General features: G+C 29.5%; 16 protein-coding genes and 2 non-coding genes across 22 annotated transcripts; 13 read left to right on the top strand and 5 right to left on the bottom strand.

Annotated features, from left to right (window-relative positions):
* Positions 1-10,391: 10,391 nt before the first annotated feature.
* On the top strand, positions 10,392-14,386 carry LOC124933791 (subtilisin-like protease SBT5.4). The gene is made up of 11 exons (XM_047474234.1): positions 10,392-10,472; positions 10,548-10,657; positions 10,737-10,834; positions 11,173-11,334; positions 11,404-11,512; positions 11,739-12,282; positions 12,368-12,459; positions 12,564-12,809; positions 12,895-13,009; positions 13,091-13,304; positions 13,619-14,386. The coding sequence occupies exons 1-11, from the start codon at positions 10,392-10,394 to the stop codon at positions 14,224-14,226; spliced, it is 2,379 nt and encodes a 792-aa protein (XP_047330190.1). The 3' UTR covers positions 14,227-14,386.
* A 9,335-nt stretch (positions 14,387-23,721) lies between these two features.
* Positions 23,722-26,324, top strand: LOC124934223 (BTB/POZ domain and ankyrin repeat-containing protein NPR1-like). Its single transcript, XM_047474722.1, has 4 exons — positions 23,722-24,640; positions 24,728-25,466; positions 25,538-25,735; positions 25,822-26,324. Exons 1-4 carry the CDS (start codon positions 24,086-24,088, stop codon positions 26,079-26,081), a joined length of 1,752 nt encoding a protein of 583 aa, XP_047330678.1. The 5' UTR covers positions 23,722-24,085; the 3' UTR covers positions 26,082-26,324.
* Positions 26,325-27,477: 1,153 nt separating this feature from the next.
* LOC124937076 (phosphoglucan, water dikinase, chloroplastic) lies at positions 27,478-33,552 on the top strand. Of its 2 annotated transcripts, none has more exons than XM_047477590.1 (19): positions 27,478-27,817; positions 27,888-28,503; positions 28,577-28,663; positions 28,757-28,888; positions 29,025-29,150; positions 29,231-29,409; positions 29,712-29,796; positions 29,976-30,128; positions 30,224-30,276; positions 30,476-30,684; positions 30,771-30,880; positions 31,087-31,157; positions 31,240-31,357; positions 31,437-31,523; positions 31,611-31,697; positions 31,771-31,847; positions 31,921-32,062; positions 32,230-32,347; positions 32,419-33,552. In XM_047477590.1, the coding sequence occupies exons 1-19, from the start codon at positions 27,612-27,614 to the stop codon at positions 33,318-33,320; spliced, it is 3,558 nt and encodes a 1,185-aa protein (XP_047333546.1). In that variant the 5' UTR covers positions 27,478-27,611; the 3' UTR covers positions 33,321-33,552. The 2 variants fall into 2 exon arrangements, with proteins under 2 accessions (XP_047333546.1, XP_047333544.1); XM_047477588.1 differs by having other exon boundaries at positions 27,481-27,817; positions 30,762-30,880.
* A 695-nt stretch (positions 33,553-34,247) lies between these two features.
* LOC124933790 (oil body-associated protein 1A-like) lies at positions 34,248-35,973 on the top strand. The gene is made up of 3 exons (XM_047474233.1): positions 34,248-34,379; positions 34,532-34,935; positions 35,816-35,973. Exons 1-3 carry the CDS (start codon positions 34,249-34,251, stop codon positions 35,971-35,973), a joined length of 693 nt encoding a protein of 230 aa, XP_047330189.1. The 5' UTR covers position 34,248.
* A 560-nt stretch (positions 35,974-36,533) lies between these two features.
* Positions 36,534-45,494, bottom strand: LOC124934164 (DNA topoisomerase 3-beta). Of its 2 annotated transcripts, XM_047474646.1 has the most exons (15): positions 45,232-45,494; positions 45,079-45,135; positions 44,375-44,478; positions 43,976-44,069; positions 43,219-43,318; positions 42,611-42,848; positions 41,911-42,073; positions 41,712-41,831; positions 41,051-41,130; positions 39,638-39,916; positions 39,297-39,465; positions 38,888-39,016; positions 38,608-38,820; positions 37,748-37,927; positions 36,534-37,187 (listed from the first exon to the last, which is right to left on the bottom strand). In XM_047474646.1, the coding sequence occupies exons 1-15, from the start codon at positions 45,250-45,252 to the stop codon at positions 36,564-36,566; spliced, it is 2,571 nt and encodes an 856-aa protein (XP_047330602.1). In that variant the 5' UTR covers positions 45,253-45,494; the 3' UTR covers positions 36,534-36,563. The 2 variants fall into 2 exon arrangements, with proteins under 2 accessions (XP_047330602.1, XP_047330603.1); XM_047474647.1 differs by lacking the exons at positions 45,079-45,135; positions 45,232-45,494 and having other exon boundaries at positions 43,976-44,064.
* Positions 45,495-46,973: 1,479 nt separating this feature from the next.
* Positions 46,974-51,499, top strand: LOC124934146 (serine/threonine-protein kinase rio2). The gene is made up of 13 exons (XM_047474626.1): positions 46,974-47,173; positions 47,256-47,302; positions 47,397-47,467; positions 47,552-47,665; positions 47,743-47,918; positions 47,999-48,087; positions 48,381-48,498; positions 49,365-49,438; positions 49,530-49,577; positions 50,036-50,210; positions 50,679-50,858; positions 51,009-51,074; positions 51,164-51,499. The coding sequence occupies exons 1-13, from the start codon at positions 47,090-47,092 to the stop codon at positions 51,350-51,352; spliced, it is 1,431 nt and encodes a 476-aa protein (XP_047330582.1). The 5' UTR covers positions 46,974-47,089; the 3' UTR covers positions 51,353-51,499.
* Positions 51,500-53,487: 1,988 nt separating this feature from the next.
* LOC124933787 lies at positions 53,488-54,246 on the top strand. The gene has a single exon (XM_047474231.1). The coding sequence runs from the start codon at positions 53,488-53,490 to the stop codon at positions 54,244-54,246; it is 759 nt and encodes a 252-aa protein (XP_047330187.1).
* A 2,579-nt stretch (positions 54,247-56,825) lies between these two features.
* On the bottom strand, positions 56,826-56,899 carry TRNAT-AGU. The gene has a single exon. It is a non-coding gene; the product is annotated as a tRNA-Thr (tRNA).
* A 3,407-nt stretch (positions 56,900-60,306) lies between these two features.
* LOC124936242 (pumilio homolog 24) lies at positions 60,307-65,656 on the top strand. 2 transcript variants are annotated; one of them, XM_047476726.1, is made up of 18 exons: positions 60,307-60,446; positions 60,604-60,889; positions 61,009-61,062; positions 61,295-61,356; positions 61,452-61,533; positions 61,645-61,768; positions 61,900-61,983; positions 62,123-62,237; positions 62,743-62,893; positions 62,981-63,094; positions 63,185-63,253; positions 63,528-63,578; positions 63,664-63,714; positions 64,006-64,113; positions 64,239-64,409; positions 64,804-64,878; positions 64,964-65,220; positions 65,309-65,656. In XM_047476726.1, exons 2-18 carry the CDS (start codon positions 60,632-60,634, stop codon positions 65,451-65,453), a joined length of 1,971 nt encoding a protein of 656 aa, XP_047332682.1. In that variant the 5' UTR covers positions 60,307-60,446; positions 60,604-60,631; the 3' UTR covers positions 65,454-65,656. The 2 variants fall into 2 exon arrangements, with proteins under 2 accessions (XP_047332682.1, XP_047332681.1); XM_047476725.1 differs by having other exon boundaries at positions 64,236-64,409.
* A 2,398-nt stretch (positions 65,657-68,054) lies between these two features.
* Positions 68,055-68,127, bottom strand: TRNAE-CUC. Its single transcript has one exon. It is a non-coding gene; the product is annotated as a tRNA-Glu (tRNA).
* Positions 68,128-69,308: 1,181 nt separating this feature from the next.
* On the top strand, positions 69,309-70,325 carry LOC124933784 (probable pectinesterase/pectinesterase inhibitor 21). The gene has a single exon (XM_047474228.1). The coding sequence runs from the start codon at positions 69,309-69,311 to the stop codon at positions 70,323-70,325; it is 1,017 nt and encodes a 338-aa protein (XP_047330184.1).
* An 18-nt stretch (positions 70,326-70,343) lies between these two features.
* LOC124933782 (putative pectinesterase/pectinesterase inhibitor 28) lies at positions 70,344-71,051 on the top strand. Its single transcript, XM_047474226.1, has one exon. The coding sequence runs from the start codon at positions 70,344-70,346 to the stop codon at positions 71,049-71,051; it is 708 nt and encodes a 235-aa protein (XP_047330182.1).
* Positions 71,052-73,956: 2,905 nt separating this feature from the next.
* On the top strand, positions 73,957-79,062 carry LOC124934450 (kinesin-like protein KIN-13A). The gene is made up of 14 exons (XM_047474988.1): positions 73,957-74,101; positions 74,223-74,285; positions 74,396-74,652; positions 74,903-75,106; positions 75,275-75,427; positions 75,523-75,627; positions 75,720-75,797; positions 75,916-75,997; positions 76,087-76,249; positions 76,713-77,042; positions 77,357-77,575; positions 77,666-78,098; positions 78,453-78,518; positions 78,601-79,062. Exons 3-14 carry the CDS (start codon positions 74,452-74,454, stop codon positions 78,781-78,783), a joined length of 2,217 nt encoding a protein of 738 aa, XP_047330944.1. The 5' UTR covers positions 73,957-74,101; positions 74,223-74,285; positions 74,396-74,451; the 3' UTR covers positions 78,784-79,062.
* An 861-nt stretch (positions 79,063-79,923) lies between these two features.
* On the top strand, positions 79,924-81,323 carry LOC124936201 (TOG array regulator of axonemal microtubules protein 1). Its single transcript, XM_047476681.1, has 4 exons — positions 79,924-80,256; positions 80,327-80,433; positions 80,504-80,849; positions 80,927-81,323. Exons 1-4 carry the CDS (start codon positions 80,038-80,040, stop codon positions 81,191-81,193), a joined length of 939 nt encoding a protein of 312 aa, XP_047332637.1. The 5' UTR covers positions 79,924-80,037; the 3' UTR covers positions 81,194-81,323.
* Positions 81,324-81,694: 371 nt separating this feature from the next.
* On the bottom strand, positions 81,695-82,893 carry LOC124936179. Its single transcript, XM_047476650.1, has 3 exons — positions 82,598-82,893; positions 82,329-82,459; positions 81,695-82,150 (listed from the first exon to the last, which is right to left on the bottom strand). The coding sequence occupies exons 1-3, from the start codon at positions 82,755-82,757 to the stop codon at positions 81,854-81,856; spliced, it is 588 nt and encodes a 195-aa protein (XP_047332606.1). The 5' UTR covers positions 82,758-82,893; the 3' UTR covers positions 81,695-81,853.
* Positions 82,894-84,612: 1,719 nt separating this feature from the next.
* Positions 84,613-86,813, bottom strand: LOC124936462 (protein SRG1-like). The gene is made up of 4 exons (XM_047476962.1): positions 86,540-86,813; positions 86,206-86,453; positions 85,029-85,359; positions 84,613-84,948 (listed from the first exon to the last, which is right to left on the bottom strand). Exons 1-4 carry the CDS (start codon positions 86,792-86,794, stop codon positions 84,706-84,708), a joined length of 1,077 nt encoding a protein of 358 aa, XP_047332918.1. The 5' UTR covers positions 86,795-86,813; the 3' UTR covers positions 84,613-84,705.
* Positions 86,814-92,409: 5,596 nt separating this feature from the next.
* Positions 92,410-93,926, top strand: LOC124933781 (lipase-like). The gene is made up of 8 exons (XM_047474224.1): positions 92,410-92,520; positions 92,591-92,653; positions 92,730-92,777; positions 92,850-92,917; positions 92,994-93,066; positions 93,141-93,305; positions 93,380-93,660; positions 93,758-93,926. Exons 1-8 carry the CDS (start codon positions 92,410-92,412, stop codon positions 93,924-93,926), a joined length of 978 nt encoding a protein of 325 aa, XP_047330180.1.
* Positions 92,450-105,973, top strand: LOC124935989 (lipase-like). Of its 2 annotated transcripts, none has more exons than XM_047476440.1 (8): positions 92,450-92,520; positions 104,492-104,554; positions 104,631-104,678; positions 104,750-104,817; positions 104,894-104,966; positions 105,039-105,203; positions 105,294-105,580; positions 105,671-105,973. In XM_047476440.1, the coding sequence occupies exons 2-8, from the start codon at positions 104,510-104,512 to the stop codon at positions 105,867-105,869; spliced, it is 885 nt and encodes a 294-aa protein (XP_047332396.1). In that variant the 5' UTR covers positions 92,450-92,520; positions 104,492-104,509; the 3' UTR covers positions 105,870-105,973. The 2 variants fall into 2 exon arrangements, with proteins under 2 accessions (XP_047332396.1, XP_047332395.1); XM_047476439.1 differs by lacking the exon at positions 92,450-92,520 and adding an exon at positions 104,321-104,423.
* The last annotated feature ends 10,353 nt before the right edge of the window (positions 105,974-116,326 follow it).

Raw genomic sequence — 116,326 nt, 5'->3', positions numbered from 1 at the left:
TGTAAATCTGGAAGAGAATAAAAAAATGAAACAAGCACTACCTGGTGAAACTTACTTCATTAGGTATTTACAGCGCTAAGAGGAGTGAAACAAACTTCACTAGGTATTTACATTTGTAAGATATTTAAATGAATTATTTTAATTATTTTATATTTTATCAAACATGTTCAAAAATTTATATAATATATATAAATAAATTTATAAAACAAAATATTTTAAAATTTATTTGTAAGATATTTAAATAAATTTATTTTAATTATTTTATATTTTATATAATTTTTTATTAAATATATTAAATAACATGTTCAAAATTTTATGTAATATATTTAAATGAATTTGTAAAATAAAATATTTTAAAATTTATTTGTAAGATATATTTAAAAATAAATATTTGAATTATTTTATATTTTATATAATTATATATTAAATATTAAATATATATAAATTTTCATGTAAAACCACTAACACATTTCATGTAAGTATGGAAGAGAATAAAAAAAATGAAACAAGTGTTATCTGATGAAGATTGTTTCACTATGTATTTACAGCGTTAATAGGAGTGAAGCAAACTTCACTAGGTATTTATATTTGTAAGATATTTAAATGAATTTACTTTAATTATTTTATATTTTATTAAATATGTTCAAACTTTTATGTTATATATAATTATAATGACGATAAAATATTTAATATGTTTATTCTGTATTGTTTTGTAGGTTTACATGAAAATATAAATTATTTTAAGGATGGAGTAAATGATTTTACATGAATTAGTAAGTGAATTTAAATGAGCGGAGAGAAGTGAAACAAGGTTCACTAAATAACACTTCTTTATGTGCCTTCATTTGTGATGTGATTCTCAAAAATGATTTTACATGAATGAAGTTGACCCATAATTATATCTGGTGTCCGGGTCTCTCTTCATTTCAACCCAAAATATAATTTAATAATATAATAATAATAATGCATTATAATTGGTTCGGAATAGGGGAATAGAGGATTTGATAGCAAAATATCTGATCTGGGTTATATCTTATTCAATATTTGTATAGTTGAGTGATTTAGTACACATTCCTATAAAGGAAGATAACTTAGGGTAGTTATATCCAAATCAGATCTTCTGCTACCGAATGGGGTGTTCCCCTGTTGCGGACCAATCAAAACTCAGCATTATTATTATATTAATAAATTAAAACTGGGTTGAAAGGAAGAAAGAGAATCCGGAACCCGTATTTTATTCCGGGTTCAGCAGAAATAGAAATGAGTGAAGCTTCCTTCGCTTCACTCTGTTTTACATGACCATTGAAGAGACAGTCTACACTGTTTTACATAAAGTAGTCCATGTAAAACTAATTGATATATATTCACTGTTGAGTGAAGCGAACTTCAATTGACTCTAATTTATAAATTATGTTTATAAATTTATTTATGATGTATTTAAATGATTAAATAATAATTCATATAATTTTATTTTTGATATATATAAAATAATTATTATGAATTAATATAATTTTATTTAAAGATCAATTTAAAATAATAATCATTATGTGATTTAAGATATTTAAATTAATTTTTATGAATGATTATAATTATATGTTATAATTGTAATATATTCAAATGAATTTGTACCAATTATTTTATATGTATATATTTATATATTTAATATGCACAAAATCCTTTATAATGTATTGAAATATATTTTGACAAATTATTTAAAAAATTATATAATTATATAATTATATATATAAAAAATATACATATAAAAACATATTTTTAATTATTTTTGAAAGATATTTCAATTATTTTGTAAATATATTTAAATAAATTTGTAAAATAAAAATATTTAATTTTTTTTGTAATATATTTAAATAAATTAAAATATTATAAAATTTATTTTTAAGATATTTAAAAAATATATTTAAATTATTTTATATTGTATATAATTATATATTAAATATATATAAATGTCCATGTAAAACCACTAACATATTTATGTAAAAACATTTATACGTTCATGTAAAAGTATTTATGCCTTCATATAAATCTGCAAAAGAATAAAAAAAAACAAGCGCTATCAGGTGAAGCAAACTTCACCTGGTAGCACTTGTTTTTATTTTTTTAAATACCTAGTGAAGTTTACTTCACTTCTATCAGTGTTGTAAATATTGAGTGAAGCAAGCTTCACCTAGTAGTGCTTGTTTCACTCATTTGAGCGCTGTAAATACCCAGGTGAAGCTATCTTCACCTGGTAGCGCTTGTTTTTATTTTTTTTATTTTGCAGACTTACATGAAGGTATAAATGCTTTTACATGAACACATAAATGTTTTTATATAAATGTGTAAATGGTTTTACATGAACATTTATATATATTTAATATATAATTATATAAAATATAAAATAATTTAAATAATTTTTTTTAAATATCTTACAAATAAATTTAAAAATATTTTGTTTTACAAATTTATTTAAATATATTAAAAATTTTTTTGAGCATATTGGTATATATATATTTAATATATAATCATATAAAATAATTAAAATAAATTAATTTAAATATCTTACAAATGTAAATATCAAGTGAAGTTTGCTTCACTTCTATCAGCGCTGTAAATATTGAGTGAAGCAAGCTTCACCTAGTAGTGCTTGTTTCACTCATTTGAGCGCTGTAAATACCCAGGTGAATGTAGCACTTGTTTTTATTTTTTTTATAGACTTACATGAAGACATAAATTCTTTTACATTAACGTATAAATGTTTTTACATAAATGTATTAGTGGTTTTACATGAACATTTACATATATTTAATATATAATTATATAAAATATAAAATAATTTAATTTTTTTTTTAAAATATCTTAAAAATAAATTTTAAAATATTTTTTTTTACAAATTTATTTAAATATATTACAAAAAACTTTGAACATGTTATATATATATATATATATATTTAATATATAATCATATAAAATAATTAAAATAATTCATTTAAATATCTTACAAATTTAATATCATGTGAAGTTTGCTCCACTTCTATCCGCGCTGTAAATATTGAGTGAAACAATCTTCACCTGGTAGTGCTTGTTTCACTCATTTGAGAGCTGTAAATCCCCAGGTGAAGCGAACTTTACATGGTCGTGCTTGTATTTTTTATTCTTTTGCAGACTTACATGAAGACATAAATGCTTTTACATGAACATATAAATGTTTTTACATAAATGTGTTAATGGTTTTACATGAACATTTATATATATTTAATATATAATTATATTAAATAATTTAAATATTTTTTTAAATATCTTAAAAATAAATTTAAAAATATTTTGTTTTAAAAATTTATTTAAATATATGAAATTTTTTTTTGAACATATTGTTATATATATATTTAATATATATACATATAAAATAATTAAAATAAATTAATTTAAATATCTTACAAATGTAAATATCAAATGAAGTTTGCTTCACTCCTATCAGCGCTGTAAATATTGAGTGAAGCAAGCTTCACCTAGGAGTGCTTGTTTCACTCATTTGAGCGCTGTAAATACCCAGGTGAAGCTAGCTTCACCTGATAGCACTTGTTTTTACTTTTTTTGCAGACTTACATGAAGACATAAATGCTTTTACATTAACGTATAAATGTTTTTATATAAATGTGTTAGTGGTTTTACATGAACATTTACATATATTTAATATATAATTATATAAAATATAAAATAATTTAAATATATTTTTTTTAAATATCTTACAAATAAATTTTAAAATATTTTTTTTACAAATTTATTTAAATATATTACAAAAAAAAACTTTGAACATGTTTTATATATATATATATTTAATATATAATCATATAAAATGATTAAAATAATTCATTTAAATATCTTACAAATTTAATATCAAGTGAAGTTTGCTTCAATTCTATCCGCGCTGTAAATATTGAGTGAAACAATTTTCACCTGGTAGTGCTTGTTTCACTCATTTGAGAGCTGTAAATCCCCAGGTGAAGCAAACTTCACCTGGTAGTGCTTGTTTTTTTTATTCTTTTGCAGACTTAAATGAAGACATAAATGCTTTTACATGAACATATAAATGTTTTTACATAAATGTGTTAATGGTTTTACATGAATATTTATATATATTTAATATATAATTATATAAAATAATTTAAATAATTTTTTTTAAATATCTTAAAAATAAATTTAAAAATATTTTGTTTTAAAAATTTATTTTAATATATTAAATTTTTTTTTGTACATATTGTTATATATATACATATAAATTAATTTAAATATCTTACAAATGTAAATATCAAATGAAGTTTGCTTCACTCCTATCAGCGCTGTAAATATTGAGTGAAGCAAGCTTCACCTGGTAATGCTTGTTTCACTCATTTGAGCGCTGTAAATTCCCAGGTGAAGCTAGCTTCACCTGTTAGCGCTTGTTTTTTTTTTTATATTTTTTGCAGACTTACATGAAGACATAAATGCTTTTACATTAACGTATAAATTTTTTTACATAAATGTGTTAGTGGTTTTACATGAACATTTACATATATTTAATATATAATTATATAAATATATTACATGAATATTTTTTTTACAAATTTATTTAAATATATTACAAAAATTTTTGAACATGTTATATATATATATATATATATATATTTAATATATAATCATATAAAATAATTAAAATAATTCATTTAAATATCTTACAAATTTAATATCAAGTGAAGTTCACTTCTATCCGCGCTGTAAATATTGAGTGAAACAATCTTCACCTGGTAGTGCTTGTTTCACTCATTTGAGAGCTGTAAATCCCCAGGTGAAGCAAACTTCACCTGGTAGTGTTTGTTTTTTTTATTCTTTTGCAGACTTACATGAAAGCATAAATGTTTTTACATGAACATATAAATGTTTTCTCATAAATGTGTTAATGGTTTTACATTAACATTTATATATATTTAATATATAATTATATAAAATAATTTAAATAACTTTTTTTAAATATCTTAAAAATAAATTTAAAAATATTTTGTTTTAAAATTTTATTTAAATATATTAAAAATTTTTTTGAACATATTGTTATATTTATATATTTAATATATATACATATAAAATAATTAAAATAAATTAATTTAAATATCTTACAAATGTAAATATTAAATGAAGTTTGCTTCACTCCTATCAGCGCTGTAAATATTGAGTGAAGCAAGCTTCACTTGGTAGTGCTTGTTTCACTCATTTGAGCGTTGTAAATACTCATGTGAAGCTAGCTTCACCTGATAGCGCTTGTTTTTATTTTTTTTGCAGACTTACATGAAGACATAAATGCTTTTACATTAACGTATAAATATTTTTACATAAATGTGTTAGTGGTTTTACATGAACATTTACATATATTTAATATATAATTATATAAAATATAAAATAATTTAAATATATTTTTTTTAAAAATATCTTACAAATAAATTTTAAAATATTTTTTTTTCAAATTTATTTAAATATATTACAAAAAAAACTTTGAACATGTTTTATATATATATATATTTAATATATAATCATATAAAATAATTAAAATAATTCATTTAAATATCTTACAAATTTAATATCAAGTGAAGTTTGCTTCACTTCTATCCGCGCTGTAAATATTGAGTGAAGCAATCTTCACATGGTAGTGCTTGTTTCACTCATTTGAGAGTTGTAAATCCCCAGGTGAAACAAACTTCACCTGGTAGTGCTTGTTTTTGTTTTTTTGTTTTTTTGCAGACTTAGATGAAGATATAAATACTTAAATGAACATATAAATGTTTTTACATAAATGTGTTAATGGTTTTACATGAACATTTATATATATTTAATATATAATTATATAAAATAATTTAAATAATTTTTTTTAAATATCTTAAAAATTAATTTAAAAATATTTTATTTTAAAATTTTATTTAAACATATTAATTTTTTTTGAACATATTGTTATATATATATATATATATATTTAATATATATACATATAAATAATTAAAATAAATTAATTTAAATATCTTACAAATGTAAATATCAAATGAAGTTTGCTTCACTTCTATCAGCGCTGTAAATATTGAGTGAAGCAAGCTTCACCTAGTAGTGCTTGTTTCACTCATTTGAGCGTTGTAAATACCTAGGTGAAGCTAGCTTCACCTGGTAGCGCTTGTTTTTTTTAATATTTTTTTGCAGACTTACATGAAGGCATAAATGTTTTTACATTAACGTATAAATGTTTTTTCATAAATGTGTTAGTGGTTTTACATTAACATTTACATATATTTAATATATAATTATATAAAATATAAAATAATTTAAATATTTTTTTTAAAAATATCTTATAAATAAATTTTATAATATTTTGTTTTACAAATTTATTTAAATATATTACAAAAAATTTTGAACATGTTGTTTTATATATATATATATATATTTAATATATAATTATATAAAATAATTAAAGTAATTTTATTTAAATATCTTACAAATTTAATATCAAGTGAAGTTTGCTTCACTTCACCTGGTAGTGCTTGTTTCACTCATTTGAGTTCTGTAAATCCCCAGGTGAAGCAAGCTTCACCTGTTAGTGCTTGTTTTTTTTTGTTTTTTTGCAAACTTACATGAAGGTATAAATGCTCTTACATGAACATATAAATGTTTTTACATAAATGTGTTAATGATTTTACATGAACATTTATATATATTTAATATATAATTATATAAAATATAAAATAATTTAAATATTTTTTTTTAAATATCTTACAAATAAATTTAAAAATATTTTGTTTTACAAATTTATTTAAATATATTACAAAAATTTTTTAACATGTTGTTATATATATATATATATATTTAATATATAATCATATAAAATAATTAAAATAAATTAATTTAAATATCTTACAAATGTATATTAAGTGAAGTTTGCTTCACTTCTTTCAGCGCTGTAAATATTGAGTGTTAGTGCTTGTTTCACTCATTTGAGTGTTGTAAATACTCAGGTGAAACAAGTTTCACCTGATAGCGCTTGTTTTTTTTTTTTTTTTGTTTTTTTTTTTCAGATTTACATGAAGGCATAAATGTTTTTACATGAACGTATAAATGTTTTTACATAAATGTGTTAATGGTTTTAAATGAACATTTATATATATTTAATATATAATTATATAAAATATAAAATAATTTAAATATATTTTTTAAATATTTAAAAATAAATGTTAAAATATTTTAATTTATTTAAATATATTATAAAAAAAATTAAATATTTTTGTTTTACAAATTTATTTAAATATATTTACAAAATTATTTAAATATCTTTCAAAAATAATTAAAAATATGTTTTTATATGTATATATTTAATATATAATTATATAATTATATAAAATTTTAAATAATTTATCAAAATATATTTCAATACATTATAAAAAATTTGTGCATATTAAATATTTAAATATATACATTATAAAATAATTTGTACAAATTCATTTGAATATATCACAATTATAACATATAATTATAATCATTCATAAAAATTAATTTAAATATCTTAAATCACATAATTTATGATTATTATTTTAAACTAATCTTAAAATAAAATTATATGAATTATTATTTAATCATTTAAATACATCACAAATAAATTTATAAACATAATTTATAAATCAGAGTCAATTTAAGTTTGTTTCACTCAACAGTGAATATATATCAATCAATTTTACATGGACAACCTCATGTAAAACAGTGTAGACTGTCTCTTCAATGGTCATGTAAAACGGAGTGAAGCGAAGGAAGCTTCACTCATTTCCATTTCTGCTGAACCCGGAATAAAATACGGGTTCCGGGTTCTCTCTTTTTTTCAACCCAGTTTTAATTTATTAATATAATAATAATGCTGAGTTTTGATTGGTCCGCAACAGGGGAACACCCCATTCGGTAGCAGAAGATCTGATGAGAGTTATATCTTATTCAAAATTTGTTTTTTTTATTAGTGTTACATTATTAACAAATATGTCATAGTTTTTCTTCATAGACCAAAAAGAAATATTCTAATCATTTCAATTACTTAAAGTAATTGTTAGTAGGTTGGTTAGAATATTATTAAGTACAACTAGAATATTTAGGTGTGATGTACACACAAATAAAAATATAAATAAAATAAATTTAATAAAATAATAATAATAATATATATATATATATATTTAATGTTTAAAATTCTTAATAAATCACGAATAATATATTAAAATAAGAAATAAAACACTCTTATTGTACATTTTATTCATTTCGGTAAAACGACTTATCTTGTTACATATTTTATCACCTATTTTTTTTGAAATGAATCTCTTATCTCGTGACTTATAATTTTATTTTTGTCAATCAAATATTTGATTCATATTTTTTAATATTTATCATTGTGACATTACACTTTGGTCAATCAAATATTTGATTCATATTTTTTAACCACATTCAATTAATGCTGACATATTATCACCACATCCCAATCATTCTTGATTAAAAAGCTGTACTTGTTTTGTTATGATGCAATTTCGAAACATAAATATAGTATTTTTATTTTATTTTTAACCGTTTTAAGTTTATGGGCGAGTCAACTCACAATCCAACCAAAAATTCATTACTCTAACCTATTATCCTAATTAACCATATTTTTCGATTCGGCAATCCTAACACTTTGAAATTAAGTATCAATATATATTACACTATTACCGAGTAATATAAAAAATGTTATTATTGTTACAATGTTTGATGAGATTCATCATGAGAATTTTGTTGAGTCGGTTGGATCGAGTGCTCATCGTTATTCTTACAAACTTTGTGCTCGTTATTTTTTGGTTTTCAATAATTTTAATTTTTCATGATATTTTGCTTAGTTTTTTTAATTTAGCTGTGTTTAAATGATTTTATTTTTCATAATACATCAATCGTTTATAAAAATCAAGAAAAACATGTGAAAATAAAAAGAAAAAATATATATTTAAAACGTTGGTCATTATTCTCATTTCAATTTAAAACGTTATTAATATGAATCAAATTTATCTAATAATTTTATTTTCTACTTAAAATTACATGATCTCTCAACGTTTTTATTATCCTATCCAAATACAAATTTTATGAGTTGTTAAAACAATTTTTTTTTTGCAAAAATAGAATAAATAAAGGAAAAAAGTTCACTTAGGCGAATGTAATTGTAGAACTAGATTTTTAGACGTATGTACTAATAAAAAGTCATTTAAAGAACTAGATTTTTAGACGTATGTATTAATAAAAAGTCATTTAAACCTATGTACTATCAAAAATTGGCTCATTTAGCCTCTTTTAATAAACCATAGTTATTTTTTTTAATTTATATATTTATTAATTAAATATTAATATATTTTCTCTCTCCTTATTTTACTTAATTAATGAATTTTTCATTTTATCCTTTTCATAAAAAAAAATTATTATTTTTATATAAGTATTTATTATTGATAATTTTAATTTTATTTTATATATGCAAGAATTCATCATTAATTATTTTAACTTTATGTTTCTTCTTCTTTTTTATATTTTTTATTATATTAACATTGATTATTAATTTTTTTTAAATTATTTGATCTAAATGGTTGAATTTAATAATGACTTATCCTTTCAACAAAAAATCCTTCAACACAAAAATAAATTAATTAATAATCAATAATTGAATAATAATAACAACTCATTTATCAAACAATAAAAGATAATAATCAAATATTAGACAAAATAATCTTACTTACTATTATAAGTCATGAATAAAAAATTATTAATTATATTTTTATTCATATTAAATTAAATATGATAGAAATTCTTCAAAAAAAAATTATAGTAAAACATAAAATTAATAAATAAATTGTTAATTATTTTTCAAAATAAGAATTTAAGAATTATTAAAAATAAAAACTGATAAAAGAAGATAATTATATAAGTAGAGTAAACTTTTTTCCATATATAAAATATATTGAAATATTGAACTAATTAATTGCTAATTGATTCTTTTAGAATAAAGTAAATGAAAATGGACATATTAGGACATATATATTATTAGAAAAAAAATATAAATTTATTTATATTTATATATTACTATATTTTGTTAAAATAAATAATTAACTTGAAATGGATGGAAAATATTAATATATTACCTTTTTTACAATACAAAGGTTATTTAAAGAATCTTTTAAGAATTATAAGTATATATCCTTATTAATTTATAAATATTTTTCATGATTATGTCCTTTTATTTTGACTTTTTTGTTTTCACACACTAACACATTTCAATCCATTTTCTTAATTATCTATTTAAGCCACTTTTTGTTGACACAAATATTTGCAAGTTAGTAACAATGGACTTAAAATTAGTCTCTATTGTATTATGCTCTCTTTTTCTCCTCTCCTTTCCTCCTACTATATTTGCAATCAAACAGGTCTTTGTCGCTTCCTTTTTTTTTACACTCAATTTATTCGTCATGAAATCGTAATGTTGTTTTATTTTTGTTTAGTCTTATATAGTTTACATGGGATCACATTCGCATTCTTTGCATGAGTCCACTCAAAACATAGAAAGAGTTCGGACTTCTCACCTCGAGTTTCTCTCCTCTTTCCTTGAAAGGTACAAATTTTTACATTCATATTTTATTGTGTGGTTTTGTGATGAATTCATAGATTGTTATTTTTAATGAATGAAACAGTGATGAGAAAATTAACGATGCGATTATCTACTCTTATAAGAGAGATATCAATGGTTTTGCTGCTAAACTTAGTGAAGATCAAGCCGCATCTATAGCGAGTATGATATCAATTTGATTAATTTTTTTTTTAAAGTTGTGTTACACTAGAGGGAGCCAAGTTAGGCCGTCTAAGTTTCATAAAAAAATCTGCTTTTTTTATACCAGAGTTGAATCTGCAACCTTAAAATCACTATTAAAACATTTTACTAACTATTAAATTATTTTTATTAATTTAAATACAAAATTATTATATCATGCTATATGTTTTAATATAACATGCAAGTTAAATAAAAAATAAAAATAATATATTTTTTCCGACAAGGACTCAAAATTTCTGGGTCGGCCTTAGTTAGACTATAATTTATTTTTTATAAATTAATGTGTATTGTTTTTTTAGAGCATCCGAATGTTGTGTCGGTATTCTTAAACACACCGTTAGAGCTTCTTACCACACATTCGTGGGAGTTTTTATCAATGGAGAAGAAAACGGATCATTCTAGCTTAATATGGAAGAATGCAAACTATGGCGAAGATATTATCATAGCAAATATCGACACGGGTATAATTTCTCGACCTTGTATGAAAATAATATATATACATTTTTTATTTATTTATTTTTTAAATTCAGGAGTATGGCCAGAATCAGATAGTTTTTCAGATGATGGTTATAGTAATGTCCCTTCACATTGGAAAGGCCGGTGTCAAAATGATAGTTACTTGGCGGTTGCATGCAATAAGTATGTTTACTTATTTTAAAAAATATTATCTCAAAATATTATTAACTCGATTATATCTCGATTATCAAATTTTAAACTAATTCAAATTTAAATACGATTTTCAAATATTCGATTGATTTTCTCATTGACATCAAAATAAAAAAAAAATTAAATTCAAATCAAAAAACTCGAATAACCCGAAAATAAATGGAACTCATAAATGCGTTTTCTAATCCAATTTGAATAGGAAACTGATTGGAGCAAAATTCTTCAACAAAGGGTATATTGCCATAGGTGGGATAATTCCCCCAATACAAAACTCTGCTAGGGATTTTCAAGGACATGGAACGCACACTCTCTCTACTGCCGGCGGCAATTTCGTTGCCGGAGCAAATGTTCTCGGCGCCGGAAACGGAACTGCTGAAGGTGGATCTCCTAGGGCACGCGTTGCCGCTTACAAGGTATGTTGGCCTGCTTCTGCGGACGTTGCAAGTGGATGCTATAATATGGATACGATGAAAGCTATGGATACGGCAATCTACGACGGCGTTGACGTTCTCTCCCTGTCGATCGGCGGCGGCGGTTTTTCTTCTTATTTCGATGATCCAATCTCGATAACCAGTTTCCATGCGGTGAAGAATGGGATTCCTGTTGTTTGCGCTGGCGGTAATGATGGTCCTTTTCCTGGGACAGTTCATAATGTTGCTCCTTGGTTACTTACTGTCGCGGCTAGCTCTATTGATCGAGAATTCAAAAACCTAGTTAAACTAGGCAATGGTCAAAGTTTCGAGGTATTTATCAATTATTTATGAACACTCCATTTGAATTGAATTTGAATTTGAATTGAATTTCTAATTTTAAAGTTTGTCATTGTAGGGAAAGAGCTTAACTAAGGGTTTATCAAGTGAGAGTTATTCACTTGTTGCTGCAGATCAAGCTGCTTTAGATGGAGTCTCTTCTAAAAACGCGTAAGAAATTACTTCCCTTCTAGATATCAATGCCCAATTCCTTACATGTTGTTCCAGATTCATGAAACTCATCATTAAATCTGCATATGTTGATGTTGATGTAGTCTCTTGTGTAAAAACGGGACATTGGATCCATCAAAAGTAGAAGGAAAGGTTGTAGTTTGTCTCAGAGGGGTGAATGGAAGATTAGAAAAAGGATTCGAAGTTGTTAGGGCTGGTGGTTCTGGTATGATTATTTGCAATGACAAAGATCATGGCACCGATATATTGGCTGATCCTCATTTTCTTCCTGCTTCACATGTTACATATAAGGATGGTGTTTCAATCTTTGCCTACCTAAATGCCACCAAGTATTATCTCTTTCTTTCTATTCTCTGTTGTATACTTAATCTGTATTGTAAATTTGTAAACTTTATTCATCGTTTTTGTGAACAGAAACCCTACTGGATATATTAGTGCATCAAAGAGTGTGTTAAATGAAAAGCCTGCTCCATCTATGGCTTTTTTCTCCTCAAGGGGTCCAAACTTAGTAACACCAGCAATTATGAAGGTGTTAATATTTTTTGTTTCGCATGTCTTACCTTGTTGAGATCTTTTTATGATGTTTCTTTTGTTATATATCTGTTTACAGCCGGACATAACAGCGCCAGGAGTAGACATCATAGCAGCCTATCCTGAATTGAAAAGCCCATCAGAAATCGAGATTGATCCTCGAAGAAGTCGGTTTGCTATGTTATCTGGCACTTCTATGTCAACTCCTCATGTTGCTGGAGTTGTTGGTCTTATCAAGAAGATTCACCCCGATTGGAGTCCCGCTGCCATCAAATCTTCTATCATGACCACTGGTTAGTTAATCCTTTATTACATCTTGAATATTAAAATATATCTCAAGTGACATGTTCAATTCTCATCAAGAATGTCTTTAATGAAGTTAAGGGTGAGGCTAGTTTTACTCCAAATAATCTTTTTTTTCAAGTTTTTCTCCACAAAAAATGGTTTTTTGGATACCCATTTGGTTATAACAAATAACCATGTTCGGTTTGCATATTAGGAAAGCTGGTTATTTGGGTTGATTGACAAGATTGTCTCTGTTTTATGTCAAAATTTATAATGCATACAAACTAAAGTTATTTTATGGTGTGTTACATTCTGTTTGCAGCTAGAACTAGAGATAACCGCATGAAGCCAATTGTCGATGATACATCAATAGAGGCGACGCCTTTAAATTACGGTTCTGGACACATTCGTCCAAACAGAGCTACAAACCCTGGATTGGTTTACGACTTAACAATTGAAGATCATTTGTATTTCCTTTGTGCAATTGGTTACGAAGAGACCAAAATTCGACTCTTTTCAGGAACACCTTACAAGTGTCCTAAGAATGCCACTGTCTTGAACTACAATTACCCATCTATGACCATCCCAGACCTGACCCATCCAGCCAGTCTGACTCGAACTCTAAAGAATGTGGGTCCTCCAGGGACATACATCGCTAAAGTTATAGGACCTCCAGGAATCTCGGTCACTGTGAATCCTTCTATTCTGAAATTCGAAAAGGTTGGAGAAGAGAAGAGCTTTGTGATGAATCTTAAGAAGAAGGTTGGTGCTAATATAACTAGTGATCATCAGTTTGTGTTTGGGAAGTTATTGTGGTCTGATGGAAAACACTATGTAAGGAGTCCGATTTCGGTTAGCTTTGGTGCGACAAAGCCAACGATAAAAACGGAAGAAGAACAAGGTGCTGCCTTTAAAAGAAGAAGGGTCTAGATTCTTAATGAATTTGGGTTGAGAAAAAGAATATTGTTCTTATGGTTTTTGCTATGATTTATCATATGATTATTTAGAGGTTGCAAGTCTATTTGTCAATATAATAAATAAACTTGTCAAAGTGTTGTTAGTGTCAAATGTTATTTTAATGGAGAATAAAATTGGGTTGAAATTTATTTCAAGTCTTACCATAATGATTTTATTCTCTTACAAGATTCTTTCCATTTGAACAACTTTATTGAATCAAAATTTATTTAAAAAATATTGGCCTAATTAAAAAACGCCTAGAACTTGATGTGGGTTTAAAAAAAAAATCATTTAAAATTATGCTTTTAATATCTTTTGGAATTTTTTTCCGATAATAAAAAAAATTATTTTTAAAATTTGTATGAAATAATATTCTTGAATATATATATATATATATATACACAGTGGCGGACCCAGAAATATTTTCTCGGGGGGGTCAAATACCTAATAACGTAGCATTTTTTGGCTATCAAATAAATGCATTTTTTAATTAAAATTTTACTCGATAATTACATAAAAATACTAATAAACACAATTACTAAATTATTCTTCTCCATGAGTCGGTACAAAAGAAGACAAATATCTTCATTACGTTGACTATATTAATCAATCAATTCAAGAAAATTTCCTTTATTTGATGAACTACTTGACTCATCATGTCCTCGAAAAGGTACTCCTTGCCTCAATAGAAAGCGTGTTACATCAAATATTGTCGTTAAACATGTGTGATAATTTATTTCTATATCACGACCATGTGTACGTAAAACGTTTCTCACGTTATGTCTTTGATCTTAAAATGATTCAAATTGAATTCTAGCTTCATTATGACAACTATTTGAAGTTCTCATATGACGATTGAATCTTTCTAATGCTCTTTTCCAATTTTTGTACTCATCTCCTATAAATGTATCATCTATGTTTTCTCTATTTAAAAGTTTGAAAAGATAACACCAAAAATAAAATGATGCATCTTTTGATATGTTATATTCTAACCATGTATATTTGATCAGTAACATTAGACTCATTAGTAGGCTCATTAATTGATTGAGAAGACTCATGCTGGTCATATGATGTAGAAGTACAAATTCATTTATAGAACATTTTCATTATTCTATATCCTACATAAAATAAATGATTAAAAATAAATATGTGTCACAACTCCTAAATAAAATCTAACAAATACATTTATTTGTTGAAATAATTTAAAATTAATTTAAAATTAAGAAATATAAAATAATATTTTACCCTTATATTTATATAAATAGTTATTTTACCCTTATATTTATAAGTAATTTGTATTATTATTTATATTAAAATTAATAAAATATATATATATATATAAATAAATTATAATATAAATGTAGTTTTAAAATAAATAATAATATTATATGATTTTCATTATTTTATATATAATTCTTTATATTTTAATTTATATAAATAAATGTTATTTATATATTAACTAAAATTTATGTATTATTATAAATATTGTATTTTAGAAAAAACAAATTGTATAAAATAAAATATTAATAATAATTACTTGTATTTTAGAAAATATTTTTTTGTATAAATTAAAATATTAATAATAATTACTTTAATAAAATTATATTTGAAATTAGAATACTATAATTATGAAATAGTTTTTATAAAAGGAAGGGTTAGTTTATTATAAATAGTGTTTGCATAAAAAAAGGTTATAATTAAAGAAATGTTAGAGGCAGGGTTTGATCACCTGACCTCTACTATACATTTCAGCTCCAAAACCACTGAGACAAAGTCTTATTTGATAAACATATATATATAATATCTAAAAAGTTTTACCCTGGTTGGGGGAGGCCCCCAAGGCCCCCTTGTAGGTCCGCCACTATATATATATATATATATATATATATATATATATATATAAATTAATAAATTTAATAATATTTATCCATTTAAATTCAATTCCATCCACTAACCATTTGAATTGAAAATATTAATTTTATTTATAAAGAAAATGGAAGAGATCATACAAAATATCTATATATAGAATGATGCTTAATTTTTAAAGTGTCTGGATTGTCGGGTCGAGAGTTGTGGTTAATTTGGATATATGTGAAAGTAAATGGATACTTGGGTCGGATTTTGAGTTGACCCACTCATAAAAAATTCACTATAATATTTTTTTACGATTTTTTATATTATTACTCGTGCAAATGCACGGGATACATGCTAGTTTGTTGTAATAATTATTATTTTATTTTCAAAAATATTTAATTCACACTGATGACTTAGTAGTGGGAATTGAACTCATTTAAAGTCAAGACGATCATTGTCGCTTTATTTGTTCTACAATAATAAAATAAAAATAAAAACTATTCTAAACATGCTAATAGACTAATTAAATGTATATGAAGAGTTATTTATTGGCTAATTGAATGATTATCTCTAACTGTGTATTCTTTGTTAAGTGAAATGAGTAATATTTTTAAATTTTAATTTAAAATATGTGAATGTTTAATCTTCTCAATATTAATGGTCAAACTATTTCTCTATAACTGACCAAATTTCCCTATATTTAATTATGGTCAATGTTTTTAAATTAAGAAGATTAATAAGGGTGATATGTTGTTCATATTTTATTTGTTATTTAAAAAATATTGGAATAAGGCTGAAAAGATTTGACAAATAAATTAAAATTAATTATTATAATACTATTAAAGTACGATTCTATCTATAAATATCACTTAAAACAAAATATTACAATAATTAAAGTTACTAAATTATTGCATTTTAATTATGACAATTTAACAAATATATTTTTTTTTTTTTTGCAAGAGAATACATGATTTCAGAATTTTTTATTTTCTTTATTTTCTTTTTTTTTTATAAGAAATTTTATTCATCAATCTCTCGAGAAAAGATAAGATTTCCAGGGAAGTAACAAAATGTTCTAACATTGTTAGGATGACAATGGAGCGATTTGAGACGGGAAATGCATTTACTATCCCTACTCTGTTACTTCAGAGATTTTTTTTACTATTATTCTTGTCCCGTTCGATTTTGAGGAATCCCCGCGGGCGCCATTTATATCATATTCTCTTAAAAAATTTTTTTTATTATATTATATAATTTTTAATATAATATATGAGATAATATATTAAAAATTTATATTATTATAAAGAAATAAATTTAAAACTCTTATAAAATATAATAAATAAATAAATATATTAGTGATTTTATATATTTAATTATATTTATAGTGTTCAAGACAAAATTAGAATTTGATTGGGATGGATCAAGAGATACAAATATCATCCCAGTCAACTACAGATTCAATCAAAGAATAACCTCTCCAAACAGAACAATTAAGTTCGATTACAGAAGGACAGTTTTTGATTCTTACCATTAAAGGTTACCTTCACCATTTTGACTCAACTCACAAAAAATATATATATATATATATATTAAAACTTAGAAATGTCATAAATTTGGGTAAATTGTAGGTTTAGTGATTATTATTATTTCTTTTACTTTAAAAAATTGATAAACTTTAAATACAATCAATGGTCAGCCTCCTCAGACTCAATTGCAAACATCTTCTTTCAAAATTTACAATTTAAAAATTTTTATTTTCAAAATTATATAAAACGATATTTTATCTTAATAGTTTCAAACGTCGTTAACTTATTATCTAGAATACATCTATAAATAAAATATAATTATCATTAATTTAAATACAGAACTTCACCTTATTAAAAATTTTGACTACCAATTCTTTAAAATTCAATATTTAAAACCATCGATTAAGAGTGTTTTGTATTGAGTTTGAAAAAGAAAAAGAGGGTGTAGTGAATTTGTATTTGAGAAGTTATGCTGGAATTGAAAACATTATGGCCTTATTCGGTTTAAGTTATTCAAATAACTTAAATTTAAAACATATACTTTTATTCACTCTCTCATCTATCAAATTACTAAATTCATTAATTAAAGTATTAAAATATCTTTATACTTTAAATTATTATATATATTAACACATTTTAAGTCTTTTTAAACAAAAATATATTCACCTCCACAGAATCATTTCCGTAATTACTTTTCAAATAATTCAATGTTTTAAAATAAAAACCTTATCGGAAGAAGGCAATCATGGCTTATATATACTGATAGTTGGATTAACAATACAAATTTAATTGCATGGTCTTATTTTCATTTAGGATTAGTTTGTTTTAGCTTATTTGGTAACCAACTAAGTAGGTTTAGTTATTCAGCTTATTTATTAATCTGAATTCTTTAAGATCATTCTTAAATAATAAAACTTATTCGGTTATATTTAAAATATATTTAAAACAAATAATATTAATAAAAAAAACTGCATATCTTGCTTTTTTTTTTTTTAATCTAATCATAATTAAATATCAATTAATTTATTAATAAAAATATTAAAATATTATTTATTTTAAAAAAATATATTTTATCACCAAATCTTAATTCTTTTAAATATTTTATAAGAAAAAACAACTTCTCAAAATCACTTTAACATATTATTTAAATCAACTGAAACAGAAAAAGTTGAATCTTTTTAGTTTTTATTAATAAAGAAAAATAGCTCCTATAATTATTATATAATTTTCAAACGTACACAGTACATAATGGTAGGATAATTTAAATTTAATTATTAAAAAAAATAATGAACTTGTTTTTTTTTTATTTTAAATAATTCAATCTCATCTTTTTCATCCACTATCATTTATTTATTAGATCAAAATATTAAAAAATTATATATTTTAAATTATTAATTTAATTTTATCATTATATATTAATAACCTTTAAATATTAAATAAAAAATACACATCTTCAAAATGTTCACGAAATAATAATTTTTAATTAACTAATGTTATTTAAAAAAATTAATCCTAATAAGCCCTACCACTCAACAAACTAATCGTTCAACTATTTAAAAAAAAAGAAAAAAATATTGGTAATTCATTTCAATGACTTTCATTTTAACTTAAAACGTTTTAAATAAGAATTGAATCTATGATTTTTGTTCTTTTTTTGTCATTTAGTGAGTTTAAACTTATAAATAATATACGAAACATTTTTTTTTAAATGATGATAAGAATCATTTAAGCACAACAACAATGCATGTTATAAAGACGAAGAAAAAGTTACTCAATAGGTTATCGAGCTCGTAAGTTCTAAAAAAACAATTATTTTCTTGACCGACTCTATCGACTTTTCATAACGAATCTAAAAAAAATAAAAATAATAATATTATGAATGATACAAAATCAGACGATTACGATTGAAATTTTGACGATTTTTTTTCAACTAGATAGTCCACCAAAAAATAAATAAGATAATAACTCAATTATGTAAGTCTATCATAATAGTCACATCAATTTAAACTTTCTAACAACTACTCAAGTACTCGGACATCACCAAATGAATCACATATATAAAAAAACTTCGGATATCTCTCGAAAATACAAAAATAAGTGAATTGTTAATTCAACCTACTCGCGACAAAAGAAAGCATAATACAATATTTTTTCTTACGCGTATTATCCGTTATAATTCAAAAGTGAATAACACTTCCTCTGTAATAAAATAATTAATTTAGTTATTATTATTAGAATTTAATATTAAAATAGTATATATGGTAAGATCATGAATAAACAAGGAATAAAATAGGTGAAAAGTTGAATTCTCTTTTAAATAAGAAATAAATCAAAAACAGAAACAGAGAGAAAACAGAGGAAACAAATAGATGAGTAAAATGCGCGATAAGGTTGTTTTCTTCTTCTAATTGCATGTGATACGCGTCATAAAAAAAAAGTTTTTTTCTTCACAATTTGTGCTGAATTCATGGCCAAAGTTTAGTTCAAACTAAAAAAGCACCACATAGTTGTCAAAAATACATCGATTTAATGAAACCTAAGCATAGGCCGACAATAATTCCCATCCTTATAATTGTTGTGTAACTTCTTCTCTTCTCCATTCACCAAATTCACTCTCATTCATACAATGCCGAGAAAAAACAACAAGAGGGACAGATCAATCGATGATTCCGACAACCAAAACGATCACATTAGAACGAAGAAGAGAATCGATATACAAGATTCCGACACCTACAAAAGATCGATATTCGATTTCCCATGGTTGAAAGAAAATCTTGATCGCGAAGGAAGTTGTTTCATGTTCAATACAATCTATGGTGAAGATGATCATGATCGTTACTGTCACTGTTTGCTGCCGGAATTGCATGAACATTCTAATGAAAACAAATTTATTGGGGAAATCTCTTCTGAAAAACCGATAGATATTAAGAAGATGGAAGACTTGATAATTGAGCCCGATAATTGGATTATTGAGTTCTATAATTAATTGTCATTTTAATCTATACATAAATAGTTTTATTTGAAATGTTATATTATAACTTTTTTTGTCTAAATATATTTGAAATGTTTAAGGATTATTAGGTAGGTCTTTCTCATTTTATTTGTTGGTTATTTCCAAAGTTGTTAAAAATCTCGAGTTACTCTTAAAATTTTATAATTTTAAGATTTCACATCAGGTTAACGTGTCTGATTTTAAGTAAACTCTTAAATATGTAAACTCTTACGATTTTAAATTTAGAATAATAAGATTTTACGAGTTTATAAATAATTTTGATTTTACGAATTTTACGTTTTAAAAAGTAAATTTATATTTAAAAATTAAAAATAAAGTTATTATTTATTCAAATTAATAAATTAATATAATTAATTTTTTAAGGGAAAAATGTCAATTTTACCATTGAACTATAACGGAATATTCACGTATATCACTGAACCAATTTTTGTTCGTTTATACTACTGAAGTTGAGTTTAATGTTCATCTATGTCACTGTTGGACAAAAACATCCAATTCCATTAAATTTTCCGTTAGTTGATAACACATGTGATTGACATGTTATTTTAAAAAAAATTAATATACATTATATTTTTATTTTTTTTATTCATAATTTCTAAATAATAAAACTAACAATAATTTTTTTTAATTAATATATTTTTAACATTTATTTTTATTAGCGTTATTATTTAGAAATGTTAATAAAAATAAATATTAAAAATATATTAATTAAAATAAAGTGAATTATTGTAAATGTTTCTCAAAATATATAATTTATTTGATTAATACTTTTGAAAATGTAAATTAAATTTTATTATTTAAAATATTAAATAAAAATAAAAATATAATATATATTAATTTTTAGAAAATGACATGTAAATCACATCATCATTTAATTTAACGGAAAATTTAACGGATTTGGATATTTTTGTCTAACAGTGACATAGATGAACATTAAACTCAACTACAGGAACAAAAATTAGTTCAGTGATATACGTGAATATTCCGTTATAGTTAGATGGTAAAATTGACATTATTCCCATTTTTTAAGTATAAATTTTTATAGTATTTTATTTATTATTATTTTTTAATTAATTTTATATTTAAATATATAAATTTTTAAAATTGACTAAGTATATAAAATATTTAATTATATATAAATAATAATAATAATAATATATAACTATTATTTTTTAAAATTAAACTCTTACAATTTCAGATTTTAGATAAACTCTAGATTATACGAGTTTACAACTGTCCAACGATTTTACATAAACTCTCGATTTTGACAACCTTGATTATTTCTATTTCAAACTTTGGGTAGCATTGTCTATTATTGTGAATACATAATTAATAAAAAAAATATATATATATTTAAGGAAAACTAGCCTGACACTCTTGTAGTCAATACCCCGCTTCAACTTAAAGCGTTTTCAGATAAAATCGAATTCGTGACATTTTGATCTCTTAAACAGACCTTTATCGCTGACTATTTTGATGAGTTAATTAATAAAATGGTTTAAAATGTATCCTTGTACGTACTGTAAATTAATATAAAGGTAAGTTTGAACTTATAACGTAAGTTATAAAAAAAAAAACATGTTATTATCTTAAAAATAACTGGAGAACTAACCAAGTTTTAAAATATTATAATATATAAAGATTTGGTAGGTAATAAAAAATAAATAAATCGGATTTAAGTCTATTATAACACCCTACATAGATTTATATTGCGTCACTGGATTGGTTTGAATTATTTAATGTAATTTTATTATAATTTAATCTTAGAAATCCTTCAAATAAATTAAGATAAAAAATAATATTTTAAATAACTAACTAATAAATTGATTAAGATTTAAAATAATAATAAAAAATGCTAATAATTCCAAAGCAAATAACTGTTACAAATTTGATTATTAATACATTTTGTTTGTTTTTCTTCTTCTAGTTTTATCCTTTTTATTTTTTTTGTTATTATATAAGAGGAAAATAAAAATATATATATTCTCCACCACAATAATTAAAATAGTCCAGCATATTTTATTTAGTCTTTATTTTAGTGGGTATATGTCCCAATTCATCATCACTTTGTCACTTACCAATTGTTTGATAATGATTTAATTTCAAATAAGATCTTATCCTGTAATTTATTTTTAATTTTAAATAATTCAATTTATCATTTAAGATATTAAATTATTTAAATTTATTTATTATGATTAAATTTTGACTGTCCGCAAATAATGAAAAAAAAAATGTATTATGCTTTCTAAAATTCTTTTGAAAAATCACGTTTGAAGAATTTATTGCTCTTCTTACAAAATAGTAATTTATAGAAATAGATAAATTAATTTTAAAATATATAGTAACTCTCAAATAATTTACTTAAAAAAATAATAAATTAATTTCTCATTTTTTTCTCTTCTTTCAAATAGCCCAAAAGCAAACTCCTCTACTAAAATTTGTTTGTTTATTTAAAATATAAGTTATTTGATTTTTTTAAGATAAATTATTAAATATTATTTTGTATTTAAAAAAATATATTAAATAAAAATATTTTAATATTTTAATTAATAAGTTAAGTTGTTTATATAGTATAAAAAATTACAAAAGTCAATATAAAACTAGTTTTAAAGTCTTGTTCAGTTTTGTATTATTTTCTAACTTATCTCTTAGTCAATCAAAATTGTCAACAAAATATTAAAAATATTTTTTATTTATTCTTCTAAATAAATATAATGGCCCTTTTTATTTTTTAATCAATAACCCTAACTTTTTATAATTTAATAGTAAATACTATTATTTAAATAATTTCATAGCAAAGTTTTAGGCCTTAGCTTCGTTAATCTGAAATAATTGAAATATTTAATATATATATATATATAATAATGTATAAAAGATAAAATTAATAATTAAAGTGACTGGGCATTGGATTCCATATATATTTATATATATATATATATATATATATATATATATAAATACAAACGTCAGCATATGAGTATGACGCAATTGTATACGTCAGCAGAAATCGACTTCCAATGGTGACGACGCTTGCAATCATCATCAAGACGACTTCATCAAACGTTTCTCTCTCTTACTTTCTCTCTCATGTTCTTCTCCAATTACAGATTCTTTCTGTGAAAGATGACCTCCATTTCACACGAAGCTTCCTTCGCTGACTCAAACATGTTTTGGATTCGTGTGAAACGACTATTCCTTTGGATCTAGCATTCGGTATGGATTTCCACCTTCTTACGTTGTTTTTACTCTCCTAGATAGATTGCTCCATTTGCAAGTTGCAACGAAGGATCCGATTGTGATCAGTAATTTCTCTTCCAGTCTTAGATCCTTGATTTACTGTTTTCAATATTCTGTATAATGAATCCACTTCCGATGATGATGATGATGATGATAATTGTTGTGGTGTAATCCAATTATAAGTTTTCATTAAGCTGATCTAATGGATTATACTGAGCAATCAATATCATCGATAAGTTTTACTTCTCATTCTCATTTATCATCGAATGGATCAATTAGCTATAACGTATCAGGATTATCAGGTTCTGAAACTGGTTCCAATATTGAAATCATCGGTTTAACCAAGCTTAGCTGTCAGTTAGAGCAGTTATTGATCGAGACGAATAATTCTGATTACACTGATGCTGATATCATCTTGGATGATAACATCTCCGTAGGAGTTCATCGATGTATATTGTCTGCTAGGAGTAGATTCTTCAAAGAGCATTTTAAGAAAGATGAGGGGATAGATAAGAATGGGAAACCTAATTATTTGATGAAGGATTTGTTGCCTTTTGGGAGAATCGGATATGATGCGTTTCTTGTTGCTTTAAGTTATCTGTATACTGGGAAATTGAAGCCTTTTCCTGCAGAGGTATTGGCTTGTGTTGATCAGATATGTCAACATGATTCATGTAGACCTATTATTGAAGTTACAGTCGAGGTTATGTATGCATCCTTCATTTTTCAAATTCCAGAACTCATTTCGGTTTTTCAGGTCAGTCTTGGTTTCGAATTCTTTCTTTAATTAGAATTGTTTTACGAATGAATCTGATTCGACCCGTGTCTGTATTGTTATTGGCAGCGTCGTCTTGTTAATTTTGTTGGTAAGGCTGTTGTTGAAGACATCATCCCAATCCTTCTTGTTGCGGTTCATTGTCAATCAAATGAGCTTGTTTCTCAATGTATTCAAAGAATAGCTAGATCTGATATGGACAGAATTTCTCTTGAGAAAGAACTGCCTTTTGAAATTTCTGAAAAGATCAGACTTTTGCGTAAGAAATCATCCAGTGAAGACGAAGAGGATTCTTTACAGGAAAAGCGAATTAGGAGCATACACAAGGCACTTGATTCAGATGATGTCGAGCTGGTGAAACTTCTGTTATCTGAATCAAGCGTCACTTTAGATGAAGCTTGTGCTCTTCATTATGCAGCCTCTTATTGCGATCCAAAGGTGATGTCAGAGGTTCTTTCTTTGGGATTGGCTGATGTCAATCTTAGAAATGCTTGGGGTTACACGGTTCTTCATGTTGCTGCAAGGCGTAGAGAGCCTTCGATTGTTGTCTCGCTCTTGAATAAAGGAGCTCGAGTTTCTGATTTAACGTTTGATGGTAGAAGTGCTGTTAGTATTTGTCAGAGATTAACTAGGATGAAGGATTATCTTGCGAAAACAGAACGAGGGAAGGAGACTAACAAAGATCGAATCTGTGTTGATCTCTTGGAGAGGGAGATGCGGAGAAATCCAATGGCTGGAGATGTATCGCCATCTTCACCAATTGTTGCTGATGATCTGCACATGAAACTCTTATATCTGGAAAATAGAGGTGATTTACCAAAATTTTATATTTTATTTAACCTGATTCATGAATTAAGAAAGTATTTTTATGTTGTATAGTTGCATTTGCACGAGTGTGTTTCCCTAGCGAAGCGAAACTAGCTATGGAGATTGCACATGCCGAGACAACATCAGAATTTTCTGGTCTTTTAGTTTCGAGAGATTCGAGTGGTAACTTGAAGGAGGTTGATCTAAACGAAACACCTTCAATGCAGAATAAAAGGTTACTGTCAAGAATGGAAGCTCTCTCAAAAACAGGTAACTAATTTCAAACATTATTCTTACACATGCATGGTGTTTGTTCATCATTTATAACTGCGATAATTTACTTTTGGTGGTGACAGTGGAGATGGGTAGACGTTATTTCCCACATTGCTCACAAGTATTGGATAAGTTCATGGAAGATGACCTTCCTGATCTGTTTTATCTCGAGAAGGGGACTATAGAAGAGCAGAAAATCAAGAGGGCGCGTTACATGGAACTTAAGAACGACGTTCAAAAGGCGTTTACAAAGGATAAGGCACAACTACAGCGCTCTGGTTTGTCTTCTTCCTCATCTCCAATAAGGCATAGTAATGTAAATTACAAATCTAGGAGACTCTAGCAAAAGAAATAGACAATTTTTGAACCATATGTATGATAAATAGTTAGTTACTTTTGAGTGCAAGAAATGCCTCTATAGTTGTGTATTTTTATCAGAACTCATCTTGTTACGGGAAAATGTTTCTCGTTTGGACATTGATTTTTTGCAAACTTGTCGAACTTAAAGTTAATGCTTTCAATTTTCCTTGATCTTTACAAAAGAATAAAGATCTTTATTGAAATAATACTCTTATGACCATTTTTAGAACTCGTTAAAAGGAAATTAGACAAAAAGTTTTAGGTTCAATTTTACTAAGAACCCTTCTTAGTTTGCATTTTGTTCGATTTTTATTAAGAACTGATCTTAGTGGTTGTCACAACGGTAATAGTAGGAATTGTATTGCGTAATTATGTTTAAGAAAAATAAATCTAATTAATATCACTTATTAATCATATTTAAGAAGACATGAAGTGGAACCATAATAAAAATTATCTTAAAATTTTAAAATAAAATTATAGTTATGGTTTGATTGCATATGAGAAATCAATCGTTTAATAATTAACTTGTAAAAAATCAATAATAGATCATTTTTGGTGGAGCAAAGATCAATTTTAATAGATAAAAAAGACTAGCATAACCTTACTTAAAAATTCACTAGTGTAATTAAGTAACCATGATTCTTATCTTGCAGAACAAAGATTTCAGTGCAATTTTTAATTACACTTTAATTAATTAAATGTGGGTTGCGTTAATCACACTAAAATTATGATAGCGTTAAGGAAGACATGGATCAATCGAAACTGAGAATGCATTTATCATTTGTTAGAACGTACTTAGACTTATTTGGTGTTGGGAATCCTCGTGGACACCATTATACAATATTTTATAAAAAATAAAGTTTAATTTTTTTATATAATATAAATAATAATAATAAATTATTCATAATGATATATTTAATTGTTTATAAATGTTCGACACATAATTGAGATGAAATCGAAGTAGGGACACAAATACAATTCTGTCTATTCCTGATTAACTACCAATCAAATAAGAGAAATTTGTCCCTAAAAAATCGAAGACCGCATCGCATATCATGATTCTCATCCCTAAGAGTTCAAGTGACAGTAATATATGCTTAATCAATTAGATGTCACAATCGATATACCCTTAATCCTTTTAATTAAATATAAAATTGTGATATTTTATCTATTATACACAATTAATTTTACTAGCTACCTATTTTTCATATTTTTTGATATACACTAGATTTCAAAAATAAACAAATAAAAAACATAAGATTCTAAAATTTAATTCACAAAAGAATAAATATAAAAACCAAAAACGAAGCAATTCCCTTCTTAACAGTCACGTAAAGCAAAAAAAGAAAGAAACAAACAAAACATGTGGATCTCTCGTGAGATATTTAGATCGTATTAAACAATAATATCCATCATCTTCATCTTCAATCAATCATCCATTTCCCCATAAATTCATACCAAAAATGCAGTAAAATCTTCCATTCTCTCTCTCTAAATCTCACTGAATCGTGTAATGGACACCGTCAGAGTCTTTCAATGTGGCGTCAAATCTCCAACTCTCGCCACTACATCCACGCAAAACCGTCTATCAAAGCAATTGAAGCAGATTGATACCTTAGCTTTATTGAGGCCAAGAGACGCATCATATCCAAATCTAGTGATCGGAATCCGACGTAACTCCTCTCGTATACTCTCCAGAGCTTCTTCCGTTGAAACCAGGTAATTTCCATAATACACGCCTTTCTGATAGTATAGTGTAGAAGTGAGTAATTGAACTGTTTCTCAACAGACAAGAAGAGAAGGAAAAGAAGAAGGGAAAGTTAGGACAAGTGAATATACTGTTGAATCATCAAGTTGAATTTGGTGAGCATGTTGCTATTCTTGGTTCAACTAAGGAATTAGGTCAATGGAAGAATCCAGTTATGATGGATTGGACGGAGAATGGATGGGTGTGTTGCATACAGTTTAAAGCAACAGATTCTATTGAGTACAAATTTGTTGTTGTAAACAAGGATAAAAGCTTAATCTGGGAAAAAGGTGATAATAGGATTTTAGGGCTTCAAAATGGTGGGAGTTTTAAGGTTGTTTGTCATTGGGATATGACTAGTGAGCCTGTAAATCTATCGCCTTTGAGTTCTGATCAGAATAGTAAGGGATTAGAATATGTGGAAGAAAGTGGAGCTGTAAGTGCTGATGGTGATGGTAATGGTGATGGTGGTTTTGTCGATATTGAGGTCGGGAACAGTCCTTTTGTGGAGGAATGGCAAGGGAGGGCTGCTACTTTTATGCGATCAAATGAGCATGGTAACAAAGATCATGATAAGAAATGGAACACGTCGGGTCTAGAAGGTCCGACTCGGAAATTAGTCGAAGGTGATTGCAATTCCAGGAATTGGTGGAGAAAGGTACGGTTAAAATTACAGTTTATTTGCTGCTTGCAGAATTCTTACGTATTCTGCATTACTTGTATCAATGAAGCTTGAATTAGTCCGTGAGCTATTGGTTGAAAATCAAGAGGGTGACAAGCGGTTGGAAGCTCTTACGTGTGCTGCTGTTTATTTGAAGGTCGGTCCATAATGCTTTGTTTCCTGTAATCTGTGTTAACAATTTTTAGTACCTTTCATCTTGTTGTTAAGAGTTACAACTCCAATTTGGCAGTGGATAAATACTGGACAAATACCTTGCTTTGAAGATGGAGGTCATCGACGGCCAAACATGCATGCTGAGATTTCTAGACTTATCTTTCGAGAGCTAGAACGACTGGCATGTAGAAAGGACACATCACTTCAGGTACTCTACCTTGTTTACTAGCCATTTCATTCTTGCTGTTTTAGCTAGGGTTAGGTTAGGTTAGGTTGGTTCTCATCCAAACCGACTTAGTTGGTTTTGTAGATCTTTCAACTGCAAGATTTTTCATAATATGCAGGAAATGGTGGTCATTCGCAAGATTCATCCGTGCTTGCCATCCTTTAAGGCAGAATTTACAGCATCTGTCCCTCTAACACGAATTAGAGACATTGCTCATCGTAATGACATCCCCCATGACCTTAAGGTAGTAATTTCCCGATATAATATTTCCCCCCTTCTGATCTAGAATATTTATGTATTTATTCCCTTATTTCTGAATTTCAGCAAGAAATTAAACATACAATACAAAACAAGCTTCACAGAAATGCCGGCCCTGAAGACTTGGTTTCTACAGAAGCAATGCTTGCTAGAATTACCAAGAATCCTGGGGAATACAATGAAGCATTTGTTGAACAATTCAGGATATTCCATCGGGAACTGAAAGATTTCTTCAATGCTGGAAGGTTTGTTACATTACAATTGATTTAAAGAATCACCTAAATTGGCATAATATTTTTTTATAATGAACACAGTTCTCAACTGTAGTGCGGTGGATTCCATCAATTGGCATTTGGCACTTTATACTGACTGGGTTATAGTAGAAACATATGCAATGACTTGGAATCTTTCAAACCCATTCGTTATTCGAGTTTAATTTTGAGCAACACTTCATACTCGTTTTGCCCATTCCATTTATCTCATTTCACAATTCATTCTGCTTGATATGACTAATCTGACGATTCTTCATGGTCATATGTTGTTCCAGTCTTGCAGAACAACTTGAGTCAATAAAAGAATCCTTGGACGAAAAGAGCGTGCCCGTCCTTTTCACATTTTTGGAGCAAAAGAAGGTAAATCCTAGCTTGTATCATACAATTGCTCCTCATACACGATTCTTAGTCTTCAAACCAACTGAGTATTGCCCTCCTAATAGGCTAATACTTATTTAAATTTGCAGGCTTTAGTAGGGATGATATATACACTTTTCTTCTTGTTGTGTGTACTCATGATAAGGTTTTTGCATGTTTAGGATTTGGATAATTTCCAAGAAAAAAATGGCATGATTGATCGACTGATCAAAAGCATCCAATCGCTCAATTCACTAAGAGAAACCATTGTCAAAGGTCTTGAAAGTGGTATTCGAAATGATGCCCCTGATGCTGCTATAGCAATGCGACAAAAGGTATATATGACTTCATTGTTTTGAAGAAAATCATTAAAAAAAGGTATATTAGTTTCTCATGGCTTGATTTCTTTTTTACCATGATTTCCTAATAGTGGCGTCTCTGTGAGATTGGCCTCGAGGACTATGCATTTGTTCTTCTGAGCAGGTTTAGTTCTAATCTTGCATCATTTGTTCTTTGAATTGAGTTTCTGGAACTTTTGAAATTGATTAACATATTGAAGTTTACGTCTCAGTCAAACAGATCTTTAATTGAAAGATTTTTATGATTATGTACAGAAACACTAATGTAAAATTGATTCATGAAACTTACCAATAAGAAATAAACCTTGTTGGTTATGGTGTAGGTTTATTAATGCGGTTGAAGGAAATGGAGGAGCAGAATGGCTTGCAAAGAGTGCAGAGTCCAAAAATACAAGTTCTTGGAATGATCCACTAGGTGCTCTAACCGTCTGCATTCATCAGCTGCGACTATCTGGTTGGAAGCCAGAAGAGTGCAGAGCAATTGGAAATGAGATTCAAGCTTGGTCAGAGAAAAAAATCTTGGATATGGAAGGTAATTTATTTTCATTTCCCAAACTAATGTTTTACATCTTAAGAGTCTATTAATTATGTTACGTTCTTCTTTTGAAGGCAATGAAGATGGGAAGATGATATGGGCTCTAAGGCTTAAAGCTACTCTTGACAGATGTAGAAGGCTAAGTGAAGAGTACACGGAGGCGCTTCTTGAGATATACCCTCAGAAAGTCCAGGTATAATCTTATCAACCTTATTACATGTATACCCTTCAAACATAGTTTTTCAATAGATTGTGGCTAAAATGATGTTACTCCTGCTTCTGATTTTACTCTTACATCAAACCTCAACTTAAATCTTCTTCCAAATTGGCTTTTAAATGAAATTGGACAAAGATCATTGATTGCAATAAGGTTTACATTGTTTTCACTGGGCCTTGTAGGAGTTGGGAAATGCTTTCAAAGTTCCTGAGAACAGTGTGAGAACCTATACTGAAGCTGAGATTCGTGCTGGGTATGGAAAATGGTTTATGTTACTTAATTTTCCAAATGATTCTCATATTGACTCTAATTTTTGCTTAAAAATTTGTCTCCAGGGTGGTTTTTCAGGCTTCTAAACTATGTAGCATTCTGTTAAAGGCTGTTAGAGTTGTTCTTGGTTCTCACGGTTGGGATGTTCTTGTCCCAGGAACTGCTTCTGGAACCTTAATACAGGTACTAATGAACTTTCTTCTTCGCTCTTAAGAATTTTTCATTCAACTCTAAAATATAATAACTTTGAATTGGACATCAGGTGGAATCTATTATCCCGGGGACATTGCCTTCATCTACAAATGGTCCTGTTATTCTCGTTGTTAACAAAGCTGATGGAGATGAAGAGGTCATCTTCTTTTCCATTTTACATGAATGATTAATTAAATAGGATGATGAGATATTAATACATTCTTATAGGTTTTACATCTAGCAGGTAACGGCGGCTGGTGGTAATGTTACAGGCGTTATACTTCTTCAAGAGCTACCTCACTTGTCTCATCTAGGTGTTAGGGCCCGACAAGTTGAGTGTCGAAAAATTCTTCTTTCTTGCCAGGATTTCTATTTTACTTAAAAGTTGGAATATCAATTTGCAGGAAAAGGTTGTTTTCATGACTTGTGAAGACGAAGAAAATATCGCTGATTTGCAGAAGTACATGGGAAAATATGTCAGGTTGGTTGTCTTAAAAATCCATTTTTCTATTGCTTACTTTTGTTTCATTATATTTTTCTTTATCTATTTTCAGGTTAGAAGCAACTTCATCGGGTGTGAAAATTAGTCCCTCCGTTCTAGACAGTGTTAATGATGATTTTCATGCAAAGGGTGACTCGATTAGCATTTCGAATCTGATTGAAAACCCCGAACCAAGTTCCTCAAATCCGAGTCTAGTAAGTCTTTTCATCAATTTTTTATCTAAAAAGTTTCATCTACTTCAATTACACTTTTCGTATATGTTAGTGTTACCGAATGCAAACAAAATCAGTAATGATTGCGACAAAATATCACTTTCAAAAAAGACTTGTTCATTATAAAATATGAATATTTATGTTTTCAGACTGGAAATAAAACTGCAAATGGCATCATACCTCTTGCTGAAGCAGATGTACAAACTTCCGGGGCTAAAGCTGCTGCTTGTGGTCAATTAGCTTCTTTATCAGCCACTTCCGACGAAGGTTAGGATTCAAATAAGCCAACTTTCCATTTCCGCAAAAAGAAATTTAAAAATTTGCTTTCCCGCCTCCAGTTTTCAGTGATCACGGTGTTCCATCTAAATTTAACGTTCCAAAAGGAGCAGTTATACCTTTCGGCTATATGGAGTTGATGCTAGAGCAAAACGGTTCAACAAAGTCTTTCGAGTCTCTAATCGAGCAAATAGAGACAGCTCAGATAGACGGTGAACTCGACCGTCTCTGTAATCAACTACAGGATCTAATAAGTTCCCTAACTCCTCCAAAAGACATAATTGAATCGTTAGAGCGAGTCTTTCCCACCAATTCACGTTTAATTGTCCGATCAAGTGCTAATGTAGAGGATTTAGCAGGCATGTCTGCAGCCGGACTATACGATTCGATCCCAAACGTAAGCCTTTCAAATCCGACCGTATTTGGTAACTCCGTTAGCCGAGTATGGGCTTCATTGTATACACGAAGAGCCATTTTGAGCCGAAGATCGGCTGGAGTGCCTCAAAAGGAAGCTTCCATGGCTGTATTAGTTCAAGAACTTCTCTCACCCGAACTCTCGTTTGTTCTTCACACGCTCAGCCCGACTGATCAAAACAGCAATTTTGTCGAGGCTGAGATCGCCTCCGGTTTGGGCGAAACTCTAGCTTCGGGCACACGAGGAACTCCTTGGAGACTATCTTCAAGTAAGTTTGATGAAACTGTACGTACATTGGCGTTTGCGAATTTCAGTGAGGAAATGCTGGTTCTCGATTCTGGTCCAGCCAGTGGGGAAGTTACTCGAGTCACGGTTGACTATAGTAAGAAGGCTCTGACGACTGATGCGGTTTTTCGGAGGCAAATAGGTCAACGCCTTTGTTCAGTTGGGTTCTTTTTGGAACGTAAATTTGGATGTCCTCAGGATATTGAAGGATGTGTGATCGGTGAGGATATTTATATCGTTCAGACTCGTCCACAACCAGTATAAGGTTGTTAAGGTAGTTATGTACTCGACGACCCTAATACTGATCCCGGTCGGGTTTTAGGATACTTAACGGTTATCTATCGATGAAATGTATAAATGTGCTTTTTTTGTTTTTTTTTATGAATTTGTTTGTGTCCAAAGCTGAGTAATATACTAAAGTCTAATTCTATCTTCCAAATAATAATATGACTTTGCTTATAAATTTTGTGTTGTATTCAATATGAGTTATATTTTACCCAATTTTTTTTTGAAAAATGTAGTTTTTATCTGAATTGAATCACTTCAATCTACCTTATTTAGAAGACGTTTTTCTTACAATAGGATGTATTAGACGATAAATTTGCGAAATTTTACATGTTAAAGTATCTTTTAAAGAAAGATATTAAATTTTAAAATAAGAAAGAAAAAAATGACATTTTTTATAAAAAAAAATAATAAATAAAGTTCATAAAAGAAACCCTAAAATAAGAAACACAAATATGTGAATTAAGAAACCCTAAAATAAGTAACACAAATATGTGAAATTAAGTGACCTAAAAAACTCAATTTTTTCTTAAGATAAAAAATGAAACATTAGATTGTTAACAACTTATATAATAATTTTAACTTTATATTAATTAATTAGTTTGAAATGAATAAACAAATTTAACTATTTTTAGATTCTATATATTATTATAAATAGACATAACTGAAGAACAGGAGGAATCAGACAAGTGGAGACTGAAGAGACCTTAAGAGTGATGCCACGCCACGTGTACATTTTCATTACCCATACAATTACCTCCACGTGTAACATCAGTTAACTAACTTATGAAAATAAAAAACAGAATAATCTTCTTCTTTCTCCTTCATCATCTTCTTCATTAAAGAAACCTAACCTAGAGAGAGAAAGAGAGAGGAAGGAAGAGAGAGAGAGAGAGTAACAATGGCAATGCACAGTGCATCACAGGCGGTGGAGGTTCCCGGCGAACCAAAGAACATGACGACTTCTCTGATTGAAACTGCCTCCGTCACCTTCCAGAAGTTCTACCCCATTAACCAGATTAAGCATCATCTCTGCGCGTCCGTCATTTTTTCTTATCCTCAAAATCATCTTTTTCAAATAATTTCATTGTTATTATTGGAGTTGAATCTGAATCTGAATCTATGGGTTTGTCTCGGAATTATATATAAAATATTGATAATCATATTATTATTATTTTATTTTGTTATAGATTTCATTTTTACGCGGATGACATGACGAGACAAGTAGAGGCACACCACTATTGCTCGCATCATAACGAAGAAGTAAGCCAATGTCTTATCTACGACAGCCCCGAACCCGACGCTAAGTTGATTGGAATAGAGTACATAGTGTCGGAGAATCTCTTCATGACACTACCCGACGAAGAGAAGCCGGTTTGGCATAGTCACGAGTACGAGGTGAAAGGCGGTTACCTCTTCATGCCGGGAGTCGCTGGACCGGTGGAGCGAAAGGAACTGGATCATGTTTGTAAGACATATGGAAAAACAATCCATTTTTGGCAAGTTGATAAAGGACATGCTCTTCCTCTTGGCCTACCTCAGATTATGATGTCTCTTACTGGAGAAGCTCAACTTTATCAAGGCCTTGCAAAAGGTACGTAATCATCAACCCTTTTTTTTATTTTTTAAATTTGCTTATTTTGTAGTTTTATTAAGGTCAAATAGGCCAAGTCGGTTCTTAGCATGGTCTGCCCTAAGGTAAGACAACCAATGCCGCTTAAAACCCTTTCAATTTAGGGTCCCAAAAAATTTTACAAAAAAAAATTACTTAGTAAGTTTTGAAGTTAAGAACTCTTATAAATATTAGAGAAATGATATATATCAAACTTTGAAAATCGTGACTTTTCTCTTAATATTATATCAAGTTAAATAGAAAATAAGAACAAATATTTTTTTCTTTCGCATAGGCCCTAAACTTTGGGGATGTTGGGGCCGGCCCTGATTCTAAGGTGAGGTTAGATAGGCAGTAAGCGTGAATTTCTCCCGACAGGGCTGGGCTTAGCCCATCAACTGTCGATAAGGACTGTCCCTAGTATAAGCCCCACAAGCCCATGAACTAGGGAAGACAAAACGGAAGTTCATCCAAACAAAAATGAGCAAACTTAATAGGACAAAGCAACTCAACAGGGCATTTTTTTTTTCTAATTTATTATCTATAATAATTCAATCACTTACAAATATTTTTTATTTTATATCTAAGTGAACAACTTATCAATGTAGGATACTTGTTAAATTAGATAAACAATATTTTTTAAATATGTTCATGGCAGCCCAATAGTGAGGCCGTCAATATTTCCGACACCCTAAAAAAATAATTCAAAACTTAAACTACATGATAGGTATAACTTTGTATCGTAATAAGTATTATCATAACATTTAAGTAATTAGAACACTTTTTTATTAATTATAATAAAAAAAACTATTAGATGGTGTCAATAAAACATAAAATATAGTAACTATAATTTTTTTCGTAGATGTGGAGAAGCGTTATGGTGTTTCGTTTGCGAAGGAGAAAGAGAATAGGGAATATATGACGGGGCTCATGCATGGCAAGCATCCGTTGGCGGATGCTGCCGGAAAAGGGCTGAAGACAGTGCTTAGGGAGACTGATTGCTGGCCGGAAAATATTTAATGTTTGAAGTGTTTGAGTCTAAATACTATTTTTGATTTTGGACAAGTTCTAAATTTAATTGTTTCCTTTTAATTATATGCAATTTATGATACCTTATGGTTTTGACACTATTAATATTGTATTTTAGTTAATAAAATGTGATAACTATACTTAATACCATGTCCTTTTTATTATATAGACTTGTCCCTATTTGATATATGGAGTTTTAATGTTTGTAAAGTGATCTTGAAAATATTATATATCATTTATTGTTTTGTAAAAAAAAATTAAAAATTGACCATGAAAGAATTTGGATATAAGCTTTATATTAAATAAAATAAAAAAATTACACTAAATAGTTCATGGTCTATAAAATATATAAGTCCTGATTCTAAAAGCAATCTTATACTAAAGAAATAAAATTACTTTTCAAAGTTTAATTTCACAATTTTCAAATCAACTTTAACCAAACTATTAAAATATATTTTAATTTGCAAAGTAACACATAGCAATGAACATGCAAAAACATACTGATGAAAAAGTAATTTATCATGGAAAAACAACTATTAAAGATAGTCTCCTCGAAAACCAAATTACTGTATTGCTTGCTACTAAAAACCTCGAAAACTCATTTTCGGATCTTCATCCTTCCTAAAACCCCGTCCCCTTCCTCTACCCCTTCCTCTTCCTCTCCCGCGCCTAGAGAAAGATCTCCCGTGTTTCATCTCCACAAGCGAATGTAACAATTCATCGCACAAAATGCATCCAACGTGCAAAGTCGTACCATCAGACAACGGCGTCGTTTTCTTGTTGAAATCAACCTCGATTATCATAGACTCGCATTCGGAACAACGTTCTTGTGTGGTGGAAATCTTATGAGCGCCTTTAGGAAGAAGTACAACGGAATTGCACATGTTGCAAAGAAGCCTCCAATTAGGGGCACTAACTGGGTCAAGCACAAGTGTCCCACTACATTCAGGACAAGCACAAACTCCTTGAGAAACGACGGAATGGGGACATGTCGGATGAGGGCATAGGGAACAAGGCATGCCGGCTCCTTTTCCTAATTTTCCTGAATTGCTGGTTTTTGAAAGGCCGTATAATACATCTACGCCTTCGAAAGGAGGGCTGTTGTAACAGTAAGGGCAGAAAGGAAATGTCTTGCCTTCTGGTCCGGGCATGGAGAATAGTAGAAGCTGAAAGTTGTCCAAGGGGCAACTTAGTTCCTTGTACAGCTGCAAAAGGGAAGAAACTTCAATAAGTATTCATCAAATTCTGACTCATTCGTCTATTTGATGACTTAAAATAAGCATTCCATGATTTTTTGTAATTCAATTTTCCAATTACAGTTACACACGAAAAGTAACCACAAGGGAGGTAGGATCTTTATCTGAATCTCGTCTAGTAACCATTTTTTTAGGAAATTCAGGTTTCAGGGTACAATAATTATTAGGAAGAATCGAGACAGAGCTGTAATTTCAGAATTGTAACTTTCCCGTAGCATATAAGCTACTAATATTTTTTTCCCAAAAAGGAATAAATTTTAAATGATAACTTTATATCCAAAAAAGAACTCTTTTTTTACAGAAAAAAAATCAGGGTCTCTTTCAGATCCTGGTTCAGGAAGAGGGTCTTTTCCTTTTTCTTCATGCATGTTTTTCATGAAAAAATAACTAGAATTTTTGTATTTAAAGTGATTTGTGTATCTACTCCAGTGATACTATTGTTGTTCTAATCAACTGTAAAAATTCGAAATCAACAAGAGAAGAAAAATATCTTCTGACAATCGGATTACCTTGATTGCACCTTTTTGGGGAACGTAATATACTTCCTCACATGTGTTACAATATAATCGGGCTGGCTGGCTTGAGATGTACTTCATGTAACGCAAGCACTTCCCACATTTACTAAGCAAACGTCCAGATTCCGAGAGTGGAGAAAATTGTGCTTCGAATAATGCATCCATGTTGTCAATCTGAACAAGGCACCAAATAAGTTACAAATCCAAATGATAATGATTGCAGATCATTGCCTATGTAAGGTCATGGCATATATGAAGCAAAATAAACACAAAGGGAGATGCCGAAAGAGAAACCAGGAAAGAAGCTCATTTTGTTTCCTGAACTTTCAGCAGAAGCTCGTTTTTTTCCTCAAACTTTTGAAAATGGCTCAATTATGTCATTTCCTCATTCATTCTTTGGTCAACACCATCAGTGTCTTGAAATTAATTTCAGAAAGAAAGAAAAAATTTAGCAAGGAATTTAGATTAAGGAGCTGCAGAAATTGTGTAGAGATGATTCAAGAACTAAACAAAGTGAACCAACAACTGGCGAAGAAATATAATTTGAGCAAGTTTTAAAGGTATGAGAAGCAAAACGAGTCCAACAAAAATTGAGGAAACTAAACGAACCCTTGATGCAAGTTCTGGAAACAAAATCAACTTCCATCCACAAAACTATGAAGGTTATAATCCGGGTAATTTATTATCAATAACTTTCTAAAAGACCATACACTGTTCATTAGCTGATTCTAAGAAAACGCCAAATGGAAATAGAATATGAAATACTAGGAAGATACCATGCTTCTGAAGCCTGGAAATAAGACATTGAAAATTTGGACTTCAAGAGTACCGGAAACCATGAATGACGAGAATACCTGCTTAACGAAATAGCTGAACTTCCTTCTGAATTGTTGTATAACATGCTGCACAACATGAGAATGATCTGCTTCACCTTTGGCAACAAGCGTGATCTGTTGCTCTATAAAACTTCTAATGTCGGGCAAACATAGGTCAGGATCAATACACTGATATCCTCTTATTAGGCTGATACCTAATGCAGTTGGAACCAGTTTCCTACCGGCTTGTACCTGCAGTGACAAATTAGAACTGGGCAGAAAAGATGGACCACCACTTTAACATTATTCACATACAAACCTGAACATAGTTTCTTTCACATATATTGTTTATATGCACCGGAATAGATGCATCTGTACCAATTCCATGCTTCTCCATTAGAGAAATCAGTTCACTCTCAGTAAGGTAATCTGGGGCTGAAGTAGTTCCCTGGGAATATAGGCATCCAAGATAATTTATCAGGAAATCAGTTAAGTCAGTTCATTGTCACCTTTAGCATAACATAGCAGCTAAGATCTATTTAGACTAAAGGCAAACAAAAGAACATCGATTGTATCTTGCAACAACCAAAGGAGAAAAATGCAATCTCATAAGAAAATGCTCGACTAAGCAACTAAATAACCAAACCACAAGGAAACAAGGAAGCTTCATGCAATGACACATTTCCGAATATAATCCCTTGGAAAAGTGCTAGAAATAAATATATTACCTCATAGAGTTCAACATTTTGGATTTCTATTTTCTCCCCTTTTGTAAACTGAGGTAGATTATTCTCATTTACTGCCAACCATGGCATGATGGAGGTAAATCCCGCTTCTATAGTACGTAACCCTACACAATGGAATGATTCCCGAGCAACTGAAAAATCAATTCTTGTCCTGCAAAAACAAAGTACTTGTATCATGGAACTGAAGAGAGGTGAACCAATAGAGCAGGTCAAGTGTATTTTAGAAGCAAAATGTACATAACCAGGACAATTTCCTATATATACTATCAGGATTCAGGTCAAGTAAATCTGTAAATGACTTTCTAGGACTGAAGTGTGTTTACCTTAAAAATTTGCAATCAGGTGAAAGGGTCCCCAAGAAATGTTGGCAGACATACTGATACAGTCTCCAAGCATCATTACCAAGCATGTCTTCTGTAGCTGAAAGCATAGGAGTTATGGGAGGGTGGTCACCCGCATCAGTTCCCAACCGTGGCTTGGCATAACCACTGGCTAGCAAAGTCTGTGAATAGCTACCCCAGGCTGGATTACTTTTTAGGGCTCCAAGTGTGCCCCTGAAGTCGAACGAAGATGGGTATGCAGTGCTCTCTGTACGTGGATAGCTACGGAAACCCAAAAATGAAAGAAAATCTGATTTAAAATTTTAAGTAAAAGGAAAATAACAAGAAACAAGAGGCAGATCAAAATGTAATTGTTGAATTATCAAACTAGGCATATTCCAAAAGTCCCTTTGCCTTCCCCAAGAACCATTTATTAAAAGTAGTTGGAGGGTGGTTGCCTTCTCAAGAAAAGCTGTAATAGTTTATAATCTACAAATGTATTAGTTTCTTGAATTGTAGAGCAAGAGAAAGGGATTTGGACCATTTGGTAGAAGCTTTCTATGATAATCTCATTCTGGCAGTAAATAAATATGAATCCAGAGTTGACACCAAGCAGTATCCTGGTTATGTTTCTCACATGTTCTCCAGGTTCTAAAAAGACTAATGCATTGGCTTTAGTCTGTTTTAGCAAATGACAAGGTAAAATAAGTCACTTAAGCATTACGGACATGATGTAAATACAAATTACTAAAGGATCCTCCACGTGAATGTAACTACAAATTACTAAAAAAAATGTGGGAACGGTAACAATAAGTACTCAAATTTAATTCATGCTACCAACACTTTTAAAATATTAACTATTGAACCCCACTAGGGTAGTAGCTAAGTGACAAGAGTTGGTGCCTAAGAGGCCAAATGTCACGGGTTCGATTTCTAATTAGAATGTCTTAAGTTGAAGTGGGGTCCATGACTCTGGAGTCATGCTAGCTTCTTAAATTCAAAATATATATACATATATATTAACTATTGAGCAAATTATTAGTCTCAATTAAATTTACATAAGACATGAATTGATGCTTACAAGGAAGTACCAGGAAAAGAAAAAAAAGGAAAGACCACAAAATTAACCTATGATACAGCCTACAAGTATCAAGTATTGAGCATAAAATTAATATTTCAGATCTACTATAAAGTAAAATATTCAGGGGGTTCTACAACAGACCAACAAGATATTTGATCAAAGAGTTGAAAAGAAAAACAAGATGCAGTCCTCGCGAGTCTTGAACAATTTCAATCGCAAATAAAAAAGAGAAACAATATATGATGGTTTTGCAACAAACACCAACACATGGCTGCAATACTCTAAATTCACATAAAAGAAATTCAATAAAAAAATGGTGGATCAAATAAGGAAACCTGATGAAACCTTGAGTATACAAGCGTTCAGCAATTTGCATAGCCAATTGTGGTCCTAACCCCAATGCACTTGAAGCCACCTGCAAAAGTTATCATCACAAGAGCTGGAGTGATTTGCATTCATAAAACTGAAAATATAAATTATATCTGATCCACATATTAATAACTTACAAACCAAAAACAGCACCAATATGATTTATTATGTTAATTGCACAAATGACTAAAAAACATTACAAAGAAAAATTGTGTGCAGTCAGTCCTCTTTCTACCAAATTGTGAAAAGCAGAAAACAATATATTCTACTTTTCCCTAAATGAATAACTCCATCGCATCCTCTTCTACTGGCCACCCCTAAACACCCCCATAATACTATTGAAAACAAAGAAAGCAACAGACAGAAAAGATCATAATTCAATCAAAAGTAGTTTCCTGTTGCTTTCTTTGTTTTCTTTGATTATCCCTTCAGAACATCATAACAGCGGTTCTAACATCATTTCAGAGTAGATAGAAGGAAGCATACAAACTTAAGTAGGAGAACAGTTATAAGCAAACTGACACCATGTAAGTTCATATTACATGCAAGGAGATCTATTTGAGTAAAAAAAGAGTGGAACTCATAATTCTAAGGAAACTGTTGAAGTTGAACATTATTTTGGTTTACCTTCAATAGATTCACTGTATTAAGACCAGGTGGCCTATTTTTTGTCTCTTTCTTTTCTGAAACACTGACTACTTCAACCATTCTGTCTTCCTCCACCAACTTGTGGAACATCTCCACAACCTGTATCAATTAAAATAATAAATTATAATTGGAAGTGTGAAAAACTGGAGCAGAATGGATGAAATTGTAGGGAGCTCACATCTCTATCAAACAATCTATTACGCTCCCAATCTAACTTAAGCTCGTAACCATTTCGAATAATGAATGGACGCACAGCCCAGAACTTCTCCGGCTTAAATGTATTAATTTGCAGGTAACGCTGAACACAAAATCCAAGTGTAGGTGTTTGGCATGGTCCATATCTGAAACAAGCAAAGAAACAGATCATACATTATTGAATTCACATCTAGGAGGAAGAGTCTATATGTATAAGTGTCAAGATATGGAGTTCCAACCAATCCATCAATGAGCAGCTGAAAATTTAAAAACTGATTTAGCAAAAAAAAATGAAGACACCAATAAATGAAGCTTGCAATATCAATTAGAGTGGTCATTGACACTTGTAGACATCAGTTAACGGTTTACTATTACTTAGTGTAAATCAACTGACAATTACAGATATGGAACCACTTATTCAAATCATGGATTAAGCTTGACCATCTAGACATTTAACAACCTATTCATACTCAAGCTTAGTTAAGGTAAGAACATAACAGTATATTGAAACCACCCTCTGTAATCTGTAATCAGTAATCAGAATACCAATCATGGTATAAGAGATAATGGATATAAAATTTTAAAAAATAAATTATTGAGATAACAGCGATAAACAGCTCAATGAACACAGGCAAGCATAACAGAGAAATGTAGGTATTGTAGCCAAGGCCAAGGAAACTCACGAGATAACCCTAGAATCAAGGTTCCCATATTTTCCTTGGAAAAAATTAGTCTGGAATCTAGTAAATGCAACTCCAACTTTCAAATCTATCTCTTGCCGAGCATCAACAGCCAATGCCTCATCTCGATTAGGTTCAACAAGATTATTCATAGCCTTCAAAATGTCTGTCTTTGTTACAGAAGAAAAGCGTGCACGCAAAATTCTGCCTTCCTTTGAATAGAATCCTGTGCACTCAATAACTACAAGACAAAGTCGTGAGGGAACTTGTGAGATTATAACATCACTACAGAGTGAACACTCAGAAAGTGCATCAAGGTTAACTACATTATTAATAATGTACAAGCAAAGTTACATGCATAAATCAAGCCTATCCCAAAACAAATTCAAGAACAGTGCAAATAGATCACACACTTGTATAAACAAAATGGATGTAAAAGGACAAAAGAAAGATTGGCCAAGCATGCAGAACTTTACTCAGAGTGCGTCAGTCAAACCAGATCACGTTCTCTAGCTATATGGAAATATATAGTCCACTGCAACAAGCATAAACTGAACTCCAAAATATGCACATATGATAGTATTAAGAAGGACTAAGCTCAAATTTTGTACCTTCAAAACATATATTTTCTCCCTCGCGGTCACAATCCAACCACAATATCAGATGCGTATATCCACGGGCTTCTTGGCTTAAATGCCTTTGTATATTAGCCTTAATTGCAAAAAAAAACAATCAGAAAAGATGCCAGAAGAGATGGAGAAGGATTAAATGGCAAATAAGAAAGAAACTTGAAATAAGGAAGTTTTATAAGGAAAACTAAAACATAATATTTCAACAAAGTAAAAGAAGATTATTTGTAATAAAATATGTAGTTTCATAAAATGTAGATCAACTCCCAATTTATTATGAAACATCAATATGTATTCATTCACTAACAGGTAACACGTTTGTCTATCACCACTACAGGTATACACACACTGTGTGACCGAATGTGACCAAATCATATAAAATCAAACAAGATAACATCATGTATGCATGACATATAAATTAATAATAAAGTATACTTACTAATCCTGAAAGTTTAGATATTCCCTAAATGCTATAACCTAATGATGAAATGTGCGAGAACATATAAACATGGTAGAAAAAAACCATGAAAATATATCTTCCAGTGCTTTCAAATGTTAGGAAGAAATAATTAAATCTCAATATTTTTATATTTATTCCAATAAAAGATCAATACAAAAATCTCAGGAGTAAATAATTGTTGTAGCAAATTAGGAAAGGTACACTTTCACAACTTGCAAGCCCATACAAATGGATTAAGTCACGATTAAAAAGAAAAACAGAAAAGAAAAAGACACACACCTTTGGATTTGCTTCCATCCTACGAACAGGAGCGTCAAAGAGATCAATGGGATCAGTAGCAGACCAATCTTTATAGGCTTCAGTAAAATCTACACTGGGTTGCAGAAAGAACAGACTTTAGATCGTTTTATCATGAAGTACAAAGTCAAATCAAATTCATACATTATACAACCACGTAATAAGTTTGATAATTGGACATGAAACATAATCTCATCCATTTCTTTACTGTGAAAACACAAAATTGGTTCCATGGTAGTCTCATTAAACTTTCAACAGTTGACCTCATTATCCAACTCAGATTTCTAATAACATGGGAATATTGAAATCAAAGAAAGTATAATTTTCATTTGCGTAACAACACATCCGTGTATGAAAATGTACAGTGGAAAAAAAGAAAACCTGAAAACATGCCCAATTACTGACGTTACTTTAAACCTAGCATGAGATCCCATAAATGTCCCATCAAATTCATGAACATCGGTACTACCCCTTCGTGAAGATAACTGCAAAAGATTATGCACATGTCACAGCTTCCTCGTAAATAATCATTGCATCCAATCAACAGTTAACAAAATAGAAAGATAATGATTAATTGAATGACATACCCACAATGCAATCAGGTAAAATTACAAACATAACTAAACTACAAAAGCAAAGGACTCAACATACCAAGCAACTGTGTCCAATACTAATACTATATTACTCATCATAATTCAAGAAGAAAAGCTAAAATCATTGTTTGCATATACTTTTTACTGCTGATTTCATTTTCCATCTATTATTTCATTTAGGATATAGTTTTGATAAATCAGCTTTCCAACAGGAGAGAGTTAAACCACAATTCAAAACAGTGCCAAATAATATGCTACACGAAGAGGATGAGCAACATATATTATATACATCAATACAATAAAAAGATAGAAGGGTGCGATGCAAACATGTCTTGTGAATCATGATAATCACGACCATTATAGGCACCTAAAGACATTGATTTTGTTCGTGGAAAGATTTACGGATATGAATCAAACTCAAAGAAATAGAAACGGATAATAAAAAATAGGACTTTAGACTAGACAGTAACCAAAAATGGAGATGACTCATACCTGACCGCCAGAAAGAACTGTGGCGATAGACAAAGCTATACTCGGTTTTTCTGCAACCTGCATGTATAAAAAAAAAGTTCAGTAAGAAGAGATAGAACTGAATCTTCTCGGAATCAAGACAGAGAACATGTATTATGCTTTCTTTATCCTCACCATGAGCACTTTGGGAGCCATTACTGAATAGAAGATGCGGAGCGAAAGAGACGAAAAACGAATTTCAAAATCCGGTTTCCAGCACGCTATTTGGTGGACTTACACAGGTTGAAACCTAACTACGCTAATTTCAATGGATTCATAAGTTGCTCGAGGGAAGTGTTTACGGTCGGTGGCTGCAGGATCGGCGACTGCGACTGACCGGCGCGTGGTGGAAATCTTTGACCGGCGGCGAATGAAGGAGAAGATGAAGACTGGGAGGAAGAAGACGGGGAGGGTTTGCAAGGAAAAAGAATTTTATTTTATTTTAATAATTCTTAAATAACCTATTAAAACTTTTTATTCACATATTTAATTACTTTATTTTTCCGTTAATTATTAATTTATAGTTTGGAAGTTTTTTTAGGAGATTCTTTAAATAAAATAAAATAAAAATACAATATTATTTTGTAAAAAAATTCAATAACTAACTTAAGAAATCAAATTGAAAGATAAATTAAGATAAGTGTTTTGCAAAATAGTAAACCTGCTACAAATTTAATATATAAAAGTGAAAAAAAAAATAGGTCAATAGAAAAATTTGACCTTGTTCTTATAAGTTTTTATTTTAATTTTTCCAAAATTAATTTTCAAATCAATCACTTCTCACCAATTACATCACTCATTTTATTAACTAAAATACTAAAATACCATTTATTTTAAATTATTATTTAATATTTTATTTATATATATCAATACTTCCTTAAAATCATCACTCATCACTCAATTTTTCTCTCTCTTAATTTTTTTTAAAATTCATAAACGAACAAGGCCTTTGTTTTTATTTAAATTTAGAATTCATTTTATTTAATGGATTTTAGATTTTTTTAATAAATTTATTTAATTTAGAATAGATTTTATTTAATGAAAAAAATGCGATTTTTTCACTTTTTTAGTTTGTTAAATTAATTAACATTAATAAAATAAAAACTTAAGTTGATTTTTTAATTTTAAAAAAAAATTAATTTAAAAAAAATATTTTATTTCAATTTTTGAATATAAATGTATATGTTTAACTAACTATATAAAAACATAACCTTGTAATAATAATTTTATATAATTTTATTTATGTAAAAAATATACCTTAAATTTATTTAGTCATAAATGATTTTGAATATTTTATTTAAATTTTATAATTTATAATTAGATAAATTTGAAAGATAATTCATTTTTATTTTTTTCTAATTAATTATTAAATATATTATTAAATTAAAACACAACAATAATAAATTAATATCGAACATACATAACACTTTTTATAAAACCTTATTGAAATATAATATAAAATCTTATTAAATATATATATATATATTTAATATAAATAAAATTTAATTCATTCATTAAAAAAAGTTCAATATTTTACATTTATAAATTATTTAAATTTTAAAAAATTATTAACAACTTATCTTAGTATTTTAGTTATATATATAATTTTAAATTACAATTATTAATATATACATAACTTATATAATTTTATTTATTTTATAATTTGTAAAGATGATTATATTATTATATGTGGAGTTATATCATTTTAATATTAAATAATTGTGAATATTAATAATAAAAAATTGAAAAGCTAATTAAATAGGTGAGAATATCTTTAAATAGGGGGTAATATTGTATGTTTGGATAAAATTTCAGGACAAAATAAAATATTATATAAACAAGGTTATATCTTCTTCTACCCTAAAACCCTAATTAGTTGAGTCGATTTCCATAGTATTGATATCATCAAAACCATCGCCTTCAATCCGAACAGATTGCCTTCAATCCAACCTAGAACAGAAGCGTTTGTTGCCGCCGGGAATTAGTTTCAACTATGAAGTTGAACGTTAACGTGTTAAGATATCTTTCAAAAGATGATTTCAGGGTTCTTACCGCCGTCGAGATGGGGATGAGGAATGTTAGTCTCTTTGTCCTTTTATCTTATCTTTTTTAGTTGTTTATTCAATGTTTCCTGATCGATTTGATCAATTTGTGTCCAGCATGAAATTGTGCCATCGGAACTTATCTCCCGCATTGCTGCTCTCAAGTATTGTTTCAGTCTTACTCTTAACTACTTTTTCGTGTATTGTATATTGCTTTTCACATGTTTGAACTTTGAATTATGTTCTGTATTCGATTAGGCATGGGGGTACTTACAAGGTTTTGAAGAATTTGCTCAAGCATAAGTTGTTACATCATGACTCTAGCAAATGTGAGGATTATTATAACCACTTGTGATCCTTAATCAAGGAATTTGATCGTGTTTTTTATAATGTTAATTATACTTTCTTCTCAGATGATGGTTTTCGGCTTACTTACCTGGGTTATGATTTTCTTGCAATTAAGACATTGGTTAATCGAGGAGTTATTTCCTCTGTTGGGCGTCAAATTGGTGTTGGCAAAGAGTCGGGTGAGATGCAACTTCTAAACAATAGACCTTTCAATTTGTTTTGACATTATATCAACTGAATTTTATCATGTCTTTAGATATCTTTGAGGTTGCCACGGAAGATGGAACAGTCCTTGCAATGAAGCTTCATCGATTGGGAAGAGTCTCTTTTAGGGCTGTCAAATCCAAACGTGATTACTTGAGGCACAGGAGTAGTTTCAATTGGCTTTACTTATCTAGGCTTGCTGCTCTGAAAGAATTTGCTTTTATGAAGGTTGATTGTTGCCTGTTTTTTTTTCACTATTATTATTTTGTTAACCTTTATGCTTACATCGTGTCACTCTTTGTTAACAGGCTTTAGAGGAACATGGTTTCCCTGTCCCAAATGCTATAGATTGCAATCGACATTGTGTGATTATGTCACTTGTTCAAGGCTACCCACTGTAAGAGTTTTTCCATGATTTATTAATAACATCTTCTACTTTCCACATGTATGTTTCATTCTAAAACAATGTAAAATCATTACTTACGACTACACTGCTTTCATGTCTTTGATCAGACTATATCATCACTATAGTCTAAAACTTAGCAGCGATAGTATCTTATGATATTTGTTTTCAGATTTACATCAGAGTCATGAGTTTTATTTCTCCACATCTTCCCTTTTACTTGTGTAAGCTATTTGTCTTATTGATGCCAACTTCTCATTTAACAATGATTATGCATCTCTCTTCAGTGTGCAGGTCAAGGAATTGCAAAATCATGATGTAGTTTTTGAAACCATCATTGGTCTTGTTATTCGGCTGGCTGAGCATGGCCTTATTCACTGTGATTTCAACGAATTCAACATAATGGTATGAAATTTCTTTATGTCATTCGTCTTGGTGTCTTTTTTTACTCTTTAGATTCATCCCAACGCCGTGATACTTTATGCCTTTCATTATTTCATGTTTAGCGTAGTTCATAGTTGTCAATAGCGTATAGCGCTAAATAGCGCCAAAGCTTCTCATGGCTATAGCGTAAAGCGAATAGCGTAGCGAGGGCTATTTGAAAATAAAGCGCTAAAACATATAAATATCAAAAATAAAAAACATCACAAAATTAAAAGTTTAAAACATAAAAACCATTAATTCTTAAACTACAAAAAGTAAGATTTGACTGTAGAACCAAATGATTCTTAAACTATAAAAACCAAATGATAAATCTAAACTATAAAATGAAAAACTTACAAGCAAGATTTGGCTCTAGAAGATGGCTGTAGAAGACAAAACGGCCAGAGAATAGGAAAGAGAAGAATTGGAAAAGAAAAGAAGAGAAAGAAAAGAATTGGAAAAGTCTTAAGAGAAAAAAGAACAAGAAAAAAGAACAAGAGAATAAAATAAAATAACCGTTAGAAGACAAAGAGTCATAAAAAAATAAGGAAAAAATAATAAAATAAGGAAATAAAATAAGATAATTTGGGAAATTGAAAAAAATCAAATAAATAATATATATATATATATATTTTTTTAAAAGCGCGCTATAAGGGGGTTATAGCTATTGGCGCTATTGGCGCTATAGCTAGAAAGGCGGCGCTATTTGAAAGTGTGTAGCCTATAGCGCCTTATAGCTACAAGGGGGCGCTACGCTACGCTATTCGCTATAGCTAGCGCTACGGGCGCTATTGACAACTATGGCGTAGTTCTCAGCAATATATTTGGTTCTCCTTTGATCATTGCAGATTGACGATGAGGAGAATCTTACCATGATTGATTTCCCACAAATGGTTTCAGTGTCGCATCGCAATGCACAGATGTATGGAGTATATCTTATCACACAACTAGTAATAGACACTTCCCAGTAACTATTCATGTGATTACCTAAGTGACAATTCTTCTTTCTTCAGGTACTTTGATCGTGATGTAGAATGCATCTTCAAGTTTTTTAGAAAAAGGTAAGTGATTCCTTAGATATGAGATAGATACCCATTAGTCATAATCTCAATTCTGGATTTCAATGCTTGGGTTTTAAATGGTGGAATAAATCATGTTTGTATCCCAAGTCAATTCATATGGTTGCTTAAGTGAGTCACAGAAACTATGATTGTCAAAGAATTGATGTGTGGCTTCTTAAAAATTGACAAAATCCAGTCTTTAAATGAGATGTTTTGTTGTTAGCCTTTCTTTCTGAATCTGGATCCAAATGAGAAACAACCAATAATTGATATATTTTAATTTGTCTTATGACCTAAGTATATTTTCCAAATGTATCTGGATCAACATCCATATTCAGGTACAAAAACAGAATAAAAAGTGTTTTTCCAAATGGGGTCTAGATTCTAGAATTTCAATGTACCTCGTACCCTTTAACTTACAAAGTGATTCCTCCATTTTCCCATCATATTGTCTCCAGGTTCAACATGTCATATACAGAAGTTGCTTCAGGATCTGATTCGGATGTTGATGAAGATGAAGTCAACAGGCCACAATTTTCATCAATTCAAAAAACTTCTGGCTTCCTGGACAGAGAACTTGCAGCCAGTGGATTTAGCAGAAAGGATCAGGAGGAGATTGAGAAGGCTCAGGAGGTTAGTAGTAGTCTTTCTCCTTTTATCTTTCCTTTGGCCTAATTTTTAATATTTTCATATTTCATATGCTTTTCGTGATATTGCAATGCACTTCTATATGATCAGCATACTGTTGCCCTCTCCTTTGGCCTCCGTCTGCTAGTTATGAAAAGATGACCATTTTTTTAATAACTTTTAGCTCGACTATCTTGAAAGAAAGGTGTATCTAATCAAACTAAATGTCTAAAAGAAAGTGGAACTCTGAACTGACTGTTGTTGAAGAATCAGAGGATGAGTTGTAGTTAGGGGTGAAATGCCACTCGAACCCAGAGCTAGCTGGTTCTCCCTGAAATTATATCACACTGTTATTTCAAAAAAATTATATTTAGGAAAAAATACGCATTGTGTTTTTATCTTCTTGATTCATATTTTTCAGTTTTGTTTATTTATTATAAAAAATAAGCATTCCTGATGCTTTTGTGATTTCAGATTGGCGTTGAAAAGGATCCTGAGGACGATGACAGCTCAGATGATGAAGAAACTGCTATTGAACCATCTAATGAAATCATCAACATCCCTCGGGAGATTGACCTAGATTTAGGTGATGAAAGAAGAGAAGATAAAGAGGAGACATCAAACGACATGATTACTTCAAGTTTGGTCGATCAGGTAGTCTCTTAACAAGAAACTTAGACCAACCTTGTCTGAAACTGCCTTTCTTCATTAGGTCTTATTTAGATGTCATTCTAGTTTCTTGTCTAAAAGTGTAATTGACAAGCTTAGCTAATCCATTGTTGTTTTCTTGAATTGTATATGCAGCTTCATCATACTTCTTTAAATGATCAAAGTGAGTTGGAGAAGAAGATCAATACAGATGAGGCTGAGGCAAGTTTGTTTGTATTGTATTTTCTCGTTTAAAGTTTGATTCAAATGATTATCAAAAAGATATATGTTCTTATAAATCCTTCTTACAGGAGGAAGGAAACGAAGAAATCGAGGAGGATAGTGCTGAGTTGACAAAAAGTCTAAATAAGCAAAGACGAAGGGCCATAGTATCAGCACATCGAGGACAAAAGAATTGTCACTCTCGAAACTCTTACAAGGACAAAGGTGCCAAGTCCTCTAACAATACCAAGCTCCAGAATCAACTGAAAGACTGGTGAAGACTTCATATTGTCAACACAACTTGTGCCCCATTGCATGCATTTTTTATTACAGTAACTTTTATTAGAATGATGAGTTATTAGGTCAAAACTATGCTCACATTTTTCATTCTTCTTTTATAATTTGTTATGTGTGGTTTTGAACCTGAAAATCATTAAAAGGTTATGTAAACTCAATTTTTTTCATCTTGATATCTTCTTTTTACAAAAATATTCATAATAATTTAAAATAAATTTTATGCTAAATGAAGTAAAAAATTCACCTATTTTTAACTAGAGAGTTTCTTCTTTGAAGTAAGCTATCATGAGAATTTTTTTTGTCTCTTAAACAGAGTTAATAATTAAGTTACAAAAACTAAAACCTTCTACTCCAACTTATTTGAATTTTAATCTAAGCTTCGTCCTATTTTTTATTGTTCTTGAACTAATGTTGTTTACTTTTTAGTAAGATCTTATAACTATAATCATAATTTTCATAAAAAGTTTTTTTTTTTCACATAGGATGAATAATATATATTTAAATTTATTTATTTTTAATATTTTATTTGTATTTTGATTTAGATAAAATAATATTATGAAATTTTACTTTAATTGTGTATATATTACCAAATTTAATAACATTTGTCCGTTAAAATTAAAACTCAGTTTTCAAACTGACTATATTGACATTGACGATCTATGTTATGGTTCAGTTGGCTGAAGTCATCCAAAAAATAAATATATATTTACTGGGTTGAAGTCCATCCAAAAAATAAATATATATTTTCAATGTATAAATATGACCTAACCCTCTAATTTCTTAAATTTTTTTAAATTTAATTTTCTAATTAATATAAAATGAACAAAAACTTACATGTTTTTCACTTGTTTTATTTATATTTTTCTTATTATATTTTTAAGCCCACTCAATTTTTTTTTAAATCTACCAAACTCAATCTGTCAATATCTATTAACTCTATCTGTCACTATCTATTAACTAGCATGTATCTGTACATTTACACGAGTAATAATATAAAAAACCGTGAAAAAATATTACGGTAAAATTTTATGAGCGGGTCAACCCACAATCCGACCCAAGTATCCATTACTCTCACATATATCCAAATTAACCACAGCTCTCGACCCGGCAATCCGGACACTTTAAAAATTAAGCATCATTATATATATATATATATATTAGTTAGTTAAAAAGTTGAACTTACATTGTTAAAATATCACGCGTTTATCAAATTTTAGGTTGAATTTAAAATATAAAGTGTTATTAGCCTAGTTGGTTAAAAGGTTGTACTTGTTTTGTTAGGTTGCAAGTTCTAACCATACTAACCATACCTATAACATTTTTTATTTTATTTTTAACCGTTTTAAGTTTTGGGCGAGTCAACCCATAATCCGACCCAAGTATCAAATACTCTCACATATATCCAAAACCACAGCTCTCGACCCGGCAATCCGGACATTTTAAAAATTAAGCATCACTATATATATATATATATATATATATATATATATATTAGTTAGTTAAAAAGTTGAACTTATATTGTTAAAATGTCACGCGTTTATCAAATTTTGGGTTGAATTTAAAATATAAAGTGTTATTATCTTAGTTGGTTAAAAGGTTGTACTTATTTTTGTTAAGTTGCAAGTTCGAACCATACCTATAGCATTTTTAATTTTATTTTTAACCGTTTTAAGTTTATGGGTAGGTCAACCCACAATCCGACCCAAGTATTCATTTACTCTCACATATATCCAAATTAATCATAGCTCTCAACCCGGCAATCCGGACACTTTAAAAATTAAGCATCATTATATATATAGATATGTGTAATATTAAAAATAATTACAAAAGTCTAACAAAAATAAATGTTAAATAGTAAGAGTAATGTGTATCAAGATAAACTAAAGAATGACACTATAATTTACAACAAGTTATACTATGACAGCCAATACTCTACACTGAAATAAGTTGTATTAGAAAAGTCATTTGAAAAAGAATAAAATAACCGTTTCTGTTTTCAATAACTAACTCATTCAAATCCTACTTTAAAGCCTAATTGTTCATTTTTCAACTGATCATATTATCAATACATTTGCTTCTTCTTCCTAAGGAAGAACAAATAATCAAAACTACGAAAATGAAGTATTCCAATCCAGTATTGTTTTCTGTATCATACATCGCAATCTTCATCGCCGCGGTTCACGCCATCTGCGTTCCAATCAACCATCTCTCCGAGGACGATTCCAAACCTAAATTCCAAATGTCACCACTACAATTCGAGCCATCACCAATCCAATCAATCTTCACTCATCCACATCCAGAATCACCAGGCGCAACAACAACCGATATTTCATCGGCAAACGAACTTTTCAAATTGAATAACAGTCCATTCATTGGTAACATCAACGAACTATTCAACAAATTCAACACTCCGTTCGCAGGAAACGCGGATCCGGAGCTAGAACGTATGTGTAAATCAACAGATTACATTAATCTATGTCTCAACACGTTATCGCCTTCATTAAACGGTAAGAACGATGTTGATTCGGTGATACGTGCTGCGATTAATGTTGCGATGGATTATACTAAAGTGGGGGTTTCGATTGCGGAGAAGTTAGAGGCGGATCCGTCTGTTACGGGTAGGTTAGCGTCGACGATTGGAGATTGTAAGGATGGTTATAATGATGCGTTGGATAATTTTCAGGAGGCTTTGGATTCTTTGCCGGATAAGGATTTGGGAAGGATGAATAGTGTGCTTAGTGCTGCTATTACGGATTTTAGCGATATTGGCGATTTCTTAGATGGATTGAATTCGCCGTTGATTGATTTGGGTGATAAACTTGTTAAGTTGACGAGTAATTGCTTGGCGATCTCTGCGTTGATGAATCAACAATAAAAACCACGCAAAAAGGTTGTTCGCTTTCTTAACGGATTGAAATCACCGAAAACGTCGTTCGATGAGGTTAATGTAGTCTAGTCTTCTAGCACTGGTTGAGCTCACTTCCCCTTTCCTTGGCTTGGGACGCATACATCGAGAATAGACAGAAAATCTAAATGGATTTGAATTCCCCGCCAACTAAAAGTAATTAAATGGTAATTATAGAATAGTAGAAGAAAGTTGAACATAGTGTACATCTTTTTGCTTCACTGAAAATGCTTCTCGAACCAGAGAAGAGGAGAAGGCATCGTCTTTTTTAATAAGAACAGTGGGTTCCGATTCATGGGTCGTTCTCTGATGCATTGGTCTTTTCACACTCTACCCTATAACCAAATCAAAATAGTTTGCTTTTATTGAGAGTTGAAACTAAACTAGTGGTAGTTTTAATAGTGATATATATTTAAGGCAATTTGGCGATGGCTAACTTTGAGATGTGAAATGTGAAATTGAGATTTATATTATGTATATTCTAGAGTTTGTTTTACATATAAAATGAATTTTGGAATTTTGTTTTTGTAATGGATTTTGAGATGCATGGAGGGATTTAGAATTCGAGTTAAATGAGTATGAAAAAACAACAGATAATATAAATGATTAATTGATATTAATTAGAGAAATAATATATTGAATTGAATTTTAAAAAATTAAAAAAAAAATTAGGGGTAGTCATATTTCTATAATAAATAAATAAATATTTGAGTTAGGTCACTAGTTGACCCAACAAAAAAAACTTAGAACAATTCATTAAAAAAATAAGATTTAAAATGACATTTATAAGTTTAAATTTAAAATGATATTTATAAGTATTAAACTTGCAACATATACATTGTAACTATTATATTTCAAATTCAATCAAATATTTTGTTTGACGATTTCTGCGTTAATGAATGAACAATCAAAACGCAAATAACTATATATGTTTTACAACATATACACCCAAAAACTTAGAGCAATTCATTAAAAAAATAAGATTTAAAATGACATTTGTAAGTATTAAACTTGCAACATATACATTGTAAGTGTAAAACTATAATCAACTAAGATATAATTTAATTATGTTTTACAACCTAAACATTGTAACTGTTATATTTCAAATTCAATCAAATATTTTGTTTGGCGATTTATGAGTTGATGAATGAACAATAAAAACGCAAATAACTATTATGTTTTACAACATATACATTGTAACTTATATTTTAAATTCAATCAAATATTTTGTTTGGCGATTTCTGCGTTAATGAATAACAATAAAAACGCAAAAAGATTTGTAGAAATTTGTTAGTTGGATTAAAATCGCCGAAAATTTAAAAAATAATTGCTCTTATTGAGAGTTGAACTCAAGACTAAGATATAATTTAACTATTATGTTTTACAACCTAAACATTGTAACTATTATATTTTCAAATTCAATCAAATATTTTGTTTGGCGATTTATGCGTTGATGAATGAACAATAAAAACGCAAATAACTATTATGTTTTACAACATATACATTGTAACTTATATTTTAAATTCAATCAAATATTTTGTTTGGCGATTTCTGCGTTAATGAATAACAATAAAAATGCAAAAAGATTTGTAGAAATTTGTTAGTTGGATTAAAATCGCCGAAAATTTAAAAAATAATTGCTCTTATTGAGAGTTGAACTCAAGACTAAGATATAATTTAACTATTATGTTTTACAACCTAAACATTGTAACTATTATATTTTCAAATTCAATCAAATATTTTGTTTGGCGATTTATGCGAACAATAAAAACGCAAATAACTATTATGTTTTACAACATATACATTGTAACTTATATTTTAAATTCAATCAAATATTTTGTTTGGCGATTTCTGCGTTAATGAATAACAATAAAAACGCAAAAAGATTTGTAGAAATTTGTTAGTTGGATTAAAATCGCCGAAAATTTAAAAAATAATTGCTCTTATTGAGAGTTGAACTCAAGACTAAGATATAATTTAACTATTATGTTTTACAACCTAAACATTGTAACTATTATATTTTCAAATTCAATCAAATATTTTGTTTGGCGATTTATGCGTTGATGAATGAACAATAAAAACGCAAATAACTATTATGTTTTACAACATATACATTGTAACTTATATTTTAAATTCAATCAAATATTTTGTTTGGCGATTTCTGCGTTAATGAATAACAATAAAAATGCAAAAAGATTTGTAGAAATTTGTTAGTTGGATTAAAATCGCCGAAAATTTAAAAAATAATTGCTCTTATTGAGAGTTGAACTCAAGACTAAGATATAATTTAACTATTATGTTTTACAACCTAAACATTGTAACTATTATATTTTCAAATTCAATCAAATATTTTGTTTGGCGATTTATGCGAACAATAAAAACGCAAATAACTATTATGTTTTACAACATATACATTGTAACTTATATTTTAAATTCAATCAAACATTTTGTTTGGCGATTTCTGCGTTAATGAATGAACAATAAAAACGCAAAAAGATTTGTAGAAATTTGTTAGATGGATTAAAATCGCCGAAAATTCAAAAAATAATTGCTCTTATTGAGAGTTGAACTCAAGACCTCCCGCTTACTAAACGGGTGCTCTAACCAACTGAGCTATAAGAGCAATTATGTTGATAATTTTAAATTGAGGTATAGATATTATATTTAAGATAATTTGGCGATGATAACTTTGTTTAAAGTAATTTTTTTTTGAAAATGAGATTTATTTATTATGTATCTTTTAGACTTAGTTTTACATTAAATAAATTTTGTTTTTGTAATGTATTTGGGTTTAGGTCGTTGGTTGACTCGTCCATAAATTTGGAGCGATTCATTAAAAAATGATATTAAAAATGACATATATAAGTTTTACCTTGTAACCTATACATTATAAGTGTAAACTATAATCAACTAAGCTATAATATACCTATTATGTTTCAAATTCAATCAAATATTTTGATATACATATGCACATGAACTTAAACATTTTAATTATTTTTTATTAATTCTTATAAGATTTGTTCATTTTAAAGTTAAATAATGAAAATTTTAATGTGAATTTAATATATTTTTTTAATTAATACTCATACAAATTATATATTCATACATAAAATTTATAAATATAAATTATGATATATCGATCAAGATTGGTGGAAATAAAATATCAGTAACATTGAAATCTGTGGTTTGTTTATTGAGGATAAGAGGTCGGTAACTAATGAGATATTGATAATTAAAAGTATATGAATCAGTTATTTGATTGACCAAAGTGTGAGATCACGAGGTTAAATGTTAACTAAGATTAGTAGTTGATTTGCCGAAAGATAAGAGACATGTGAAAGTGTTATTGAGATGTGATTTGTCAAGAAATAATAGGCCGGTAACAAAAGATCGAGGTCACGAAATTAGAGGTTGATTGAGATTCATGGTTAGTTTGTCGGGGGATAAGAGATGTGTAAAAGTTTGAATGATATTGGTAGTTGGTTTGATGAGGAATATGATGCGTGTGAAAGTGTGATTGAAATTAGTGGTTGGTTTATCAAAGGATAAGAGTCGTGTGAAAATCTGATACATATTTGGTGTGATTGTTTGTCGAGGGATAAGAATCCAATAACAAAGGATCGTGAGGTCACGAGATTAGAGGTCGATTGCGATTCGTGGTTGTTTGTTGAGAAATAATAGACGTGTGAAAGTGTGATTGATATTGGTGGTTGGTTTGTTGAGGGATAAAAGACGCGTGGAAGTATGATTGTGATTGGTGGTTGGTTTCCGAGAGATAGGAGGCGTGTGAAAATATGATTATGATTGGTGATTGGTTTGTCGAAAAATAAGAAGTCGATAACAATGAGATTGGTGGTTGGTTTGCTAAGAGGGATAAAAAGGCCGGTAACACATGAGATATTGGTGGTTTAAAAAGAAAACAATCAAATATTTATGTTAGTGTATATAATATAATAACAATTTGATTGACAAAAGTATGAGGTCACGCGATTAAAAGTCGATTGAGATTGATTGTTGGTTTTCTAAGGGATAATAGGCGTGTGAAAGCGTGATTGAGATTGATAGTTAGTTTGTCGAAAGATAAAATACTAGTAACATTGGTTTCTCGAGGGATAAGAGACGTGCACAAGTATGATTGAGACATAGTTTGTCAAGAGATAAGAGAGGTCGGTAACAAAGGATCGCAAAGTCACGAGATTAGAGGTGGTTGAGATTGGTGATTGAATTTCCGAATGATAATAGACGTGTGAAAGTGTGATTGAGATTGGTGATTAGTTTGTTGATGGACAAGAAGCGTGTGAAAAGTAATGAGGTCACGCGATGAAAGATCTGTTAGAATTGATGGGTGGTTTATCGATGGATAAAAGACCAGTAATAAAGGATCGTAAAGTCACAAGATTAAATGTCGATTGTAATTGGTGGTTGATTTGTCAATGGATTATAGACATGTTAAAATCTGAGGTCACGAGATGAGAGATTGATTGTGATTGATAGTTAGTTTTCCAAGGGCTAAGAGACCGATAAGATTGAGTTTGATGGTTGGTTTAATAAAGGATTAGAGACATGTAAAAATGTTAAGTCACGAGATGAGATGTTGATTGGGATTTGTGGTTAGTTTGCTAAGGGATAAGAGGCCGAAACAAATTTAGATTGGTGGTTGAATTGCTGAGGGATAAGATATCGGTAACAAAAACCGTAAGGTCACGAGATTATAGGTCAATTGTGATTGATGTATGTGAATGAGATGTTTTGATTGATCGAAATGTGAGGTCACAATATTATAGATCGATTAGTATTGGTGGTTGATTTACCGAGGGATAATAGGTATATAAAAGTGTGAGGTCACGAGATGGAGAGGTCAATTGAGAATTTGGTGGTTTGTTTGACGAGAGATATGAGACGTATAAAAAAAAGTGATGTCACGATATGAGAAGTCGATTGAATTGATGTTTGGTTTGCCGAAGTGTGGGTAAAAAGGTCGCGATAATGATATGAGATGATTAAAGTATAAAAATACTCAAAATGAGGTCACAATATTAGTAATGAGAGATTTATTCGAGGAAAAAATGGTGGTTAAATATATGAATGAAATTGTTGATTTATCAAAGGAGTGAGGGTAAAGAGGTTGGTGATATAATGAGATGATTGATTTGCCGAAAGTGATGATAAAAGATGTTGATACTATTGAGATGGTTGAGTGAAAAAATGAGGTCGAGAGATTAGTAATATGAAAATTTTATTATGTAAGAGGTCGAAAATGAAGATGTTAGTGAACTAATGAAAAAAAAGTTAAATGGATGTCTTTTTATCAAATTTATTATATTTTTTTTATGAATAACAAAACAATGATGAACGAGAGGAGGAAGACGATCACTATGTTGACCTAACCATTGGAGCCCTTCATGTTCAAACCATAAATGTTGATGATGAAAAGATGATGTAAGTGATGAAAGTAATGATGATGATAACGACAAAGATGTGAGTATGGTTTATTTCAACTAATTTTGTAAATTTAAATTTTATTTATCTTGTGTTAGTTTTAGTTCTAGTTCTAGTTTTAATAATAACTTAAATACACGAGTTTATGTACACGAGTCTGAATAAATGATTAAACTTATAAAATTTTTTATATTAATAATTTTTTATATATAAGTGTGGTTATTATGAAATATGAATAGTTCTACTTGATTTGGTTATGTAATATTCAAACAAAATAAAAATATGTAATGATAAAAAATATGAAGATTATATGATGTTAGGTTGGTTTTCTATGCTAAAAAATTTAATTTTTAACTTAAAGTCTAAATTATCAAATATGAATTAATAAGAAAACATAATAATAAAAAAATAAAATAAATAAAAATAGGCTTCTCAACCTCCTCTCTAAAAGTATTTAATTTTAATATTTTTTCTAAAGAAAATTTTATTATATATATATATATATATATTATTATTATTATTTTATATATTTTGCTAGAATAAAGAAATAGATATATAACCAAGGCGCCCTAATTTCTTCATATTCGTAGCTACGGCCCGCCAGCCGACTATCTTCTCTTATTATCGAAACCTCTTGTAGGTCACAACGCCATAGCCATTCAGCCGGCAGCTCTATAATCGCATTCTAAGGTCGAAGAACGCATCATTCTCGAATACTCTGATCGCATATCGTAAGTATATATTTACAATCTCGTACAGTTTGCTTCTGATTCTGCTACCGTTTGTAGTTTGTTTGCGTTTCTCTTCTGTCCAACTTCTTTTCCTTCGTCTTCTTTAGGTTTTTCTAGTGATTGACTGCTTGCTTGCTGTTTACTCTCTTTTATTTAGCATATTGTGGTGTTAGCTTGCTGTTATTATGGCAACTAAGGGTCGTGAACTTGAGGATTCCAAGAAGAGAAAGAGACCTGCAGGAAAAGAAAGCGGAAGTAAGAAATTGGACTTGAAAAAGCCGAAGTTTACTAAGAACGCTACTGAGAAGATATCGAAAAAGCCTTTTAAACCTCAGAACAAGGTTGATGGTAGTTTTAAGAAAAGTCATGGCAAATCTGGGGGGTTTGTTAAGGAAGAGAAGGTTGTCCCTAAGACAAAGCAAGAACAACGTGTACAAGCTAAGGTTTAATTCTGTTTTCTTATGAAAGTCTAGCCTCAAAGCGTTTATTTAAGTCTTAATTCTCACCAAAAGGCTTGTTAGGTTTGATTTTATGAGCTTATGATAAAATGAAATCATTGCAGGAGCTTATTGAAGCTAGGAAAAAGAAGAGGAAACGTAATTACACACTAGAACAGGTACTAGTTTCATTAGGGTTGGGTTTCTGTACTAGAGTTTGAGCAATCTTTATCTGCATATGCCAAAGTAAGATATAAAAATGGATTAACTTGTTATTCCATTGTGATCTTAAGGCATGCGGTACCTATAATTTCTTCTTTTTTAGATAGTAATATTTGCTGTTTAAGTCTCTCATTGTCACCTAATCTATGGCATCTATTTGATGATCTTATTTTTCTTCCATCTCCACAGGAGTTGACCCATTTGTGGGAAAAGATGAGGCAGCGCAATATTTCCAAAGAAGATAGATCCAAGTGCGTAGACTGTTGTTAAGTTGGAACAAGTCTTGTACTTATTTATTTGATTTTGTTATTAATATTGTTCATTTTGGATTTTTTAACATGCGAAGATTTGTGAGTGAGGCTATACGAAAGATGAAGGGAAAGGTTAACGATATTGCTACTTCCCCTGTTACTTCCCGTGTGTTGCAGGTAAAATCTATTACAAGATTTTTTTGCCAATTATGTTTTTCATGAACAAAAGTTAATTTCATAAAAAACTTACCCCACATATATTTGCTAATTTATTGTTCTTAATTCCAGACTTGCATTAAGTATGGCTCACAAGCTGAAAGGGGTTCTGTCTTTGCGGAGTTACGGCCACATTTTCTCATCCTTTCACGAAACAAATATGCTGTACATATGGTGAACAAGATGCTGGATAATGGTATTTTCATTCTAATAGCAGAACACCTTTAGTGTTAGCTCATTTTCATGGAAACTATATACTTTCTTTAGCTTGTTGTAGTAGATTAATTCTCATGTTTTTATGTTTCTTTCTTTGCTTTCTTCTAACAGCTTCAAAGGAACAGCTTGTTGAATTTAACTCATTCCTCCATGGGCACGTTGCTTCTCTCCTTCGACATGTGGTTGGCTCAATGGGTACGTTTGATAAATCAAAGTTTTGAATTGCTATACCATGTTGTTTAATGAATCAAAATTTTATTTTATGTAAGCTGTTATATTTAGCTAATAAGTTGGAATACTTACTGGCAACTCAATATCATTTCATTTGTTACAGTTGTTGAACGAGCATATAGTTTAGGAAATGCAGCACAGAAACAAGCTCTGGTAATGGAACTATATTCTGTGGAGCTTAAGTTGTTCAAGGATTTGGTTTCAATGAAAGAGAGCAGGTACAAGTCTGATACTGTGATGGAAGATGTATTCTTTCCTTGTAAAAGATACTTGATTTTCTTGTCTTTCCTTGAAACTTAAATGTATATTATATGTTAAGTCTTCATAAGAATACTCCATATTAGAGAACTGTTTGCTCTTGGATAAAATCCCAGCTAAAGTATAATTATTAAAGCAGTCAAATGTATGTCCTTATTGTCTTTATCTTTTCTGTTTGACACCGAAGTAAACTTAACTTTGTTGTTCTTAAGATGACCTAACGTTTATTACTCACTGTATAATTTGTTAGTTGTATTAATTACCAGACAATAACTTGAATGCTCTATAATGCAACCATGCTACTGCAACACGGAAGTCCTACAACTTCTATATGAACACACACTTCATGTCCTGCTTAGGTTTCTAAATGCTTTTAAATATTAATAGTATTTTAGTGAGCGTGCAAGTGGAAACCTTTTTCTGCTACTTCTAATTAGGTGTATTACTAATTGTTAAACTATGTAGATTGGAAGATGTGATTGCTAAGCTCGGTCTTCGAAAAGGCTCTGTCTTGGAACACATGAAATCTGTTATTCAAGCAGTTTTGGGAAAAAATATAGTCGACCACTCCATTATACACAGGGCATTACTGGAATATCTTAGCATTGCTGACAAGGTTCTAGAATTCTTTCCTTATTGAGCATTATCTTGCTTATCTTTGTCATTTTCGTTTGCAATTTGGCTAAATTGAGTTTGTGAACAGGCCTCTGCTGCTGATGTAATCCAACAATTGTCTGGACCATCTCTTGTTAGAATGATCCATACTAAGGATGGAGCTAGAATTGGAATGCTGTGTGTCAAGCATGGAAGTGCCAAGGTTTTACTGTAACTCATCATAAGTTGTGTGGACACTGCGTTTTAACATCTTTATTTCATTTGCACTTACCTTGGTCATTCGGTTCTCCAGGAAAGGAAAAACATTATCAAAGGGTTGACAGAAGTGAGCAAGATAGCTCATGATCAATATGGTTCTTTGGTAATTTCCTACTTGTAAAAATATATTGATAATTCTTGCGCATTTGCAAATACTTTAAAATATAGCATCACTTTTCAAATGAAATAACATGGAATATAGCTTTACAAGGTTAAGTTATGCACTTTATAAGTTCCAGTTTACATATATTCCTTGCATACTTTTGTTAATTTACGTGTGTTATTTTGTATTTAATCCTATTTCTAAACAAGAACAGAACACTTAACTAAACTTCTTAGTTCCATTTGGGCTACGCTAATAGTAACTTTATGTCCAGGTGCTTGTTTGTATTTTGTCAACTGTAGATGATACCAAGCTTGTATCAAAGGTATCTTCATCCTTGTCACTTGTATTGCCAAAAATATTATGGTGCATTTCTTTTAGTTGGTTTTTTGATTTATAATTCTCTGCAGAATGTTGTTCGAGAGTTGAAAAAGATTCTCAAAGAGCTTGTATTTGATAAGGTTAGTGCATTATTCCTCAAGATCAGTTTATGAGAATCTTTCAAACAAATTGAATTATTATAATTTTAAATCTTTTATTAGATACCCATAAACTACATTTGCTGAATAATAAAATGAAGTTTGTCAAGTATCCTCGTGTTTTTGTAAATTGAAGTACATTTTTTTTCTTCTGAATTTTTACTTGGATTTTGTTAATCCTTACACATTATTTTAAAATTGCGTGCATTCTTATTCACATGTCAATGTCTTCTTCTACTTCCTACTAAATAGAGCATTCTATTTCTGTTTCAGAATGGAAGACGTCCACTGCTGCAACTTCTTCATCCTAATTGTTCTCGTTATCTAAGTGTAGATGATTTAGCTGCCATGGAATTAACAATCCCTTCTCTTTTCAACAAGGTAAGGCCAAATGTGTTCACCAATTTATATGTTTGTAAATCTTCCTATGGTATGTTGAAACAAAATAGTCTAGTCCCCCACAAACCACACATTATCTGAGATTTTATATTGATCTTGCTTAGCAGGCAGAAGCATCTGAGGTTGAAGAAACTGGAGAGGATGAAAACATGGACGAAGAAGATGCTGATGCTGATGAAAGCTCTATCACTAAAAAGTCGAAGAAATTAGTTTCAGGTGGAAAGAAGGATCCTTTTTTGAGAAGAAAGGAACTTTTGGTTGACAGTGGTCTCGCAGAGGTTAGAACATCCTTATTTATGTTTTCTCTTTCCTAAATTTGTGGTTGAAACTTCATTTCACTTAATCTGAAAAATAAATACTTATTTGAAATAAATTCATTTGACTTAGAGTGTTAAAACTAAGCTAAATAAATGAAGCTAGAATTCCTAGCTTCATTCGGTAGGCTATGAATGACTTAACTAGGTATTATAGTTTTTGAACACTATAAGATAACTTTAACACTTAGAGCTTGTTTTATCTTGAGTTTTTAGAGTCAGATTAAACGATGCCTTAAAAAAATTAAAAATTGTCACTCTAGGGATAAAATGGTCTTTAAATACTTTTTTCCAGATCAAACTGAGTTAACTACATTTTGAATTTCTTGCTCACTTTTTGCACCTTACTGTTTTGCAGAGTCTCATTGATACATGTGTTGAGAATGCTGAGGAATTACTCAGATCAAACTTGGGAAAGGAGATAATATACGAGGTGATTTCAAATTTCAAAAAAATAGTTAGATTTCTAATTATAAGATTAAGGATTTAGTTATTGAATGTTTTAAAAATAAACGTAGGTTGCTATTGGAGGAACTGATGGAATTCTACATCCAGCTTTGGACGAAAAGTTAGAAATCTTACATGAAGCTATAACATCTCTAGTTGCAAAGGCTAAACCCGAGGCAGAAGAAGGAACAAAAGAAGAGCATATCCTTGAACAGTTCCATTCTAGTCGTACGATTAGAAAACTAGTTTTGGATTCCCCGTCATTTGCTTCCACTCTATGGAACAAAGCCTTGAAAGGAAAATCTGAAATCTGGGCTAAAGGTCATAGGTACGATTATCACCATTCCAATCAATTTCTGTTCTTCTCGTCTCGGCCTTATTTGTTTGATACTAAAATACTAAAACTTCCTTTGCAGTGGTAAGGTGTTTGCTGCGTTCTTGGAATCTTCAAATGCGGCGGTTAATAAATTGGCACGAAAGGAACTACAGCCTCTAATAGATAGTGGAGTACTAGTACTAACTGAGAACAAGCATCCAGCAGCAGCAACAAAGGCTAGTTAATTAATCGTAACAGTTTTGAAAGATACTTTGATGAAGTGTTTTTTTTTGAAATTTCAATGTTTTTATTTTGTATTAAAGAAGTTTTGAATTGGATGTATGATGGAAGTAGAATGGATTATTATTATTATTATTATTATTACAATATTTTGTAAGGTGGTTTGATTTTGATAATTAAATTATGTTGGACAATAGTTAGAGATTTTGATTTCTTTGTCTTATGCTTTTTAATTAGCCTGTCCTCAAATCTAAAGATCAAAATATGGTTATTTGAAAATTTAAATTATTTAAATATATTTAATTGATAAAAATGATGAAATTTTTTAAAATAACAAGTTTATCTTTTTATTCAACTTTTCGATGCTAATATAGAAAATATAATAATTTATTATTTATTTTCTTCTTTATTTGCACTATACCAAAATTTAATATTCTGTCATGCAGATTAGAGATAAAAAAAATAACTAAAGAATACAACTATAAAATAGGTGAGATTAGAGTTGAAATAAATACCTAAAAGAGTAGAACTTCAAATTGTTTTTTTCACAAAAAGAATTAAATTTGTATAAATACTCTGAAAAATTAAAATTAGGATTTACTTATTTACTTATAAATATTATATATATATATATATATATATATATATATATATATATATATATATTTAATTTACAAATATTATTTTGGCTGAAATTTTGAAAAACTATACTACATTTACTAAAATTATCTACCTTTCTGCATCCATTGCAATTCGGGATCAAAATGTAAGTTATTTATGTAAAATATTATATATAATGATTTATTTGGTTTTACTAAATAAATAAAAGGAATTAAAATATGGTTTTATTTCGTAAAATCTAACAATTCTAAACAAGTTTAACAATTTCAATTTTTATGATCTTAAAATTTTACAATCTTATAAACTAATTCGATTTTATATTTTATTCGAATTTTACACAGATAAAATGAATTTATATTTATGTAATTGATTTTGTAATTATAACTTATATTTATTTATTTTAATTATATATATAAATAATAATAATATGTAATTAATTTTATTTTAAAATAAAATCTTATAGAATTTAGTCTTTAATATAAAATAAATAAATTTATTATAGTATTTTGATTAATACATAAGAACATAAAGTTAACAATGAAAGACATTTTTTGTAACCATTGAATTGAACCCAATTAGGGATGACCATGAATGAGAAATTCATTTAATTATTTTTTTAGGATCATTTCTCTTCAGTTCGGTTTATTAACCTTCTTTAAACAAAATTTAAACGAATTTTTTAATATAATATATTAAATTTTATATTATTATAAAATAATAAATTTTAAATTTAATCATATCCGGTTCGGTTCGAAAGAATTAAATGTTAAGTTCTTTTACGTATGAAAGACGACATACATACCATCGCCCAAGAACATTTTAACAACAGTTATGGCATAGGGTGACTTTTGCAAACAGGATCATAGCCAGAACATTTTTACACGACTTTTGTAAGTGAAGATCTTTTATTGCTACTATTTTGTTTAATTTAGAATATTTAACTTGTTCATGTTTAGTTTACAATATACATTCACATGGAATTTTTAATGCAATACGAAAATAAAGATATGAACCAAACATATCCTAAACAAATTTTAATAATTTTTGGAATTTTTAAAAACTAATTAAAGCATTTAAAAGAAAAAAAAAAAGGAAAGAGAACTATTAGCAAATGGTGAGCCGGTTCGGGCAGGTGGAATCAAGTCATGGTGCGGGTTAGACACATGGGGTCTTGGCTAAGTTGGCTCGGGGTTAGAAGAGATCACTGGTTCGTGATCTACCAACAAAGTAGCAAACCAGAAATTTTAATATTTTTTGTTTTTCTAAACATTTGATATATTCAATCACATCATCACATGTTTAAACCTGAAAACTAGTTTTATTTCTAACAAACCGAACCATGTTTTTCAAATAGAGGGTTCTAAATCCCTTTCAAGTGCTGGACGTTCTTAAAACATAGTTTGAAGCATACCTAATTACCTCTGATATTTAGAATAACAAAAATGTTCAAAACACAATAAACAAAACCTGAGATTCTCAGATTTCAAAATTTGGTTCTTCATCATTTTAAGTTGGTTTCAACTCATCTCCACTAATCTAGAATCATTACATAACCAATTCAGAATTAATAAAAGTCGAACAATAGTAACTAGAACACAAAAATGCCGTTTTCCCTCGTTATCATAAAAATGCAACGTTACATGAAGAATTCAACAGATTTTTGAAAGCTTGAGTTCAAGGAAGTGCCCAAATCAATCACACGGCGAACCAAGACCTCTGGCTCTAAACCTGAAACTCGAAAACTCCAATTGATCAACAATGCTGTCTTCTTCCTCTTTTTTGTTTTTGTTTTTTGTTCTTCCCTCCGACAACATAAAAATCCATACCATCATACATTACCTGTCACAAAGATCAACCATATCTTTGCTATACAATTCATCACCAGCTAGAACCAACTTAACTAAGAAGACAAGTTAAGCACTTAGTTGATACTAAGATCTATGTGTTCTTGAACACCAAAACAAAAACTGGAAATAATAAAAATATTCCGTTGCCGGGAATCGAACCCGGGTCTCTCGGGTGAGAGCCGAGTATCCTGACCAACTAGACTACAACGGATTTGTGGTAAACATTAAAGAATGATTATATAAATCTAAACTTATTATATTATTGTATCTTAATTCTCTTGTCTTACAAATATCCTTATATGATATACTTTAATATAAGAATCATTTCGTGACATATGTAAAAGAAGTCTATGTCAAAACTTTTTTATAATAAGAGAAATATCATTGGCAAATACAAAATATTATCGCCAAAATTTTAATATATATACTTCTAATTAAGTTATCTTAAGTGTTTATTACCAACTATGAGACTAATGATATGTTCATCGCCTTACATATTTGGATTATAATATCAATTTTTTTCTATGCTTTTACATCAACATTTGTTTTTCGGTTCTTTAGAGAGCTGAAGAATCTAGATAAGATGTTGTTGGATAAAAAAAATGCAATATGGGTTCAAGATTGGAAAATACATTCTCGTTACAAAGTTTTAAAAAAAAAAAAAAAAAATTCATCCTCAAATAGTTTGGTTCTGAAAGGTATGTACATGATCTTCATTGTTTTCTTTAACCATAGTAGACTATGATATTTATCTTCTATAATTTATTAATGTAAAATGTTAATTATCTCGTAGATAATGCGAAACATGAATCTCGAGCAAAGAAGACACTTCATGTTTCTTCTGGACCTCATTTGCCTTCATCTCAAACATGCTTCTACAAACTATTCATCCCACGATACTCGTCGATGGACATTATGAAGGACCGTATACATACCATCACCCAAAAACAGTTTTGTTTTAAAGATCTTGCTAGCAGGTCATAGAATATATAGTAAGGAAGGTAAGTAATTAAAGATCTTTTATTGCTACTATTTTGTTTAATTTAAAATATTTTACTTGTTCATTTCTAGTCTACAATCTAATATCGATCTAAGCTTATTTATGAACATAGTGCATATTTATCGATTCGTAGTGAACCAATCTTGTAACCATAATGCAGAAATTGGTGAATTATATATGTGAAGTTTACAATTGAATTGAATACCCTTCTATATATAGATGAGTTATCTTTGTAAGACTAATACATCCACATAAAGCATGCATCCATAATGTCCTTTCATCCATTCCTCTATATAAATGTGATTTTTTTTGCCCATAATTCTTAAGGAGGATAACTCCTTAGGGGGATCAATTTTAAACCAACCCCCCTCTTTCATTTAAAAGAGGAAACCATGAATAGGTTGACTATTATAGGTATTTCTTCTCTTTTGTTGGTTGCAATGGTCATTGGCGTGGCTCTAACCTTCACCGGACATGAGGAAACCTACTCGGGTGGAAACTCGTCCGGTGGTGGTGTTGAGATTTCTGAGACCGCCAAGGCGGTCCAGGCAATCTGTCAACCGACGGATTTCAAGGATGCGTGTACGAACACGCTGGCATCGTCCGCGGGAGACACAACCGATCCTAAAGATCTGATTAGGATTTCGTTCGATATTGTAATCCAACACGTGGGTGTCGCGTTGAATAAGATGGATATCCTTAAAGATGCCGAAGAGGATCCTCTTACCCATGCAGCTTACGTGAGCTGCAAGGAACTTCTAGAAGATTCCGTGGACGATCTCCATCAAACTGTGGATAGTTTCGACACTTTCGACCTCGCGAACCTTGACGGTTACCTAGACGACGTCAAGACGTGGCTAAGTGGGGCCCTCACCTTTCAAGGGACGTGTCTCGACGGGTTCGAGAACACGACGGGGGATGCCGGGGAGAATATGAAGCAACTTCTTAAAATGTCGGGTGAGTTGACTAGGAATGGACTTGCAATGGTCGATGAGTTCTCGAAGACCTTGGCCGGATTCAACCTCACGGGGATCACCGGTCGGAGACTTCTATTGTCGGACGATATGAATAGGAGATTGGTTCAAGCAACCGACGTGTTTGATGGGACACTCAAACCCGATGTAGTGGTTGCAAAGGATGGTTCCGGAGATTGTACAACGATTGCCGAAGGATTGGCGAAGGTGCCGGAGAAGAACAATGAGCCGTTTGTTATTCTTGTGAAGGCCGGCGTTTACGAGGAGTATGTTGAGATCACCAAAAATATGAGCTATGTTATGTTGTTGGGAGAGGGTCCAACCAAGACGAGGATAACGGGAAACAAGAACATTGTCGATGGAATTCCAACTTTCAAGACGTCAACTTTTAGTAAGTTATTAATTATCAAACTCAACCATTTAAATGCACAATAAATAATAACACCTACATGCATGCATGCAGCCGTCCAAGCAAACCACTTCTTCGCAAAGGGAATCACATTCGAGAACACAGCCGGTGCCTCAAAGCACCAAGCAGCGGCAGCCCGAGTTTCCTCTGACATGGCCATATTCTACCAATGCAGCTTCGACGGTTATCAAAACACCCTCTTCGCACACGCCCATCGCCAATTCTACCGCGACTGCACCATATCCGGAACACTAGACTTCATCTTTGGCGACGCTAGCGCCCTTTTCCAAAACTGCACCATGATTGTAAAAAAGCCTCTTGAAGACCAGCCCTGCACGGTCACAGCCCAGGGCCGAGAAGAGCGAAGAGAGAACACGGGCATTGTTCTCCAAAACTGCACCATTGTCCCATCGAAAGAGCTGAAGGCGACGGTTGAGCCTGTTAAGGTCTTTCTCGGTAGGCCATGGAAGGTTTTCTCGAGGACTATTGTTATGAATTCGAACATCGACGGTTTCATCGCGCCCGAAGGGTGGTCTCCATGGGCTGGAACCTTCGGGCTTGACACTAGCTTTTATGCTGAGATTGGGAATACTGGTGCAGGTGCTAGCCTAAACAAGAGGGTTACATGGGGAGGAATTAAGAAGATTAATATTCAAGAAGCTGATGAATTTTCTGCAAGAAGATTTATTAATGGTGATATTTGGGTTAAGCCTAGTGGAGTACCTTATGATTCAAGTATATTGAAGACATAATTTAAATCAAATTATGTTTTATTGATCTCTTGCAATAAAACTAATATATTGATTGAGCAAATTCTATTTTGAAATTATTTTATGCTTATTTTGATTTTTTACATTATTATCAAAAATAGATGTAGTCTTGTAATATATTATATTTGTATTGTTTGTGGAACATGTACTTAATCATTAGTACTACCAGTTTTCTTAGGAAAAGTAAAAAAAATTGAGATTTTTATTTTTTGAATTAACATTCTCAAGGGCTCAATTGAGATTAAAATTGAGATTTTTATTTTGATTAATTTAATATATATATATATATATATATTATTTTTTTCTTTCTTTTGAACAATTCATCTAGCTAAAAATAATTGATAATATTAAAAATGTTAAAATTTATTTTTAAAAATACATGTTGAGCTTCATATAATTGAAGTGGTCAAAGTTAGAACCCAAAATAAAGTAAATATATAATGTAACTCAATAATTAAAGTGTATTTTATAATATAAAAGTACAAAAGTTAAAGAAAAATAATAATAAAAATGAGATGTTAATCATTTGGCATAGAGTTATTTTAATCTGTTTTGATTTAATTTATTGAGTATTTATATTTCATACTTTATTAATTTGATAATAAAAAAATAGTTTACAGTTGTTACACTTAATTAGTTAGTTTTTAAAATTAAATTAAATTAAAAATGGGCCTCACACTCAAGGGCTGACATTAAAATCTCTATTTCATATTCTAAAATATAACTATTTTTATTTTAAATTAGTTAAATTTTTAAAATTTAATTTTTTTGATATTAATATAATATAATTTTATGAGTTTATAAATTATTTTAATTTTACGTTTTTATACTATTTTATATAAATAAATTAAATTTATATTTTAATAGTCAAAATAAGATGATTACTTATCAAATGAACTAATTAAATTGATTTTGTAATTATAATTTTATAGTATCATTTATATTTAATTATAGATATATAAATAATAGTAATAATATATTTTTTTTTTGTTTTCAACATTTCCATTTATTCCTACAATAAATATATTTGAAGGCATTGAAACTGTATTCGACAGTTTAAACGCGTATATTTCGAAAAAAATACTCAATTTAAAACAAAAATACGTTTAAATTGGTATAATCGTACACAAAATTACGTCGTTCCAAAGTTTTTTGAAAAATAAATATCAAACTTATCTCTATTCAAAAAGTTTCAAATCTTTCATTCCATTACACATTTTTTATTTACATTTTTTTAGTACCAAAACAAACTATAATGTGTAGAAACAGTTTGTTGAATTCATCAAATTGTTGATTCCCAAGGTCGAGGGTGCGAATTGCGAAGGGCAGATGAATTCAAAAAGAATGTTGAAGGGGCAGCTAAGTTCTTGAATTGTAAGTAGATTTGAGATTAAAGAACATGTTTCTACATCAATTGTGTTTAGTTGATGATATGATTATGTTTATGCAGCTTCATGATGATATAATTCTGGTTTTTGCTTACTATAAAGGATGGTGCTAGCTACTCATCCAACATTTTTGTACTTTGCCCATGGATTGAAGGAAGTCAAGTGTTGAAAACTTGAAATTGATTCATTGTATTCTTGAGAAAGTTATTGGTTGACCAAATATTAAAGTTTGTAATTGTATGTTTATGTTACCAATGACATGGAATGAGGAGTGTTAATTTTTACATTTGAAGATATTTTTTTTCTTTCAATTCTTGTTCCTTTTTGCCATCAACCTCATAAATTTGTTAGGTTATCAATTGTTTTATTCATCTTGAAGGAATCTTTTGCAATCTCAACAATAATTTGAATCTTTTGTGTATTTGTTACTCAATACTAACAATTTGAAAGACTTTGTTCTCGGTTTACCTTTACTCTTCATCAGGTCAATCCTAGGGTAAGTCCTTTTCCATACAGACACCCAAAATCAGATAAATAAAAAAACTCAATAAGGTTTGATCCCTAAGTCCCTACATGTGTTTATATAGTATTTAACCAAATAAATTATGTTATTTTTTGATTGTTAAAATTATTTCAAATTTATTATATTTATTTAATTAAACATAAAATATAATTACTTAAATCAAAATTAAAAATAAATTTAATTTTTGGGCTTGGCTATACTGCCATTCACATCTCTATAGCGACCAATGACAAATCTATGGACTCGGTGGATGGAAACTCACCTCGAAAACAAAAAAAATAATATAATTTTATTTTTTTCAGATAGAAATGTGACAACACATAATTTTTTTTAAAATTTTTAATATAATTGATGATATGTTTATTGAATTATTAAAAAAATGGTAAAATTTTTATCTTTATCCACTTATTTTATCCAAAAATTTCTTGTTGTTTTTTTTAAGCCCAATTTAATTTTTTTCAAATCCACTCCAACTCTAAATTATGAATATATCCTTGATCGCGTCTTACTTAAAATGTCATATTTGAATAAGATTATCAAGGATTTGTTGGAATATTCATGAAATCAGTATAACGAGAGTCAAGGGTTTGTTGGAATATTCGTAAAATAAGTAGACGAGAATTTAGGGTTTGTTGGAATATCCATAAAATCAGTGCGACAAGCAATCTCGTCGTAAAATCTAAATTCTAACTATGGATTAAAATCGGGTAACTTCCTTTATTGCAAAAAACAAGCCAAATAGTGGAGTCTTAATTTAATTTCCAAATGGGTTAATTCAAGTTGAATTGACCAACATATTGTATAACAAAATTCCTTATTGATAAAAAAAAGAATTTGTCATACAACCAAACAAAGAAGCCCTAAGGCGCTGTCCAAACAAAGCCTAATGTATATCTGTATACTAATCATCTATGTAATGAACGCACGAATATCTATATATATATATTATATATATAGATATGAAATTGCTTCTTTCTTACTTTCTCTCTCTACGCCTGCGGTGATAATATCGTGTGAGAAACTTTCACTCAGTGATTTGAATTTGGACTTGTACTTCAGGTCAGCTTAGCAGATCTATCCGTAAAAGATTGATACGGATCATAATATAGTTCATCCGATTGGTATATGAACTTGAATCTTCAATAATCCTTCAGTTTTTATGATATCGATGCGGCAGCTAAACGGTTGCCAGCTGAGAAATGTAGTTTTCTGTAGTGTGACGTTATCTCTTCTTGTTTCTAGGTTCAAATTCGATTTAAATTGAGTCAAGGAAAGGAAAGACGACTCACCGCCGATTGAATTCTGGTTCGTGCCGATTTGAATTGCTTTTTTGTGCTTTACTGCATTAGATTTACCTAATTTATGAGGCGATGATGATGATGATGATCTGTTTGGTTGTTGTTATTCATATTAAGGATTTTTGATCATTACATCTTGAAAGTTGGCTCCGGAACGCAGATCACAGCGCCACATGGGTGGTCATACGCAGCAGAACAACGCTGCGGCGGCGGCAACTGCTATGTATGATTATCCAGGCGCTGGTCCAGCTAACGATGCTGGAGATGCTGTCATGGCTAGATGGCTTCAGTCCGCTGGATTGCAACATCTGGCTTCACCTGTGGCCTCAAATGTGATCGACCAGCGTCTGTTACCTCCCAATCATTATATGCAGGTATCAATGAATTGCTTCTACTGGATTTTGATATATCATAGATAAAGCAACAATCACTAGTTTTAGTTTAGTTCATCAGATCCTTCCAGTTATATTTTGTTAGAATTCTGGTTAGTGCTGCATTGCTTTAAGATAAATCTTGATTGATTTCCATTGATGTGACCACATGTAATTGAGGAGTTTATGTTTTAAAACTTCCTCTGAATTTGCAATTAGATAATTTGCATGACTTAGAGACTACGATTTACAGCCTGAAGATAAGCAAAGGATTTCCAAGTTGACTAGGAACCTCAATTTTAACGGAGAACCTGCCCCAGAGCAGTATATACCAACTGCTCAAACTGCTTCCATGATGTTTGGATCAGAAGGCATATATCCTCCAGACTTCCGTGGTGATTTTGGGGCTGGATTGTTGGATCTTCATTCAGTGGATGACTCAGAACTTCTATATGAGGTATGGTAGAATACTCAAACCTTCTAAATTTTAAATCAATTTAATTGAAGTTAAATGACTGTCGTACAAAATGGTTACACGGAATAATAGTAATTTGGTTTTCGAAAATCAATTATTTTCATTTGTTTTCTCTTCGTTGATGGCTCACATGGTTGTGATTGTCTATAGCATGTTATGTCAGAGCCCTTTGAGGAATCATCTTCTTATATGCCTGCCGGTAAACAAGCATTTGAAGATGAATTCAATATGACCAATCGAAGGCAGACCAATGATAAGGAGATAAATACGAGGGAAAATAACGTGGCTAAAATAAAAGTTGTGGTATGTTCTTTCTATGCTATCATCAATGACACGACTTTACCACTTTATTTTTTCTTCTGTTGAGTGAATGTATTAATTGTTGTTAATTACTTCAGGTGCGTAAAAGGCCATTGAACAAGAAGGAAACTGCTAAGAAGGAGGAGGATATTGTCACTGTCATCGATGGTTCTTATTTAACTGTCCATGAACCAAAGCTAAAGGTGTGAAATGTTGTAAGCTAGCAGAGACAAAGCTGTTTCATTTGATATTTAAGATTTTTAGTATAATTAACTTTTCATTTGTGTTGTTTAAGGTTGACTTAACTGCTTACGTGGAGAAGCATGAGTTCTGCTTTGACGCTGTCTTAAACGAGTATGTAACAAATGATGAGGTAAAAATTGTAAAATCCATTTTTATGGTAATATGAACAGGGTTTCAATTTAGATATTGGGGCTTTGATCCTTTCCATATTTTTGCTGTCTTATTTTGTGCCTCTACCATAATAACAGGTTTATCGTATGACTGTAGAGCCTATTATCCCTACAATCTTCCAACGAACAAAGGCAACATGTTTTGCATATGGCCAGACTGGTGAGCAATGACATCGATTTCCCTTAATATGTTTGTACGTTAATGAATGTGTAGGGATAAATCAATTTCTGTTTTTTTTTTAACTTTAGGAAGTGGCAAGACATTTACAATGCAGCCGTTGCCTCTTAGAGCTGCTGAAGATATTGTCAGATTATTGCACCATCCAACTTATTGCAATCAGAAATTAAAGTTGTGGCTTAGTTTTTTTGAAATATATGGTGGAAAACTCTTTGACCTTCTTAGTGAAAGAAAGTAAGTAACCTTACTGTTATGACCATATATTTTTTGTTTCTTTTTCAGATTGTATTGTTCCTCATCCTTGGTGAAACATTTGACTTCTTTTTTCTGTTTCTATTCGGCTTTGAAGTATTTCAGAGGTCTGGCTGCCTACCAAGACCTTGATTGATTAGGGTTTTTATACAAAAAAAAATTGTTTGTTGAAAAGAGTGGTTTATTTGTGTCAAACAACCAAAATATCCTTAGTATTTAACATTTTAAAATGTTTTTTAAGAATAAAGTAAGTTATTTCCATATTTTAGTTGATGATTTGACACAAAAGAAGTGATTGAAGATGGATACGGAACCACATCAAACAAGCCCAAATAGTTTGAGTTCTCAATATAGAAACTATATCAGCTCTAACTTCCACCTGTTGAAGGCAAGACAGTGTTAGTACTGAACATGTTTCAGCTAATGTGCTAAATTTTCTTCTTAGGAAGCTTTGCATGAGAGAAGACGGGCGTCAACAAGTTTGTATTGTTGGGCTTCAAGAGTTTGAAGTTTCAGATGTACAAATTGTTAAAGAGTATATTGAGCGGGGAAATGCTGCGAGAAGTACAGGCACCACAGGTGCTAATGAGGAGTCATCGAGATCACATGCAATTCTTCAACTGGTTATCAAGAAGCACATTGAACCAAAAGATCCCAGGCGAAATATTGAAGTCAATGATTTTAAGAACGGAAAAGTTGTAGGCAAGATTTCTTTTATTGATCTTGCTGGTAGTGAAAGAGGAGCCGACACTACTGATAATGACCGACAAACAAGGTATTTATCTATCTACCTATACATGAACACTTTAATACTGTATATATATACATTTTTTTTTTAAATTGAGAACCACAAGTCTGGGTTCTAGCGACCATTTGCCCAAAAAATAAATGATAAACTTTCCACTGTTCCTTTTTTTGTGTATCGATTCACATGATTGAAGGAGCTGAACATTGAAAAACTTTATATCAATTCACATATAACTTTATTTTTGTGTATCTTTCTATACAGTAACTATATACATATATATTTCTTCTTTCTGAAAATTGAGAAATCCTGTTCCTTTTTTTTGTGTGTGTGTCAATTCACAGGATCGAAGGAGCTGAAATTAATAAGAGCCTTTTGGCACTGAAGGAGTGTATCCGTGCTCTTGACAATGACCAGATTCATATTCCATTTAGAGGGAGCAAGCTTACCGAGGTTCTTCGCGACTCCTTTGTTGGAAACTCAAGAACTGTCATGATCTCTTGCATTTCTCCAAATGCAGGTTCATGTGAGCATACTATCAACACATTAAGATATGCGGACAGGTGTGTTCACATTCTTTCTTTTTACGAGTTTCAACAAAATCTACTTTCCAAGTGTTAACTTTTATTTGGGATCAAACCGAATTTGAACAGGGTAAAAAGCCTTTCTAAGTCTGGTAATCCAAAAAAAGAACAAGCAGCTACAAGCTTTTTGCCAACTACAAGCAAGGATCCTGCTGATGATATTGAAGAACAATATAAAGAAGTTAAAATGGTTGGAATGAAAAAAAAGGTTGCAGAAGTGGATAATCAAATTCAGAATCCTATTGATGTGATTTCTAGTGCTATGGAAAGGGTGAGGGTTGACACGCAAGAAAAATTGATGTCACCGAGAAGAAAAGCTCCTTCAAGGGTGGATGAAAAGCTCGAAAGACAAACGAATTTGGCGAAGGATGAAGGTGGAGGTGATTTATCAAATTACAAGCAGCAAAAGATGAGCAATCTCCACATCAACAATAATGGTGGAGGCTCAAGCCAGCAGCGTGAATCTGAAATACCAGATGGAAATATCAATGAAATACTAGAGGTTTGTCGCCATATCTGATTATTTATATGCCTTACTTGAATAACCAAATTGTTAATACTAGGATGTTTCTTTTCGCAAAAAGAAAAAGGAACAACTTTGATGTAATTTGGGTAAAAGAAAGATTAGGGGGTGATGTGATTGATTAGATAGTGGGTTATTTGAAATTAATCTCAAATAACCCACATCAAACAACAAGGTCTTATTTGGTTATCATTATCATCTCCTTTTGTGTAAAGATCTAGGGTTTATAAGATAAATGAGATGAGAAATAGTTTGTCTTTCAACATATAACATTTGATATCATAAACCCTAACTACTTCCTCTATTTATAATATATCTCATTTGGTATCTTAGGAAGAAGATGCCCTGATTGCTGCTCATAGAAAAGAGATTGAAGATACAATGGGGATTGTTCGTGAAGTATGCTTTCTTTTTGTTTACAGAAATGTTTTTCTTCAAAATCAGGATGACGATGTTGATGAAATTCTTTCTTCAATGACAGGAAATGAAATTATTGGGTGAAGTAGAGAAACCAGGAAGCCAGATTGATAACTATGTTAGTCAATTGAGCTTTGTTTTGTCTCGAAAAGCAGCAGGTTTGGTAAGCCTTCAAGCTCGCCTTGCCAGGTTTCAGCACAGGCTTAAAGAAAAAGAAATCCTGAGCAGAAAGAAAGTTTCACGATGAACTAATGTTGTATGTTCTTCGTGATTTCTAAAGAAATTGCAAGTTTAAAGAACGGTATGTTGTTTTATTTACATTGTTTTGATCGAAGAATGATCTTTTGAAAGAGTAAAATTTTCAAGGATTTTACAGAAGAATGAAAACAGTATTATTATTCATTCATTTTTACTTTGTATGTGAATTTCCTTATGACCTATTATTGATATATGAAATCTATCTATATTGTATTCTATGAGTAATTTGTTTATCTTATGATTATACTTTTTTATAAGGCCTTGTTTGAACTTCTTAAACTCATTTAGGTCAGTCGTTACAAAGGTCTGAGTTTTGAAAATTTATTTTCATGTAAATCATCTCAATATTAATGAGATTATTTGAAAATTAGTTTTTTTTCACAATTATAATATACATTTTAGTATGTAAGCTGCGATTTAATTATATTAAATATTTTGTTAGGTAATAAATTTTTTAATAAACTTTTATATATGTTATTGAAAATATGTTTGGTCAACATATTGATTTTGATTTTTGAAAAAAAAAATTATCATCTAAAATATTAAATAATTTTTACATTTTATATATAATTTTAAAATATCAAATATAAATATATTTTGTTATTAATTTAACTAATTTTAAATAATTTTCTTTTTCGTTAAAAAAGGAAGAGAAATAAATTATTTAAATTTCAAATAACTCTAGATCAACAAATGTCAGCTTAAAATTCAAATGTTATTTATATAACAGATAACTCTAAACCAATTTCAAATAACTTTAATATTGAAATTTTTATATAAACCTAATATTTTACCTTTTTCAATCTCATCACTCATTTTATCCATCTAAATATTAAATATCATTTATATAATAATTATTAAATTAAAAAAAATAAATCAAACAAATATTTTATCCAAAACCTAAATAAAATATAATATAAATTCTAAATAAATTATTCAAAATTGTTCTAATAATTTAAAATATTTATATAATAATGTATTGGTTGACACGTTGCCAAAACAGTACATTAACACCTAATTAGGTTAAAATTGAAAAATCTGAAAATATGACCGTTGAAGTGAACATCAATTTCTTCCTTTGTTCAAATTTAAACTAACAAAAACAAAATAACGTTAAAAAGTGTCTCTCCCCCACCCCCTTCTTAAACCAAAGATTCGAGTCTTCAACAATCACTCACTTTTTCTCTTCAATAATCAATCTCTCCCGATCTCTCTCAATCTCTCTCCGATCTCTCTCTTAGTAATGGCGTTAAGATCTCTGGATAATGCTTTACCTCTTCCAACTACATCAGAGAGACCCAAAAAGCAAGCAAAAGTAACAATCCCGACCCAGAAACAATCCGCCGACGAGAACACGGTTCCATTGCCGGAGACGGAGACGGCGGCGGCTACAGATGCTTCTATCGATTACATATCTTCCGAAAATCTCAATTCTTTAACAGACCCAGATATCAAAATCCAGGTATTAAGTCTCTCACTTAATGAAAATGTCATTCCTCCGATGTTTAAATGTTAAAATTGTTTAATTGCAGACTCTAATTGATGAATTGGAGTCTAAGGATTGGTTGAAGGTCTGCGATTCTCTCAATGACGTTAGACGATTTGCGCTCTTCCACTCCAATCTACTGCTTCCAATTCTGTAATCTCTCATTCCCCTCTAAAAAAACCCTAGTCTCCATTGATGACTGATTTGTGTTTTTTGAATACAGGGGAAGAATCATGTTGATTCTGGTGAAGACATTGAAGAACCCAAGAAGCGCTTTATGCAAAACATCAATCATGACTTCATCTGATATATTCACTTCTTTTAACCAAGTTTTACTTAATGATCCCACCATTTCAGATTCATTTGATGCACTGCTTCTTCAGCTGTTATTGAAAGCTTCACAAGATAAGAAATTTGTATGTGAAGAAGCTGATAAAACACTGAACATAGCAGTGAAATCCATGTCTCCTTTACCTCTTCTTCACAAACTAAGGACTTACGTCACTCATTCTAACATGAGAATCAGGGCTAAGGTTGCAGTTACAATCTCAAACTGCATCTCAAAGATGGTATGAACTGATTGTTAAATAATCAAACGAATCTGATGTGAATAGTTTTTGATAAGTTCTTGTGATCGGTTGTTCAGGGAGTAGAAGAAATGAAAGAATTTGGGTTGCAGCCGATGATCAAGCTGGCTGCTGTTTTGTTAAACGACAGGCTGCCCGCGGCTAGAGAAGCTGCTCGTAGCATTGTGATGTCTGTATATGGTTCGTTTACAGCAGGGAAGGAAGAAAAAGATGAAGAAGAAGAAGAAGAAAAGGAAGAATCTTCTTGGCAAGTGTTTTGTCAATCCAATTTGACTGCCATTGATGCACAATCCATGATCAAGATCGTTTCTTTATCCAAGCAGTAATCAATCTATCTATCAGGAAAACAACCCATTTTCTCTTATTTCCATCTTTTTATATGCATCAGATTTCCATTGTGTTTCCTAAAAGCCTGATTTAAATGGCTATGTTGTTTGTTATAAACTGTCTTTTGTTGTTCTAAAATCTACATCCATTGGTTGTGCTTATGTTTAATGAAAAATCACAATTATCTAATCTTTAATATACCAAAAATAATATGAAAAAAGATCTCTACTTAACTTAAATTGGAGGCCACTACTTAAAAAGATCAAATATCTCATTCCTATTAAGAATGCTCTAAATTAAAGTTAGAAAATCGGGTCAGAATTGTGTTTAGCTAAGTTAAGTCTAAAAAAACTTTGGTGTTTTCTAAATAATTGCTTATTAGGCCCGTAATCTGAGCATAAACAAACCTATATAACAAATGGCTCATATCTTACATGAAAAATGATTACTTTAATTTAAACTATTGTTTTTTCAACATGAAATTAAGACAAAATAACAGATTCTAAAGAGGCTCAATGAATGAATTAATCCTTTCCTTATTTGGAATAATTGTTACAAAGGGAGTTCCATTGATTATGTCAGTTCAAAGTAGTCTACACTACAAACAAAAATTACAAAAGAAACAAGAAAACATGTGTTTTCACGCCTCGCATAAATAGCTAGCTACCGCCACCTCTTTCTGTTGCTGTCTTCTTAATGTTTTCGGGTGGCAAAGACATAAACCGAAGGATGTTCTGAACTTGTATAATGTCAATTTGAAACTTCATAGCAATCTGTTCAACGTTCATTGGACCATCGTGATCCTCGGCCTTGCCTTGATGCAGAAGCATCATGTGGCGCAATTGTGCTACATTTAGTGTTCCTGGTGGCGCAGTTCTTTCCTCATATCTTGTCGATTCTACTGTTGTATTCCTCAGCTTGGGTAAAGGTCTATTGTACTTCTCCACTATGGATGCCTGCAAATTATATGAATGAATAATCATGACCTTGCATTTCTGATCTAATTGATTGATACCCATATTATATAATCCATTAGGGTTTGGTTTCAAGCATTGAATTTATTTATCAGCACAGAAGAAAAAACCTAATCTTGACAATAAGCAATTAGGAAACCAAAGAAGTTATAAATCACACCTCACCCATCTCAAGTTTACCACCAGGTTTGGCTTTGATTCTACCCACCAATTGACCTAACATAGCATCAAATTGAGGATCCTTTTCTTCCATCAAGTTTTCATAATTCACTTTTGATCCAAGCTCTTTCTCTTCAAACAACACAAAGAAATATAAACATTACTACGAGATGAAATTCACAAAATTGAAACAAAATTTCTCTAATTTGCGATAGAATTAAGTCGTTCTTCATCTGACCTAGTCAGCTAAACGTCTACTAACTAACTAACCAGAAGGCGGAGAAACAGTAAAATCTTCGGAGACGGAAACCTTCTTGACATGATGAACAATTGGTCGATCATCCAAAACCTTCTTAGGCAATGAAGAAGATGGCGGATCAAGGTTAGTAGTTCGGATCTTTCCAGAAGCTTTACGTAAGGCTTGACCCATTCTAAATCTCTTTTACAGCGCTTCAAATACTGTCAAAGATACGCTTGCAAATATATATATATTTCAATCTTCCTTCTTTCCTTCTTCACGTCTTTGATACCTAATTTGAAGAGGCTGAAATCGCCATGAATGAGAATGAAGGTTTTCTTCTTTGATGAAACAGGTGAGAATGGCAACCACTTGGCTGAAACAGATATGGGCCTAATTTAATGTTAACTAAAGCCCAACTATATTTTTACTAAAAACTGGTTGGTTGCAGAATCTAGCCCATTTAAAATTCAGTAACCATTAGTGAAATAAATTGGTCAATTTGTATATTCAGTAAACTTAAAGCCCATCTGTATTTTAATTAAATTTGACTGGTTCTAGAATCTATTCCATTAGAAATTGAGAAATGAGAATGACATGTCACCACATTACTGGCTAGAAAAAGGATAAAGGGAGATGAGAAAAATAAAATTTATTATTTTTTTAACGAATAAGATTAAGTAATTTCTCTCAAATTTTTTACAGAGATCATTTCTCTTAAAAATAATATTGCCCATTTGTAAATTTAATAAACTAAAGCCCAACTATATTTTACTAAAAGTTGGCTGGTGGCAGAATCTAACCGACTAATAAAATAAGCATTCGCATTTGTAAACTCAGTCAGCTATAAAGCCCAACTATATTTTATTAAATTTGGGCTGACCGCTTGTTGCAGAATCTAACCCATAAATGAAACAATATGGCCCATTTGTAATTCAGTAAATTAAAGTTCAAAAAAGTTAAAAATTCGAATGAATTCTTAAAATTTTATATTTAAAATAAATGTTGACGAGTATTTCTCTATATAAAATTTTACTATTTTAAATTTATGATAATAAGATTTTATAATTTTACATTAAAAAAAATAAATTTATATTTATAAATAAAAAAATATTATTTATTTAAATATAATTAATTTTATAATATTTTTATAGTAGAGTGTCATTTATATATTATTATTATTATTTAATTAATTTATATATATATATATATATATTTTTAAAATCACATAAAATGTATAATTTGACAATGTTATGAATAATAAAAGGTGTTTTTTTTATATCAGCAATTTGGCACCCATCTTTTTTGCCCCAATCCCAATTAGCATATGCATCTTCGTCTTCTTTATTTAACTCAATTCCTTTTCAATATCTAAAAGAAGGAGAAAAGAATATTTTCATACTAAAATTTTTGGGTCAAATTTTCGGGCTTCGGCTTCTAATCGGAATTTGTCCGGTTCAAAAGGTCCCTATTGAAGTTAGAATCCGAAACAACGATTTACCCGTTTCGTGTTTCGTGATCGAATAGTCTGTTTGACATCGTATTTTAAAACTTTGTAAAATACTCTTTTATTTAATATTTTAAAATTATAGAAATGTGAGGTTGTAACGTTATGTTATTAAAGCTAGTATCCTCTTATACTAATTTGTTTAGATCCCTATAAAAGTAGATCCAGATAACATAATTATAATATAAAAATAATTTAAAATTGACATAAAGAAGCTTATGGGTTTAACTTGATATGATTGTTTTTTCCATTTCATTCTTTTGGAGACATGAATCATTATTTTCCTTTCCACTCAAAATATGTCTTTTTAGTGTTATATGAGGTAAAGGGACACATGAAACATTGAAAAGACAATCAAAATTCTTGTTCCAAATTATGTGAAAATGTTTGATAAAATAATTAAAAAATGTTTTATTTTAAAAAAAAAATGTTTGAGATTCAATTTCCATTAAAAACATTAATAATTATAAATACATTCAATGCACACTAAAAATTAATACGGGTTATAATAGGACAAAATGCAATAAACATAGTGAAGAGTTCTAAGGTAATAAAAATCATTAAAACATTAATGAGACAATAGAACTTATTAAAAGTAATGATTCTTCAACATTAAATCCAACTAAGTAAATATTAAATCTTGGCAAATTCTAGGGTCTTTTTGCCTTGCAGCTTGTTAGTCACATAGTGGTGACTATATTCTCCATGGTTATACCTCTTATACTTGCAAGGATTATTCTCATTAATAAATTCCTTCATCGGCCCGAGCTCAATATCGTAGCTTGGAGCGTAGAACGTGACTATTGAAAGTCTGTCCATTTCTTTATCCGCTACTGCTCTGTGTTCCACGCTCTTGTATTTCCCGTTTGTTAGAACCTAATAAACGAGGAAAGAATAATTTGTAAGACTATAAAATATAAGGAAATAAATTAAGAAAGTTGATCTATAATTATTACTTCAATTGTGTCACCAATATTGATGACAAGAGCTTCCGGAATAGGTTGGACCGGAACCCATGTGTCGCCGTCTTTGAGTATTTGAAGCCCAACCGGACTACCTTTTCGTTGTTGTAAAACAGTGAGTGCACTACCATCCGAATGTGGGCTCAAACCCATGACCAGTTCGGGTTTAGGGCACGGTGGGTAATAGTTCATTCTCGTCGCTTGTACCGACTCACCAAACATCTCCTCAAATGTGTTCGCGTTTAATCCAAGACTTATGGCTATGAAACTCAACAACTTTTGGCATAGTATCCTCACTTGCTTGGAGTATTCCTCTAAAGTTTCACTATCCAAAAGACAAAAATTGAATATATTGGTTCTCCTTGATCTACAATTTTGGCCTTTTTTTTTTTTTTTTTTTTTTTTATGATTTTCATAACTTAAAATTTTGTAATAATCACAAATGTATTAATGAGAAGAATGTGAGAAACATTAAAATATTTATAAAGAGACTATTAGAAAAATAGTTAAATTAGATTGTGAATCCACTAATAATAAAAAAACAAAAGTTTTATATCAAATTCTTATTAAGAAAGTTCTAATTTAAAGGATCATGCTAGCCATCCCAAAATAAACATTGATAAAAAAAAATATAAAAGATCAGGCTCTTTTTGACCAACTACTTTTCCCCTTAGAGACTAACTCCATTTTCTTTTTTGGTTTTGATGTTAGTTAGAACCGAGAGACCAGAGCGGATCTATGTATGAGTGAACTCGAGCCGTAATTCGGGTAGTCCAAAATATTTTGTTAAGGTAAGACAACAACGACGGAAAATATTGTCGTTATTGATAAATTTTCCGTCGCTAAAGTGAATAGCGACAGTAAATTATGTTTCTTTTGTTCACTTGATATTATTATATTCTATTATTTGATCTAATAGGCTTTTAGTTTTGGTGTAAAAAATTGCAACTTCTATTATTCAAATGTTCATAATTTTGTCATTTTTTTTCTTTCAAAAAATCAAATTTGAGATTAAACTAGGTCAACCGAATCCTAAGTCTAGGTCCGGCACTATACATGTATTCAGCTTTGTTTGTAAGTTAATTATGGTCATAAAATTTTGTTATTAATTTGTATAATTGTGGAATAATGAAAAAATAACCTTTAAAAGTGGGGAATTTGAGTTATTTACCTAAACTTAGCAGGTCGTGTTGGCCACAAATCCGCCTGCCTCATAAAATCTGGTATAACCGCGAGTGCGAACATATTGCACCAATCTAACTTTTGATCATCGGAGAAAACAAAAGCTTGTCCATATCCTTGAATACCACCAGGAGCCATAGAGTATTTTTGTTTTTCCTCCAAAGGAAGGTTAAAGAATTCCATTGTCACATTCTCCATGCTCTCAATCATATTCAGATCAATCCCATGGTTTACCACCTTCAAATAAACACATCACATTTTTTGTGTAAAAAAAACATATATTGGCTTTCCTTAAAAATAAAAATAAATAATTTCCCATATACCTGGAAGAAACCCCATTCTTGACATGAAGATACAAGTTTCGAGATCTCATAATTAAATTCTCCGCCACTACCTTTACAAAGAGTTGATAAATCTACGACAGGGATGTCGTTTGAAAAAGAAAGAAACGTGGTGGGAGTAGGAATGTGATCTCGTATGAATCGTTGAGGAATGGAAGTTGAGTTTGCCTTCCCTAGTTCTTGGACATCAATATGACCATTGTTAATTGTGGGGATGAATGATTCATGAGGAGCCATTAGCTAATAGAGATTGATCAAGAAGTAAAGATTGTTTGTTATTTTGTGTGAATGGAAGTAGAAAAAGAAGATGATTTTATAAGGTACCATTGTCTAGCAGACAAAATATAGTGTTTTTGTTGTCATGATCTCTCTTGTCCTCACTACCATCTAGTGTTGAATTATGAAGCACTAATGAATAAATATATTTACTAAGCATAGTAGAACAAATAATTTTGCATTTGAATAATTCATATTGATACATTACTATTTTTTAACAATAATAGTTACTAAGATGATCGTTATTGTATTGCAGAGAACGATACTTTTCTAGTTGATCGGAACTTAAAATTTGTTCTTCTTTTAAAAAAAATTGAACACTTTGAGTTCAAGATCTTTCTTATTTTGAACCTTATTTTTATATAAGGAAATTTTCTTATTAATTTTCCATGCATAGATTACCAACATTTTCTAAACCCTAACTAAGAGTCCATTTATTCAGTTATTTTTTAGATTTTATCCAAAATTCATATATTATGTTCTATTTTTCTCATCTAATTATTCAGTTCATCAACCAAATTAATACTCAATAATTTATTTTATTTTTATAAATGTTAAATGAAAATTATCCGCATTCAAATAACTAAACTAATTAAAAACTTAAATAACATACATTTTTATCGAACAATATTTTTTTTTATAAATTCAATGAAACCCCACTAATTAACCAAACATCAAACAAGCCCTAATACACAAGTTATGAGATTCAATAAAAGTTTAGATTTTTATTGCTATAAAAGTTGAAGTTGAGATTCTTTATTTAAAAAAATAAAAAAAAGGAGTTTTCAAATGGGCTCTTCAAATAATTGAACTTTGTAGACTAGCTTGCAGTTTGCACACAAAAAAAAGGACAATAAAGTGGACAAGACAATTATTGGTGAAAGTTGATACTTAGAACTTGTTCTTTTATGTTAATAATTATTTAAATAAAAATATATCACAATATAATATATATATATATATATATAAACATATTTTTCATATTTTAGTCTATAAAATTGTAAAATTGAATTTTATATATAATTTAAGATTAAGCTTAAATAACACAAGTGAATCCAGGCCCAACAACTCAACAATTTATTTTTCTTTCATGCTTGCTTTTTTAGATTATTTTATTTTAAAAAATCTCATATCTATTTATCAATAAAAATATTCTTACAATACATAAAATTCAAAATTCAAATAAAAATATATTATAATAATTCAACTAATTAAAAACAAAAATAATTTTTTTTATAATGAAACAATTTTTGTTTTAAAATAATCAATTAAAACCCCTATATCACACAACTTCATTGTAATGGATGACTTCTAAGTTCCATCCAAGTTTAAGCCTAATTATTTAATCTATAATTATGGCTTCATTCCTTAGTGCAGCCTTAGTTATCATCAAAATTGCTCAATCCACCAAAAATTAAATATTATTAAATTAAGACTCTAAATCTTCACAACTTGATATGCATAATTTAATGAGTTGACTACTCCTATATAAGGCTATACATGTATATTCCTTATTTTCTTTTTGGTTTTGTTAAATAAATTTCAATTCATTAAAAAAATAGTTTAAACAAGACGATAAATTAAAGAAAAAGAAAAAGTATAACAACAAACCAGATGACTAAATTTAGGGTTTAAAATAACCCGAGAAAAATGAAAAAATAAATCAAAGATAAATGACATCAAAATAAAAGTTCTTAAGTCACCGTCTATAATCCCTCCAAAGATCGTTCAAAACATTAACGATGTACCTCACTGAGATAGTCGGTTTGCTCATCTAGATCTTCATCAAGGCTGTGATAAAAAACTTATAAAACACTCATTAGACAACCTTATTTTCTTTATAAGATATAGACAATTTAAATTACACAGAATGTAGTCGCTTTTTTGGGTTGGAAAACGAATTGTTTTCCAATTATAGGTTGTTCACTAATATTAACTCATTGTCTAGTAGTAACAAAAGAACATAGTTTATCTAACTTCAGTGAGGACTTCTTTTCTACCTATATCAAAATATTTATCAATTTAGTGTTGTTTATCTTTTCAACTAATGACTACTCTTTAAAATATATTAATATTAGTTAGAAGAAAAATAATAAACTCAACGAAAGATTCAACGAAAGTAAGTCTACGAAACAACGTGGCATGACATGTGGATAGGAGAGAGAAAATTTTTCAAAATGTCCCGAAACGCTTATTTCAAGTCCCGAAACGGCTTCATAATGTCCCGAAACGGTCATTTCGGGTCCCGAAATGAGTAGTTTTGGGACCCAAAATGAGCGTTTTCGAGACGTGGGGATAACCTGGCAGACCACGTCGAATTCGTGGACCTACCTCGTTGAGTTTATCATTCCTCTAGCTAGAAATATGTTAATTAATTATTAAACCTTTTCTAATTGAGATAGATTATTTCCACCGATACAGTTTGATATGGTACCATTTTAAAGATTCTAATTAGTCAATAGAGATCATTAAACAAAAATGATTCTCTTACTAATCATCCATTGAGATTCTAAAAAGTAAGCACTAAAAGTGACTCCTTGTTTAGTGGGTGACTTGGTATATTAATATACCAAATAAGAATATAACACTTGTTACAAAAAAAAAAGCATAATTTTCTTAAATTTAGATAGTAATTAATTAGTCTGTTTAAAGTTCAAACTCAACAGTAACATTGAAAAGTAGTCTCTATAGACTTCAAAATTCAATACTAGCATTGAAAAGAAGGGTCAATTCCCAATTACAATTATAGAGCCGATCATGGCCATTGGGCTGCCCCTTTCCCGAGTTCTACAGAAAATGATATATATTTATAGTACATAAATAATAATTTTCTGTCAAATAATTTAAAAATAAAATAAAAATTACACTACTCATGTTTTGCCTAATCTTGTGAAACTGTACCTAAGTAACTTTTTGTAGAAGTAAGTTCGACAAAATAACAAAAATGATACATTTGAAAAATAAAATTATACATAAACCAAATCTTACTTGATTTTGAAATTTGTAATATCTTATATTAATTAAACTAAATAATAAATCTTCAAGATTTATTTAACCAAATTTCAAATATTAGCCTGAATCCAATTATTAATTAATTTATTAATAATCATTAATCTTTTAATCCTAAAATAAAGAATATAATTAAATTTTATTATATATTGATTTATATATACTTAACAATAAAATTATTCCTTAGTTTTCTTTGATTTATAATATATATTATATATTATTTAATCACATAACAATAAATATCCCAAATGATATTTAATTAACCGTCAATTTAAAACGGTCAATTTTAAACCAGAATTCCTCTTTTAACAAGAAAATCTAAACGAGAATCTAACTATCCATAAATTACCATTCATCGTTCATCGGTTCCTTTTTAACAAAACTTAACGAGAGAGACTAAATATCCATAAATTTAGTAACTTAAGAGATAGAATCTAAATATCCATAAAGAATCTAAATATCCATAAAATCTAGGACAAATCTTTATATCTTTCTACGTGATTTATCAAAATTCAATATATCTATAATTCAAAAACATGCTTTTAAATAATTTATAAATAAATTCATGTATATATATTCTTGAAATATCCATAAATCTAGGAATCTTATATATTAATGATAATTGCTTAACCTTAATCTATCGTCAAGTCAATCTTGATGATATATATAGATTGACGATATATATAACTACTTAAAAATTAACAAGAGTCTAAATATCCATAAATTTAGGAACTTAAAAGGTAAATATCCATAAATCTTTATACTATCTTATTCAAATTAATTGATAACATACTTTTAAATAATTTATAAATAATTCAAGCATAGATATAGAGGAGTGATAGAGTGAGGGAATTTAGTGAGGGAATTTGGTGAGGGAATTTGGTGAGGGAATGACGTGGCATTGTTGTAAAATGTAAAAGTGGGAGGAAAGAGAGAAAAGAGAGAAATTATTTGATTTTTTCAGCGAATAAGATTATGCCACATCATTCCCTCACCAAATTCCCCACCTAATCATTTCTACATAGATATATATAATCCGACTAACATGCTTTGAAATTATTTATAAATTCATAAATGCATATATCATTCCCCGAGAATTTAAATATCCCTAAATCCCTAAATCTAGGGATCTTATCTTAATAATAATAACAATAACTAGTCAAATAGATAATTCAAATATATCTTAAATCTATCTATCGTCAATCTTAAGAATCTTAATGATAGATACATTATATTATTGAATTCTTAATTCAGAATATATATTAAAGGATAAATATATATGTATATATATCTTTTCGATTTAAAATTTCTTCACATAATTAAATTAGGATGGCTCTGATACCAATTGTTAGAATTATCCTAATTAGATCCTAATTTAATATGTGAGAAATTAAAATCTTGAATGTGGCGGAAGCGTACCTTAATTAATCGCATGAATCTTCTATTTCCTTGTAATAGAAAAAGTCTTAAATCTTCTATTTCTTTAGACTTTCTTTATTTGGAATGGATCTTCCATTTGATGAGTAAGTCAATAAATTTCTCTCTCGGTTAATGGGGACGCAAAGGAGAATTGACGTTACTTCAAATGGGGACCATTACCGTTACATATAACCAACAATAAGTTAGTTATTATAGTTTGACAATTTCTAATTTAGCCCCTTCATAAAATTAGAAATGTCACTTAGGTATCCTTACTTTATTTTCATGACAAATACACCAATAAGCCATAAACTTAATTTCACATTAGATCACATTATTTTAGCTTATATTAAATATGACACATGCACAATTATTTATTATACAAGTGACCATAAAAATTCCAACAGTCAATTCGTTTCTAATTTTTTTTTTGTTATAATTTGTGTTTGTATTTTTTTATTCACTAACTTATTTTCTTTTGTAAAATTTTTATTAGTAAATTTTTTATTTAGTTTCATTATTCTTTTATGTAGATGTCATTTTCATTTAAAATAGAAAAATTAAATTCATATATAAACTTGTAAAATTTTAAAAGATAAAATTGGACGAATTTAAAAATTACCAAAACCAAAATAATTATCTCCTTTAAAAATTCATAATTAGAATTGTAAAGTAGATTTTAAAAGTAAAGTTGAAATTTTAAATTGATTTATTAGATCAGTTTATATAATTAACTATGTTTAAAATAAAGACATGAATTATAAAGTGTTTTCATTTTCTTTTGAATTGTGATAATATATTTCAAATAAATCTGTTCATCTTCATCTGAATTTTCTTTTAAATTGTGGTTTTCCATTTCTTCTAGCTTACAGGCTTCTACAATAAGCTTTGTATATCAATCTACTTTTATGAATTGCTTTTTACTAGTAATTGCATATTGTTTCTGTTTTCTACGAAGAAGAAGATGATGATCATGAGATGGTTGAGCATAGTGGTTATGATCTTTGTTTTATATCATTGTCAAGGTACTATATGTATATGTAGACTTTAATCCTGCCAAAATTTCTTGAAAAGCTCCATCGTGTTATATGTTTCAAACGCGGTTAACTTATTATTTCGAAAACAATTCATATTCAACCTTGTAATATATGGCAGTATGTGAGAGTGATTGTACAATAAACGAGACGAAGAATCAGGAGGATGATTATGCTGTATACAATCGATCTCTTGCAGTGACATTAGCACACTATGCTTCTGCAGTAAGATCTGTTTACAAATTTGTGATTCCAATTTGAAAAGGTTTCTAAGTCTCCATTAAACATTTTGCAGGTATATATTTCAGATTTAATGGGACTATTTAATTGGACATGTTCTAGATGCATAAAGACAAATGTATGATTTGTTTATCGGTTCTTTGATTTGGTGCAAACTTTGTTCCTAATACGTCTTTCTGTTCATTTCGAGACAGGGGTTCGTAATGATAGATTTAATCGTTGATGTTGATAACTGCTTGCAGGTTCATTTTCTCTTATTATTTTTTAAAGAATTTGATGCATATTTTAATCTTGAGTAAATGTCTTTCTTATAGGCATTTGTTGGTTTTGCAAAGAGTTTAAATGCTGTTATCATTGCATTCAGAGGAACTCAATTAAAAAGGTTAGTAATAACCTTTTGATTAAATTTAGATTAGTCTCTTATGCTTAATGAATAAAGATGAATATGCATATATCAGCATACAGAATTGGATGACAGATCTAAACTGGTGTCTGTCTGATTTAGATTACCCAGACTCGTCTGAAGCAAAGGTATGTTCTTACCAATTCGTCGATTTCAAAAAATATTTACTTAAAAACATCGATTATCTCTTTTGTTACTTTAGGTGCACCATGGATTTTATTCGGCTTACCATGACACAAGCATGCGCCCTGCAGTTGTAAAAGCTGTCAGAAAAGCGAATTTAATGTATGGAGCAAACATTAATGTTTTCGTCACTGGGCATTCAATGGGAGGAGCAATGGCTTCATTTTGTGCATTAGATCTCAAGGTAACAAAATCATTTATCCTACATTAAAATGTGTCTTTAATTGGACCTTAATTCATTCAAATTTCAATTGACAGATGACAGGTTTAGCTAAAAATATTCAAGTTTGTACATATGGAATGCCTCGAATTGGAAATGCCGAATTCGCAACATTCTATAGTCAACATGTTCCCGACACAATAAGGGTAACAAGCGAACGTGACATTGTGCCTCATTTACCCCCAAATTATCCTACTCATTATAGGAATTATCGTCACTTCCCAAGAGAGGTATGGATTCATAAAGTTGAAAACGATTGTTCAGTTAACATTATCGAGACTGTTTGTGACGAATCTGGTGAAGACCCTTGTTGCAGTAGGTAATTAATTAAATGCTTACTTGAAATTTAATTAACCTTAAAATTAAGAATATGAATAATGGAAATAACACACTTTTGTTTTTGTTTATGCATGTAGATCGTTGATCCGCTACAGTTTATTCAACCACATGTATTATTATGGACTTAGTATGGCAGATCACCATCCTAAAGTATGTCACATTGTGATTGATCCTGGTTTGGATAATTTTACCACAAGTGACAGTTATGGAAATTTCATCTTTTCTCGAACCCCTACCAATATTTAGGTTTATTTGAACTTGGAGGGTGATGGATCTTAACTATCTTAACTATACCATCTTAAAAACAATTACTTATAGAATATTTGGATATAATCTTAATATTTTGAGATGAGTCCATTTGGAAATACTTATACATCTATATATGTTGAAATAGATTTGGTTGATTTGCTTCAATATATAATGATAAAGAAAAAAAAATATTCCTACCAAACTAGTCTTAACAAGATTTCATCTACGCATGGTTAACAAATATGTTATATAAACAATCGTGAAAAGAATTATAGAAAAAGTGCACGTAAGAGCCTTCGACCTAGGATTAAAAGAAAAGTGCAAGCAAGATCCCACGTACAATAATTTCATATAATGGTCGACATTTCAAAGAAAAGTATTAAAAGTATTTAAGGAAATCAATACAACAGTTAAAGTGGAAAAAAGATTTGTGATTAGAATCGTCAAAAAGATGAAACATATACACTCTACATTAGGAGTACTATTATAAAAGTCACATCATCGAAGAAGATTTGATTAAATCTCGATATGAACAATTGACACTAATAGAAGATAAGATGTTAAATGTCTTGTGCAAAATCCAAATATATAAAAATGATAACACATTTAATAAGAAAGTTAAACCGAGAAACCTCATAGAAGGTGATCTCATCCTCAAGAAAACTCGTGAACTTTTGGACCTGAGGGGCAAATTCCGACCTCAGTGGGAAGACCCATGCATGATCAATAAAATCCTCTCTGGAGGAGTGGTCCGTATATCTACAGTTGAAATGCGAAGAATTCCCTAATATAGTTTATTTCAACAAAACCCGGTTTACATTTCTGACAGGTTATTGTCTGAACTATGTCCGACTTGATTCTTCTAAAAAAAGATAGGTAGGTCCAGTCATAAACTTTTCAATTAAACCAATTCGTTCACATAAACGAACAAAAATTCTTATAAACAAAAGGAAAGATAATGAATTGGTCGACTTTCCCATTTTTGAGAAATGAATAAAACCTTAATCTATCCTACAAATTAAAGTTGAAAATTTTAGAAAACATGTAAGAGTAGAGTTGATATCATTATTTTCAAGATAAATTATTATCTAAAAAAATTCATGTTTTCAATAAATTCGAGAGGGAGATATCAATTATAAAATCTTTTTTCGTATTACACGAACTATAAAGAAAAAAAATAGGACAACAGATTAAATATGTAGCCCGCAAAAAACTTAAATATTTAACCAGTCGCAGAACAGGCTCGAACATAGGAACTTAGATTTAGTATCCACCTCTTATTGCCACTAGGCTAAAAGAGGGGATACAAACTATAAAGAAAAGTGACTATCGAAGAGGATTTTAAAAAACAAATAACCAGAGTAAACCAACAGGCAAAGCTAAAATCTGTAAAATGAGAAAATAAGAGAAATTTCAAGCTCAAGCTTCAAAGAAAAAAGAAAAACTAAACTAAAAAAAATGAGAAAAAAAACACAAAAAAGAAGAGAAAAAGTTTCTGTGTTAATTGAGATATTGAAATCAACATTTGTTACTCACTCAGACTTTAATCTTGATTACAACATGCAAAAACATAAATGTACCGATTCTATTAAATATATCCCGATAGACAAAACGATTCGAAATGGTTGAGATATTGAAATCACAATTTGTTGCTCACTCAGATTATGCAAATGTATGATTCTTCTGCCTTTACATAATGGACCAAACCCTAAACGAAGTATAACGCTAACTCAAGGCCGAGCTAGGACAGAGAACCGATCAACACTAGATCAAATCATATACTATTTGTTAATAGTCCACGTGAATAATTTGTCAATATTTACATCTAATCAAACACTATACGTTAATAGTCTACACGATCATTTGTATATGATCGTTCTAAGAACACTATTTATTAATATTTTACGTGAATAATTTATCAATATTCGTGTCAAATCAAATACTATATGTTGATAGTCTATACGATTACTTGTATATGATCATTCTAAGAACGTTATTTATTAATAGCCCACGTGAATAATTTGTCAATATTTAAATCAATCAAACACTATAGGTTATCATTTGTTATCATTCTGTCTTATTTTGAGATATTCAAATATAATCTCTAGACTCTAATCTAATAATGTCTTATTTAACTTATTAAGATTTCTATTACTAATAATTTTTTCATTTAATCAACTGTATCATTTTTTTATGACTTATTATTTTTTATTCAAATATATTTATCAGTGATGTTAATTTATAATATGTTATTCATTTCACTTTTTCCCTTAGTTTTGAAATGTGTCTTTGCATTCAGGATCGTAAACAGGATCGTAAAGAGAATTATGACACATTCATACAAATAAAATTGTAGTCTACAAAGTTAACCAAGAATAATACTAATTATAAACACTAAAATTTTACCTACCAAATTTATAAATTTTAAAATAATTATTTTGAATAAATAAATTCAAGATAATTAAAATTATAGTCAAAACATAATTAAAATAATTAATTAAAATAATTATTATAATAATTAAACCCCAATTAATTAAAATAATAGCCAAGAAAAAAATTAATTTGAGATAAGTGTTGTATTTATTTTATCTCAAATTAATTTCAAGGGTAAAAAAAATTAAAATAAAAAAATAATGATAAATGTTATCGATTTTATCATAAATAAATTATTTATAAGAACCCAAAAAAATACCAAAAAAAATAAAATAAATATTATGTCTATTTAAAATATTTTGTATATTATGTAGGTTGAAAATAAAGACAAGAGGATGAAAAAAAATTAATTTCAAACAAACCCTAAGTCTGAAAAAGAGGTGTGATTTGTTGCAGCCAAAATCGGAAGAATTTAGTGCAACAGACCCTACAATTATTAGATGAGCGTTGAAATATCATCCAATGACCAGTAGTCAACCGCGTCTCGTTGCAACAGAAGAAACACACGTTTGTGAAGCAGCGGAACAAGTTTAGCCCAAATGTTGACGAAACGCCCGAGCGTTCACATTTCCGCTCGAAACAATGTTGTTTCTACTTTAGTTTGTCTTCTTCTTCATGACGAACATCAATGATCATCAGCCAAAACTTTTGATTTTTCAAAATTGGAACTCGATTGATACTCAATCAAAACAGCTGATTCGAAAGCTGAAATGATCACCCTAACATGGTGATCATTTCACTAACAATCATAGACTTCATCATCGTCTGGACAATAAAGTTGGATGAAGAATAGAAAAAAGTCATTAATGATTGATATTTAATTCACTTGATTGATCAATCGACCTAAGAAGACTATAAATAACCCCTCTAGGCAAACCGAATGCAAGGATCAGAATCACAATCCCTCACCTCAATCCATTTCAAATGAAATCCGCCAGTAAAAATTTCAAACTTTTTTGAAAATTTTGAAACTTTGTATAAGGTTGTAAAATTCGATTCTAGATAATCACAAAGTTGTTAAGATAGTTTAGGAGTGTTATCCAACTCACTGTAAACTACAAATCATGTTGTAATAAAATTATGGATTCAAATTGAAATTTTTACATTTTAATTCGACCAGTTTTATATACTGATTGATAATTCAATTTCTTGATTGGAAATGATCCTAAGATCATTTACAAGCTTTCTGTCGAAACTAATTTGAATCATCCAAATTAAAAATATCCAAATTTGATTTTGAAATTTTTTCAAAATCGGGTTCCTGTAACTCAAGAATAGTGACCCCAAAACCTTGCCCACATTTATAAGGATATTAAGAGTATGTCCAGACCAATCCCAAGCATCTCGGTCATGTTTGATCAAAAACTATTTTTTTTTATAAAAATAAAATTTCAGTTCTTGAATTGGTTAAGATAATAGTCAATGTTCATGTTTTGGTTTCATTCGATACTATAAAGTATAATGAAGCATTGTAGGCCCTGTGGTAAGCCCGACAAGCCCTCGGGCTAGGGAAGCCCACTCCCTAGGGCAACCCACTACTTAAAAATATTAAGGTATTTAATTAAGTTTATTGTAATTTTAAACAAAAAAATGGTGTAACATAATAGTTTAAAATAAAAACTTTTTACTGTTATGGGTTCAAATCTCACAAAAAAAAATCAACTTTTTTATCAATTTTTTAAAATAAACATAGGGTAACAAAAATATATCGACTTTTTTTCTAACGGGGCTGGGGAAACCCAAAACTCAAGGCCGGCTCTGTAAGGAAGCTATTGACATGTTCCTTACACTCTATTAAACCCATAAAATCAAAAACACGTTTTTACTTAAGAAACTGTTTGATCAAATGGAACGTCACCCCGATCGAATGATACATCGGGATGATGTAATAAATGATCATCGGGACTAGACGAAGCTCCCCATTCCTTTGGATCGAAGGATTAAGGCCCTGTTTAAAAACATCAAACTTATAGTTTGATGTTATTGGCATCCGACCGAGGGTTCAACCTAGGTTTGATTTCTGACTGAGAAAATCGAACCCTCCCTACACCTTGACCGAGAGCTCCTCACATCCGACCAAGGATTTCTAGCCCCAATCGAGAGATCCTTACACCTCGACCGATAACTTTCCACATCCGACCAAGGATTTCTAGCCCTGACTGAGAGCTCCCCGCACTTCAATCGAGAGCTTCCCGTATCCAACCATGTATTTCTAGCCCCAATCGAGGACTCCCCACACCTCGATCGAAAGTTTGTCGCACCTGACCAAGGGGTCTTAGCCTCGACCGAGGATCCCTGCACTTCGACTGAGAGTTTTGCGTCCATGGCCGATAGATTTTAGCCTATGACCGAGGGATCGACACCCTCAACCAAGAGGACCGGTCCTATGGTCCGTTTGGTTAGGATTTTAAAATTATTTCTTTTAATTTAGTAGTCCAAAACCATTTTCTAAAAATATAAAAAAAATTATAAAACAAATTTAACGGGTACGAATGATACAGTGCGAAATCCTTTTCTCGAGTATCACCAAACACCGAACTTAAAATAATCTCTGATCAAATATACGTTTACAGACGTATAAAATATTTTATTAATTTTTAAATTGAAAATTAATTAGCGACTCTTTCATAAAAAATAAAATAAATTGTACATATTTCTTTAATCAAATTATAACTTAATTATTTTAAATTTAAAAGATTATTTCAATTTAATTATAAAAATTAATTATTGTAATAATTAATTTAAAAAATGTCAAGACATATTTTTTTTAATCTTTTAAAATAATGTCTTATTAAAAATATTTTTAACAAATAATTGGTATTAAAATTTTTCTAATTTCAATCATCATAATTTTAATAAAGTTAGACTATATAAATTAAATATATAAATATAATATCTACTGTATTAAAAAAATATTCTTGATAGAAAAGTACATTAAATTATTTACAATATATATTTATTAATTAATTAAATATTATATTTTCTTGGAAAATTAGTCCTTAAAAGTGGGTCTTATGAAAAAATAAATTATTTTCAGTCTTGGGCATGAGAGACAGGTGACACTCACCGACAATAAGAAAGTATCGTTTTTATTAAAATAAAAAGAAAGTATATATGATTCCCATTAAAATTGGAGATGTTTAATTTTATAGGTGGATATTGTTTCAATAAAAAAAATATACAAATTTTATTTGTATTTTTTTATTTTAATAAAATTAAAATTCTAAATTAATAAAAATAAAGTCCTAATAATTTTAGTTGTATATTATGTTTTATTATATGTTTGAGGTGAATATTAATCCATGAACAAATAGTTGATAGAATTGTAAAGTCTAAACTAAACTAGGGACTTCAATTATTTTCTACTTACTTGCCCTAGGATAAAACTGGACTGGGCCCATAAAAAATTCATAAATTTAACCTAATTACATTTCGCATAGCCGCCGCCGTCTTCCCATTTCTGAAATCTATAAAAAAAAAACAAAAAACCAGTTATCATAGATGATACAGATCAAGATTGCATAGACTGACTCTGATTAGAAGATGAAAGGTGAAAATTTCGTCTTTGAAAAGGGTTTTGGTTATGGAGATGAAATCTATTTTTGTTGCAAGAGAGTGATCAATGTCAATGATGGTTTATATACAACTGCCTCTTCAACCAAAGCATGCATCGGTCATGTGAACAAGTATAGGTAATGTCCATTAATCTAAACCTTCCGATTGATATGAAAGAATGGTGGGTTTATCTGTGTTTTATGAATTGTTCTTTGTGCAGAGCAATTTTTAAGGGATCTTATATTGCTGCTTTGGAGAAGGATGACGATCTTTTCAATGGCATGTTTAAGAGTGAGTTAGATTTCTTTTGATTGATTTTCAATCATAATTACATGTTACTGATTAATAATATTTCATCTATAGGCTCTTCGTCATCTTCAAATTGAGAATTTAGAAGTTTCAAAAGGATTGAAAGCTCATTAGAAGAAGATATAAGGCAAATGAAACTTTTGTTCTTCCATAATACAAAAGACATTAACACCCAAGCCAGGTTATTTCTCTTCTTACTTTTGCCTACACTTGTGAATTTCTTCTTACTGTTCTATATTCTAACTAGTCTATGCACATAATTTCAGGTTATTTCTCATAGAAGAAGGCAAGGGCATATAGCATATGAAGATCAAGGGAAGATAGGGTGGATGATTATGAAATAATCTAGAAGATGATCTAGGTTTAAGCATAGACTTATTGAAATTGTAAATTAATCATATTGTTGTTTTGATAATGATTGTACATAAATTTTAGCTGTTTGAATTATATGTTGGTTTCAGTTTTATTTATGGATTAGTTTCAAGTTTTTGGGTTGAGAGAACATGTCAAATTTCTTGTTGTGTAGTTTTGACACTTTATTTATAATTCAATATGATTTATACAAGTTTACAAAGGTACGCAAACTATAGTTTGGAAAACCTTTCAAAAGAGTAATTACAGGACTCTTAGGTCAACAAATTGAGGTTTACGAATTAATCTCATTTCCCCATGTGATAGACTCTCTTCCCCGTGATCTCTACTCTCTTATGTTTTTTTTATAATTAAAATAATAATTTTTTAGTTTATTTATTTAAAGAAATTATTTTAATTATTTAAAATAAAATATAATTAATAAAATAAAATTTTAATAATAATTGAATGACTAATAATAATATAATTATTTTTATATAATTAATTTTAAATATTATATATTAATAATAAAATTATAATAAATTAATTAAAATATAAAAACTTTAAAATAAATTAAAAATATTAAAAAAGTTAAATATGAAATATTTTAATAAAAAATATTAAAATATAACTATTTACCTAATAAAATATATTAATAATTGAATGATCATTTATTAATATATAGTAATTAAAAAAAATGAATCATTTAATTATTTTTTTTATAATTATTTTTTATAAATATTTAAATATATATATATATATATATATATAATTAGTATGATAAGATATTAAATATTTATATTTTATTAAATTATTACATATTTCAATATTTTATATATTTTAAATCATTAGGATATAAAAATAATAATATTTTATATTTCAATTAAATAAAATATAATAAAAAAATAAAATGAAAATATTCAAAACTTTATTAATGGAATTGAGAAGGATTAATATTCCTAACCAAACACTACACTTTTATTCATCACACTCTTTTTCATTCTATCCATCTATTAATCTCATTTTTATTCTCTTATATATATATATAATCTAAAATTTTGTGAATATAATAATAATAATAATAATAATAATAATAAGAGGGGCAATGAACATAACTATGTAAAAAAAATTGTTCTTAACATGTCAATTTTATTAAAATAATAAACACAACTATTGCATGACAATCCAATAAATAAACCAAAATTTTACACAAACTCATGTTTTGTGTAGTCATGTGAAATAGTACCTCACATAACTTGTTTTTAGAAGTAAGTTTGACAAAATAACAAAAATGATACACTTGAAAATAAATGGTAGATAACTTTTCACATATTTCTTATAAATAAACTTCAATACTTAACGTATGAAATATCAAAATTAAACATTTTTACTATTTATTTTTTATAAAAAGGGTCAAAAGTTACAAATGATTATTGAAATTTTTTTATTTTTCTTACAAGTTTTAAACTCACTAAAATGTCATAATATATTTTCTAAAACTTTTAACCTTTAACCAAAAAAAATATATTATAAATTTATATTATTAAACTTATAAACACAGTTGCATAACAAGCTTATAATAATTTTAACAATAGATTTATCGTGAATATATAAAACTAGATCTACATAACTTCTTAAACAAATAAGTTAAAACATGTCTAAGTGGTTAGCAAGCTAATAATATTTGAATAAGTTGAATTAAATAAAACCTTTATTTAAATTTTTTGGGTATGTCATAAATTGGATGAAAGTGTTATTGAGGATAAAGATTTGAACTCATGTAGTCTTCATGTATTTGTATTTTTTTTAATATTATAACAAATGGCTAATTTTGTATTGTCGAGAAGTTGACTAGTCAAATTTTCAAGAATCGTAGTCGTTCAATGAGTACCATTTATGAAAGCTGGTAGAGTCTATCGGGGAGTTAATCGTTTTTCTCGAATACCTATAAATAGGGATGACAATTATAAATCGCCCTTCAGTTTTCGACCTGAATTGCCCCGTTAGGGACGTTTTTTCTCAAGTTTGACCGACAATTGTGATGGGGTGGGGATGATATTTTTGTCCCCTCCCCCGATCTCACCCCGAACGATATAAACACAAGTAAATATATAACATCACGAATATAATTATTTATTCATCATATTTATAAAATTTTAAGTATATTTCTTTATAATAATATAAATATTTTACCATATATATAATATTAAGAAATAAAAGTTTTTTTTGTTTTTTTTAACGGTGCCCCATGGGGATTCCCCAAAACCGAACGAGACGAGATTGTTGTAAAAATAAATCCACGAAGTAAAATAGGGTGGAGATGGTAAACGCATTCCCCACTTCGAACCCGCTCAATTGTCATCCCTACCTACGAGTTCATTTTTTTATGTCATTATTTGTCGTTATAATTAAACGATTTTTATCATTTTTAATATACAAGGTCATTCTCAAAAAATATTTTTATCAGTTGGAAAAATCACAAATTGTTAACCTATAAATAACTATTTGAAAATAAAAACAACTTTTTTTTTAAAAAAAACATTGGGTTCTAACTTTGCCTATGGAGTACGACTAATCTCCGCAGGTTAAACACATAATCCGTAAACACACTTAAGTAGGCGCAAAACTTGTCACTTGACGTGCTTGAACACATGAGCTTAATGAGACCGGAGATATTCATCTATCTTGTTACCACTAAGCTATAGGATTACATAATTAAATTTTATTATTTTATATATACAATTTAAAAATATATTATGTCATCATAACAACTACTAAGTTAGCAATCATCTCTCTTCTTTTCTTTTTAATTTGTTTGTTTATAATATTATTTAGTTATTGTTATGAGAGAAGCAAAAGAGAATGACGAAGACATCTCATAGCATAATTGTTTAGACAAATTAATGATGTTGTTAGATGAATAATTTAGGCTCTTGAGTCTTCATTATACCTAATTATCTTAAGCCTTGTTTGGAATTGATAGAATTGGATTGATTATCCTTCAAATCTATATTTAATAAAAATAAAATAAATGATATTAATTTGATATAAATTTAAAATTTATTGAAATGTGTAGTTCTGTATATTATAGTTAGTTATCCATATATTGGTTTTTAAATTAAATTTGATTAATATTTTAAAAATCACTTATCTCACAAGAATTCAAAAAACAAACAAAGCCTAATAGCTTAGGTAAATTATGAAAGTACACAAGTTTTATTTCCTACAAATTAATAAGAACGTCTATTACACGTTAATTTAAACTATCATTGCTCTTTTTATTTATCTCAACTTTTAAAACTTAATTGAAGAAAATACAGCCTACCTTGTCTCTTACTTGTTCAACTATTTTTTTTTTTTTAAAATTATTAATTATAAACGGTTTCCTTTTTTCTTTTTGATTGTGATAGTATATTTCAAATAATTGTTTTTAATAAAAATGTTCAGTGTCATCATCATCATCATCTGAAGGCCTATTCTATAATTCAAACTGTTTTTCATTTCATCTAATTTGCAGGCTTTCTGCAAGAAGCTATCAATCTACTTTTATCTATGAATTCTTTTTTACTAGTGATTGCATATTCTTTTTGTTTGCTATGAAGAAGATGATGATTATGAGGTGGTTGAGAATTGCACTTATGATCTTCGTTTTATCTGATTGTCAAGGTACTCGAGACTCTAATCCTGTCAAATATTGTACATTTCAAACGTTGTTAACATATTATTTTTGAACCAATAGCAATATGTGAGACGGGTTGTACAAGACACGAGATGAAGAATCAGGATCATCATTCTGCTGTTTACAATCGATCTCTTGCAGTGACATTAGCACACTATGCCTCTGCAGTAAGATCTGTTTACAAATTTGTGATTCCAATCTGAAAGTTTCTAAATCTTCATTCAACATTTTGCAGGTTTATCTGTCAGATTTAATGGGACTATTTACTTGGACATGTTCTAGATGCAAAGAGACAAAGGTATGATTTGTTTGTCAGTTCTTTGATTTGGTGCAAATTTTGTTCCTAATCCGTCTTTCTGTTCATTTCGAGACAGGGGTTCGAAATGATAGAGCTAATCGTTGATGTTAAACATTGCTTGCAGGTTGGTTCCCTTTCTCTCTTTTTCAGGACTCTAGTGCATCTTTTAATCTTGAGTAAATGTCTTTCTTGTAGGCATTTGTTGGTTTTGCAAAGAGTTTAAATGCAGTTATCATTGCATTCAGAGGAACTCAATTAAGAAGGTTGGTAATAACCTTTTGTTTAAATTTGGATTAGTCTCTTATGCTTAATGAATAAAGATGAATATGCATATATCAGCATACAGAATTGGATCACAGATCTAGACTGGTGTCTGTCTGATATAAATTACCAAGACACGCCTGAAGCAAAGGTATGTTCTTACCAATTTGTCGATTTTTTGAAATATCTACTTTAGAAACACCTTTCGCTGTTGTTACTTCAGGTGCACCGTGGATTTTATTCAGCTTACCATGACACAACCATACGCCCTGCTGTTGTAAATGCAGTCAGGAAAGCTAATGAACTGTATGGAGAAAACATTAATGTTTTCGTCACTGGGCATTCAATGGGAGGAGCAATGGCTTCATTTTGTGCACTGGATCTCGAGGTAACAAAATCATTTATCCTGCATTAAAATGGGTCTTTAGTAGATTGACCCTTCATGCAAAAAACAGTTTTGTATTATTTCAATTGACAGATGACAGGTAAAGCTAAGAATATTAAAGTTTATACATATGGAATGCCTCGAATTGGAAATGGCGAATTCGCAACATTCTACACCCAACATGTTCCCGACACAATAAGGGTAACAAGCGAACGTGACATTGTGCCTCATTTACCTCCAAATTTCCCTTATTTAGATTATCAAGTGACATATCGTCACTTCCCAAGAGAGGTATGGATTCGTACAGTTGTAAACGGTTGTTTAGTTAACATTATCGAGGTTGTTTGTAACGGATCTGGTGAAGACCCTTGTTGCAGTAGGTAATTAAGTGCTTACTTAATTAACTAACCTTAAAATTAAGAATCTGAATCATGGAAATGACACACTTTTGTTTTTGTTTATGGATGTAGATCGTTGGACTTCTACAGTATATTCGACCACATGTACTATTATGGACTTAATATGGCAGATCACTCTCCTAACATATGTTACATCGTGATTGATCCTCGTTTGGATAATTTTACAACAAGTGACGATAATGGAAATTTCATCTTTTCTAGAACCCCTTCCAATTTGGATTATTTGAAATTGGAGGGAGGAGGATCTTAACTACCTTAACTATATAATCTTACAAAACAATTACTTATATAACATTTGGATATACTTATATATATGTTTGAAATAATTATATAATTTGTTGATTTGCTTCTATATATAATAAAAAAACATTATATTTCATAAACTGACTTTAAAAAAACAATCTGGATCTATCTCAGAACTAGTCTTAGCTAAATTCCTGGATAATATCTATTGCGACAATTGGAAACCTATAATAAAAACATTGCATAACATAATATAATATAATTTTTTGGTAATATCTATTAGATTAAACTTATAAGAAAACTAATATAATATAATATTGTGATAATATCTTATCTAATTAAAATTACAAGAAAATTAATAATATAATATTGATATTAACATAATTTATTATATTTGGACTCCAAGGTGATCACTAGGTCTTCATTTGACTCTCATGAAAAATCTGAATCTTGATTTGGATTTTGGTCTGAACAGAATTGTAGTTGATCCTCCTAACTTTCCAAAGCAATTGGATTCACTTCGTTTTGATTAATAGTTAAGCCCTAAGGGAATTTTTTGAAAAAAAATCTATGAAGGTTGTTTTTTCAATAATTTTTGAGTTTTTTCTAAGACAAAATGAAGAACACGTTCTTCATGTCTTCTTCCCATCTTCAAGGCTGCCCAAATTCCGACGAAGATTCCGGCGAGTAGCTTGACGAAGGAAATGATGACATTGGAGCCTGCCAGAATTCGAAATTTTCCCGCCAACTTTTTTTAAAATTCCTTTTGGCCTCTAAACCGTTTTCTGAAAAATATAAAAACTATAATATACTAAAAAAATTGACTGTATTCTGAGTTGGTCGTGGTAAAGTGTGTTCAAATTTTGAGTATTTTAAAAAGTTGCGTTTGAACTGAAAATTATGCTTGGGATCGATCTTTTCCTAAAAATGTAAAAATAAAATAATATTATAATTAAATTTCATGTTTTTTTTGAGCTAGTCATTATGAAAGTGGCATCTGAATTAATTTGTGAATTCATTATTTAGTCTAATTTTTTTTTTTTATAATCAAGTATGAATATCATGTTAGACTAGATATATGTGTTTTTCCCACCTCCTCTAACATTTCACTCATGGCTTCACTCCTCACTTACCCCCAAAATTACTTATTTATCCATACCACATTTATATATATTACTTTATTTATTTTATTTAATTATTAAGTTTTTCTTATCATTAAATATAATTAATTAATTAATTTTTAATATATTTATTTTATTTTATTTATTTAATTGAAAATATAAAATATTATTATATTTATATTATAATTGTTTAAAATATATAAAATATTGAAGTGTGTCTAATTTAATAAAATATAAATATTTAATATTTTATTATATTAATTTTAGAATACTTATAAAAAAATAATTGAATAATTCAATTTTTTTATTTATAAATAAAATTATCTATTATTTAGTCTTTAAAATATTATATATTAATAATTAATCAAATTAAATATAATGTTTTACTTAATAAGATTTAACGTAAAACAAACAATGAATTCATATTTTTTTAAAATAAAAAAGAATTTTAACCGAAATAAAAAAATAAAAATAAATATTTGAAAACGATATAAAAAATATTAAATAAAAAAATATTAGAAATAATTAATTAAATTTAATGAATAAAAAATATAATAAAATTAAATAAGTAAAGTTAATTTAAAAAGTAAAGTAAATAATATAATAAATGTAAATTTATAAAAGTGGTAGGAATAAATATGTAATTTTGGAGGTGACTAAAGAGTGAGACCGAAGGGTGGATGTTAGCGATAGAGAGAAGCAATTTGCTTATTCTAATTATTTGGGTTTAAAAATGGGTTGTCTACAAATATTTAATATTTTAAAATTATTATTAAATGTTATATTTGTTTTGATATTTTGATAATTTATAAATATAATTATATGGAATATTTTATTTTAAGTTAAAACTATTTTTTTGGTTTTAGGTGCACCGCGGGTAATTGAGTAATTCTGTCCCCGATTGGGGTGAAGATGGTTTATATTTCGCGGGATAACTCTGTCCCCGATCGAAGTGGAGATGGTTTATATTTAAAATTTATGTCAGGAATTGGGGTAGGGTTAGAGGCGGGATGCCTAGATTTTAGGCGGGATAGTAATTCGACTCTAAACTGCCTCATTGTCATCCTTATGCACATGGAACTTCCTTTTATCATGAAGAACATTTGTAGATTAACACAAAGTCGTCATTATTCCTGTAATAGGGTCATTGGATCGTTGACGGCAAACCAAACTCATCGTCGGAAATATGAATTTCGAGACTTTTGATCCCAAATCAAATTTAGAACTTATAGAAAACTTTATTAGACTTGTTAGAACTCAACATATTTAAAAAACTTAAACTAGATAGTTTTAGTAATTTTTTGGTTTAATCAAACTTTCATCAAATCGCTTGGAGATAATTTCAAAATATTACATATAGCATTTAGAAGCTGGGAACATTTTTTGGGTGCGATTTTTAAAGCTCAAGAACAACCATTAGATTTTTTTTAGCATTTTTTTATTTAAGTAGAATGAATTGAAAAAGACAAATAAATCGTGAATATCTGAAAACTATAAATATCCGGAAGCACTATTAATTACAGATATCGATTTGAATGGAAAAAAATGACGATATCAAGGGTCATGTTGAATTTTTTGACCCAATTTTTTATTATTATTTTGTACATGTATTTATTCATTTTTATTTTTATTAAACATTTGTATTAATTGTAATTATTTATATGGTTGAATGTGTATTTTCTATAAATATAAATAAATAAATATTTTGTTTAATATTAAAGTGTTGTTTATTTTTATAAATTAAGTTAATTTTAATTATAAATTTAAATTTATAAATAAATAAAATATTATATGTAAATAAATAGTTATTTATTTAGTAAAATAATGAAAGATTGTTTACTATAACATTAATTACTCTATTTTGTTAGGATAGGTTAAGTCGTATCATAAAAATAAAAGAAAATAAAAGTAAATAGTTAAGCCGTATCTTATATAAGAAAAAGATAAAGTCTTAAAACTTAATATAAGAGAAACAAAACAGTAATAAATTAAAAAGTAAGGGAGGATAACTAGGTTTTATAGCATCAAATAATTAATACATTCGCAAAAATAGATTATAAAAAAATCTTATTGATTATGTCTTGCAATAGAGTACCAATAAATCTAAAAGAGAGTAATTAAGTGCAAACAAGCACAATTTGTCACCCCCAACTTCTTATTCTTCTTTCTCTTTAGAAAATAACTTTTATTATTATTATTATTATTTTAAAACGGATAATATCATTTTGTTAAAAATTCAAAAGTGAGAGGTTAAGAATCATAACTAGACAAATTTTATATATGATTAGAGTATAATAATGAACGGACCCTAAAATATAACATTCACACAAACATAAAAAAAATGCTACAAACTAAAATATTACAATCAATAGCAGCTCATAATTATCTCAATGAGGGTGTTTATTTTCATATAAGCCTACTGTGTCCAGTGGCCTTTTTGCCCGATCACATTGTGATGGAAAAAAATTGAATTAAAGAAGATGATGAAACTTGCTTATTCTCATTGTTATAATTTTATTTTATTTTATTTTTAAAACATAATAGTAAATTTTATTACATGTAAAAATTATGATTTATCCGAATATATACATAGTTTTATCTAAATGTATATACTTAGTTTTATATGAAAACATAATTAGTTTTATTTCACTTTTTGAACTTGGGTCAACGAGACTTTTGTATGATATTTTTATAATAAAGAAATTGATAAAAAAAAATTAAATTTTTATAACAAAAATGATTAAAATATTACTTTATATTTAAAATTTAACAGAAATAAATAAAGGTATTTAATATTTTAATTGATAAATAAAATAATTTAATGATTAAAGTGATATTTATGTGATATAAATATCTTTATAAATCTAAAATCAAACAAGCTATTAAAATTATTGATGAACTTATTTTATATTTATAAAAAACAATTAATTCTCATGATCTAATTCAATTCAAAATTATATATAAAAAAATAACTGCTAAAATAAAACCATTTTAGTAGGGTAAGTTGAAGTTGAACAAATGAACAAATAAAATTATGTCGAAAAAATCTCTACATAAGCAATCGAATGTAAATATAAATTATTCTTAGTGAATAATGTCATAAATAATCATACAAAATTAAGGATAACCAAATAAATACGAAAATATGAGAAAGTTATAAATATTAAAAAAATACATATAAAATATAGTTTTTTAATTTAAATATCAAATCTAATACATCTTTGTCTATCTAAAATTTAAAAAATAACTATCAAATTCCGAAAATATAGTCATTTTGAATAGTTTAATTAAAAGTCTAATTTATAAATAATTAGAATGGAAGTGGTGCAAAGTATATCAAATTGTTACGTCATCATATGTTTAGCGAGGACAACTATGGCATTCAACTTGTTTTGCAGTACTTTCCACTCATCTAAGAAATATTTCTTTTATTTTATATATTTCATTACATTAAAAAAAAAATAGAAATAGAAAACAATACAAAAACGAAAAAAATAATTTAATGAGTGTTGTCTATCTTGTTATTTTATTTTTAATATTTATATTGTTCTAATTTTATATGTTAATTTTAAAATAATTCTTAACTTAAAATATATTTTCCATTTATGCTTTTATATTTAAATCAATACAAAAGGGAAAGTCCATATTGTGAAGCGTCCAATTATTTTAATTTGAGGAGTTATAAATAGTGTTAATTTTTTGTATTATAATATATTTTGAAATTTAAAATTTTGAATAATTAATTATTAGTTATTAAGAAGATTTAAAATCTAAATAAAGTTAAGGAAATATAATAATGATTTATTTTCTTTTTTTATTTAAAAAAAAATAAATTCAATCCATAATATCAAATAATAAGATTTTATATATAAAAAATTATAATTATTTTTTTTGCTTTGTTTTCTCAGAAAATATTCTTTACTCCAATGAGATGACCCATCAGGGTGTTCTTCCTCATCGACAACTGCAATCACGTTCGTTGGAGATGAATCGATATTGATGAGGTTGTTTGTTCGCATGTTTGAAAGTAGTGATAGGATCGGTATCACCAATATAGACGGGGTCTGACTATTGATGATAACTTCTAATAAACGACTTGATAGAAATCCTGTTAAGGATTAATATCTCTTTCTATTTTTCACAAACCTTTGCAAACACTTGAAACAAATTCAAGGACAAACACGTTTGCTTGGGTTTGAAGCTTAAGAACCAAATATGAAGAAAATGGCAAAAGGAAAGAACACATCAGTTTGTTTATGGATGTTCGGAGTAAAACCCTCCTACGTCACCTCTTCTTCCAACCACCAGAAGGATTCACTAAGCTAATAATCAAATTACAGAGTGCAAGAATTAACTCATTGTTAAACAGAACAGATTCTGTTTAACTTACAAGATGAAGAAAATCACTCAGCTAATACAATTCTTTTGATTCTAACTCTCTCTTGAATACACACAGTAAAGAAGAAAGAAAGTTCTTAGATTGCTTTGTCGCTTGATAGAATCGCAGAGATTGTTCACTTATTCAACAGTTTTCGTAGCTATTTTCTTGTAGTTCTTCCATTGTCCTTGACGATCGATATAAATGAAATAAGGACTAACAATCGAATCTTCTAGGAATAACACGTGGCGAGCTTCCATTGGAACGCCTCCATAGCTCCCGGCAGACTCTGAGCGTAGGGAACGTGGCCGTACCAATCAGGGAGTGCACTGAATATTCTTCAAGGACTGTACCTGCAAAACACAAGTAGTGGGAAGAATATTCACTTACGTGGCATTGCTTCATTGGTTTCAACTGACTGTCGTACTAATCTTCACTAGAAAGTGGAGTAGGAGTAGCGCACAACTAGTCGAATGTAGGTAGACAAATGCTATCTCAAGTCTAAGCTCAAACAGGACATTAGACGTATTTCATTAGACTGGCAAATCTAATGAAATTAGACGTCCACGTCTATTAGCAGGATCCATTAGACCGCCTGGTCTAATCGAATTAGACTTACATCTAATATCAAGTCACTTCAGACTAATCTAAAGGAGTTAAACCTCACGTCTAACTTTCTGTTAGACTTGCACGTCTAACTCATCTCTTCAGACTAATCTGAAGGAGTTAGACCTCACGTCTAACTTTCTGTTAAACCTGCACGTCTAACTCATCTCTTCAGACTAATCTGAAAGAGTTAGACCTCACGTCTAACTTTCTGTTAGACCTGCACGTCTAACTACATATTAGACCAGCGCGTCTAATACATAATCTGTTAGACTGGAACGTCTAACTGTTAGACTGACCCGTCTAACCAACTGTTAGACTGACTCGTCTAACCAACTGTTAGACTGACCCGTCTAACCAACTCATGCGCCTCATTAAGACTTAGTCCGATATAACCTATTTTCGACACACCTGCATCAGAAACGGTTAAACGATTTAACACATCATCAAAACAATATTGGTCAAACTACTTTGACATATAGTTAAAATAATTTGACTCAACAATTTCTTCCTTTTTGACGATGATGTTAAACATCCTGCAAAGGTAAACAGATATAATCAATGATACACATACATTTCATTACATAACATAATAAAAAACACGTTTAAACACAGTACTCTTCAAAATCAACTAATTAAATTAGTTCAATACAAGGCATTAAACTAACATTATAATTAATAGAAAGACATTTTTCTTCCTAAGAAAACTAATCTTCCTATTTTTCTTCTAGGAAAGAGGACAAGGGAAGGCTCTGAGTCTAGGTTCGAGAAGAGGAAGACCCGTCTCTGTTTCTTTTCTTCAACCGAATCCTATGCATTTTATGGACGTAGTCGAAAACCTTTTGTCTATCCAGCACAGAAGGATGAATAAAGGCATCCCGACCAAGAACTTCAGTAAGACAGCATAACAAGGACCCGAGGGGACCGTCATATCCAAAATATCTCTTTCGAGAACAGATCATTTTAACGAGATTACTGAACAAAAACATTGTCCAGTTGATGGGTACACCTTTGGTGATGGCCAAGCCACCATTATATCGAAGACTTCGGAACAATTTGAGTGAGGGATATCTCTTACAAGAAGAGATTTTGAGATCATATCTTTTAGAATAAGAAATTCGAATTTCAAATATTTGCGTTTACCGGATAGAGAAGAAAGATTAGGGATTAAATCAATGAAAACCGACATTATCTCAGACATGGTTTCGAACGAAAAGGGAAGAAACACGTGGAATTCCTTCTGATGGAAGACCAATACATTACATTACATTACATAACATAATAAAGATCACGTTTAAACACAGTACTCTTTAAAATCAACTAATTAAATTAGTTCAATACAAAGCATTAAACTAACATTACAATTATCAGAAAGACATTTTTCTTCCTAAGAAAACTAATCTTCCTATTTTTCTTCTAGGAAGGAGGACAAGGGAAGGCTCTGAGTCTAGGTTCGAGAAGAGGAAGACCCGTCTCTGTTTCTTTTCTTCAACTGAATCCTATGCATTTTATGGACGTAGTCGAAAACCTTTTGTCTATTCAGCACAAAAGGATGAATAAAGGCATCCCGACCAAGAATTTTAGTAAGACAGCATAACAAGGAACCGATGGGACCGTCATATCCTAAATATCTCTTTCGAGAACAGATCATTTTAACGAGATTACCTAACAGAAACCTTGTCCAGTTGATGGTACACCTTTGGTGAAGGCTAGGTCACCATTATGTCGAAGATTTCGGAGCTATTTGAGTGAGGGATATCTCTTGCAAGAAGAGATTTTGAGATGATATCTTTTAGAATAAGAAATTCGTCTTTCAAATCTCTGCATTTACCGGATAGAGAAGAAATATTAGGGATTACATATGTGAAAATCAGCATCATCTCAGACATGGTTTCGAACGAAGAGAAAGGAAACAAATGGATTCCTTCCGATGGAAGACCAATACATTTCATTACATAACATAATAAAGATATCGTTTAAACACAGTACTCATCAAAATCAACTAATTAAATTAGTACAATACAAGACATTAAACTAACATTACAATTAACAGAAAGACATTTTTCTTCCTAAGAAAACTAATCTTCCTATTTTTCTTCTAGGAAGGAGGACAAGGGAAGGCTCTGAGTCTAGGTTCGAGAAGAGGAAGACCCGTCTCTGTTTCTTTTCTTCAACCGAATCCTATGCATTTTATGGAAGTAGTCGAAAACCTTTTGTCAATCCAACACAGAAGGATGAATCAAGGCATCCCGACCAAGAACTTTAGTATGACAGCATAACAAGGACCCGAGGGGACCGTCATATCCAAAATATCTCTTTCGAGAACAAATCATTTTAACGAGATTACCGAACAGAAACCTTGTCCAGTTGATGGGTACACCTTTGGTGATGGCCAGGCCACCATTATGTCGAAGATTTCGGAGCTATTTGAGTGAGGGATATCTCTTGCAAGAAGAGATTTTGAGATGATATCTTTTAGAATAAGAAATTCGACTTTCAAATTTCTGCGTTTATCGGAAAGAGAAGAAAGATTAGGGATTACATCTGTGAAAACCGGCATCATCTCAAACATGGTTTCGAATGAAGAGGGAGGAAACACATAGATTCCTTCCGATGGAATACCAATACATTTCATTACATAACATAATAAAGATCACGTTTAAACACAGTACTCTTCAAAATCAACTAATTAAATTAGTTCAATACAAGGCATTAAACTAACATTACAATAAACAGAAAGACATTTTTCTTCCTAAGAAAACTAATCTTCCTATTTTTCTTCTAGGAAGGAGGACAAGGGAAGGCTCTGAGTCAAGTTCGAGAAGAGGAAGACCTGTCTCTGTTTCTTTTCTTCAACTGAATCCTATGCATTTTATGGACGTAGTCGAAAACCTTTTGTCTATCCAGCACAGAAGGATGAATAAAGGCATCCCGACAAAGAACTTTAGTAAGACAGTATAACAAGGAACCGAGGGGACCGTCATATCCAAAATATCTCTTTCGAGAACAGATCATTTTAACGAGATTACCTAACAGAAACCTTGTCCAGTTGATGTTACACCTTTGGTATAGGCCAGGCCACCATTATGTCGAAGATTTCAGAGCTATTTGAGTGAGGGATATCTCTTGCAAGAATAGATTTTGAGATGATATCTTTTAGAATAAGAAATTCGACTTTCAAATATCTGCATTTACCGGATAGAGAAGAAGGATTAGGGATTACATCTGTGAAAATCGGCATCATCTCAGACATGGTTTCGAACGAAGAGGGAGGAAACACATGGATTCCTTCCGATGGAAGACCAATACATTTTATTACATAACATAATAAAGAACACGTTTAAACACAATACTCTTCAAAATCAACTAATAAAATGAGTTCAATACAAGGCATTAAACTAACATTACAATTAACAGAAAGACATTTTTCTTCTTAATAAAACTAATCTTCCTATTTTTTCTTCTAGGAAAGAGGACAAGGGAAGGCTCTGAGTCTAGGTTCGAGAAGAGGAAGACCCGTCTCTATTTCTTTTCTTCAACCAAATTCTATGCATTTTATGGACGTAGTCGAAAACCTTTTGTCTATCTAGAACAGAAGTATGAATAAAGGCATCCCGACCAAGAACTTCAGTAAGACAGCATAACAAGGACCCGGGGGGACCGTCATATCCAAAATATCTATTTCGAGAATAGATCATTTTAACGAGATTACCGAACAGAAACCTTGTCTAGTTGATGGTACACCTTTGGTGATGGTCAGGCCACCATTATGTCGAAGATTTCGGAGCTAATTGAGTGAGGGATATCTCTTGCAAGAAGAGATTTTGAGATGATATCTTTTAGAATAAGAAATTCCTCTTTCAAATCTCTGCGTTTACCGGATAGAGAAGAAAGATTAGGGATTACATCTTTGAAAACCGGCATCATCTCAGACATGGTTTCGAACGAAGAGGGAGGAAATACATGGATTCCTTCCGATGGAAGACCAATACATTTTATTACATAACATAATAAAGAACACATTTAAACACAGTATTCTTCAAAATCAACTAATAAAATGAGTTCAATACAAGGCATTAAACTAACATTACAATTAACAGAAAGACATTTTTCTTCCTAAGAAAACTAATCTTTTTATTTTTCTTCTAGGAAGGAGGACAAGGGAAGGCTCTGAGTCTAGGTTCGAGAAGAGGAAGACCCGTCTCTGTTTCTTTTCTTCAACCGAATCCTATGCATTTTATGGACGTAGTCGAAAACATTTTGTCTATCCAGCACAGAAGGATGAATAAAGGCATCCCGACCAAGAACTTTAGTAAGACAGTATAACAAGGACCCGAGGGGACCGTCATATCCAAAATA

This window comes from Impatiens glandulifera, chromosome 4 (assembly GCF_907164915.1).
Source record: "Impatiens glandulifera chromosome 4, dImpGla2.1, whole genome shotgun sequence".
Classification (NCBI taxonomy): domain Eukaryota; kingdom Viridiplantae; phylum Streptophyta; class Magnoliopsida; order Ericales; family Balsaminaceae; genus Impatiens; species Impatiens glandulifera.
This window is presented reverse-complemented; position numbering and strand designations above follow the sequence as displayed.

Bases quoted from the DNA above. Each gene is read 5' to 3' on its own strand.
- LOC124933791 (XM_047474234.1), top strand. From the start codon at position 10,392: ATGGACTTAAAATTAGTCTCTATTGTATTATGCTCTCTTTTTCTCCTC. The intron at 10,473-10,547 runs GTCTTTGTCGCT...ATTTTTGTTTAG, and splicing joins CTATATTTGCAATCAAACAG to TCTTATATAGTTTACATGGG. The intron at 10,835-11,172 runs GTATGATATCAA...TTGTTTTTTTAG, and splicing joins TCAAGCCGCATCTATAGCGA to AGCATCCGAATGTTGTGTCG.
- LOC124934223 (XM_047474722.1), top strand. From the start codon at position 24,086: ATGGATTATACTGAGCAATCAATATCATCGATAAGTTTTACTTCTCAT. The intron at 24,641-24,727 runs GTCAGTCTTGGT...TGTTATTGGCAG, and splicing joins AACTCATTTCGGTTTTTCAG to CGTCGTCTTGTTAATTTTGT. The intron at 25,736-25,821 runs GTAACTAATTTC...TGGTGGTGACAG, and splicing joins GGAAGCTCTCTCAAAAACAG to TGGAGATGGGTAGACGTTAT.
- LOC124937076 (XM_047477588.1), top strand. From the start codon at position 27,612: ATGGACACCGTCAGAGTCTTTCAATGTGGCGTCAAATCTCCAACTCTC. The intron at 29,410-29,711 runs GTTTGTTACATT...ATGTTGTTCCAG, and splicing joins GATTTCTTCAATGCTGGAAG to TCTTGCAGAACAACTTGAGT. The intron at 32,348-32,418 runs GTTAGGATTCAA...TCCCGCCTCCAG, and splicing joins ATCAGCCACTTCCGACGAAG to TTTTCAGTGATCACGGTGTT.
- LOC124933790 (XM_047474233.1), top strand. From the start codon at position 34,249: ATGCACAGTGCATCACAGGCGGTGGAGGTTCCCGGCGAACCAAAGAAC. The intron at 34,380-34,531 runs GTCCGTCATTTT...ATTTTGTTATAG, and splicing joins ATTAAGCATCATCTCTGCGC to ATTTCATTTTTACGCGGATG. The intron at 34,936-35,815 runs GTACGTAATCAT...TTTTTTTCGTAG, and splicing joins TTATCAAGGCCTTGCAAAAG to ATGTGGAGAAGCGTTATGGT.
- LOC124934164 (XM_047474646.1), bottom strand. From the start codon at position 45,252: ATGGCTCCCAAAGTGCTCATG. The intron at 42,849-43,218 runs GTACAAAATTTG...TTTGTCTTGTAG, and splicing joins AGAAAATATATGTTTTGAAG to TTATTGAGTGCACAGGATTC. The intron at 39,917-41,050 runs GTTTCCTTATTT...GGGTTTCCGTAG, and splicing joins TATACTCAAGGTTTCATCAG to CTATCCACGTACAGAGAGCA.
- LOC124934146 (XM_047474626.1), top strand. From the start codon at position 47,090: ATGAAGTTGAACGTTAACGTGTTAAGATATCTTTCAAAAGATGATTTC. The intron at 48,499-49,364 runs GTATGAAATTTC...TGATCATTGCAG, and splicing joins TCAACGAATTCAACATAATG to ATTGACGATGAGGAGAATCT. The intron at 51,075-51,163 runs GCAAGTTTGTTT...TCCTTCTTACAG, and splicing joins TCAATACAGATGAGGCTGAG to GAGGAAGGAAACGAAGAAAT.
- LOC124933787 (XM_047474231.1), top strand. From the start codon at position 53,488: ATGAAGTATTCCAATCCAGTATTGTTTTCTGTATCATACATCGCAATC.
- LOC124936242 (XM_047476725.1), top strand. From the start codon at position 60,632: ATGGCAACTAAGGGTCGTGAACTTGAGGATTCCAAGAAGAGAAAGAGA. The intron at 61,769-61,899 runs GTATTTTCATTC...TTCTTCTAACAG, and splicing joins GAACAAGATGCTGGATAATG to CTTCAAAGGAACAGCTTGTT. The intron at 62,238-62,742 runs GTACAAGTCTGA...TAAACTATGTAG, and splicing joins GTTTCAATGAAAGAGAGCAG to ATTGGAAGATGTGATTGCTA.
- LOC124933784 (XM_047474228.1), top strand. From the start codon at position 69,309: ATGAATAGGTTGACTATTATAGGTATTTCTTCTCTTTTGTTGGTTGCA.
- LOC124933782 (XM_047474226.1), top strand. From the start codon at position 70,344: ATGCATGCAGCCGTCCAAGCAAACCACTTCTTCGCAAAGGGAATCACA.
- LOC124934450 (XM_047474988.1), top strand. From the start codon at position 74,452: ATGGGTGGTCATACGCAGCAGAACAACGCTGCGGCGGCGGCAACTGCT. The intron at 75,428-75,522 runs GTATGTTCTTTC...TAATTACTTCAG, and splicing joins TGGCTAAAATAAAAGTTGTG to GTGCGTAAAAGGCCATTGAA. The intron at 77,043-77,356 runs GTATTTATCTAT...GTCAATTCACAG, and splicing joins GATAATGACCGACAAACAAG to GATCGAAGGAGCTGAAATTA.
- LOC124936201 (XM_047476681.1), top strand. From the start codon at position 80,038: ATGGCGTTAAGATCTCTGGATAATGCTTTACCTCTTCCAACTACATCA. The intron at 80,257-80,326 runs GTATTAAGTCTC...GTTTAATTGCAG, and splicing joins ACCCAGATATCAAAATCCAG to ACTCTAATTGATGAATTGGA. The intron at 80,850-80,926 runs GTATGAACTGAT...TCGGTTGTTCAG, and splicing joins CAAACTGCATCTCAAAGATG to GGAGTAGAAGAAATGAAAGA.
- LOC124936179 (XM_047476650.1), bottom strand. From the start codon at position 82,757: ATGGGTCAAGCCTTACGTAAAGCTTCTGGAAAGATCCGAACTACTAAC. The intron at 82,460-82,597 runs GTTAGTTAGTTA...TGTTGTTTGAAG, and splicing joins TACTGTTTCTCCGCCTTCTG to AGAAAGAGCTTGGATCAAAA. The intron at 82,151-82,328 runs GTGTGATTTATA...TATAATTTGCAG, and splicing joins GTAAACTTGAGATGGGTGAG to GCATCCATAGTGGAGAAGTA.
- LOC124936462 (XM_047476962.1), bottom strand. From the start codon at position 86,794: ATGGCTCCTCATGAATCATTCATCCCCACAATTAACAATGGTCATATT. The intron at 85,360-86,205 runs GTAAATAACTCA...TCTTTTGGATAG, and splicing joins ACACGACCTGCTAAGTTTAG to TGAAACTTTAGAGGAATACT. The intron at 84,949-85,028 runs GTAATAATTATA...CTCGTTTATTAG, and splicing joins ATATTGGTGACACAATTGAA to GTTCTAACAAACGGGAAATA.
- LOC124933781 (XM_047474224.1), top strand. From the start codon at position 92,410: ATGGCAGTATGTGAGAGTGATTGTACAATAAACGAGACGAAGAATCAG. The intron at 92,778-92,849 runs GTTCATTTTCTC...TCTTTCTTATAG, and splicing joins ATGTTGATAACTGCTTGCAG to GCATTTGTTGGTTTTGCAAA. The intron at 93,661-93,757 runs GTAATTAATTAA...TTATGCATGTAG, and splicing joins GAAGACCCTTGTTGCAGTAG to ATCGTTGATCCGCTACAGTT.
- LOC124935989 (XM_047476439.1), top strand. From the start codon at position 104,349: ATGAAGAATCAGGATCATCATTCTGCTGTTTACAATCGATCTCTTGCA. The intron at 105,204-105,293 runs GTAACAAAATCA...TTCAATTGACAG, and splicing joins TTTGTGCACTGGATCTCGAG to ATGACAGGTAAAGCTAAGAA. The intron at 105,581-105,670 runs GTAATTAAGTGC...TTATGGATGTAG, and splicing joins GAAGACCCTTGTTGCAGTAG to ATCGTTGGACTTCTACAGTA.